This window comes from Crassostrea angulata, chromosome 10 (assembly GCF_025612915.1).
Source record: "Crassostrea angulata isolate pt1a10 chromosome 10, ASM2561291v2, whole genome shotgun sequence".
Classification (NCBI taxonomy): Eukaryota; Metazoa; Mollusca; class Bivalvia; order Ostreida; family Ostreidae; genus Magallana; species Magallana angulata.
In genome coordinates this window covers 52,325,736-52,469,914 of record NC_069120.1, presented here as the reverse complement: position 1 = coordinate 52,469,914, position 144,179 = coordinate 52,325,736, and the positions used below count along the sequence as shown (strand labels likewise).

Genomic DNA, 144,179 nt, shown 5'->3' with positions numbered 1-144,179 from the left:
TAAAATTCTAATTTGAAATATCCATTAAAATGGAATTATGATGGGAATTTATTGGCTTACATGTATGGTAATGAAAATCAAATTTGCAGTTGTAGCACCTTTAGGTTATCAATTAGAAAATATATTGATGATTTTATTCTTTCATTAATATCTTAAGTACACGGTTTCATAATGTTAAGAGGCAAATAAGAATGACAGTTGTTGACTTCAAAGCGAGATACATAGCTCATAATTTTATATTAACTAAACAAGGCCAGTCTTATGCTTGTTTTACATGGTAATAGTTTCATATTAATTATACTTTTTTAAAAAAATGATCATAAATATTTTTAAAATCGCTGGGCACAAGTCTTTTTGATTTAAAAAAATATATGGAAAGTCTCTTCAGAAAAATATTTGTAAACTTAAAAGAGTTTACAATTACACAAACTGTATCAAGGTACAATCAATATTAACATTTCTTAAGACTTGTGAGCTCAGCAAAATGGTACTTGAGGATAGCTCGTGTTGTACAAATTGTCAGTATGCAGTTGTCGTTAACATTTTATTAGATTTATTCCATGCATTGCAGATGGGGTGAAAAAACCAATAAAAAGGGCAAAAAGAGAAAATACTGGGTAAGAAACCGACTGTGGAAAAATGAAATACGTTGTATTTAGACATGTTACCCTTTATTTAAAGCGTCAACCATACGTATGATTAATTTTAAGTAACTTGTGGCATTGTAGATCTGTTTAAACAGTTGGGGGACGAAGTGGGGCGAGAAGGGAGCGTTCCGTATCGTGAGGGGAGAGAACCACCTGGGGATAGAAGAGAACGTCCTAGCTGTCCACGCCGACCTAATCCGGTCCCTATCCATCCACCCCAGCGACCGTATACGTGACCAGGGCTTAATTAACATATACACCAATAAACAAATAGTGGTAATTAAAAGACCAAGACCGACGGAGCAGCCGTAATTAATATTAATATGACGTAATGGGTATCACGGCAACCCGCCGCCCACGAAAGTGTCGTCACAACCCCCCTCGGTCTTGAAGATGGTTGCGTTCTAGCTTTGGTCGGTTTTATGTGTGACGTGTAAGAATTTTGTAGGATGTGCTTGTTTTGTTTTTGATTAATTCAGTGCGCGACCCAACATTACTTCTGATAACAGAATGCAGCTGTTTAAAATAGGTCTGCCTTGTATTACCGGTGTTCAAAATAATGTTTTCCGTTGATATATACAAAAGTGTGTTTATGTGTTAGTGGGGCATTAGTGGCTCATGAATGTGATGCCAATGCATACTAAGTGTGGTCGACTGCACTCTGCATGAACATACAGACATAAACAAGCTAGAAGATTTAAAATGAAAAAAAGAATAATATAAGCATATTTTTGTCTATCGCCTAAAACTGAGAAATAAATAAAAAAATATATAGAAACCAAACTTGTAGTTTGTTCTTTACCAGAACCTAATAAAGAACACCACTCATTGGTGCATTGTGTTTCCTTATAATGCATAAGGGGAAATTTTCGCCCGTTTTATAATCATTGTCGGTGGACGAGTTGAAATCGAGCTAATTATACAAGCAACTACGTAATGCTGATTTTTGCCGAAATGAGGCTATTATTTTATGTGTGTAACTTTAAAGCACAATAACCCAAAATTAAAACGGAAAAGAGAACAAAACAGAACCCACTATTTTTAAGATAAAATTTTAAAAATCTTAACAAAAACGGAGACATTTCTTTCAGTAATTTAATGAATTCCCTATACAATGAAATTATAAATTTTACAGAAAGACTGTAAAACAATGAAATACATCATTTTATAATATTATAGATCTTCTAACGTACGTACGAAAGACGAATTAGGCCACATAAAAATAGTTTTATCTCGTAATTACGAGAAAAGATCTCGTAATAACGAGAAAATATCTCTTTATTACGATTTAATTATCTTGTTATAACGAGATCTTTTCACGTAAATACGAGATAATTACCTCGTAATAACGAGATCTTTTCTCGTAATAACGATATCTTTTCTCGTAATTACGAAATAAAAATATTTTTGTGGCCCTATTTGTCTTTCGTAGTTATGCATTTATGGATTTGCTTTACTAATATAGGCTTTTAAAGAAGGTTTATTAAAAAGTTTTTTTTTCAATTTATCTGCAAAGCCATGCATATGTGTACTTGAAAATGTCACGGTCCAGTAGTCTGAAGGTTCTATGTCCGAAGGACCAGTAGTAGGAAGGTTCATTAGTCCGAAGGCCCACTAGTCCAAAGGTTCATTAGTCCGAAGGCCCACTAGTCCAAAGGTTCATTAGTCCGAAGGCCCACTAGTCCGACTGCTTATTAGTTCGAATGCATCACATGTGATTAGAATTTAGTTTAAGAAATCCTTTCGGAATTATTTCCCTGCAGCATTTTTTCACGTAAGAATTTATTCTAAGCAAATGCAAAAAATGAAATGCTGAAATGATTCAAATTTAACCAGTTAATATTAAATTAATTCTATTTTTAATACCAAAAAATTAACGAGTTTTAAAGTACATGCATGTAGAACTACGTTTTAACCCCCCCCCCCCCCCTTAAAATCTGTATTTTCTACTTGAAGTTAAACAAATTCCCATGTTACTTCCAAAATACAATGTTTATTTTCCCCTTCAAAATATTTGTACATTTTTATTCGTTTGTTTTTCACTTTATTTTAATTTTATTTATCAGTTACTTATTCGACTTGAGTTCATGCAGATTTGTTTCCGTGTTGTATATTGTCCCCCGGTTTTACTCTAAATGAGGAATATAAATTTAGCTCTGCCCTTTCGTTTGTCTGTATGTCATAATGTTTGTGCATTTCCGGTTATCATAAATTAAAAATTTTTACAACGATATTTTAAATAAAAAATTCCTGACCCTTACTTAATTTTTATATCTAAGCGATTTATATAAAGGACTGTGACCTCCTATGCCTCCTTCTTTTGCGGGAGCTAAATAAACACCAAGTGGCAGACACAAACTCGTTGAATAAGTCCATTAGGTTTTGTTTCAATATGATTTTGTTTTGCTCTTTGGAAATAGGTACTTCAAATATGGCGTGTGAAATTTTCCATCATTTAACCTTTTTTGTTATTTCTATAGAAAATCTATATTATGAAATATTTGACGTGCTTACAAATAGATAATAAAATAAACGTAGAAGAGTTTCTAATTTTGATTTGAGAGAGAGAGAGAGAGAGAGAGAGAGAGAGAGAGAGAGAGAGAGAGAGAGAGAGAGAAAGAAAGAGAGAAAAAGAAAGAAAGAAAGAGAGAGAGAGGTGTAAGATGTAATTTTTAAAACCTTATTTCAAGACAGGAGATGCCTTTTCGATGACTACATCTTTGTTATCGGCGAATTGCATCACTCTTATTCTTTGGACATATGTTTTAAAAGCAATAATATAACTTGTTATTCCTATTTGAAAAACTCCAGTTCGAAAATATATTATTCCTTTTCTGGAAATAACATGCATGAGAAATATTAAAAGTCAAATGAAGATGCAGAAATCTGAATACCAGGAATTAAAATTATCATACATGTATACAGGTATACGAAAATTACGAAAATAATCTAACATATCTATATAGAAATAACAATTCATATCAAAGTACTCTCTGTACATAGTATTTTGTGTTCTTAACCTCCAAAACTTTGTTAAGGTGAAAATGATTAATCAAACCTGACCCATTTAGATATTTTAACCTTCACCACATTTACTACATCGAGTCGGGCCTTCGGAATAATGAACCTTCGGGCTACTGGGCAAATCCCCTTGAAAAATGTGAAGAAAGTGTTGAGTTGAGGTGTATAAGGTCACATACCACTATTTTTACCCCGTACTCATTGACCACAGAACTCTGAAGTTTTATAAGTAATAAAGCTGAAAAAATAATACATGTCACTGGCGAATTTAGAGGGGGCCACGGGGCCCAGGCCCCCCTTTTGTAATGAAGATTTAAAAAAAATATATAAGACGTGTAGAAAAAGAATTTCAAATCAATTTTTGTTGTTATTTATCGTTCTTAAAATACATGTATGTCAAGTCGAACTAGAATAGCCCATGAAAGTGTCTTAAAACACCTCAAAACCCGGGAGCTTCCGGGGGTTTTGTCCACTGGGGGCCTCAAGGCGGTCCCCAGACCCCTGGCCGCCCCGGGTCCCCTTTCAACAAATCCTTGATCCGCCACTGCATAAATCCTATACTAAAAGTTCATAAAACTTCCGACTCCTGGTTCTAAATCGTATGCAACAAAAATACATTGTCATTTTATGCATTATCTTCAAGTTTTATTATTGTATCTGGTAAGAGAAAAAAAACTATTCAATTAAAGGAAACACATTTTTTGTACAATCGGCTATTGCGTGTCATCTTTCCGGATGATGTATTATTACCTTGTCGGGTTTTGTAAGTCATAATTTTAAAGCGCTTGTGTGATCAGGATTTGTTTACGTTTTGCTCGAAAATGAAAACATGTTTGAACATAGTAACAGGACTTTTAAATAAGTCTTTTTTGCATTGTTTAATCGTTTCCGTATATATTTATGGGTGAATATCTACAAACATCGTAAAACGGTCGTATGGTAAGACTTATTTTATCAAGAGTTTACATGAAATCTGAGTACAATCAACAGGTCCAATATGATCTCATAATTTAATGTTAGCTATGCTATACAGCTTTCTGGAGTATTCTGAATAGCTTGATAAACATAATGATAAAACTATTTATATGCATTTTTCACCAAAAATTTTATTGTAAGAAATTGACAAAAAATCGCAAATGGTAAGATCTTTATATAGTTGCGCTATGGACTATTCAAAAGGCAAACAAATTTAACATTGCAACTTTTGAACACTTTTAAACAAAAAATCTATATCTATTGTTTTGTTGACTGGCCACCACCTTATGTGCATTGGGATGTGGATACTTGGATGAATTCTTCACATTGTGCTGAATTATTAAAGTAAGAAGAAATCATGTGATTGTTCATACTATCTGATGAAGATAGTTTGAACCATGATGTATTTATAAATATTGAATAATTAAAATAAAATGTGCTGCATAAATATCTTGGGAAAGACTATACCAATCAAATACCTTGTTTTTCATATATTAAACTGGCTTTAATATTTCATTCAAGAAGTAGCAGCTAATGTGGTCATGAATTAATTGCCCCAACACTAGTACAAAGTCTTTGAAGGGGACACAATTTGATGAGTAATTTTTACATGCACTGTTTACAGAATAGTTCAAACTTCAAAGGTGAAGTTATCAATGCAATGAAGGTCGATTTATTATACATTCTGAAAAAATTACAAATGCATGACAAAATAGCTCAACCTCAAGCTACGGTAAAACATGGTGATAGCAAACAATTCTAATGAATTGACGCTTACAGCAAAGTTAATTTTCAATCCCAGTGACTTTATTACATGTAAACTTGACGTATATAGCGAATTACGCTTATAATGAAGCAAAATTGCCTGTCCCTGGCACTTTGTTATAGGCATCTTTTACTGTATACTTTGTTTTTTACTGAAAAGCAAAATAAAGCTATATAGCTTATTAGCTTATTTAATTAATATCTAAATCAAGAAATTGTACTGGACCTTTTCACATTCAGGTGACGAGATGATCAAGAGAGGGTCAACCAGTGCCCTTCTTCAGAAGGCCCAGTCCCAACTGAGAGGGGAGAAAGTCTCCAAGGGCAATGAGGAGGAGGATGATATCAATGTAAGGAAAACTCCTGTCATAATACGATGATTGACAAATTGAAGTGCTGTAAAGATATTATTTTTATCACGTATGATTCTTTGGGGAAATTCATTTTCAACAAGTTAGTGTAAGTTTTATTTAGCGATTTTCTGAATGCATTTTTCGAAAATACAGTTTACCGGTATATACAATTGCATTAGAATTGAAGTGGTGACTGATTTGGCTTTCTACTTAAAATGCAAAAAATTAAACACTGCTTGAGTAATGTGCTTCAGTAATCCATTGAAACATTAAGTAGCCAGTATGTGTAACTTTTAACATAAACAAGGATCAATAAAATTAAGGTACATTTCGAATAAGCTACAGTGTATTAAAACCTCATCAGTGCCTTCAGTTATTTTAGAAATGTATGCAGATTTTTCGATGCTATGAATGAAAATGAAATACGACAGAATAATGATAATTAATGCATTGAAGATACAACATACAAACTGTCACATTACATTGTGTATTTTTCAGGCCTACATCAAGTCACTGACAAAAAAGACAACAACCAGTCAGCAGAAGAAGACAGTAAACTTTGAGGATGGCGACATCTCCATCTCCAGTGATATTGACACTCACACCCAGACCAGCTCCTCACTTACCAAGAAACGGCCGCTGATAACCTCTGGGAACAAGTTTTTGAAGAAAAAGCAAACAGAAACATCTCAACCTACAGCAAAATACCTCAAGAAGCCACAGCTGTCAAATGCCAGTCCTGTACCTACTGTGTCTGGGGACATGGCACGCACCAACAAACCCAGGGAATCTGCACAGACTTCCTCTGCTCTCAGTAAAGCATCACTTCTTAGTAATAAATTTGCCAAGCGGTCAGCAGAAACAAGGAAAGTCTTCACTTTAGAGACAGACAGTAGTGAAAGCCTGCATACGCCAAGGCCTGGGTCTTCTCTTGGAATGAACAGTGATAGGTCAAGGTCAGGGGAAAGGCCTAGGTCAGGGGAAAGGCCTAGGTCAGGAGAAAGGCCAAGGTCAGGGGAAAGGCCAAGGTCAGGGGAAAGACCAAAGTCAAGAGAGAGACCTGGATCTGCCGATTCAGATAGTGTTAGGATCGGTAGAGATGGGTCCAAGTTTATGAAGAAGAAAACAGCAGTTCCTGAGCCCCAAAGAAAGAGAAGTCCTTCTCCACAACCAGAGCAAAGACGAAGGAGTCCCTCCCCCCTACAGGAGGCACACGGGAGGCGGAGCCCAACACCGACCAGGAAATCAAGGGATAAGAGAGGTAAGTTAATGGTGTTAATGTATTGTCTGATTCATTACGTAAAAAGGTTTACATATAATGATAGTGTAATGAGTGGTTACATCAAGTTAGAAAAATTGAAATTATAAGTATTATTGTAATTAATTAGCTTATTCATTTTATATATATTTTTTCCCCGAGTTTTGTTGTGAGATTGTCTGAGGGATTTTTTTTTTCAATTTCTTCAAGTTTTAAGCTACACTGTATGTGCTACACTGCGTGTTTTAAAGCTGAGTGCTTTGTTTTTTAGCTGTGTGCATGGTTTGATATTTGTTCTTTGTTTATAGTTGTGTGCATTGTTTAATAGTTGTGTGCAGTTTAATAGTTGTGTGCTGTATTTATACTATGTGATTTGTTTCATAGATTTTAATTGATAACTGTGGGCTTTTTGATTAGGTATGTTTTGTTTTATAATTGTATGCTTTTTTATAGCTCTGTGTGTTTTATGACAGTGAACTTTGTTTTGTAGCTATGCTGACCGGATTGTCTGCTGATATTGTTTTATAGCTATGTGCTTTGTTTTTTAGCTGTGTGCTTTGTTTTATAGCTATGTGCTTTGTTTTACAGCTGTGCTGACTGGATTGTCTGCTGACATTGTTTTATAGCTATGTGCTTTGTTTTATAGCTGTGTGCTTTGTTTTATAGCTATGTGCTTTGTTTTACAGCTGTGCTGACTGGATTGTCTGCTGACATTGTTTTATAGCTATGTGCTTTGTTTTATAGCTATGTGCTTTGTTTTTATAGCTATGTGCTTTGTTTTATAGCTATGTGCTTTGTTTTATAGCTTTGTGCTTTGTTTTATAGCTATGTGCTTTCTTTTATAGTTGTACTGACTAGATTGTCTGCTGACATTGTTTTATAGCTATGTGCTTTGTTTTATAGCTGTGCTGACTGGATTGTCTGCTGACATTGTTTTATAGCTATGTGCTTTGTTTTATAGCTGTGTGCTTTGTTTTTATAGCTATGTGCTTTGTTTTTATAGCTATGTGCTTTGTTTTAAAACTGTGTGCTTTGTTTTATAGCTGTGCTGACTGGATTGTCTGCTGACATTGTCCTGTCCTCTGGTGAAGAGAGCCTGGCAGAGTTTGTGGCAGGATTAGATTCTTCTGAGAGTTTTCCAGGAGGAAAAGGGAAACAGAAGGTAGAAGGGAAACAGAAGGTACATATGTAGTTAAAACTCCATTTGGTGAAACAAATCAATTTTTTTTTGTTATTTGTTTAAATCAAAAATATTTTACATGTATTTTCAGATTCTTAAAAAATTTCTCAAGAATTTCTTGTTAAATAGTATTTTTTATATATTAGAAAGATATTGTGTTATTTTCAGATGTTTGAGTGTACACTTTCATTTGTTGTAGAAAGGAAGAAGAACCCCCTCCCCCACGATACCTCGCTCCCCCTCGCCGGATACAAAACCTCCCCCAGCCAGATCCCCCTCCCCTGGCCCCTTCAGATCTCCTTCCCCTGGCCCCTTCAGATCCCACACTGCTGGCCCCCCAAGGTCTCCCTCTCCTGTCCCCCTGAGAAGACGATCACCTAAGCTTCACCGCTCACCTCACTCAAGATCCTCATCCATTGAGTCTGATGTTTTAGAGAGTGACAAGTACGATGAAAGCTCAGATGATGCCTTCAGATGTAAGTTTTCTTATTTGAAAACTTTTTTTATTATAATACATTCAATTTCAGAGCTGCTTATATATATGAAATGCAAAGTTACAAGATTGGTATTTTGCTTTCAGTTAATTTGATGGATATTGATGCATTAGAGCCAGCCATAGTAAAGTCAGATTCCAAGACAAAGGATAGCTCTAAAAGAAAACGAAAAGACACCTCAAAATCTAAAGCTAAGAAAAACATCAAGAGTCCATTCAAACCACAAAAATCTACACCCAGAAAGCAGAAGTCCTCGGAGAAGGAGGACTTGTTTTTCGGACTTCAGACCGTTGAGGACCTGTTAGGAGGTGTGTCAGATGACCATCCTCCTAGTGTGGCCAGTGAGGAAGTGAGAACAGAATCAGAGGACATTCCCGAGGAGATTGGTCCTCCTAAAAAGAAAACAACTTCATTTCACTCTGTTCTTGAGTCAGAAATTAAGACTCAAGAGGTTAGTACTGTGCATAGGTCTTATTCCGATGACTTTGATGATACTATTTCTGAGCGCATCGGCGAATCCCAGAAGAGGCTGAGTCGAGCTTCCTCTCGGAACACTGATGTTGAGGAATACACAGAGACTTTCCAGAGCGAGTCGGAGATTACCGAGGAGTCGGGGACTGTCACAGAGACCGATGAATCTGAAGTAGTTGAACGGTATGATCTCCCCAACTCTTTCTAAAACTCCTATTTACTTCTAATTGATTAATTTAGGTCAGTTTTAAATGAACAAATTTGACAGTATTCGTTTTTGAAAACTTAGTACAATTGCATTGATTTGTATATGTACTTTAATGCAGAGAAATCCAGAAAATGACAAATTGTATTTCATTACAGTTTCTTCTTCATCACATTTTAGCTCAATATGAGGTGGATATCACTTGTGTAATAAGTTTTTAATATTGCCCTGTCTTTTAACACATCATGATGTCACAATTGAACATTACATAGTCATAGCTTCAAGTCAATGATTGACATAGATTAAAAAATAACTTGATAATACAGTTGAAAAATTTAGTTTTAAATGTGAATCATTTAGTGCTGTTTTATCAATTTTCTTTCATCAATTGGTAAGAATATGTTCAAAAATTAAATGTTTGTGTAGCTTGGAACTTTTTCCATGCTTAAAATTATTGACATTTCATGGTACATGTAATGTGTGGCTCATAACTTTGATGTTTATGGAAAAGATCAAAGTTTATCAAAACTGTGGTAAAACCTGTATAAAAATTATCTCACATGATTTGTGGTGATAAATGATTTTTATCCCACTCAATTTGTGTTTTCTATCTCCTACCGAAGGCTCTGGGATAGAAAACACAGAACCAGTTGGATAAAAATCATATACCATTGCAAACCATCAGATATCCTGTAATTATTACATTGTCTTAGACATGATATGAATTTGGTTTCAAGTCCAAACCTAGCATATTGTATCTTTTAAAAAAAAATCCATGATTTATAAAAGACTGAAATGTTAATAGTGTTTAAAAAATTTCCTGTCATAAAAACCCTAGTTTCTGTAATGAAATGAGATTGATTGGACTAAAACTTATGTGATATATATGATAGAATTCCATTAGAGGATACGATGTTCTGGTACACATGTTTCTGTTTCTCTTGGACAGACATAAGCCAACAAAAACAGCCTGGGAGGACAAGAGGAGGGGCACGGAAGACAAGAGGAGGACCACGAGGACCACAGAGGTAGGACTACAGACTGAGGAGCCGGGCCTGACCTACAGATTCAACTACAGCCCGGGCTTCATGGATCCCGCCTCCATAGCCTCCTATGTTATCAGCCCAGACTCACTCAATGGTGGGTGTAATAAAGAATAAATATATCAGCTTGTTTTTTTATGTTTTATGCATTTAACAGGGAATACAGTTCTAGGACTCATTATTCTGAATGCTGTTGATATCACTACATTAGAATAAGATCCACCAAGATTTTTGCCCCTTTGTCTAGTTTTGTTGACCATGTTTTTGTATTTCCAGCCCTGACATCCTACAGTCCCTGTATGTTGGCCCTACACGACAGGCTCAAACATTACAATGTTTTGTATCATGTTTATGTTTTTGTATTTCCAGCCCTGACATCCTACAGTCCCTGTATGCTGGCCCTACACGACATGCTCAAACAGCAGCTGGAGCTGACCAAAAGTTTCCTCCACTCTCAGCAATCCCTGTATCAATCTATGTCAAGTTCCTTGGACCACAAATATCGCTACACAACTCTACAGGACACTAAAAAGGTGCATACCCTCAAAGTCACTGCCTCTGAACCACTAATTTAGATAACCTCAAAAAAAAAACCCCCAAAAACATGTGAAATAATGCCCCTAGTAAATTCGCAAAAAAATAAATTTTGAAATTGCCAAGGTCAACCCATTTTTAAAAATTTTGATTCATTGAAACTCACTGTTACAGGGTGTACAAATCATTGACAATGTGTCAATCATCACAATAAAAAACAACCCAAGCTATCAGCACTAATTAGGATGTGTTATTTTTATTCACTCTTATTTCAAATTATCAAAGTCTTGGTAGGTTTTCTATAATTCATTGTATAAAAGGGACGCTTACAGCCATTAGGGATACCATCCTTTAGTATGTTGTGTCGTCATATAATTATTTTTAAATGAATCATTCAAAGTTGAAATGAAAATATTGATATTAGAAAGGCTCAAAGAGAGTTGCAAAAATGTCTTCAAGGACCACTATAAAAAGCAATGCATTATTTGTGTAACAAACTTGGAGTGTATTCACTAGCTTAGACGTCCCTTACATTACCAGTACTTGGAGATTGTTCTGCATGAGTCAGTAACAAACATGATTGTGACGTAACAGACCTGCCTGACGATGTCTGACGATGTCGGCGCTCCATGTTTATAGCTGTACATGTCTGCACCCATACCTCATGTCATCTGTTGTTTTTGTTTTCTTGCAGTACATAAAGAAGCACAGATCAAAGAAGATGAGTTTAAAAGAAGCCCTGAAGCTTGTAGACTTAGAGAATCAAAGTTAAGAAGGCTTGTCGGTGTCTTGTACTACAATTTATAAATCCAGTGAGCAGGCCGTCTCTCTAGCAGCAGATTTGTGATTTGGTGCGGGATAAATCATCAGTGAGAGGAGAGTGATTTATCGATAGAATGTTCTAAGTCTATGATTAGTTAGTGAATAAAAGAAGATGTGAGAGATAAACTGATAAAGGAGATCCATATATTGATATCATGAGACGCCCACCGTGACAGAGGCGAACAATATCCGTCAATATCTCCACCATCATAACTGTCAATGCAGCTAAATTATTACCATCACCAAGACTTCACTCTGTCTCCACTCTTCTGAAACAATGCTTTAAACATTAAAGAGTTGTGATGTCAATATTTATTCTTAGATTTTAATTAAAATTGATTTAATGAAAAGAATTATTCATGGCTGTGGTCAGAATTTACTTTGATCTTGTGCTAATCTCTGCTTTGAAAGTTATGTTGATTTCTTGCTTGATTTCTACAGTATTTTCAGAGAATATTATTGGTGTTTTGTCACCTTTGATAAATTATGTAGTTTAAATTTGACAACAAAGTCTTTCAGAATAAAGCCAAAACAATGTATCAAAGAAAAACATATTTTTTAAAATAAAATGATATACTAGTATACGATGCACACCCCCTCTCAAACTCAAACACAAACGGTGCAATAATGTAGACCTTAAACTGGCATTTGTGTCGCATCCAACCTCACCCCACCTGATTGGACAAAAGCCTTGCTGTTCACTCCTCATTGCTAATCATGTTACCTTACTTGCCTCTAAAGTTGTGTAAATTGACTTCATCAACTAAGTTTCTACTCAATTAACATTCAATTTTCATCATACAAAAATTTCTTAGGCACGTAATGTGGCAACTCTATATTGTTAAAATCGAAAATGATGGACTATGGAGACATATCTCCATATTGCAACAAACATTCTCGAATAAACATGACTTTATACCCCGTTACTTATTAAATATTTTTCTTTGCACTATCTTTTCTAACGGCGTAGCTACATTGGTCACAACGCCAGCTTTGGATCTATAAGTTATGACTTTGAACCCGATCGGGAATTTTGTATTTATATACATGTAATTCCCTGCATGTTAAAATCTTGAATAATAAGCCCAGTTGTAATTTGCTTATGATGTATTTTCACCCGCGTAGGAGGTTCGTAGTGTCTCTCGCCACCCATCGTTGCGGACCAGTGCTGGTTTGTTTTGGAGGGTTTTGTCCATTCTACTTCAACTATAATCGACAATCCCTACCACCTTTAGCTTACCATTTTGTGTATTGTTTTGCTTGAACTAAAACCTACCAAATTCCTAACCGTTATTTTTGATATTCTTAGAGAGAGAAATGAATTTGTTTCGGGTATTATATTGACCCAAGAATGTTGATAATTCAAGGGCTCATTCTCCTAGAATCTTAATATTCCAAGGATTGATTCTGAATATCCAAGGATTAAGATTACCCAACGATGCATATAATCCAAGGACTCATACTCCTAGGATCATGATAATCAAAGGATTGATCCTAAACATCCAAAGATTAGGATAATTCAATACTAGTAAAGCTTTCAAGGACACTCTCTCTGTGATTTACAGAGATGGCGACCATAAGAGATAACAACAAGGAATCAAATCAGGTTCAGAATATATCAAATTGAATATCGATTTCCATGTTCCAAAGATTGGAATTATTTTAATTAACTGTTAGCCCATGCATGTCTGTCAGTTATCTAAACAGGTCACGAATAGCTTCGGGAGTTGCGTCTATATCGGTGTTAATTTACATGTTTGCAGTCTGCTCGATTTTGAATGCAGACTTCACCCAGGCATTTGGCAAACAATTTCCGACCTCGGATTGACAATCTAAATACTGACTTTATGAAATATAAAAGTGGGTATTTTGGAAAAATATAACAATTTTCAGTTTTATTACATATTAACTTTTTTATTTTAAAAATCTTGTATTTTTAGTATTGACAAATTTCTGTCAAAACAAGTTTTTTTTATCTGCATGTCTGTGAGGGGAAAATGATATTTTTTCTCCTCTCTAGTGACGTCTCTATATTCCGCTAGGGATGACCGCTGACATTTCCGCGGGAAGAAACACGTGATGACAGCGCGGCTCCCGCTCGTCTGTTCTCTCATTTCCAGAAAGAATTTCTGCGCTATTTCAGGATCTTTAAGCCGTTTGTTTTTGTTTTTAATGCATCTTATATCTGCTCAATTTACAAAGACAGAAGGAGAATGCAAATCTGCGGAAATTGGCCAGAGATCAGAGCGACTTGAACAGATCCGCTTGTAGATAGATGCCGCGTGTAGACAGACGTGGTAATCGCCGGACGGATTGTTCATAGCTTGTGGACACTGACGTAAAAAAATATATATAAAAGACCAGTTCTATGTGTCAAATAATAAAACTTTATCTTATGGAAAACCCATTGAATGTTTATATGTAAGCAACTCATAACTTTACAGAGTATGAAATATTTACCAAAATGTTTTGACAAGTTTTACCATATATCTACCAAGTTAACAACTATAATGGTCCCCCAAAAATCTGGTAGTTCTGTTATAGGGAAAAAAATATTTTCATTTTTGTGTGAAGATTGCAAAACAATTGCTCGCGCACAAACGGTTGTAGTATAAACACTATAAGCACGTGCTTACGAATATTTTTGCACGTTTATTTTTGATAGTAAACTCGACAACGTTTGGTTCCTACCATAATACCCCTCCGAGCATGCTCCTATATACACTGTGCCAAATAGTAACTGCGACGTTACATTGCAACAAGATTGTAATTAAATGTATCACGGTTCAATAAATATGCTTTTTATTACAACCGATTTGTACCATTAAATGTTACTATATCCTTTGAGATTACTTCAAATTGGAAAGAAACAACACCGCCTCTCCAAAATAAAATCTTATGGGCAGATTAAATTATCTGTGTACTTTTCAAACCAACCACAAAATGCGTGTGTCGATACATGCGTTCAAGACTCGATGGAAACTAAAAGTTGTCACTGTTTATACAGTGGTGAAGGTTCGATTACCTGTGCCAGTAACATCTGTAACAAAACACTGGCAAAGATCCTTAACCTTTGTAACAATACAGAGATCATTCGCCTCTGTAACAATACAGAGATCCTCCACCTCTGTAACAATACAGAGATCATTCACCTCTGTAACAATACAGGGATCCTTTACCTCTGTAACAATACAGGGATCATTAACCTTTGTAACAATACAGGGATCCTTTACCTCTGTAACAATACAGAGATCCTAACCTCTGTAACAATACAGGGATCCTTCACCTTTGTAACAATACAGGGATCCTTTACCGCTGTAACAATACAGGGATCATTCACCTTTGTAACAATACAGGGATCCTTTACCTCTGTAACAATACAGAGATCCTTTACCTCTGTAACAATACAGGGATCATTCACCTTTGTAACAATACAGGGATCCTAAACCTCTGTAACAATACAGAGATCCTAACCTCTGTAACAATACAGAGATCCTAACCTCTGTAACAATACAGGGATCCTCCACCTCTGTAACAATACAGATATCCTTAACCTCTGTAACAATACAGGGATCCTCCACCTCTGTAACAATACAGAGCTCCCAACCTCTGTAACAATACAGATATTCTTAACCGCTGTAACAATACAGAGATCCTTCACCTCTGTAACAATACAGAGATCCTCCACCTCTGTAACAATACAGAGCTCCCAACCTCTGTAACAATACAGGGATCCTTAACATATGTTACAATACAGAGATCCTTTACCTCTGCAACAATACAGAGATCCTTTACCTCTGTAACAAACAGAGATCCTTCACTGCTGTAACAATACAGAGATCCTTCACCTCTGTAACAATACAGGGATCCTTTACCTCTGTAACAATACAGAGATCCTAACCTGTAACAATACAGGGATCCTAAACCTTTGTGACAATACAGAGATCCTAAACCTCTGTGACAATACAAAGATCCTTTACCTCTGTAACAATACAGAGATCCTAACCGCTGTAACAATACAGGGATCCTAAACCTCTGTGACAATACAGAGATCTTAAACCTCTGTGACAATACAGAGATCCTTCAGTAACATCTGCAACAATACAGAGATCCTTAACCTTTGTAACAATGCAGAGATCATTCACCTCTGTAACAAAACAGGGATTCTTCACCTCTGTAACAATACAGAGATTCTTAACATCTGTAACAATACATAGATCCCTAACATATGTAACAATACAGAGATCCCTAACATCTGTAACAATACATAGATCCTTAACCGCTGTAACAATACAGTGATCCTTCACCTCTGTAACAATACAGAGATCCCTAACCGCTGTAACAATACAATGATCCTTAACCTGTTTAACAATATAGAGATCCATAACATCTGTAACAATACAGGGATCCTTAACCTGTGTCACAATATAGAGATCCATAACATCTGTAACAATACAGGGACCCTTAACCTGTGTAACAATATAGAGATCCATAACATCTGTAACAATACAGGGATCCTTAACCTGTGTAACAATATAGAGATCCTTAACATCTGTAACAATACAGGGATCCTTAACCTGTGTAACAATATAGAGATCCTTAACATCTGTAACAATACAGGGATCCTTAACCTGTGTAACAATATAGAGATCCTTAACCGCTGTAACAATACAGTGATCCTTAACCTCTGTAACAATATAGAGATCCATAACATCTGTAACAATATAGGGATCCTTAACCTGTGTACCAATATAGAGATCCTTAACATCTGTAACAATATAGGGATCCTTAACCTGTGTAACAATATAGAGATCCCTAACCGCTGTAACAATACAGGGATCCTTAACCTGTGTAACAATATAGAGATCCTTAACATCTGTAACAACATAGGGATCCTTAACCTGTGTAACAATACAGAGATCCCTAACCGCTGTAACAATACAGAGATTCTTAACCGCTGTAACAATACAGTTATCCTAAACCTCTGTTACAATACAGAGATCCCTAACCGCTGTAACAATACAGGGATCCTTAACCTGTGTAACAATGTAGGGATCCTTAATCTGTGTAACAATATAGAGATCCTAACCGCTGTAACAATACAGGGATCCTTAACCTGTGTAACAATATAGAGATCCATAACATCTGTAACAATATAGGGATCCTTAACCTGTGTAACAATATAGAGATCCTTAACATCTGTAACAACATAGGGATCCTTAACCTGTGTAACAATATAGAGATCCTTAACATCTGTAAAAATATAGGGATCCTTAACCTGTGTAACAATATAGAGATCCTTAACCTCTGTAACAATACAGTGATCCCTCACCTCCGTAACAATACAGAGATCCCTAACCGCTGTAACAATACAGGGATCCTTAACCTGTGTAACAATATAGAGATCCATAACATCTGTAACAATATAGGGATCCTTAACCTGTGTACCAATATAGAGATCCTTAACATCTGTAACAATATAGGGATCCTTAACCTGTGTAACAATATAGAGATCCTTAACATCTGTAACAATATAGGGATCCTTAACCTGTGTAACAATATAGAGATCCTTAACCTCTGTAACAATACAGTGATCCCTCACCTCCGTAACAATACAGAGATCCCTAACCGCTGTAACAATACAGTGATCCTTAACCTCTGTAACGATATAGAGATCCATAACATCTGTAACAATATAGGGATCCCTAACCTGTGTAACAATATAGAGATCCTTAACATCTGTAACAATATAGGGATCCTTAACCTATGTAACAATATAGAGATCCCTAACCGCTGTAACAATACAGGGATCCTTAACCTTTGTAACAATATAGAGATCCTTAACATCTGTAACAATACAGGGATCCTTAACATGTGTAACAATATAGAGATCCTTAACATCTGTAACAATATAGGGATCCTTAACCTTTGTAACAATATAGAGATCCATAACATCTGTAACAATACAGTGATCATTCACCTCCGTAACAATACAGAGATCCCTAACTGCTGTAACAATACAGGGATCCTTAACCTGTGTAACAATATAGAGATCCTTAACATCTGTAACAATACAGGGATCCTTAACCTGTGTAACAATATAGAGATCCTTAACTGCTGTAACAATACAGGGATCCTTAACCTGTGTAACAATATAGAGATCCTTAACATCTGTAACAATACAGGGATCCTTAACCTGTGTAACAATATAGAGATCCATAACATCTGTAACAATACAGTGATCCTTAACCTGTGTAACAATATAGAGATCCATAACATCTGTAACAATACAGGGATCCTTCGCCTCCATAACAATACAGAGATCCTTCAGTGTCCTAGACTAATAAAGACCCACCAATCCTTCCACCCATCAACAATAGACGCAATGTACGGTCTGACTGTCAATAATGCACATGAAAATTGAAGTTTACTTAGACCAGGCAATAAACACGTTTTCATTTGATTGAAGCCGTGAAATACATCTTTTATTTCCATGTCGGACAGTTATGTATTGGATATAACATTATGAGAAGATTCTTGAAACACTTTACCCTAAGTATTTTTTCGTGGTTGCATAACACATAAATTAGTATAGGGACTAAGTCTTTTTGTATTTCTCTTGCTTTTTTGGTATCAGTTGGCCTATGTGAGTCAATGTTTTTGTTTTAATTCTTTAAGCCTCTTTGTTCTTAGAAAAAATATCAAAACCAGATCTGATCCTATACGACACGGGGTTTGCCTTGTACAGTTACAATTTGTTGAGGACCGTAATTGAAAATGATGGTTATACTGTAGACCCCAGACCCCCTGTTTAAAATAATTTGAACCTTAGCTACATTACTGTAAAGTGTAAAATTACACCACCTTTCCCATTTCAAGTGGCTTGTTTCAAGTTCAAGCTGAAATTTGGCAAGATTGGGTTTACAAGAAAACGAAAATAAACGAAGTAAAATTGTTACAGCAGGCTGAAATCAAATTTCATTGAAATATAAAAACATCCGAAATGGTTAAAATGTTTCAACAAGACAGAAAATTAACAGCTATGGTTCTATTTGTAGAACCATTATCTTATATAATTGCTAGGTTATATCATCCATACTTTCAAATACATTTTTGATGTTTTGATTTGAAGGTCCTTTTTCTCATTTCAGTATTGGAAATATTGCTTTTCGTCGAAAAAACCCAAAATGTGCCTTAAATAAATTATTCAAAGTCAGTTCATATTTTTAAAAGCTAATATAACCTTTTGTGTTCCCTTATCATTACGAGCTTTAACATACATCCTTAAAAGGACCTGTAAAGTATATTCAAAGTCAGTTCATATTTTTAAAAGCTACTATAACCTTTTGTGTTCCCTTATCATTACGAGCTTTAACATACATCCTTAAAAGGGCCTGTAAAGTATATTTTACAAAATATTGATTTCTTTTAAAGTAAAAATTATTCAATTATTTTAAAGATGCTTCACAATGAACAACTACACAATGCACGTGTACGTTTATTCGAGTTGCACGTGTACGTTTATTCGAGTTGCACGTGTACGTTTATTCGAGTTGCACGTGCACGTTTATTCGAGTTGCACATGTACGTTTATTCGAGTTCCACGTGTACGTTTATTCGAGTTGCACGTGTACGTTTATTCGAGTTGCACGTGTACGTTTATTCGAGTTGCACGTGTACGTTTATTCGAGTTCCAGGTGTACGTTTATTCGAGTTCCACGTGTACGTTTATTCGAGTTGCACGTGTACGTTTATTCGAGTTGCACGTGTACGTTTATTCGAGTTGCACGTGTACGTTTATTTCAGCAACAACAAAAATTACCTCGTGATTATGTAGTATCTACATTGTAGACTTTTTACTTTCCATTTTATTTTTAATTTTAAAAATATATCTTAAACAATGATATTTCAGAAATGAAAATTGAAATCATTTTCTCAGGGGTGGGTTGGGGTGTTACCAAATTTGGAGAGCTTTGTAAATAATGACTCATCCAAATTATCAAAAAGCGGAATGAGTAAAGCTGTGACTGAGTATATTACATTTCTTAATATGAGCAAACATCCAACATGTATTGATTTAAATAATAACGCTGGATAAAAGTTAACGAAACATCGGGCATGATGTCACAAATATCCTGGCTTGACAAGGTAACCGGGCTCAGAGTATCTTTTACCTGTAATCTATACGCTATAATGTTAAAATAGACCTAATGAAGAGGGCGCGGTCCCGAATCCACCCTTGGCAGTCAATAGAGTGATGCCGATATAGCTCTGAAAAATCCAGCTCGCACCTCGGTCTAAAATAGAACATCGAGATAGACTAAGACCAATTCCAGCAAAATTACTACTCAGTCTGTTCATACCATTTCCGTGACTGACGCGTTCGATTTTATCGTAGTGTAAATCCGGAGAGTATTGTATGACGTAGACGTTTTTCGGAATACCTCTGTTTATAATGAGTTCATATACCTGTGTTGTTGTAACAAAGGAAAATGTACAAATCAAGGTGGATTCGCTGATGGTTGTGTTTGTTCAGATGTGATTGATCCTCGGATAAATACTCGATTCCAGCAGCATCGGGCCCGAAGAGAGCGCTTGTTACAGTTTATAGACAGCCGGTGAAACTCGATCCCCGATACACGAACAGAACGAGCGGCTCATACTCTGCTGGTCCTGAAAAGGGTGGATTTCAATTTCCTGTGGACAGGCCTATATTTCACGAGTCAATATAAATTCTTTGTAAAATAGGAAATAAAACCAATCAATTTAACAATAAAAGACAGGTAATATGGCTTAAGACCCCATCCAAGAGTCAAGACAATTTTTATGCAGGAAAATGGACCAATGTTGAAGTAGATGTTGGGTTGTTGGAGGTTTGGGGTAACATAAATCAGACCGTATTGGAATTGTTTTATGCTTTGTTTACCGAGGCCGTCTTCTCGAGTTGTGCTACAAGCCTGCTTAATCTTTCCTATCCTGTCTGTTTGCTTTGTTAGTAAACTACTTCAGATTAAGCGTTTTTTCAAAATTATGTTTGATGTTTTGCAGACTTGCAATGTGTTCTTTTGAGAAAATTCCCTTTATTTCAATTACTTATATTCGTCACTAAATTCTAACTATTTACCCCTTCCCCAGTATGAAAAAGCGAGAATTACTATATATATATTAGTTAAAATAAAATTACATATATATTTCATTCAGCCGACGTCAATAAAATAACATTATCCTTGAAGCTAGCATTCAATGTATTGTAACGTCCACCACGGTATTCTAGAAGAGTAAGGATATTATCAGAAAGGTTCAAGCAGACCCCGATCCTAATGCACAAGTTATATATATATTTTGAAAATATTGTTTTCATCCAAGTAGGACGTACAAATGTACATGATTTCTTCTACTATAGAAATAGTTCTGCATTCGCTCTAGTTAACGGTTTTGTAACCTGAATAAAAAGACGTTTACCCCCCCCCCCCCCCTCCGCGCATTTGATTTTTCTTACCTAAAGGTAGGCTTATTTAACATGTACGTTATTCGATAGGAGTTTAATTGATTACGTGTGATCTCTTTTTCAGGGGACAATGCTTGCAGACCTCGCAAAGGTTTTTTCCGGACGTTTTTTCCCGACATTTTCAGCAGCTGATCCCATAGAAGTTGTTTTATCTCTACATTAATTTGTTATCCAATTTCTGGCTGTCTTTGATAAAAGCTTTCTCTTATGAATTCCTAGACCTAATCTTCTCTTCAGCATGTGTTTCTTCATTTTATGAGAACATTTACAGCATCCCTAAGTGAAACAATTGACCTAATTATTCTGAATACATATGCTTTGATGTAATAATAATAATCTCTCTCTCTCTCTCTCTCTCTCTCTCTCTCTCTCTCTCAACCATGACCAAAAATATTTACAGTTAAGCTTGTTATTATTTAATCTTTTAATATTCTATGGTTAGTGGTAAACATTGCAGTATTATTCATTCACGCTGAAAGACGTTTTGCATTGTTTGAGACAATTCAACTGTTTTTGAAGCAAAAAATTGTTCTATCATAAAGATCGCAAGCAACTGTAGAGAGAGTCCGTGCCACTAAAGGCTTTAATTAAATAGGTCCAGTAAAAAAATCTCAAACGTCATTTTCTTTTCACTTTATCTGCTCTTAATTTCATTTCATTATCGCGCCTCAAAATAAACGTTTGATTCCCCAAATTATACAAAAAGTAAAATTAATCATAGTTTTGTTTGAACAATCGCGTTCATCACCTTGCTCTATGGAACCGTTTTCTTTTTGATAAATTGATCTTTGGAATCCAGATCTCTGTTTCGTAAAGCTTTCATAGAAGTAGCTCGGTATCACGGCGTGTTTTCCGGCTACTTGTAATTCCGGCGTCCTTGCGTTTCCGTAAATCACAGCCGTAATCACGGAGTGTGTGCTCAGAAACTCAAGTACATGGCGAGGAGGCTCGGTCCCAGGTCTGGCCTCTTCCGGTGTAAGATTAATGGCGAAAAAGTCGGAACTAACAACCCGGCGCATTAATGTCATGTTTAAATCCCGATAAAATACTAAATGTAAGAGTTATTGGAATGCCTGTCACATTGTTTCTATCGATTTCGAATTTTAACGTGCTCACATTTGCATTTTTGCGAGTTGACGTCTCGTTGCTGTATTCAAATTTCTAAAACGGGACGTGTTTGGTTTTTGTAAAGCGACATGGACGCCATTTTGAACGTCCATCACGTGAACTTAATTCCTGCCAATCAAAGTACCAACAAATATACGTTATATTTACATTCACTAAGTATGATTCTATCTAAATTTTCTTTGCGGAAATTGATAGTAAATCACAGCTCCAAAGAAACTGACAGAACTGAAATCTACACCAGTTCTAACCAGTTTATTAATCGACCAAAACCTTTAGCAACTTTACAAAAATCACGGTTTAAACGAAATAATCATGATGATGTCAAACTCAAATTCCCATATTAGACGATTTAACTGGCTATTTCTTTTCCTAAACGTACCGATATAAGTACATTAATAATAGTTTAGTGTTTAGTTACTTTTACCTCCATTTACGATGAATTCATTCATTTGTTAAAAGAAAGGTGTAAATTAAAACAATAAAATGCATCATGAGTGTTATGGAGGTAGCGACCAATGTAGAAAAAAATGACCTAAGCCGCCAACGCGGGTTATGTATTTTTTATGTATTTTTTTCTGCAATGTCTGCCGTTATGTCCCGCGTGAATCACCAAAAAAAAAATATTGTTTAAACAACAACATAACTGCAATTTCGATTAATAGTATTTATACTATTGCTGAGAATGTTAATAATAGATTGAGTAAATTTTCTTATAAAAGTCTAAGAAATCAGTTGTTCGTTAGATATTGAGGAAAAATGAGTTGCCATCATTCTGACAACTTTTTCACATGAGGATAAAATTACATGCATCTCGCTCATCTCTGTAAGGAGTATTAATAAGATTATAATTAGTTTCGTAAAATCCGTAGTTAATTAAGACTTGGTAAAGAGAGTGTGGTTTTTATATTGAGGAAAATATCGTATAGAAGGAAAATAATCAATAACTTTACATATTACCTTCATCGGTGTACTGAGTATTTTGGGTATTAAATACTTACTCAGCAGAGAGGGAGGTCTTCACTGATCATCATACTACAATTGATTTTTTTTGTTGTAGAAGATGACGATTCTCCGATTGCTCGACAGATTAATGTATACTAGTACTGCTTCTTATCTCTCAGAGATCCAAGGATTGTTATCATGTTGTAAACTTTGTATTTACTGCCATCCGGGAAATCCAAAATTTACAAACTGATAGTTGAATTCCATGTGTTCTGAGGCTCGTAATGTTGTTAATTGTTTATCAGGCATCAACCTGATTCAAAGGCAAATGTCCCTAGTAGTAATGCAATTCCTTTGTCAAAGCTACAAAAAAAAAATGGTTTTACATTGCAAGGATAGAACCTCTTTAAGAAAGCACGAGTAATATCCAGATAACTCCGTAAAGAAAAGGTTTATTTTTAATAATTTAAACTTGTGAAGCGGGACTGTTTAACTACATTGACAGACTTTTTTTTTATATGAGTGAAACGTTTCCATCTGTGATCGCCAGTACTCTCTGAAATACTCACCTTGCATCATTTGCATATAAAAGTAAAACTTTCTAAATGCTCATTTCTTTGAAGGTATTCATAAATAACTAGTACATTTTTCTGGTAAACAGAAACATATCATGTCAGTTAAATTTTTTTTTCGTCTTTTTTTTCTTTTTTCACAAAAAAAGGTTAATTTTCTTGTGACATTTATGAAACTTGTGGAGTTTATTGGGAGGAAGCGCGCGGAATTGCTTTCATTGTTTTATAGAACAACAATAATAGAAGAGTGTTGTGTTGAATGCTTGGAGCTAGTTCTGATGCCTTGATTCAGTATGAACATGTACATAGACTGGCCAGACATCTGATGGTCGGGTTGTCATCTCTCTATTCTACCTCCACTCACGTCAGAGTAAACATGGCGCCTGACAGGGAGACAATGTGAGCTCAGTAGAACACCGGCGCGCTGACTGATGGTCGAGATTTGGCGGGATATAGTACTCACCGTGTGTACCATTTGAAATCGATAGCCAGTTTTGTCGTGATATGCTTATAATGGCGAACCAGCGGATGTTTCCACACTACCGGTCCTGCTGTTTAAACGTTCGATACAAATTTAACTACTGAATTGTGATCCCGGCCGTTAGTCAGAAAGTCTCTGTGTTCGGAGTCTCACACAGCTCCCCTCGTGCTGGCGGACTATCGGCCCCCTTAACTGTCCCCTGACTGTCATTGATTAGCAAACATGTCACAGAGACGTCAGGTTCCCATCAACCGGACACGAATCTCATTTACCATTCTTAGGATTTTTTAATTCTTCTTCTCTCCCAATGTTTACTGATGCTTTGTGACAATTTAGCGCCATCTCTAAGGATTATCTTGCCCGCGCGCCCCGTCTTGCGCTGGCCTGTGATGGGATTACGACTGGTGAACCCAGCCCTTGGACTGTGATCAACCAACATGGAAGTCCTTTCACTTATTAAAAGTTCCCTGGGTTCCGAGGACTCTAACCCGATCCACCGACTGTACCGCGTGGGTCAGCAGGTGGGGGTGTGTGGACAGGAGAACGTGTGGCGGATCCACGAGGCGGAGAGTATCGAGGAGGAAAAGGTTAGTGGCTCCATCAAATCAAACAATTAGTTAACTAGGGTGTCCTCGGTCTATTGTCAAAAAACTAACCAAATAGTCTTAATTGTCGCATGTACAAGTAGTCGTCCTTCCTAGATTTATAGCGAATAAGTTATAGTACCGAAGTACACAATGTAAGTACTAATATCGTAATGATTATTGGATAATACCATTATTCCTGTAATATAAGATTAACTGTTTGAGGCTTGATTAATTTGTTATTGAAAATTGCGCTCTACTGTTTTGTATCTATCTGGCTGCATTCAATCTTTACTCTGGATTCTGAGTATTACCAATAAAGCGCAAAATGGAGATGGATTATTGGTAGTTTAGTGAATGCATTTCTTTTTACAAAAGCAAGGCTAGAATATGAAAAAGAGGATATTTTCTCTCTAATTTACGAGACTCTTTGTATGTATAATATTGTTCCATTAAAGGAAAAAAGTAATGAACAAAATGCTGGCAACCAACTTTCTTCCTTATCACTGTTGTTTATCAGCGGCTGATGACAATATGGAAAAAAGAAATATATCAGGGTATCTATCAGTTGACCTCACTGACAATAAAATCACAAGTGTCAAAACGTCTCCCTAAAAACCAAAGCCGCTATACGTATTACATTAAAACGTTTTTCACTGTCTATCGATCTCGATCACACATTCCGGGTTTTTAATGGTTCCCGTCTCGGCCATTAAATAAACTAAGCATCATCGATGTATGGCCTAGCTACCAACCATATCAGGAAATATGACAAGTGCATCTGTTACCATTGCTCAACTATTACCAAGTCTTGCAGAAATAATGAACTAAACCTTGAGAGCCAAGACTTATGCTGCTGACCCTGTAGACTTTGCCCCATACTCTGTTCCTTTCCAAAACCCCCGTCCCCAATTAGCTGATGAGTTGTGAAATAAACCTTATGGTGCCTTAATCGTCTTAGATTGTCGCATTGAAGAAGTAAGGATGAGAGAAAGCAGTAGTATGTTGGATATTAATTGGATTCCATTAACTAATTAATCTTTTCCACAAATATAGTTCTTGTCAGTAAAGGGTATCCATAGGACAATGTTCTTACTCTAATAAGAATTTATTAAAGATTAGATAACCACAATAAAAACACGTGTATTTTTTGTTGACGGACATAGATATTTTGCTAGTTTCAATGAGTATAACATCAATCGCACCATCAGTTATCGTATGATCTACAGTGAGGAACAGAGCGAGCCACTCCCTGTTATTGAAAAATAATCCCTGCATTAATTTGTTTCTTTATATATACATCAACCTTAAAAACCAATGTAACGAAGACAGATGTAAAAATGAAGATTTTGAAAAAAAAAAAGACAAAGCTCTTCTTAACACAATAATAAATATTTACAAGACACCTGTGAATTACAAAAAAATGGGCGTAAAGTTAGCGACTAAGGTGATGAATTAGAATCGACTTCCTCTGCACGCTGTTTTAACTTAATCATACCCTTACCAAAAGCGCATTATTCCGAGGGTTTTCCTCTGTGACTCCATCACAACGCTTCCATGCGGGCGACCAATACGCTTTCAATTACACATCATCTCTGTGAATATACTTTAAATGGGGTTCGTCGACGGCGCGGATAGCTAGGGGAGAAATAGTCACGCAAACTGTTTGTCTTTAAAGAGCTGTTTGGTTAAGGTTGGAATACTGGACATTATTTTAAAACAGACAGTCCTAATAATTGACGAAACTTCAAATTGCCCGCTCTGGTAACTTATATAATGGCAGCGTACCACGTGATGCTACATTTATACTTATTAAAAAAAAATACGCAGAAATTTTAATTAAACGTTTTTATAAAGAATTTTGATTTCAAGTAATTGTAAAAATTACAATATCGTTTATTCAATGAAAAAAAATGACGTAACACAGCCTCTGTACCATATTTCCAACTGTACAGCAATTTCTTGCAATAACGGAATTGAACACAAAGTAGAATGCCGAAGGCAGATGAAAATGTGTTATTAATTAATTTAAGGCTGGACAGTGTATGAATTTTTAATATGATATTTAGTCACGTACAAGGTACCTGCTATGTTCTCCAACACTGTATTGATTCCACTGGTACTCTGCTGATATATTTTGCCTGGGAGATTTCTGATTTCTTAATTCCTGGCAGAGTATTGACCAGTGTTATATGCATATTATCGTTTCTCACTGAAACTCATACATCATAGCATTGACTTTTTATTTTTTATTTTTTACGATACAAAAACTGTGTCAAAAGATCGAAGAATCTACCACTTATGAAAACATTATAACACTATCAAAGGATTGTTCGTTTAGAGGACTTGTGATTATCATCTTCTACACAATGAATAACCAAGCATTATGTTACAGAATAAAAATTCCTGTGGGGAATTTTCAAAGAGAAAATTGCCCTTCTTGATGACGCATCATCATATACATCCTACAAGTCGGCTTTACAGACTTTACACCACTGATAGGCAAAACAGTCAGTTTTGAGCTATACATAGGTGATATTGGCGGCGGACATCTTTAAATAGCCTCGATGTCACAGCTCGAAATAAATATCGTTTGCCATTCTTGAGATCTTAAAGGGCGATATGAATCAGTCAGGACCACAATGGAAACCCTTCCGCTTCCTGTCCAATAACGGCGTTGGGAATAAAGGCAGAGGTTAACCACCATTAGGCGGAATTAATGGGGATCTTGATCTCGAGGCCAATTCTTAAACTTCATTTGCTGTAACATCTCCTTATAAATCAAGTAGATCACGTTAATACTGTGGCTCATACGTTATATGTAATTAGAAATCAAAATCAGCCCTGTCAAAAGAACTTCTAATACAGTAAGTTATGGTTCCCTTTGATCCGTGTTTACCTGTTATATTGCCTAATACGAGAATTCCACGCTGAGGCGCAAAAAATGAGGATTCCATGTCATGAAGACAAAACCAGCAGACTTGAAGCATTTATAGATTGGTTTGAAATAATGTCGATTATTGTGAAGACACAATCAATGTCAACACTGCAAAAACATTACGTGTGAAGAATCAAAAGAATGCATGTTCCATTAACGTACAGCATGCTACCAGCATTTATTGATGTGGTAGATGAGATTGTTTACTTTGTGGTGAGATATTGTCAGATTAACGTTACCTCTTCTTCCAGGTTGTTTTATCGCCTATGATACTAGGCTGTTTTATCGCCTATGATACTAGGCTGTTTTAGACTACTTACACTAAATGCTATCCTGATATCAAAGAGAAAAATACTATCAGACCCATATGTTTCTTTGAAGCCTGCTACTTTGTGGAATTCGTGCCGCAAAGACTATTGCTATATATCAAGTGTCTTTAAAATCTACATTTAACTAGAGATATACCAGTAGAAAGACATGAAGAGGCGTGGGCGTATATCTAATTACTCTACTTCATTCATCAATCTAAATGTTAATGTTTTAAGATCAGAATATAGACTTTGACAAGACCAAGGAAGAGTTTGAAAAGAAGCATCACATTCCTTGTGTACGCTTATTCAGAGTTGGTCGACAACGCCATTAGCATTTGTTAGAATTCTGCATTTATAAGCCATTTCTGTAATTTCGTTCAGATAAGGGTTTCATGAATAAATAATTTGTAGATTTTCATAACGCTTGTTCTGTGACTGCTGCCCTCGATGGCTGATTTGAAAACAGTGAGTTCTTTTTTCCATGCTTTATGACTAAACATAACGGGATTACCATGAGAAAGGAACAACCGAGGGTTGTTTGGTGTTGTGATGTCTACAGAAAAATCTCTTGTGGGAAATGCGGGCTGTTGCTATATCGATGTCTGATTTATATTTACACCGTTGTAAGTGAAAGGATTTGCGACATGACGCATGATTACATTTAGTTATCCCACGGTGTTCTTGCAAAACCTGAAACAAAAGTCCGAAAATATCCGATTTTTTGACGGATAATTCACAACACATATTTAATTATCAGAAGGCGGTCTGGAAAGAATTTCGTGATCAATTCAATCCATTTGCTTTCAGGAGGCTTTATTCTAGCTTTTAATTTTTGGTTTGAAGAATCCGTCTAAATGAATAGAAAGCATTAGTTTGCTGATTTGTTTCTGACTATAGCAGACATTGTTAATGACTGATTAATGGTAATCAGGCCCCACTGTACTGATGAGGATGTTGACATCGTGTCTGTCGTGCTCAAGCTTTGTAATTATTGGCCCTATCATTTTGTCCAATATTCAAGTCTTTGATGCGTTTTATTGCACCTACTTTCTTAGAAGAAAACGGTAGTATAAGATGAAAACATTGCTCATGCGTTTTGACATAACATTCTAAAACATCAAAGTTATACAGCGTAAGAACTGATGGGAAATGTTGTTTTTGGTTAATGAACTGTTTCATCTGTGTATGCGATGTATTTATAGACCAAAAGTACAACTTAAAAATGTTTCTCATGAAAAAAGAAATTATTTTTATGAGTTAAAACATCATTGTTTGTTCTAGTTTGTTGCAAATTCTCATTAACAGTATTAACTGAAAGATGTGAATTTATTTGAAGAGTTTGAAGACTCAAAATTCTGCTCCCCGTGCCAACGTTGAACAAAAATCGTACACCATAACATTGCTACATATTCCACGAGCCATAAAACGGTTGTTGACTAGGGAACCTGTAAACATATAAACAAATATTACATAAGGATGCTCAGAGAGTGGGACATCCGACTTCTTCTGCGATAAAGCCATCATGTAGCTAATAACGGCTCCCTTATCTGATCCTAATAACCAGATTGACACGTGAGATATGGAATCTGATACCAACAGATCCCTAGATGATGTATAATATGTCGTTACATGCCAGCGAGCAGGGAGTTTGGAGGAATATGATCAATCGGTCCCAATGATTGATACCAAACATGTGGCCCAGAACGGAAGGGGTGGCGGTTAATGTTGTAAAATCTAAACCACACAGGGAATCGGCATCAATGGTCCATTGTATACATACACAATGTAGGATCTGATGTATAGTTATTACGTCATCAACGAATTGTTTTCAGTAAGAGGCGGTGACTTTGTTTGTATAGAGGTCGTTTGACTCAATTAAAACTCGTTATTTTGTCATTCTCTAGAGTTACCAATACACCAGTCAAACAAAGGGTAAGATTTCTAAAGTCAATCATTGCAGACTTCCTCCTGTTGCCACTCGCACAGGAAAACAACTACTATCATAAGTCTTGCATTCTATCATTCCGTACAGCTTATGAGTTGATTTCTCCCTGTGTAACTGAATCAAGTCTTCACTATTGAATATAAGGGACAGGCGCCGCGTGAATTTTCTTAAAGAATCTCTTCCCGAATAACTGCGTTGTACGAATGTTTGATTCTCCTCGAGGACAATTTGATGTTTCATCAACTTCCATTTCAATTATTCTTTAGGTATCAGCTGGGCGATATTGCTGTCAGTACAGACAACATCTTGGCTCAGAACGGAAATATTTCATTACTGCCCGTCAACCGTTAATGTTTTAATTGAAAATGATATGCATTTTAAACCATAACTCTATGAAAAAAGTATTTTAGAAGACAATTCGAGATTGAAGTGTTTTGTGAGAAAATTATTGTTTTGAATCAAAGAAACATTGTAATTGGTAGTTTTAAACTTTTATTGAACAACCCTTTTTTAAAGGGGAGGAGGTGTTTATTTATTCAAGATTCACGGCATGGAATTTCGAGAAATTACACGATTTTGCAATTAGTGCATTCGAAATAAACTCAAAATGTGTTCATTATTTGTATATCATTATACACACATGCGCACTAATCTAAAACTGAATGATATGTTAATTCATCTCATATAAAGATTACATAGTCGTAATATAAACCTGTTAAAACCTTTCTATTTTGAAAGATGCGTGATAAATTTACATTGTAGATATATCCTAAATCATTGTATTTGTGAATATCATATTGTGATAAAACAAGAATAGATTGACCAAAGTGAAATCCAGATTGTTCACCTTATTACAATAAAAATATTACGAGCAACAGCAGCAGGAGAGAAACAAGTTCAAATTTGAAGATTCAAGTTTATATATTCTCTCAAACAATACAAAGATGATGACCTACAAAACATATAAATATTACCAAAAAAATTATAAAAATAAAAAATAAATAAATAAAGGGACTTCAGAGAAGGACGTGAACACAAAAAAGTGGAAAAGGGAAAGAAAGTGTATATAACATGACTATGGACATATATACAAACATTAAACAAAAGATCTATGGAGGACAAAGTACGAGTACTCCGATATAAGGCAAGAAGATTAATACTCAATCTCAATGAAAAAAAAGTTAAAGAATAGGCACACTTTCCCAAGATGTTAAAAGGGTTAAATCACCTAAACTTGAAATAAAATAACATCGTAAAGGAAATCCATTATTTAGGACAAGCCTATGTGTTGTATTTTTAGTGTAGAGCCAAACAGAAGACCTGTGAATAGAGCTCTAAGTTTGCGACATTTACACATTATAATAAAATAGTTATATCAAAACATGAACATAGGTGACTAATAAAGGTTCATTCACACGTTCAATTACAGCTCGAAGATCTGAATATAGCATAATGTGTCAGGTTACTGAGCTGCCTGTCAATATAACGGACCACCAAAAATAAAACCCTTAGTGTTGAAAGTTTTAGGGGTTTTTTTCTTTCATTGATGTCTACAATGGCATGTACTTATTAAGGTCTTCCGTTTCCAACGGAAGACCTTATTGTTATTCTTCGGATTCTTTTTCTTCTTCTTCTTCTTCTTTTTTCCTTAACGCTTTTTGTGCACGCGATTTCTCAGAAATGGCTCGACCGATTTGCATGAAATTTTTAGATCTTACTACATGTACCTATGTTATGAACTTTATCGGAAATTTTTGTTGTTGATGTCGTCATTTGTGTTCTTGAGATATTGGCATTTTAAGGATTTTAAGGGGGTTGGTTTGTCCAAGAGTGTTCTCATAAACTACAAACGATATCAATTTCAAAATTTCAGGAATGATAGACAAAAGATTGTTTGTATGCACAAAAGCATTCATGTTTGCCTAACACAAGAAACGCCGGAGCTCGATAGGGCTCGAAAATGGAGATAAAAAAGCGTTGTAATTTTGCTTGGTTTTCTTAGTTTATCTCTTTTCTCGGAAATATTTTGTTAAGACATGTAGAAGAAAAAATATTTAAAATTACATTATCTTTTGTTTGAAATCAAGAAAAAGGGACTGGCCCCTCAAATTAGAGACCTAGAACCCTTGAAAGTTTTCACTTTATAACTCAAAAGCGGTTAAGATTTCGATATGGCTGTCGTTGCAAAAGTTGTTCATTATGATCTTATCAATGTCGTAACAATAATATTTCGTTCGGGTATTGCATAACACGAGTGTAAAAAGCTAGACGTGTTACCATGTATTTGTGTTTTATTTGGCAAATAAACAGGATATTTGTGCGTATAACTGACATAAAGGGTACCAGACTACATACGGAAAGTGTTTAAACATTTAGTTATTTTCTAGTGAAACACATTAGGGGCAAAAGAACTGCTTCTATGCAATGCCTTTGAGTCGCATTTAAAATCTAACTGGATTCCGAGCTGTGTATGTGAACAATTACGTATCCGATCCCTTGACCGCGGCCGTATGACTGTTTAAAAGAACAAAAATAAAGCAGTGTTCATTTGTTCATTAATAGTTTTGAAGTTTACATATTTTATTTGTTATAATAGATCATATGAAAAAGACAGATGTCAAAGTCGTAATACAACCATACTAGCTACGACGTAAGGGGTCAGTTTAAACACGAGGCGAAATAATTTTGTAAATATCTTGTCTAATCCGGTGGCTCTAAAAACATTGGCCGGATTAGGCAACATCCGTTTTAGAGGACAATGTTGCCAATAAATTATATCGTATTTAATGCAATAGGTCTTGATCGTGAATTCTTGCAAAATTTTCAATTCTTCTGATATATATTAGATTTCATCGATCTTATTTACAGGACCAATTTTCATTTTCGTTTTTTTTTTTTTTTTGGAAAACAATAAATTCATAACGGATCTTTTATTAATAGCTCTTTACTGAGAGATATTTTGTGAAAGGTCATAAAAGCAGATATGTTAATGCTTTTATGTTATAAATTTGAGGTTTTTAGAGGTCAAATGTCCAACATTTTAATCACCCATAGATCAGAAATGAAATATCTTTGTAAATGTAGTATAGAAGAAAAGATGCTCAAAATGATGTACTAAACAATATTAAACCTTCAAAATGTTAAACGTTATTAATTATTCATTAAACGACCCCTATAAAGAGATAAGGAATCGGCCCCTAAAACTTTCTTTCCCATATATTTCAGGAACGGTAATGAATTTCTTAACACTTGTTGAACAAAATTAAAAGACCTTTCATTTGATATTAAGAAAAGAATTTCCAAAGACTTGTTGAACAAAATATGTTTAAAATTTAAAGACCTTTCATTTGATATCAAGAAAAAGGGAGTGACTCCTCAAATTAGGGATCAAGATGATCCTTAAGTCTTTTATCTATATAGTCGTTTACTGAGAGATGTTTTGTAATAGGATATAAAAGCAAAAATTAAGTATGATACGTTTACATATCCTGATTTTCTCATGCGTTACCTAACTAGGGTTTTTAGAGGCCAGAGGTAATAAAAATTTAATCTTTTCTATCTTAATTGGAAGAAATGCAAGTATTTAAAAAAGCAACGTAAGAGAACTTATAAAAAAGCATTACAGGAAAGCATTAGTACTCAACTCCTATTTCCAGATCATGTTTTGTTGTCGAAAACTAGACACGATCTCATTGCGAGTCGCTGACGTCATATCACCTTCTGAGAATCGGACGGAAGACCTCCTCGTTGCTCGCAATGAGATCGTGTCTAGTTCTTATTTATATTTGATAAAATAAAAGGAAAATTTAATGTTAAAAGTATTATTTATTGGAGGTAAAGTGTCAGCATTCTCCTGCTATGGTAGACATTATCTCAAAACTTAATAAATACCCACAGAAAATGTCTACATACGGTCGAGAATTGCCGAGGATATTAGTACCACTGATCTGTGCCCTGTCAGTTGCTGGAACGTTCATTTATGATTACTTCATTCATTAGTAAATGAAGAGAGAATCTCTATGGGGATCACTTTACTTGCTACTATATACTGGAATATATTCACATTACTCTTTGGTCCCACATAAATCTATACTATCAAGATATTATTGACGTTGCCATCAATTGTGTCGTTCAGGAAATACATTCAGCGAAAATCCATTTATTTTATGAGAAAGTGTGTGTAAATGTTAAAAAAATATATGGAATGTTTCAATTCTATTGTCCAAAATCCTTATATGTGACAACAAAAGAAGAGGAGAAAAATGACACCTGTCTTAGCTTTTATCATATTAGATAGTGTGTAATCCCCCTCCCTCAAAACAAAAACAAACAAAAAACAAAACTTAAGTTTCACTATGGTGGCACTGGTAGCAAGCCTCACAAATTGACTTCATCAATATGTTTAACAGCTGTTTTCTAAAAATTAAGTTTATTCCGAAAAAATCCGAACTATTCGATTTATTTTCTTTCATCAACCGGAACCTATTCGGAGTACGACTATCGATTCAATAAATACAGGTGAGGTCGCCCATTTTCTGCGATATGATACTTTCTATTATTGTAATTATGTGTTTTTTCTGTGAATAAAATACAGTCAATGTGTACCAAGGTGGATACAAAACAGTGTACAATAAATAACACTTAAGGTTAACATACTGTACAATAGTAAAACTAAAGGTTAACATACCATACTATTAATAAAACTAGAGGTCAACATACTGTACAATGGATACAACTAAAGTTCATCATACTGCAGATAAGATAAAACTAAAGGTTAACATAATGTACAATAGAAAATACAAAAGGTTAACATACTGTACAATTTAAAAAACTAAAGGTAAACATATTGTACAATTGATAAAACTAAAAATTAATATACTGAACGATTGATAAAACCTAAAGTTAACAGACTGTACAATTGATAAAACTAAAGGTTAACATACTGTACAATTGATATATTAAAGATTAACATACTGTACAATATATAAAACTAGAGGTTATCATACTGTACAATTGATAAAACTACAGGTTATCATACTGTACAATATATAAAACTAGAGGTTATCATACTGTACAATTGATAAAACTACAGGTTATCATACTGTACAATATATAAAACTAAAGGTTGCCATTCTGTACAATATAAAAAACTATAGGTTATCATACTGTAAAATATATAAAACTAAAGTTTATCATACTGTACAATATAAAAAAAACTAGAGGTTATCATACTGTACAATATATAAAACTAGAGGTTATCATACTGTACAATTGATAAAACTACAGGTTATCATACTGTACAATATATAAAACTAAAGGTTGCCATACTGTACAATATAAAAAACTATAGGTTATCATACTGTAAAATATATAAAACTAAAGTTTATCATACTGTACAATATAAAAAAAACTAGAGGTTATCATAATGTACAATATATAAAACAAGAGGTAATCATACTGTACAATATATAAAACAAGAGGTAATCATACTGTACAATATATAAAACTAAAGTTTATCATACTGTACAATATATAAAACTAGAGGTTATCAAAATGTACAATATATAAAACTAAAGGTTAACATAATGTACGATATATAAAACTAGAGGTTATCATAATGTACAATATATAAAACTAGAGGTTTTCATACTGTACAATATATAAAACTAAAGGTTGTCATACTGTACAATATATAAAACTAGAGGTGATCATACTGTACAATAAAACTAGAGGTTATCATAATGTACAATATAGAAAACTAAAGGTTATCATACTGTACAATTGATAAAACTAGAGGTTAACATTCTGTACAACTGATACAACTTATTAAAGGTTGTCGTACTGTACACCATATAAAAGTAGAGGTTATCATATTGTACAATATATAAAACTAGAGGTTATCATACTGTACAATATATAAAACTAGAGGTTATCATACTGTGCAATATATAAACTAGAGGTTATCATACTGTACAATATATAAACTAGAGGTTATCATGCTGTACAATATATAAAACTAAAGTTTATCATACTGTACAATATATAAAACTAGAGGTTATTATAATGAATTATATATAAAACTAAAGGTTAACATAATGTACAATATATAAAACTAGAGGTTATCATAATGTACAATATATAAAACTAGAGGTTGTCATATTGTACAATATATAAAACTTGAGGTTGTCATACTGTACAATAAATAAAACTAAAGGTTATCATACTGTACAATATATAAAACTAGAGGTTATCATAATGTTCAAAATAGAAAACTAAAGGTTATCATACTGTACAATTGATAAAACTACAGGTTAACTTTCTGTACAACTGATACATCTAAAGGTTGTCGTACTGTTCACTATATAAAACTAGAGGTTATCATAATGTACAATATATAAAACTAAAGTTTATCATATTGTACAATATATAAAACTGGAGGTTATCATAATGTACAATATATAAAACTAAAGTTTATCATACTGTACAATTTATAAAACTAGAGGTTATCATACTGTACAATATAGAAAACTAAAAGTTAACATTCGGTACAACTGATACAACTAATTAAAGGTTGTCATACTGTACAATATATAAACCTAGAGATTATCATACTGTACAATTGATAAAACTAGAGGTTGTCATACTTTACAATTTTTAAAACTAAAGGTTAACATACTGTACAACTGATACAACTAATTAAAAGTTCGAAATTAATTCTGATGACTGTATTATATTTACCACTACTGGTATTATACATTATATAAATAGTGCCTGTTTGGGAGGGTAACAGTTGAAATTGACACCCCGAGAAAACCATTGTCAACCGACGCGAAGCGGAGGTTGACAATGGTTTTCGAGGGGTGTCAATTTCAACTGCTATCCTCCCAAACAGGCACTATTTATTTTGTTATACTGAATGTCTTTTGTAAAATTTTTAAGAAAATTTTACTGCTTTTATATAGGAATAACGTGAATTCTACAGCGAACCGTACGCGCATAATTTTCGCGCATGTAACATTTTTTAATGTTACCCGTTGCCAAGTGCGTTGCTAACGCTGAGGGTAATAGTAAATATTATTAACTGCGTCTTAACCAATCAGATTTCAGTATTTAACATGAAAGTATAACAATAAAACATATTAACTCGTTTCTTATAAATTGCAATAATATTCTTTGTGTCATCTTGCATAACCCCACATTTGGTGTTGCGGAAAAAGTTTTAATAAGAATTGGGAATCGGAAGTGTTATTGAAAAGGTATGTTGACATGCATAATCAGCATTGCCTCGGCGTAATGGTATATACATTGTATACTTTAGACGGAACATGATGATATACAGACTTTGAACAAACTTTGAATTCCGTGCAATTAATGATCTTGCAAATGCCACATCAAAATTTGCATCCTAAATAACCAAAGCTGTAAACCTGCTCTGATTCGCGACGACTTTGATTTCACGTTTGACCAATGATAAACTTGCTCGTAGCGACTTTCTTTTGCGACCAAGTCTTTGTTTAAGCTGCATGGTCCGATTTTTTTTACTTTCACAGTATCAAATAAATTTCAATACAAACTGATAATTTTAGAAATTTTTAAACTTTCTTTTAAAGAGTCGGTCTGCTTTCAAAGTTAGAAATATTCAAAGTAAATAAAAATAATTTCTTTATGGGCATACAAAAAACCAAACCAAAATACATCATGTATTATTTTATATTATCTGGTTACTGTATCTGTAAGAAATGACACAACACTAAGGCTCTGTATGGAACGCCTGGGCTGTCTTATCATGGCAAAATAACTTCATTTTATGATTATATATTTCTGTTGTTGATTTATACCATTATTTGGTGTGCTTTTGTTTGCGTGTACCTTCATCAAATATGGTGTGATTTTAGCCCTATTTGAAGATCAAAAGTAGTTATTATTGAAAAGAATTAGATATTGAAGCTCCTTCAAAATTTCACATATGAGGTTTTTAAATCTAGATTTGAAAAAGTACACTTACGTCTCATCTGTTATCGAAACTCTCCAAAGTTAATGAAATATTTCAATAAATTTGGGCGTTGATCAATATTATGGAATCAAAGTAGACAGAATGACCAATTACATGTATTTTGGGGAGTTTTTTGAAAAAAAATTCTAAAATTTATTGAAATGAAATGAATCTTGTATCATTTTCTTTCGGTAGTATGTTGGTTGTAAGACACCCAATGGTTATAATTTTACTATTTTGAGACGTTTCTTCTGAAATAAAAAAAATATAGTGTCTGTTCAGAATGATGTAGGGTTAAAACGCTCGATTTCTGTTATCAAGAGATTATCAATGACATGGTTAACGAGCTGTGTGTTTGTTTGTTTTTGTTGTTTTCATGAAGTCATCAATTTTATTTATTTCTCCAAATCGGGTGGTATTGGTCCACTTGGTCATCTTTTTATTATTTTGGCAGCAATTATCCATGGTTACCTTGCGTTTACATTGATAATTTTGTGAAAAATTTGCTCATCGTTATTGCTCTCTGTTAATGTCCAATCATTGCTAAAACAAACTGCAGTGTCTGTCAAACGGTAACTATTCACTTAATTTCTCTGTTTTCTATTGACAATCTCTATAAAAGTCAACCGGTAGTGCCCAAGAACTATCGACATTTGCGTGAACCATACATTGGTAACTTCATATGTTATAGAGAAATAAGAAACTCGTCTCTGCTCATTAAAACCCATTATTCTGTGTCGACCTTTTTCACAGAAGCAAAACTTGATTTTCCAAACAAGGTTTATCCAAGGTCTGGGTATTATTGACAATAAATGTCGTTCTTTATCATATATACTGGTAAACAGGATATCAATAATGTCTGCCATGTGATATTTATGATTTTCGATTTGTATTTTGACATTTTGTACGTGAAAACAACACTATAATTTTACGTGTAGTATAAAGGGCCTGGAGGGTATCTTTTATCAAAACCATTAAAAGTACGAATTACTCATTATACCATATTGCACAATAACAATCATGATTTAAGAACAAACTGTCTTCTCCATCAATTCTTCTGTTTACCTCAATGTTATTACGTTGAGACTGTTATTCGGTTTTGTCTTTGTTATGTTGACCGATATCTAGGTCTGATTTTTCGCCAAAGAACGCTCTCCGGGACTCACCCCCTTTTTTCCCTGTACATCAGGGGTAGAGTCAGAAGCTGGCACCAGAGGCCCGGATATTGATCAGAAAGATAGCATCTCCGGAAAGTTGTTTCTCTCCAATCTGATCGATGTCCAAATCATGTCATCCCCAAATCACTCCGGATAAAACTTCAGACACCACGAATATATAACAGCTAATTATTCATTCCATAACGATTGCGTTTAGCGCTGGTCTCTGAAGCTAAGGAGACTTTTCATTTCTTTAATACCCCAATCCGTAATGATGGCAAAGAAATAATCGCAGTGACAAGCAAGACGATTCCATGTATCTCTTTTTCGGAAGTCGTTCAATCTCTGGAGAAAATGTCCTTCTCATTAGCTCTAGACGATTTGCCCCGGGAATAAAGACCTAAAGAGATGTTAAATGGAAAAATCGGCGAAGTCGCCAAACACTGCCGGTTCGATATCGCTCAGGCAGTCCCAGCACTGTTGACTTTGGCTAGAGATCATCGCACCAACAAATTTGATTAGGTCCAATCTAAAGGCCACAGCTAAACTATATATGTTTTGTGTTTGGTGTAATTTTCTTTCTTTATGCTATTCCTGGCGCGGTAATGGTTTCAGGAGATTGAAATTGGATAATTTGTGACCACACGATAGAAAAATGATAATGTCACGAGACTTTGATAGACATATAGTAGTACTGGTATGGTGAGCTGAGTGACAACTCCCTAAGGGGGACATGAAACTCACAATGGAGGGATAAACGTGTACTTAATAAAACCTCTCACAAAGAATAAATACTAGTTTAATAGAGAGCATTTGAGGATGGTATTTCACTGGAGTTCTTTTCTCTTTTAGTGCTCTTCAAGAAAAAAATGATCAACAATCATAGCAACATTTATGAATTTAATCCGTTTGCATGCTATGAACAATGTATTATTTTAGAATTTATGTGTGTTTTGGAATCACATACTAGTACATGTCATTGCAAAGGTGTTTCATACATACAGAAGAGATATATGAATCGATTTTGATAACGAAACCCTAACTTAAAGATGATTTAATGCAAATATTTCAGGGCGAGTTAACGATGTCCGTTGCCATATCATCGTTAGACTATATTAATTTCCTTGAAAAAGAGGGCATTGTATAAAGATATATGAATATATTCAATAAAATTTCTGGGTATTTTTATTTGCTACAGTTTATGGCTACAATAACCATATCTCAAATTATATAGTAGATCTGATGGTTAACCATCTAGTATGCATAAAGTGTAGGCTAACAATATGCTCATAAGAATCACCTTAAGGTCTTTGATTTTTCTCTCTCATCTCTACTAATCATTAACAATAATCATTAACATTATTAACATCATTAACATTAACTCATTAACATTATTTTTATATACATATATTTTGGTTATATATATATTAAATGAGAAAAACCCTTAAAATTCAATAAAAATACAGAACTCTTCTGTTAAAGGAGGTTTGAACAGTCGTTATTTAAATAAACATAATATTTTTCTAAGACTCATTTATTTTCAATATCGACCATTCGGACTAAGGTTTTATCCATGTTAGTTTTAATAACAGAGCCTGGAAACGCACATTCATGGTTTACTGTTATGTCATAATAGGTTTAAAAAACAGATGCTGATACATTTCGAGTGTTCATATTGTTTTGCTTCTCTTAGCTTTGTAAATGGTCCTGATAGTTTAAATTATTTTAACGAAACCAAAAAAAAACCCTATAGAAATGGGAAGAGCTTAGCTCCAAGCACACTTGTGAACAATTATCGTGTCAACTTTTACAATGTCATCCATGATCTGTCATCTAGAACAATTTAGTTCCTCTTTCGGTGACACAGTTACCAATAGTCGTTGTATTCTATGACATGACTTTTAAAGTATTAGGTAAATTGTTAAATTTTTGTAAACGCTAGACAAATAAGTGCATCTAGATAAATGGGTTAAAAGCTTTGGATCAGTAGAAATTAAGGACAATTTGGATCTGTAGAAATTAAGGACAATTTGGTACTTTGCTGTTATGGGCGTCTGAGTGAGAGAGATTCTGCTATTTGTCTTTTAATGTTCGTCAATGGCTGATCAATAAACATGAAGTCCCCGAAGTAAGACTGTTATATGATTGGTTATACCAGTTTTTATCTGCTAAAGGACCACACATGATGTTTACTGTCTACAGGAGCATGCTTACTCAGTAATAACTGGAGCTCAGATTATATCACATTCTTCGATTGGTTTAAAGACATGTCAAAACTAGCATCAATGACAAATAAATGATACTGATTAAAAATGCGTTATTATCGAAATATGTGGATCAAAACGAAATATTTACATTTAAAACTGTCTATGTCTGTGATAACATTATGAATCAATGTTGAAGCCTTTAGCCCAATAATTCCATAAAAGACTAGCGACACAAAATGGGCGTGTCTTGTAGCATAACCGAACAAGTGAAAAGCTGTCAATGTGACAGCAAACCGGGTTTTCTTTTATGTGAACTGTATCCATAATCCATGTCAACCCTGAATTGATAAACACTACGTACCGTATCCAGTGAAATGGAGTAACCTGTATGCAATATTTTGCCCAAAAATGACTGGTATTTTTTTGATATATTATCAGAAATCAAAATCCTACCAATACGCACACCTCTGGTGTATGTACAATTGATCTGCAAAAGAACAACTTTCTACCTTGAAAACTGTAGGAGAAGTTATCCGTACAATGATGGTACCCTTTCGGCAGCCGCCCGCCTGCCCATCATTTTCACCATTTTAATAACCGGAAAACCCGGTTAAAAACGGCATTGGCTGCGTCGCTCAGTAATACATAGCATGTTTTACCTGAATAAAAACCCAGTAGTTTTGAAATGTTGTTTTAAAAAGATAATATAAATATAAGTAATAAGGATTCATTCTTTGAATATTGTGAAGTGATGATTTCGGTCGGGCTTTATTGGATTTGACACTTCATTGCCTTTTTGATATTACAATACTTTGTACTTAAAGGATTTTTACTTTTAATTTGACAGTAACTTTTTGCTTAAGAAGAAAACATAAAGTTTTAAGATTGCATCAGGAATTTTAGAAACTTTGGTAAAAGTCATATAACTAGGTAACCTGTCATGGTGTCATTTGAAATCTAAATAATGTCTGAAAAAGGTGATATGCGCTCACTCTTTTTAACTTCAGTAAAACTCATGCATTAGATTTTTAACTTAATTACAAAGCTCTACGAACCATAATTCAAAATTTAATTTCAAGAAACGAGCATGAGCATGAATCAACCTCTAAAATCTTCAATAAAACAATATGCTTGAAGTAAAAATTATAGTAATTGAGAAGCATGCGATGAAACAGAAGACACACAGAGAACTCTCATTTACAATCATTATTTGAAATAGAAGTACGCTGGAGACGACCTTGATTCCTTTGTATAGATTTTTAAGGTTCTAGTAATTGTTTTGTATTTTATTTCAGGGTGCTTCTGTTTTCATTTTTAACAAAAAAGTCGCCAACAAACTTCACAAACCTCGGCGACGAGAGCAGGTGTCCGAGATCTTACGTCATGACGTCACACTTCTCAACAAAATGTCAAACGCCTCCGTCCTTACTGTGTCCAGCAGTCTACAGGAAGACAGGTGTGTATATCATAATAGGCAACTCCTTGAGAAACACTATAAATAGAAAAACAGGTGAGTATATTAAATGACAGGTGTGTATATCATAACACGCAACTCCTTGAGAAACACTTTAAATAGAAAAACAGGTGAGTACCGTATATTAAATGACAGGTGACAGGTGTGTATATCCTTTATAAACACTTTTAATAGAAAAACAGTTGAGTATATTAAGGTGGCTCTATACACCACTTTTTGATGACGCATTACGCAAAAAAGTAAATCTGGAAGCATGCAATTCCGGTACTGGCTGATTTAAACTGCGGCGAATTGTATGGGGACCGCTCTTTTGAAAAATTTGTTAAATGAATAGATTTAATTTGATAATTGGAAAATTCATTACTTACAAGTAATGTGGTATGTGACACCTTCACGTTGTGTAGTATTATTTATCGAAATAAACAATAAAATCAAGTATGATTTTTTAAATTGTTTCTTTCCCATCATTGATATGTTACACCGTAGCGCAGTGGGGAAGTGGGTTCACTACAAACCTGTAGGTCATGAGTTCGATTCCTGTTGAGAATAATTTTTTTAACATTCCAAAAATGTTTAAAACGTATTTTTGGTTGAATACTGTGAAAGACAATTTTAAACCAGTGAAAGTATTTCAATTATAATATACTTTAATGCACATTAATATCGACAGATGTACCTTACCACCTTAAGGGGATGGGAGGGTTGCTTTGAATTTCTCTCAGGTTGGGATACATAAATCCTATTAGCCTAGTCAATTTTCCCCTTTATTTATTTGACTTAGTTTTGCATTAAAGCGAATATATTCACTTATACAGGCGTATAATGAAATACGTAATATATATTTATCATTCCAATATTATATTTAGGAAATTTTCTTCAACTCAGAAATGAAAAATCCCGAAGGTGTGTGGGTCTTGGGACTTGTACCATAGCTTGGCGAGTTTTTTTTTTGTTAAAAGTGTGGGTTATATGTACATACCCCACACTTTTTTTTAACTCCTTCCACTTTCTCGAGTAAAAACAACATCAACGAAGTTGTTTTTAGCGCGTCCATAATACTCCACAGTAAGGGGTTCCTCCAGATCAAAATTGCCAACACGGATAAATGACTCGACTAACTTAGTTCGTCGAATAAATCTCATTTTTAGCTCGAGAAAAAACAATATCGGCAATGGCTTTGTCAGAAAGACTCTATTTTGATATTCCTCTCCATGTGTGCGGACAAGTAGAAAAACGCGTGTTAAATGAAATAGGGGTATCCTGTTTAAAGGTTTTATAGAATGTCAATCACGTGATAGGAAAGCGTTTGAATAGAAAGCTTATTTTGTGGACAGAGTGAATAGCGGTAGCCAATCGAATTTGACATGAACCATTCACGGTTTCGCGATATGCATTTCTCAAATATTTTTTTTTTTTTGCTTATTGATTGATTTTGTTCAAAATATACATGAACATGATTTTTCAAAATATTTTACAAAAACACGAAAAAACATTTAAAAATTCTTTTAAAATACCTAAAAGTATCCCTATCATCATTTTAATATTTGATAAGTATATGTTTTGTGGTCTTCTATTGGAAATTGAAATAAACTGTGGGTGTATAGAGCCACCTTAAATGACAGGTGACAGGTGTGTATAACATATAGCAGGTAACTCCTTGATAAACACTATTAGATAAAAAAACAGGTGAGTATAATAAATGACTTGTTAATCAACGAACTACACCGTTAACAGAAAGACATGTGTGTTAACCATGCCTAGTAAAACATCAAACTAACTGTAAACAGGAAGGTATGTGTATAAAATGACAGGTAAATCATCGAAGTACACTGTAAACAGGAAGACAGGTGTATAAAATGATAGGTTAGTCATCAAACTACACCGTAAACAGGTAAATCATCGAATTACACTGTAAACAGGTAAATCATCGAATTACACTGTAAACAGGTAAATCATCGAACTACACTGTAAACAGGTAAATCATCGAAGTACACTGTAACCAGAAAGACAGGTGTTTAAAATGACAGGTATATCATCAAACAACACCGTAAACAGGTAAATCATCAAACTACACCATAAACAGGTAAGTCATCAAACTACACCGTAAACAGGTAAATCATCGAAGTGCACTGTAAACAGGAACACATGTGTGCATAAAATGACAGGTAAATCATCGAGCTACACCGTAAACATGTAAATCACCGAGCTACACTGTAAACAGGTAAACAATCGAACTACACAGTAAACAGGTAAATCATCAAACTACACCGTAAACAGGATGATAGTTGGGTATCAAATGAAACTTTTGATACAATGCCAAAAAAATACAAGTACTTAATACCCAGTAAAGAACAAAACATGTATATTAAATGACAGGTAAAATCTGAAATACATGTACTCTGTTCACTGTTAACAGGAAGACAGGTATGCATAAAATGACAGTTTATCATATTGATAAGTTTTTGATTCTCAACTAGGTATCATTGTGTATTCATTATCTTAAAGTTTTATACGGCTTTACAGAGAGAGCTTGGCTTTTGCCGCGGAGCCCGTGGCTGGCAGTTTAGCAAACTATCTGGAGAAGTTTGACAGATCATGTACAGAACTTTCCAATACAGTAAGTGCGAACCCTTTAGATGAATTAAGACTTTGGAGGGCCGAAGAATTTGATACGAAATTATTACATGCATGTATTGAACGCCTTTTCATGTTGTATCGGTAACTTAACAAATCAAGCATTAAACATTTCACCGTTTTTTCTCTGATTATTGTCGTTTTCTTTAAGACGTGTGGTTTGATGGAACACGAAGTCCAGTGTGGCATTTACCAGGTAGGCCAATGCTTATACCGTGGTTATCAGTTCATTGATATCTTGTTCTTTACGTATAGTTTCTCTCTCATTGGTGTTGTAAAAAATAACTTATTTTAAATTCATACACATATCCTAGATTAATACTGATTTGAAGTATGGTCAAGTTGATATTTTTGTATTTACTGCCACCCAGTAAATTCAAAATCTATTATCATGTCAGTACAGTGGGCAGAGTAATTATCTAACATTTGTTGCCTCCGTTCGTTTATTTCACTGGTATAAACCGTAGATCACCGAGGCCTTGATGTACGTCCACGGCGTCGAACGCGTCATCCACAGGAACGTTAACCCCGCCTCCATCCTCATCACCCAATCAGGACGCTGGAAACTAGCCTGCTTTGGATTTGCCGAAAAAACTCAAGATGGAAGGGTATGTTAACCTTAAAATAAAAGTGTCAAAATGGTCCACTCATTACATTTGTACTTTACTAGCATATGGGTTTTTTTTATATTAAAGCAATTAGAGCTAGTTTGAAACATGAAAGAAATTAAATGAGCATCAAGGGTTTTTAGCAGTGTATGTAGTCAATAAGACAATAGCTACTTTGGTCAACAACAGGTGAAAATGGTCCATTGTCTTTTTTTTGTTTTAACACGAGTAATTGTTGATATTAAAAGAAATCAAATTGAACTGAAAAATTAAAGTATTTGTTAAAGGAAAATTAAATGTAGACTTGTTCTTGTATATAAATTTTAAATCAGTGTATATGGTTTGTTACTAAACTGAAAATGCAACTATTGTCATTCTGTATCCAGGAATCTTTCGCGTGTAAAGCATGGAGTCCCAAGGCGTCAAAGATGGCGCAACCAGATTTGAATTACATTGCGCCGGAAATTCAAACGACTGAAGTGTGCACATACGTGAGCGATATGTTCTCGTTCGGGATGCTGATTTGTACGATCTACAATAATGGCTACTCCCTGATCGACGCTCAGTATAACCCTAGTACCTACCTTAGACAGTTAGACACGGTATGTGGTTATCTTACTTACTTACTTGTATTATACAATATACAATAGTTGCTCCTTCCTGATTATGTTACGAATTTATATGATCTACAGGAATGGGTTTCTTCTCAAAATATATACTAGTAGTTATGATGTAATTCGTTTATTACCAGTCTTGGTATATCCGTTTCTTCTCAGTGCGATTGACAATACTTCGAACCTACCTTGATTTCAGTCTGGCGCAGGCTATTCTGCCAGCTATTCATTAGCAAAGTCGATGAACTCCGTTGGGGAGACTTTGACCTTTATGGCTCTAACCAACTACATGTACATGTGTAGATAGTTCAATGGGTTAATGAAATGCATGCGGCACCATCAATACTTTGATTACCTGTGATGTCAAAAATCAACTGCTAAAAAATTTGTGTAAATGAAGCAACGAAAAGTCTAAAAACTTGTTAAATCTTCCCGTCCTGATCACCCGGCAAAAGGCCATAAAAGGAGGCTCGGTCAGATTCACTGACCGACGGCTGTAAATTAGTATTTCATATATTGTTGATAATCTAGTTATGTTCATAGGTTCACAAGAAAACCTCTAGAGTAGAAAATACCTTTTTGGTGAAATTACAACTAAGCACCTCATTAAGCCTGGTTTTAATCCAATGAAGGAAGCCCATGGTCAGTCTCGCATATGCTTGCTGGTCGTCATATCATTGATTCATCGTTATTATATTCAATAATGTCCATCAAAAGTGAAACATACGATTTGGATGGTAAAGAAAATATTGTCGTGAAAACGTGAAATCGTTTATATATTAACGATTTCCTTCGCAAAAATATAAAGGGCCATTCTAAAGCATCGAAATCAGAAAAATCAGTGAGTCTGTGCACAGTCTGTAGGCATATTTGAGACTGGCCTCGGGTTTCCCACATTGGTTATTGTCCAAGGATATCTGAACTGTTTGTGATCTAATTCATGGATAGGTTTCTTATTGCAATATAAAATTGAAAACCTAAATTCATTATTTAATATTTTTTATTGCCAACATGAGCCAGTTATGTGTGTTATGATTGCGATAACTGCTGATGTCTCTCATTCCTGTATCAGCAGTGTCATCACTATTATGTAAATACACAATGTATGTCTCGGGGTAAAACCCCACACGCGCTTGTGATTTTAGGATCCTGAATTATGGTTATCCAGCATTAATTTCTGATAGCATTTCTATCAATATTTAACATTGAGCTCTCTTTGGAGGATTTTGTCTCGGTACAAAAATAAACGTTCTGACAGTATCTCAAAACATCGTGTCAGTCATAGGGATATAAACATACACATTACAGTACAGTACTTATATATGTCAAATAAAGATTAGATGTGGGTTTTTTACTTGTTAATGATAAAAGGTACAAATATGTAGATTTTACAATTTTAGAGAGAAATTTCTTCCATCGGCTCTAACAATAGCCATAGGATATTAAGTCAAATGCTAAAAAGAGAGATGACGAACTATAAAACAAGACCCCCAAGAGAACACTAACTACACGTGGCTTCGATATATATAAACTGGCACTGAACTCTGCCTCGGACACCTCGTGCTTATGTGTATACAATGTCGTGCTTTCTCTCTTCAGTTGACACAGAAGTTCGGAGACATTGCCCGCGCCATGCCCCCGGCTCTTGTGGACCCCGTGGAAAAGATGATCAACCGGGACATCCGGTACCGCCCTACCGCGCAGCTCTTCTCTCTGGTAGGTGCACTCCCCCGCCACTCTTCTCTCTGGTAGGTGCACTCCCCCGCCACTCTTCTCTCTGGTAGGCATCGGTATGTGTAATAGATAAGTTCAAGGTTGATCAAATGATCGTAACACAACTCGAGAAATAAGATGAAATGCAAAGAACATTAGTAGAATGATGTACAAATGAATGTTTCCTATAGCTGAAGTAGGCGAATAGTTTTAGATGAATTCACCCCTGTCATGTGTTGTTTGCTGTAATGCTCCTGCTAAGGTTGCTGTAAAACTCATGTGTAGGTTTCCGTTAACATGTGTGGGTTGCTGTAAACTTCAAGTGTAGGTTGCTGTAAACACCATGTGTAGGTTGCTGTTAATACTATTTGCGATAAACTTTAGTGTAGGTTGCTGTAAACACCATGTGTGGGTTGCTGTAAACACCATGTGATGTAAACATCACGTGTAGGTTGCTGTAAACACCATGTGTAGGTTGCTGTAAACACCATGTGTAGGTTACTGTAATGTTACATGTTACAATGGTTGCTGTTTCAGTTGAAGATGTTTCACGACCCCACCGTCACCACCCTACAACAGCTGGACAACCTCCACTTGAAGAGTCCCTCCGATAAATCTCAAGTTTTTTCCATCATAACGCAGAACATTCCACTACTTCCGAAGGTCAGCTGTTCTATTTAGATAACAATGCTGTACACAGGGTTATTTAGTTACCCCCACATATGCTAAAGTGCAGAAGAGATTTTGATTCCCATTCATAGTTTGTTCCGTTTTTAAATTCATTCACAAAGTGGGCAAACGGGGACGTACATTTTCCAAGCTTTATTCAGTATGAATCCTCCAAAATACCAATATTGATATATTGCAAAGGATACTACGATTTCTAATTAGAGTCATCAAACTGAAACTTGTTTTTCATTTTCATCAGGCTATTCGTTGTTCCCGTCTATTACCTAGCCTGCACCAGGAGTGTACGTCACGTGACTCTGTTGCCACCGCGTTACCTCCCCTTGTGTCGCTGGTTCAGCACTCTTCCTCGGAGGAGTTTTCACAACATGTCTTTCCAGAAATAACGTTCGTGTTCAATTGCTCAATGTCTGAACAGGTAAGAAATTTCTGATTGATATAATAGATGGATGGTGACTTGTAAATTAAAATATAAATTTATTACCATCCTATCGCAGACGCCCGAATTTGAACAAAGGTACCAAATTGTACAAGAATAGATATACCATGTATACGAATTATCAAAATCTAGGTACTGATGTTAAAATAAAAGTACAGAAAGTACAGAAAGGCGAGCCTTTTGGCTGTGTAATTGTCCTCTCTTTTGTGAGAGAATGCCCGACAAACAAGTGTTTATCTAAGTACTCTAATTTGAAGATTTTCAATATGAAACTCACGTTAAAGAAAAAAGTATTAATTTATAATAATACTCTACAATATCTGTATAAAATTCTGTTTCGGATATCTTTCTTTTAAAGTAGCTCAAACATTCAAAACTTCATTTTTTAGAACCTCCATATATTATTATTCATATGCACTACACAAAATAAATAAATAAATAAATGCAACAACCTAATCACTGCGTATGAATTTACACAAATGGTTCCAAATCATTGGTCTCTGTTATCATTTTAAAAATAATGTTGTTAAAACGCCATGTTTTACAACTATTGAGCAATAAAGTTGTTTCTTTTGTTAAAATCTAAATTTTAAGTTATTTTTCATGAATACTATTTTTAAGGCTCATCTCAACAGTCTAACCAGTCTAAACCGGTTTTAGAAATCAGCTGTTCTTGCTGTTCACTAATTTACTCCCTCCGTGATCTGCAATTCATACCGATTTGTTTATTAAATTAATTGATTTCATCAACAAGGGAATGTAAATATGAGCATTGATTGATTTATATTTGACGTCGGCATGTCAATAACTGCCGTCAGTTGAGCAGACAAATTGAATAATGCGCGTTATATTAATTATTTGTCTGCTCACCTGACGGCAGTTATTGAGAAGACGACGTCAAATATAATTCATTCAATGCTATAGTGGAAACGAGGCCTTGATTAAAGCATAATTTCATTATTCTGTAGTGTATATAAGTTTGTTTGCTATATATGTACAGGTATATTCCTTAGTAGAGAAATTGTTTCTTTTGATAAAAGCTTATATTGCTTTCAACTGATAAAGACTCTTCATTCAGGCGGTTTCTAATAGACATTTCAATAAGCTAATCGATTATGCTAAAAAAGAATAATATTGCCCCTGACAAAGATGTACAAATAAATGGTGTGTTCTTTAAGAGTAATTAAATCATCGCTAATTTATTTCATTTATGACTGTCTGAGGCCCACAAGTACACGAAGCCTATCAAAGCATCTCAAAAACGACGTAATTCTAAACCCTTTATGTGGATACCATGGGCGTAAGAAACAAAATCTCCCATATCCCTTCAGGAATTAAGTTTAAAACCTAACACGTTCTGCAATATTTCAAGAAGTCATGGATGTGGCCTTTAAATGTTGCTGTAGGCGTGAACGACAGAATGTGGTTAGCATTACATTCAGACGGCTCCTGATGACTAATTGTCTCCCCTGAGGCACGCTGAGTATTGCTGTTCCGCCAGAGAGTCTTACGCCCCACGGCACGTCTGATTCCCTCCCTCTTGTGTGCTCTATGAGCGATGATCTTCCTTGTTTTTTCATTATACTACTATGGTTTTGATTGAGACATTTCTCTCACAGGGCACTGTGTATCTTCTGAATAAAATCGATGTTATAGCATCCAAATGCACCTCCAACCAAGTCCGCACTGATGTTATTCCGTTTATCCTCAAGCATATTAAATCGGAGTCCTATAAAATTCAGGTAATCGTCGCGTCTTTTCTGCAATAAAGATCCCCATTGTCAACCGATTATGTAAATGAAAACACTTAATAAAGCAGTTCATAACAATTAAATGGAGATGGGCTTCTTTCATTTACTTCATTTTCTATTTGTCTCGACGTCCATCTCCATTTTACGACTTCCTTCTCCGATTTTAACATTCAGTTGCCATTCACGTTTTACAGACGTACTTGAATCTTGTATTTAATAAAAAAAAGAATACTAACTTTAATTAGAGGAACTGGATCGCAGTTTTGTTATTTGTTTGTTTCGTAAATCTCCCCGATTTGTTCACTACAATGTCTGTTCACATTAGCTGTGTTTTATTTGTAGGAAGCCGCCCTGAACGCCTTACTTGTAGTCAAGGATTGTTTAGACGACGCTGTTCTAAGAAGCAACGTTCTCCCTTGTACCAAGGGACAATTCCAACAGACGGTCGATGTCAAGGCAAATACACCTATCATAGTTTTATAAAGCTGTTATTATAGTTATATGGCAGAGAACAATGACCTATGACTTATTGTAAAGGCTCTCTATAAATTGTCAGCGATCTTTAGCTCAAACTGTTATTTTTCATGTCTTGGACTTATTTGTTGTTGAAATTAGTTAAGCTTGTACATCTTCTAAGGAACGAAACTAACGGATAATAAGGCACGTATCTACTTGGTATCACGATTTTATAATCCTTTGAGAGATAAAAAAACGCAAAATAACAGTTTGTCATTCAAAGTTACTAATGCCACGATAGAATTTAGGAAATGATCACGTAACTTTACCATTTCCACATTAAAAAGATTTCTTACATTATTTGCATTCACACTTCCTTGTTGAAGCACTTGTTATTATCCATGGCTATTCAAAGATCTGGATGCAAGTTATAGCATAAAATTGTTCTAAGATTATGCGGCTTTTTTCCAGATAAAGCTTATAATACTGTCCTGTATAAAACATTTGCTGAGCATCATGAACCCATTCACCATTAGAGACGACGTCCTTCCATTTCTTGTCGACATTGCAAATTCCCATGATGCATCAGTTGTAATGGCGGTTGTTGGTAAAAATCTCCTTTTTAAATTTTTTTCTTAATTAAAAATTCATTCATTTGTGTTTCTTTGTTCCTTAAATCGACAGGGCGTAAAAATTTGTCTTTCTTTTAGGTAAAGATATAAAAAAAACTTGTACTTTTAGGTATATATAGACACTTATTGAATAAAAGGGACGCCGTGTTAACCAAAGTCTTTCTGGCGCGTAGTGGAATGCCGTCTCTTCTACCCCATGTTGTGGATCCAGACCTCAGCGCCGATCAGGTAATTACTCAAGTCCGGGTCATTAGCCACCGAGGAAGAGGTGATTTCTGTAGCTTAGTAAATTTTGCGGTACAGAGTTAATTAAGAGGAGGAAGTTGGTAAAGTTATAATGATAATAATTATATACAGGTCGTAGTTGTGAGATATATTTTGTGCATGTACAGGTATTTTACTAAACATCATAAATCATAGATATTAAAATTGCAGAACATTTTCATTCGATTCAAGTTTAAGAGAAGATACAACGCAGTGTGTTGTATCAAATAAGCTACAGAGAAATAAAGCATTAATATGGAGATATATAAAAGCTTGTATTTTGTATCGAATAAACTACAGAGAGAGAGAGAGAGAGAGAGAGAGAGAGAGGACGCAAATTATGCTGTCATGCAGCTGTGTCAAAAAAGTTACAGAGAGACGACACAAGAGATGCAATCGTCAGATTAACGTGCCTTTTTGCGGTGAATGTTGCATCAACCTCAATTACATTGCAGCTAACGCACAGCCTTAAATATTAGTTTGCTAGTACGATAGCATTTTAGCTGGGTGATATTTTACCAATTTGGGAACTAAAGAAATACGTTTCCGCACAGCAGTGATTTATTCAAGAATTCATAAATGGAATGGCATTTTCAATTTTCATCGTAATGTCAATGTGTTTGCGGCTTAAATCAATTCATCATTAGAATTTTCACATTAACAAACATACTATCAGGTTTAGCTTACGGCAAAGCGAATCGTGTACAATAGATTAAATTGCCAGATTGCACTGTTTTTGCTTTATCAATTACACTAGTTTCAGTGCATATGTATCAATCACGAATTCCCTTGATTCAGTTATGACAATAATATAAATTATGAAAACTTTATGTATAAATCTGTCCATTGATGCAGACACGTGCTTCCTGTAGATAGTGTGTCCATGGCAAATATCGGTCCGTGAGAGAGGTTCTACGATTTGTTTTGTGGGATTTCCTGGGGGTAGACGAAGTCCATGTTAAGGCGATTAGTTCTCTTTATCGCAGAAGAAGGCCAGTCTGTTTCTGGCCACATGTTTCAATGAGAATTGAGTAGAAATTGGAGAAGTTAAATGTCTCATTCTCACAAATGGTGTATCAAATCAATCGATTTCTTGTCGTAAATTTCATGATATTATCCCGATAAAAAAGGGACAATTTACATGTAATTGAAAACTGTACAGTAAAGGAGAATGGGAACAGGGGATGGTTCACTAATATTGGATCCCTGTTGTTGTAGCAGAGATAGATTGAACATGCAATGTTGAAATGATATCGTGTAGAATTCTGTTTACGTGACAGCGTGGTCATTATTTAAGACGATTTCTGATGACATGGAGCAGTCTTTGGGCTTGTGATTCATCGAAAATGGATTTACTGAAAAACAATTTGAATGTTTTGACTTTTACGTTCTTAGTGATTATTTTCTTTGGAAAACTAGCTTAAATTTTTTACATTAATAATTTCTTGTCTTTTGACCTTTAAATGTTTAATTTTGTCAGTTCTGTGTGATGATGGACGTGCTCTATGAGATGCTGGGACTGATTGACCAGCACAGGAGAAGTAACGGAACCTCAAGCTCCGCCTCTTCCTCCTCCAAAAGGTGACAGCCCTTGCTTGCTAAACCTCATTACACTCCTCATTTGTTAGCAGTTAACTCTTAGCTAACGCTGGTAGTGACAAAACATTACTTTATTTCCGACAGTTTTTGTAACTTAGTAACTCTGAACGTTAAATCGAAATCAAACATACAACTGCATTGATACTGACTGACAAATCGTCATAAAATGCTTCATGAAGGTGCAACCAAACACACTGGAACTGTTTAACCTCAATGTGCACTCAATTTCCTTACAGCAACATATGAACTTAAATGCCTGATACTTGCAAAGTCTTAAATCGATTGCCCGTACCTGCAAATAATAAAATACACTGGTAATGTCTAAACGTCATTCACTCTTAACGTTATAACTTAACACTTTATCCTTATTACACTGTAGGCAGTAACATCGTAGCTAAACGAACTGGCAGTTATAAACCCTAACAACATCGTAACCAAACCTGTTGTTTCTGACAAACCCTTACAAAAACTGCTAAACCTAATATCATCAACACACAAAAAACTATCAAACCTTAACAACATTAACACAGAAAACTGGCAAATCTTAACAACATCCTAACAAAACTGGCAAACCATAACAATAGCATCCTAACACAACACACAAAAACTGGCAAACCTTAACAAAAGCATCCTAACCAAACACACAAAAACTGGCAAACCTTAACAAAAGCATCCTAACCAAACACACAAAAACTGGCAAACCTTAACAAAAGCATCCTAACCAAACACACAACAACTGGCAAACCTTAACAAAAGCATCCTAACCAAACACACAAAAACTGGCAAACGTAACAACAGCATCCTAACCCAACACACAAAAACTGGCAAACCTTAACAAAAGCATCCTAACCAAACACACAAAAACTGGCAAACCTTAACAAAAGCATCCTAACCAAACACACAAAAACTGGCAAACCTTAACAAAAGCATCCTAACCAAACACACAAAAACTGGCAAACCTTAACAAAAGCATCCTAACCAAACACACAACAACTGGCAAACCTTAACAAAAGCATCCTAACCAAACACACAAAAACTGGCAAACGTAACAACAGCATCCTAACCCAACACACAAAAACTGGCAAACCTTAACAAAAGCATCCTAACCAAACACACAAAAACTGGCAAACCTTATCAAAAGCATCCTAACCCAACACACAAATCTGGCAAACCTTAACAATAACATCCTAACCAAGCACACAAAAACTGGCAAACCTTTTTAAAAGCGTTCTAACCAAACACTCAAAAACTGGCAAACCTTTACAATAACATCATAACCAAACACAAAAACCAGCAAACCTTAAGGATTACGTTTACTCAGGGGCGAAAAAAAATCCACTAATAGGAACGAAAAACTACTTATTGTTCATTGTAGCCCCACTATTGTAGTGCTAACGCTGGTAGTGACAAAACATTACTTTATTTCCGACAGTTTTTGTAACTTAGTAACTCTGAACGTTAAATCGAAATCAAACATACAACTGCATTGATACTGACTGACAAATCGTCATAAAATGCTTCATGAAGGTGCAACCAAACACACTGGAACTGTTTAACCTCAATGTGCACTCAATTTCCTTACAGCAACATATGAACTTAAATGCCTGATACTTGCAAAGTCTTAAATCGATTGCCCGTACCTGCAAATAATAAAATACACTGGTAATGTCTAAACGTCATTCACTCTTAACGTTATAACTTAACACTTTATCCTTATTACACTGTAGGCAGTAACATCGTAGCTAAACGAACTGGCAGTTATAAACCCTAACAACATCGTAACCAAACCTGTTGTTTCTGACAAACCCTTACAAAAACTGCTAAACCTAATATCATCAACACACAAAAAACTATCAAACCTTAACAACATTAACACAGAAAACTGGCAAATCTTAACAACATCCTAACAAAACTGGCAAACCATAACAATAGCATCCTAACACAACACACAAAAACTGGCAAACCTTAACAAAAGCATCCTAACCAAACACACAAAAACTGGCAAACCTTAACAAAAGCATCCTAACCAAACACACAAAAACTGGCAAACCTTAACAAAAGCATCCTAACCAAACACACAACAACTGGCAAACCTTAACAAAAGCATCCTAACCAAACACACAAAAACTGGCAAACGTAACAACAGCATCCTAACCCAACACACAAAAACTGGCAAACCTTAACAAAAGCATCCTAACCAAACACACAAAAACTGGCAAACCTTAACAAAAGCATCCTAACCAAACACACAAAAACTGGCAAACCTTAACAAAAGCATCCTAACCAAACACACAAAAACTGGCAAACCTTAACAAAAGCATCCTAACCAAACACACAACAACTGGCAAACCTTAACAAAAGCATCCTAACCAAACACACAAAAACTGGCAAACGTAACAACAGCATCCTAACCCAACACACAAAAACTGGCAAACCTTAACAAAAGCATCCTAACCAAACACACAAAAACTGGCAAACCTTATCAAAAGCATCCTAACCCAACACACAAATCTGGCAAACCTTAACAATAACATCCTAACCAAGCACACAAAAACTGGCAAACCTTTTTAAAAGCGTTCTAACCAAACACTCAAAAACTGGCAAACCTTTACAATAACATCATAACCAAACACAAAAACCAGCAAACCTTAAGGATTACGTTTACTCAGGGGCGAAAAAAAATCCACTAATAGGAACGAAAAACTACTTATTGTTCATTGTAGCCCCACTATTGTAGTGCTATTTTTCACTTTCAAATAACTAGGTCAATGACCTACTTTTTCTGCTAGTGACCTCTAAATGTTTTGAAAAAAATGTCAAAATTTGTCAAATTTGTCCACCATTTTCCAGGTTTTCTTTATTTTTTAATTATTAAAAATAATAAAACAATTTGTAGGTTGGGAAATGATAAAATACGAATAGCTTTACTAATTTTATATTTGAATGAATCGTTTTAAGCTCATATTTTAAGTTTAATTTAGTCCGAATTTCCTCTATCAATTTCCAAAATTGTACCCATTTTTGATCGAGTTTTACAAAAGACTGACTAATAGGAGCTCCAAACCATTGATTGCCTAAAACAGTTTTATTGTCTGTATTATGTTGTCATTAACATTATATAAGGTCAATGATCAAAATTTTGAGATATTTTATCTTGAATCGATTTTATGTATTTTAAAGATTTTTCCAATCGCGTGCCAGCCAGTGATGTAAATTTATAGACGAGTAAATACAACCATAAATTATGTAAAATGATATGAAAAAACACATTAAAACTAAATTTTACAATTACACTGCAACAAAAAGTTTTTAAGAGAAAATAAGAAAAATGAAAAAATTAGTCCGAATTTCCTCTGTTTCAATTTTAATCTACCTTTGTCGGAGCATATTTTCCTCAAATAAACAAATCATGGATGCCAATATCGATATTTGTTAATAACGTTGTTACTTTGTGTTTTTAAAACAACTTTGGACTTCAGATATTGAACTTTGTAAAAATATTTTTTAAATCTCAAACCCTGAGTAAACGTAATCCTTAAGAGTTCTTTCTTTACTAGATTTGTGATAATTGACAATCATGACAAATGATAAAGAGCATTGTTCATAAACAAACAAATTCTATTTCTTAAAGGTTTTAAAATATATTTAATCCAATATGTGGGCGAGGTATGTTGTTTTCCATTTGTCAATTTACTAACAAATAAATATCATAGATTTCGTGTTAGAATTCAACCATTCAAGATGAAGGCAAAAAATTTAAAAAGGGGAAACAGCATATATATTAAGGGGGAAATGTTTATATTTATATGTTGCAAGTTTACACTTCCTTTTGCTTTGAACGCATTGATTGCTAGCATTGAATAATCACAGTTTATAGAATTTAACAAGAAAAAAAAATAGTTTGCTTTGTTAAAGCAATACTATGTATGAAGTGCAATTTTCTTAACGGAATTTTTTAGTGTATAATTGCACACATTTTTTACGAAAATAGCAAAGAATTATAGTTTATAAACTGAACCTGTCCTCAAGCACCTGTGTCCTTCGGAGAAAAATCTTCTGATAATTTAATAACTATTTTAATTTTATTTATCGTAAAGGTTTTAAGTTACATTGAGAGTTGTCATAATAGCAGGTTTTTGCTGCTAAAAAATACAACTCATATTACTTTAAGCTTATACTAAAAATCACACCGCATACCATTATAATTACTGCCATGTTAAGACGAAACATGGGCATTGATACATGTGTTAAACAATGTATTTGGAATTCCGTTTGCCTGTGTTTACTCGTGTATTACGTCAGATCTAGATTCAAGAGCAGGAAGTAGAATAGAGAAAGTACACGTGACACGAATACGTGACGGATTCCGCCCCACCCTCGTCTGTTTGTGTCGCTAGCAGGGTGTGATACGGATCATCTTACAGCACACACGTCCAGTTACGGTCAAAATGTTACATTTAGTGACTTATCTTGTAACAGCATAGATTAGTTTATGGCTATTTAATTTTTAACTTTTAAATGTGACATGAAACAGCACACTTCTTCTGTACACCTGTGTAACTCGTCATTTGAACTTATATGAGTGTTTCCTTATTCTGTCAGATAAATTAAACTCTGCTTATAGGTTATGACAAAATAGCTTATACATGTACATGTATAGGCTTATATGCATGCACTTGACGATTGAGTCTTCTATATTTTTTCAGGAAATAACAAAATATCAAAAAATCATAATTTTCATACATATAACAAATGAAAAATATAAAAATAAAATCGCGTGCTCGAACACTTAAGAAAATATATCACTTCTTTGTGTAAAATTGAATTTTTTTAACTGAGCCATTACTACTTTATAAAATAACAAGTTCCTCTCTGCCTTACATTACCTTTATTACGTTAATTGGGCTTTAAAGTTTTTTTTAATGATTATTCGATGTTGCATGCGTTTGATTGGTCCTCGATCATGTTTGGCATTCAACTGTCATTATTTAAAAAAAAAAAAGAAAAAGAAAAAGATAACTTTAATATAATTTTTACAACTACGTTCCAATGGAGTATTTTATAAATGATTTAAATCAAAATTTTAAGAACGTTTCTGATCTTGGAGTCTGATTTCTCTTTAAGAGAGCGGCTTGCCTCTGGAGGGAGTGATAAGAACTTGCTGTTTGTTGCTAATTCTTCATCAACGGGGATACAGAAAAGCAGAACAGGTAAGACTGCCGCACAGTATTTGTACTCTTCCATTTTACCTATCAAATACAACCATCAACTATAGAATGGAAAATGATAAAGATTTCATTGCACAAAAATTGAACCGTTTGTGTGTGAGTGTGTTGTCATGGCTACTGATCACCAGACCGTGACCATATTTGTCTAGTTCTCCCTTTCCCAGAATGCTCCATTTCGTCACTGACTAGAGGGAGGCTTTCCCGTAATTCCAGTCAAGAAGGTAACTGTTTACCCCTCCCCACAGAGAATGCGCCGTCCCTGTAGAGCTAGACCTGTCAGACCGAGTAGACTTAGACCCCTAGTCCTAGTGCATCGCTTCCCTTCTTCATCAAACGATTTGCTACTGTTGCATTTTGAGTGCATGGTTAATTTCAACCATTAATTTGATGACTTTAGTTAGAATTTGTTTTCATGAAAACGTTATTAGTTTGTCCAATTACTAAGCATGGCTAGTTTGAGTACGTTTTATTGACTTCTGTCAGAATATGGTACTAAGAGTTTAGCATGGCGGACACAGCGGAATTAGAAGTGCAATATTTCGTGCATTGTATTGACTTGGGGCAGCTTATTGCAATAAACGCAGATTATCATTCTCTTTTTTTCATTGCAAATAATTAAATTTCCTTTCTGCTCAAATGAACTAGAGCTCCTTGCGTAGATTTGGTATTCCTTTTTGCTCTTTATACTAGTAATTCGAACCGTGCTAGCATAGAATTTTGTTGGTATTGTCATAGTAAAAAAAAAAATAGCATCCAGAAGTCTTGCGTAGTCTTTGTGTTTGCTAAAACATTTTTTTTTTATCTTTAATATTTATATTAACTAAACCATTGAGATGCATATGTACACGTATGTTGATTATTCTTGTACTGTTGATATCATGGGCCTGGTTAAATATACGGCAGTCACACCTCATTGGGATACGCAAACAAACGTCCAGTTCGTATTTCTATACAATGGTACATGCAGGGGATGCAGGGGATGAGACAAACGGCGAGTGAACGTTTTCCATCGAAGTTTAATCCGTTCATAAAACTCGGACTCGAATGGGTTAAAAATAACATAACCTTAGAGGGCTGGATGGCCGGGGCCATTTTTAAGCTATATTGATCTCCTTGAAAAGGAGAGTTCTGTATTATGGTATAAGAAAATATTCCAATTTAAAAGCTAAAATATATGAAAGTTTACTTTACCAGATGAAAGTTTATAGCTATAGTCTGTCCCAAGATATTTATGCCGCACATTTTCTGAAATTATCCAATATTTATTATAACCTCGGAAATCAAACTACATGTATGTCCGTTCAATAGTATGAAAACATTTCAAGATTTCTCCTTTGAAACGTCCTCTCTAGCTTGTCAGGTTTCAATACACGTCTAAAAAATGTGATGTGTATGGGGATTTTGTATTGCAACAGACCCGGATGATAACGTTGAAAAAATGTGCGAGGTATCCCGAGTGACTTCCAAACGGAGAAAAGATGTAAACATTTCCCATTATAAATCTCCGTAAGAAATCTATTTTCGCTCTAGTGAATATTTCCGAGTGAAAAATGATATAGTGTCAATGAAGATATCTTGGGAATTATCCCTTTTATCAATTTTCATTGCACTTCTCTCACAGGTATGTGTATTTACTTTGAAAATCGTCAAAATGTGCGGCATTAATATCTTGGGACAGAATATAAAAAATCATAGATATTTAGAAGTTTAAGTTAGACTTGTTGACCACCCAGCCTCCTTAATCGTGTAACTGAAAGCGGAAGGGACAGGATATACATGTAGATCAAACCAGAACGGATTTGCTGTGTATCTAATCAATTGTTATTAATGCGGGAAGTTTGGTTTTTTTTACATTGTGTCTTTTTTCTCCCTTTAATCAAACAATATAATGCTCTCTTTGATGTCTCATGTGGGAATGAATGTAGCTATAGCTCTATGGGAAATTCTGGTTGACGTTAACGAATTTAGGAATATATTCTGTAAATATTTCCGTATCAAAAAAGGTTCCCGAGAGACATCACAGAAAAAAGTATACGACCCGTGTAAGGACTTCTCTTATTTTCCGCAATGATCGCTACATTCATAGCCTGTATGAAACACATAAGTATTTTAAATCTTTTGAATAGCTCAAAAAGATGAGTATAAGTTACATATAGTGGGAAGAGCCAATTCTTCCATATATGGAATCTTCTACAAGGCATATTTGTGAGTCTGGCGTCAGTCCGAGCATTCCATGTTTAGGGTAGCTAGGTTCTATATATGCATATCACGAACTTATACACGAATAGGAACCTTAAAAGAATAAATTGAAACACAGGTTTAACAATATGAATAGTATTTCTTTTAAGTATCTGATTAAATAGTGTCACTATAGGCACTGCACACTGCTAAGTATTTCGTTTGTAGGAAGTTTTGAAAAGTTAAAGGAATACGCATATTCATAATCGCGATTTGGCAGTATTTAAACATCATCAGAGACGAGAAAATACTTAGTAAATATAAATATTGTATTACTGGTAAATTGGGTCGGTGCCCGTTTTCGTAAGTACTGAGGTCTCATCAACGTGCCCATATAGAGTTTTGTCATAGACGATTAGCTCTGTCCATAGTCTGCGAGTCTGCAAATCCATGAGTTATTGGATGACAGATGATACGAAGCTATCGTATTTTCCTTTCCTTTCCATTTTCCGTTCAACATTTTGGCAACATTCGAAAATGTTGTTATCTGTTGGACTTTGTAAGAGTGATCCGGTGAGGGGCGACCAAAATGTTTTATAGAGGCTTGAATTCTATTTTAGATATTTATATGCAAACTTTTCTCTACGTTAATTTTATAATGGTATATAGGTCCAAGATTAGGCATATCTATTTGAGACTAAAAGACGTATCTAGGAAAGAAGAGGCTTCAAATGTTTACTTGTACTTCAAAACATCGTTGTTTTCTTTTTTTTAATAGCACCGAATAGCCCAGAGCTTTCAAAGATAAAGGTAATATATATGTGGTAACTGATATTAGAAACTTGTTTGTCATATATGTGTGTAATCATATTCTTATTTATGTAATGTTTGAGATCTGGAGTTAAAGTCGATGTTAGATACTGTATATAAAATGTCACTGAGTACTCAGGTTATTATGCAGTTGTTTACGTATGCTGCTGTTTTTGTCTGTTGTACAGGGTCGTCTATTTCCAGCATCCGTCATTTTATGCTAATATTTTGGAGATATACCTGTATACAAATCAATGCTGTTATTATATATGATATGTATTAAAACACAACGACACTAATGTTGAGACACGCGTTGACTTGAGTGTCGTTTTACAGTAAATACAAATTGCAGCATAACAATATCTTAATATCATGACGAAGTTCTGCGATGAATAAGTTGAAATTGAAACAGCGTAAAGTCTCATTATTGTAAATAAGAAGGAAGTCGACACATCATTAACTCTGAAAAAAAACTAGTTGTTTCCGCTGGAGCCCGAGGGAGAGTTCAACGTCTCCATAGGAACCAAGGTCAGATGATCGGTGATCATTATTTCGCTGAGTTGACACAAATTGTTTTCTATCCTAGGGTCCCCGAGGAAAATATTTGAATATAATTTATATATAGCTTTCAGTTTTTACTGTAATTTGCTGAATTCCTTGTATCTCTGTATTTTTTAAAGGAAAGAGAAACTCTATCAGTGACCAATAAGGAACCTTTGCGCCGATTCAGCCTGGTACCCCCCGGGGGAGGCACCCCGGCCATCAACCTGACCCCAGACGACGGCGTGTATGCGGACAGAAATCGACGTCCAAGTCTACAGAATATGGGTCATTATAACCACGTGAGTATATAACGAGAGAGAGAGAGAGAGAGAGAGAGAGAGAGAGAGAGAGAGATTTGGTCCCAATTGCAAGTGTCAAGCTCAGTGTTAATTCTTAAGTGACCCTCTAAAAACTAATAGATTATCTGCTTTTTTAGATTACATGTGTATTTAGAAAATAATGTCGCAATAAATATTGTTCTTTTTCAACATAGGACTCTGCTATTTTTCACCAGAGATTTGTAATTAACAAAATTCACTTTTGAATACTTACTTTTCAGCGGGAACACTTGATAATAATGTAATAGAGTAATTTATTTATCGTTTGAGAATACTTGTGACAAGTTACGACAAATACAATGCACCGTAAATTGTAGTTTTACATAGCAATACAAAATATTGCTATATTACATCAAAGGGCAGATAACTTTAACTGCAAAAAAAGTACAGCTTTTTGATATGAAGTGTAGAGGGGGAGGGTCCTTGACTTCAATAATCAGATGGTTGATTTGGTGTCTTTTGGTCGCGATCTAATGACGGTTAGAACAGGATTACTGAACTGAATGCAGTAACTTTCTTTCATCCTTATTTATATATGGACAAAGACGTGACTATACTACAATATATTTATCTTATCGTACCCCACACTGCTTCCTAGTTCCGATCTCGACCGCAGCATAGAATATCAAAGAACTTACACATGTAGTAGACAGACAGACCTCTGTTATGTATTTATGTTGTTGCTGTGTTTACAGGACTCGGAGCGCTGTGAACGTAAGAGTAGCACTGGGAGTCTGTTTAACTTCTCCGACTCCCGACATTCCTCTCCCCGCCGGGGCAGTTTCCAGGCCCTGGGGGACACTGTGGTAAGGCGGATACATCATATGTACGTCGTGTGTTACGTAACTTTTTTAAACTCTCTTGAACTGACTTACAACTTGGTTATTTTGTTCTTTACAGATGCAGCTCTTCTCTGGGAAGTAGTGCGTTATCCGGAGTGCGATCTTTGTGATGGAGCCGACATACAGAGTATTATAGATACTGTAATTGTTTCTTGTTTGTGTGCTTCAAAGAAGACGCCGAATATTTGCCATACTGTGAATAATGATGCTTTATTCAGTTTTTTTCTGCGTGTATTTTATATATTGTTTTAAAAATTCATCTTGTTTTGTACAGTAAAATATTTATGACAAAAAAGCTTTCTATTTTCTCTCATTTTAATACGTGATAAAAAAATTCAGATTTTTATAGAAAAGTTCAGGGGGAGTTCAAGCTGTATGATGCTGAGGGTTGCCAGGACGATTGGAGCGAAGCTTTGGATCTACAGTCTCTGCAATGTTGTGTCCAAACAATTTTCTTGAAGCCCTGGCAAAGGGAGAACACTCACCGGTTTGTTGACTTGGTGACTGGCCTACGTCACACAGGGTCACGAAAGTGAACCCTCTTTGTAGCAGATTTGGGCTGGCATTTTTTCTGCCTTTTGGCCTTAGTTTTCTCATACATTTCTAGGTATGAGGACTTGCTCTGAAGAGATTTTGGTTTCATGGGTGGAAGTTTTTCTTGTTTTCGATAATGAAAATAGGTGGTGTCATCCAAGCGGGGCCGATTGCTGATTGGCCGTTGTTGAATATTGGGCGCAATGCCTGAGCCGGACTGGGCGTTGATCAGCCGGTCTTCAGCGTGGTGCAGTGTGCGGGGCCGGGCGCCGATTGGGGGCAGAGATTTATCCAGGGTTTCCTGCTTTTCGATTTTTATCGCCTGTCTAAACCCGACGTCATTGACAATGGAGTGAATCTCCTCCTGGGCTCTTGTGTACCCCGCAGCTTCCTCATCCAACTGATGGTCATAGGATGTACACAGGCCTACAACACACGATACAATACATTACAATGATGACATTCGTCGATAATGGGCATACATCACATACAGCATAGTTTGTGGTAATAATGAAGAGAGGGCATAAAACATGCGTATAATTAGGATTTATCTATCTATATGCTCATGTAACCATGTATCAAATAACGGACACTACTTGGTATTTGTCTATATAATAGACTGAAAAATATGTATAAATCTATGCATAAATAGAATGTTTCAATCTTTTTTCTGGAGAAACCCGATTGTTGTTAATGTTAGAAAGTAAACTTTCTTGCAAGATAAATCCAGTTAAAGCAGGATTTTAGAATCAGTACACCATCTGTAGGACATAAATGCCTATTGGCGCTCTCATTGCTGTAACATACAGGAGTAATTTATTGGATGGGTGTAAATTTACAATATGACAATATCATATTGTATATACACTTTATTAATTTTATATTTACAACCCAAGTAGAACCATTTTAACAAGAGCTTGGACTTTGGGTAACTGTATCATACAGCAATGTGACGGCCTGTCTATTTCATAGCATATTTGAAATCAACACGATTTGTCTGGCTTTTGAGTTAAGACTACGCAATTGGTGTATATTCGCTTGATACCAGCGTCATTTTTAACGTGTTTTGACGCAAGAAACAGATATTTACATCCTTCTGAAAAGTCCAAGGCCTTGTTAAAATGGTTCTAAATTCAAAATTTACAACCATAAAAATTGTACATCCACAGCTGTTGTTTTCCTCGGTGTAATCCTCGCACAAACTTGTTGTATCGAGTGGAGGTTCAGTAGCCGAGTCAGTTTAGGGTGTTTAAGTGTGTATGTATTTTAGTGTGTATGTGTGTTTTAGTGTGTGTGTTAGTGTGCAAAAGCTTATGGGCAAGAGAAATCTTGCATTAGGAATCATTGAACTTGCCATGCTTGTGCCTTTTCAACAATGTAATAATGTAAACTCTACTATTTCCAAAAGTTACATCATTTACCAAATCTGTATAAAGCAACAAAAAACCCACTTTTATTTTAGATTACGGACAGACAGCACAGCATAAGAACCATTTTAACAACACTTTGGACTTTCAGTAGGGCGTACGTAGCTATCTATTCCTTGCGTCAAATCATTTTAAAAATGACGCGGTTTCAATCGAAATATGCATCAATTGCGTAGTCTTATCTCAAAAGCCAGACAAGTCTTGTTGATTTCAAGAGCCATGACTGGGTAGCTAGCAATGAAATAGACAGGCCTACGTCACATTGGTGTTTGACACAACTACCAAAAGTCCAAGATCTTGTTAAAATGGTTCTAACATGTACGTGTAGAATGTCAGAACAAGAAAACAGATCTTACAGTAAACACATTGTTTACATGTATATGTGGAAATTTAGGTGGGCTGAGTTTCGTTGATCACTTTACTTTACTAGTAATATTAATTGTTATACTTTCATGTTAAATACTGAAATCTGATTGGTTAAGACGCAGTTCATAATCCTTTCTATTACCCTCAGCGTTAGCAACGCACTTAGCAACGGGTAACATTAAAAATGTTACATGCGCGAAAATTATGCGCGTACGGTTCGCTGAATTCACGTTATTCCTATATAAAAGCAGTAAAATTTTCTTAAAAATAAAGACATTCAGTATAACAAAATAAATATTGCCTGTTTGGGAGGATAACAGTTGAAATTGACACCCCTCGAAAACCATTGTCAACCTCCGCTTCGCATCGGTTGACAATGGTTTTCTCGGGGTGTCAATTTCAACTGTTACCCTCCCAAACAGGCACTATTTATATAATATTAATTCCTTTCCCTATGAAAATATTGGAGGCGCATATGAATAAAAATTTAGGATTCCGAATCTCGATTTCATATATCATAAATTATTTTTTTAAAAAACCCAGCACGTCAGGGTTTATAAAGTTCATAGGTCAGGTGGTTTTCATCCTAACATGAACTGCAATTTGTTTTCTTAAAAAAGATTCAAAGTCGTAAATTACCGGCGCTACATGTATATCAACACTAGGGAAATAAATGCAATAAGCTAAATATGCATAATACTCGTTCTTACATGTATAACATGTAAGATACTAGTCGACTTGAAAGAAACAATATTTTTTCTGAGAAGTGCGAGCCCGCTGTTGTATGGGTTTACCTTTGAGCGAGAGGAGCTCAGTTTTTAGGTGTTTGACGTGCTGACGACATCCAGCCGTCGACATCCGGTCCATGTCGGCGCTGACCTGGGCCAGGGCCACACCGTTACGGAGGAGACGGACCTCTCCCCGCATCTTCTTCACTTGTCGCCTCAGACTGGCGTTGTAAAGCGTCTGGTAGTTGTACCTTTTTTAATAGAAAAGCAAGAATGAGATAAAGCATTGATATTTGTATCTGTTTATACATATGACAGGGGCAATTGGCAAAAAGTTAGAACCATTTTAACAAGACCTTGGACTTTCAGTAGGACGTAGCTATCTATTTCTTGCGTCAAAACAAGTTAAAATGACGCTGGTTTCAAGCGAAATGTATACACCGATTGCGTAGTCTTCCCTCAAAAGCCAGACAAGTCTTGTTGATTTCAAGAGCCATGACTGAGTAGCTAGCAATAAAATAGACAGGCCTATGTCACATCGCTGTTTGACACAACTACAAAAAGTCCAAGCTCTTGTTAAATGGTTCTAATCATATAACTATTATATTTCTACACTACCATTGAAATGAAATATTGTATCTCTCTCTCTCTCTCTCTCTCTCTCTCTCTCTCTCTCTCTCTCTCTCTCTCTCGATTACCGTGTCTTCCATTCGCTCTCATCATCTAATCCTTTCTCTGTCTCTGCCTCAATTCCTCTGATGATGCTCATCCAGCCCTCTACAGACTTCTTATGAAGTGCTGCCCATTCCATCTCCTGTGCTAGTTCCTCCTGTAACTCTCTTTCAGAGGGTCTTCGAAACTTATCACGATTCATTGTGAATATTGCAAGGTTTGTGACTATACCTTCCGATATAGTTGGAACATTATGACGTTATGCATTATGACGTCACTATAATATCTGGCTTCGTGATGTCACAATCATACCAAAACATTGTGGGTAAAGTTTAATCCCATAGTTTCGTAAAGTCATTTTACATAAAAAGAAAATGCTGCTGAAATATTTAATAAAATATCATGTGCGCCTGCATTTTCGCTTTTTTCTGATTTTTTTTAATGACTAAATATTGAAATTCTTCGGAAATGAAAACATTCTTTATAATCCTTAGATTTGAGTGTTGTTTTGATTTTTTTTATTTTTTTTACTTGCATCTAACATCTTTAAAGTTATGTTTTAACAAAAAATGTTACACATAGAATGTAACACATTTTTAAAATGACGAATAAGTTAGCGTACGCTTGTTAAAAAAAAAGTCTCGCGAGATTGAACCGAGAAATTACGTGGTTTCAGGTCAAATATCTTCCGGATAATATTCCGACTTCCTGATCGTAAAGTTTGTCGGTTTATTGTTAAAAGATGGAGTAGTTTCCCTGATGAAAAACTGGTAATGTACCTTATGATTTATTATTATTGAGTCTAGTTGGTTAAAACATGTTTCCGACATGGTTTATAGCTGAATGTTCGTCTTCCAAACCCTTCATAGGATTTTGCCACAACCTACCCATTTCCGTAAACATTTTCACCCAACTTGTCAGTACGGCAGTATTGTGAGCGAGATTTTATAATGCTATTTCTCACGGTTTATTGAAAACATTGTATGTATATGCCTTTTATTTGGTTAGAAAATCTGTGAAGTACTTTTCTGATATCATATTACACTTTGCATCTTTTTTATATTTACATGTACTTTCTTTTCAGTTATTTGTTATAGATAGTAATCAGTAAACCAGGTTTTGATATGGAACGTAGGATTCTTAAGCTCTCTGAGATTTATTTTTAACTAACATATTTACACTTTTAGACGTTCATATAATGTTTACTTGCATTAACCTATTTTTAAGTTTATTGACCCACTAAATGACCCAAATACACAATGTCACAGGGTTCTTGTCACAGATGATTAGTCCATGTCCATACGTAGCACCCTCAATCCTGAAGTTTTAATAATCAACTTTTGTGATTTACTTTAAAGAAATCATTGCAAATCGCTTTAATTTTACAATAATGTCATTCTTGAAAGTGACTTTTGAAAATGACTTTGACCGGCTAATTTTGAAAAGAACAAAACTGGACATTTTTAGCATAATTTATTATTTGAAGAATATTGGAAACCAATATCATTGTCTTTATTGTTTGGGGTTGTAACATTATAATGACTTAAGTTGATCCCTCTTTTCTACCAACACTCTGAAGTTGGAAAAAATGATGTGCATTTTTTTAATGAGAAAAGTCTCTTTAAAAATTAGAAATTAAATGACGATATGAAAAAAGATATACTGTAGAAGCAGAAATATTCGGTGAGGATTTAATTTCGTTATTTTCATTGGCAGTATTAATCAACAAAATTAAATCCATGACAAATTTTTAACCAAAGTATAAATGAATACATAGAGATTACAATATGATGAAATTAAATGCCAACGGAAATTTATTTGGTTCAAAAACAACGAAATATTGCCCCAACGAAAATATGTGCCTCTACAATATACATGAACATTTTTTATGTGGTTTGCTACTTTTAATATACAGCTGAACATTTTTCTAAATGAACATGAAAGGCCCTGCTGTTCTAAGGAATTATTAATAAACCATATATTTTACAGACTTCAGTGGAGCTTAAATATGGGTCAGTGTTTTAGTAAACCAAGTGAAAAGAAGGCCCCACCTCCGGCAACTGAAGTCAATGGACCCGGGGTAGTTTCTCCTCAGGACATCAATGTCGGAATCAACAGTCCAGTCCGGCCCCTCCCCCCACCTCCAGCCAAGTCAGGTATTGCAGCCAACTGGTCATTTATTGATACAGTTTATTATAATATCGTATTTTTCCCAAGCATGTTGTTGGTCGATTGCTGTCACATGACCGGGCTGTAAATTCTGTTACAAACCTTACTATACTAAAAATGGAAAATTTTTAGACTTCACTTCGTCCTCGGTTGACATACTCTAATCAGGTCTATAAAACCATGTATTGACCTCATCAAAAGGCTATTATTGTATAATACTGATTATGCATTAGGGGTTTTTTTTTTAGTACTGAACATTAAAAATAAATGATAATTTTTTTTATAATTTTATGATTTATTCAAATGCTTTAAGGACTGTCTGACAAAATGTAAAATGGATGTTTTATTTTTGTACAGATAAGTCCCACATTGTCCGAGCTTTATATGACTTTGATGCCATCAACGAAGATGATTTGTCTTTCAAAAAAGGAGACCGGATGGAAGTGGAGGAGTCCAGGTATGTGTTCTTCAACTAAATCCAACCATGCCTGTCTATACCTTCCCTTTGCAAACTTCAGTCTTTAACTATGCCAATTTGGCTATTACTGGTAGATAAAGTAAGCCAAATCTGGTTATATTTGATGATATGATTTGATGTGTACGTGTAGATTTTATTTTACTGGTTCTTCATACATTGTATTTGTTTTTCCTGCCTATATTTATTTATCTTTTGATCCATAGTCAGAACTGTGATTGGTGGATGGCTCGTCACTTGGCCTCAGGACTTACCGGATACATTCCCAGCAACTACATATCGAAAGACGACGACACCCCCCAAACTCAAGAGTAGGTTCTTGTGTAAATAGTTGTTTGGTGTAAAATACAAGATATATATTACAAATAGATTTGTAATTGTTAACATTCTGTTAAATAAAAGCTTATACATGTAATTATACAATAAAGGTGAACTTTCTTTGTATACCTGAGCTGTATTCTTTGTAGCTGGTGGTATAATGTTGACCGCAAAGAATCTGACAAACAGCTGATGTTGCCAGGGAACAAAGTGGGAACATTCCTGGTCCGCGAGGCCGCTGGTGAGTGTTGGAGGAACCTGAGTCAATTCTACATTTTATCATAGAAAATAGTTCCATACATCATAATTCTGTGGTCATTTGAAGCCTTATCGAAAAGATGTTAGCACTGTCTACCTACATGTACATGTGTGTATACATTTCAAAAATTTGTCGATACTCTTTTTCAGACAAAGCTTCCTATGTACTGTCTATACGTGATCATGATCCTAAGACGAATGACGCATGTGTAAAACACTACAGGATAAGGAAGATGGATAATGGAGGGTTTTATATCAGTCCCCGCAGAACATTCCCCAGCATGATCAAACTGATCGACCACTATCAGAGTAAGAAAAAGCTAAATATTTGTAGTACATATACTGAAGAAAAAAGGTGTATTGGGGTTAATGCTAAATTAATTAGTTCCAATAAATTTTTGAATTTTACAAGATAAAGACTTCATATTTTGTCAACATAGGATCATTGTCTTTATTGTGATACTATATACAGGGAAATATTCGAACCCATTTTATTTTTGCCCCCTTCGCCCCCTCGTTGTCAGCGGGTGAATTTAAGACTGGGCGAATTCCAGTGTCTCAAATTATCTCTCATTAAACACAATTTTGTCTGGGCAAATTAAAGACGGGTGAAAGTGTTTGCAAGTGAAGAATGGCGAAAATATTAAACAAGGGGCAGAAATAACACTCTATGATGAAGACCCTGCTAAGTAGGTCTTATTGAATTAATCCTACCCTCTCATTTTATCACCACAGATGTAGGGGACGGATTATGCTGTCAGTTAACAGAGCCTTGCCCCAAGGTTCGGCCCACTGTACAGTTCCGTGAGCTTGAGGTGGCTCGCGAGTCTGTCAAACTAATGAAGAAGCTTGGAAGTGGATGCTTTGGAGATGTACATGCTGGTTAGTAACCACATTCCTTGTGTCTCTGTACAGTACTGAACTATATGTAGATTGTTGGTGATACAGAGATTCATCTAAGCTTATCAATTTAGGTAAATGGAGAAACACGGTGGATGTGGCTGTCAAAACATTAAAGCCCGGTGCTATGACAGCCGAGGACTTCTTAGGAGAAGCTAAGCTCATGCACAAACTACGGCATCGTAAGCTGGTACAACTGTTGGCAGTGTGTACGACGAGCGAGCCCATCCTGATCATCACGGAGCTTATGATTCACGGAGCTCTGCTGGACTACTTACGGAAAGACGAAGGCAGAACTCTCAAGTTTGTCGTACTAGTAGACATGGCTTCACAGGCAAGTACATTTATTGGAATAGTTTAAACTGTGCTTTATAAATATAGACCTATTGATTTGATGCTAATAAAACACATATCAGTAAACATGAACATTTATGATATTGAATGTATTTTAATCCACTGAAATCAAAATGGTTATAAAGGTACAATCTTTTGGTTTTGGGTTTTTTAAAAAATTACACCCCCCCCCCCCCCCACCCCCCAAAAAATTGCATCAAATGTGAACATTTGAAATGGAGTGAAAGCAATATGTATTTAGAATTTACAGGTCCAAAACATCTAAATATATTTATAGTCTATTAATATTCTTACAGATTGCCGATGGAATGGCCTATCTAGAGAATGAAAACTTTGTGCACAGAGACTTGAGGGCTGCTAACATCCTGGTGGGAGAAAACAATGATGTGAAGGTGGCCGACTTTGGACTGGCTCGACTGATCCAAGAGGACATATATGAGGCCCATGAACGTAAGAATTCTTTTCATGTTCAGTGCATTATGTGGTAAAATTGCTATTTCAGAATAGTTGTTTTAAAATAATCAAAGGGTTTTGAGATAAATTTTAGTCTGAATGCCTTTAACTTTTTTGATAAGAGTGTATATTTTCTTTTTTAGACACGAAATTTCCCATCAAATGGACTTCTCCAGAGGCTGCATTTGACCGTAAATTCAGCATCAAGTCTGACGTCTGGTCCTTTGGTGTACTGTTGTATGAACTGATTACATTTGGAAGAGTCCCATATCCAGGTAAAACAAAATCATAGTTAGAAATGACATATCTTGCCGAAATTTATTCTTTATTGATAGGAAAAAAGCCAAGAAAATTCCAGATATTTCTAATCAGAGAACTGTTCTTTTAAGGAATGAATGGACATGAAGTGCTCAGTAAGGTAGAGAAAGGCTACAGAATGCCGAAACCTACCGGCGGAATTATCCCGTGCCCTGATCCATACTATGACATCATGCTGCAGTGTTGGAAGAGAAATGCAGACTCCAGACCAACATTTGAATATCTACGCGACTTCTTTGACAACTACTTTGTGAGCTCTGAAGGACAGTATTCAGGAGAGCCTATGGGTTGAGAAGTGAACAACATTCCTTTTACATTTCCACTTATTCAGCTAGGGTAGAGGATGCAGAAACATTCCAGTTTTTTAGGGATTTTTTTAAAGGGGGGGGTGTTAAATTAATTTTGTCATGGTTTTAGTTTTGATCACTTAAGTTAGCCTACTAATACATTCCTGGGTTTTGTATATACAAAACTTTTATTCAGTAGAATTCAAATTTGGGGGGGGGGGGGGGGGGGTTGAGGTTGGGAAGAAGGAATATAAAAATGGAAATTCTGTGTGAAATACATGTAAATGTATTTAAATGTGCATAATTGGTACCACATCAAATTCATACAGACATTCGTGAGTTGTCTGATTCCTTGGTATACAATTTTGCTTTGGATCAAGAAGATGAGTTTATTTTTTTAATGTGTTGTGTTTATACATATATGATCAAATATAAGAGGTGGGATACTAATTTTACGAGTGTCCAGCGATTGGAGATGTATATAATATCCTGGGGACAGTCTGAGGCTGTCCCCGTCTTGTACAGTCATCAATTACCCATAGGGCCCCTCTGCATGCCATTGTCCCTTCCTTTGTATCAGATTCGTGCCTTATTGCCAGTTTTAACAAATCACTGAGTACGAGAGACTGAGATTCTTTTTTTTACCATTTCCATGTATTTTACAAACATTCCTTGACATATTCAGTGGAAATATTAATTTGTTTGTACTACAAATTTCATGTAGATTTATTGATAGATCCAGTTTTAAAATGTTTTTTTCGCTAAATTTTTGTACTATAGATTATGTTCGCATGTAAACCATTTACCTATTAGGTTTTGCTTTTGCATAAAAACTTTCTTGAACTTGGTTTTCAAAGAATACATTATCATTTGTGGAATAACTATTATAAACAAGAAAATGGCAAAATCAGAAATTTCCAGATGGAAACAAATAGCGCAAAAAAGTTGACAATCAAGCTCAAATTTAAATTAACAGAAAATTGCTTTTTGAGTCTGTTTCAGTATAAACGTTGGTATGATTTCAGAGTTTGAGATTTTGGTTTGTAAACCTGCTCTTGGAACTGGATCTCCTGTTTCCTTTGTTTACTGACATACTGAAATGATGATGGTAAATGCTTGTGTTGTGAATCATATACAAATTATTTTGTACAGAAAATTTTTATACATATTGCTACATCATTTTAATAAACTTATAATTGATAACCTATCTGCTGTTTCTCTTATGAATTCATGATTCACAGAGGAAATTAAAACTCTGAAAGACAAAAACCAACATCAGTTAGTAAGTGCTCTTGGACATGTATGTGTACATGTGTTTTTGTGGACATGCATATGTACCGTACAAGTGTTTTTGTGGAACTACATTTTTCTTGTACCAGTACATAATACAAGTACTGTACCGTAGATTGGAGGATTGGTGTTCATAAATAGCTATTTCATTTATAGGGAATTTGCAATGCACTATTATGAGGTTAATTATTTCAGATAAATATCTACATGTGCATGTATAGCTGTATATATATATATTTCCTGTATGCAAATTTCAGTACAAAAACAAAGGATTTCATTTCCTTATAACAAGGCTTTTATTGAGGAAAAAATAACTGGCAAGTGTTGTTATAGAGCTGATCAGCCAGTTCCTCGATTTCTGTCTGTCGAGCTCCACTCATCACCTCGAGGACTTGGCTACAAAGAAATACACGCATCGTCAGTGATACAAAGCATGTTCTGTGTACAGCATTATGTAGTAACGGTCTTATCAAGTACGACTTCCCACCACTTCATACAATTGTATCAAGAGCAGAAACCTTCCTTAAGTTGCCAAAGAGTAGGATTTACCCAATTAGAACCAATCTTCTTGATAAAATACCAGTTATGTGTTCTGACTTTGTACATTTAATTCTCTTCTTAACTGGAAATATTTGAGTGAAATACATTTATAAACAAAGTGGATGAAAGCTATGAATATGTTTTTTGATGTCCAAATGCTTTCGATCATTTTAAAAATGTGATTTGAAAAGTAAGGATTCAATTTGATGCTAAGATTTCGGGGCCATTCTGCTTTTGATCCTGGAACAAAGGGCTTGTTAAAACCTGCAACATTCACTAATGCCATGTTTGGTTTGTACAGGCATGATTATAACTGAAGGCACCCTCCTCTTGAAGAGAAGTCTTTCCCCAAGACATTGGTCACACGCAAACCTCAGAAATCAAGCATTGCCACTTACATGATGAATGCTGGCTCATTTCTGCTCTTGACACAGAAACCTTTCTCCCATTTTTCCTTCTTTTTGGTTGGAAACTGTGTTTTGATATGTTTAAATCCTGCATGGGTTGGGCGAATTTCACACCATGGTGCATCTATTGATTCAAAAGAAGTGAAAAGAAAATTTATGAAATGATTTCCATTACATTATTCAAAATAAGAGGCCAATGGGCCACACTGCTCACCTGACCAACAGCATTAAACTTTGATCCAAGTGGCTTACTGGCTTTATTTTATCAGATGTGACACAAAACAATACTGAAACAAGGTGACATTGTTCAAACACTTGAAACTTTGATAATATTGAATAACTTCACATATTTAATCCTCCACGTTTTCTGAATCAGAAGATTTATTTTTTCCTTATATAAAGTTAGTTAATATTCCCTGCAGGTTATTATTGGTACATGTATTTAAAACAAAAACCCTTGAAACACACTAGCTTGCTCTAAATCACCAGTAATTTAGGAACTTAATGGAGAGGTTGAGATTTAAAACGTAATGGGTACATAGACGTGAGTTATAACTACATGTACATGTACACGTACATGTTTTTGTAATCTATCAGTTGATTTCATTACTTGTAGGATATAAACAATAGATGATTTTTTAGGCCTCTCGATGCCAATTTGTGACATGAATTACTTAATTAACTTCAAGTATTAATGGTAAATTTTCTATCAATCTTCATGCAAATGACATTCAAATATCTATTTAATGTATCATAAGAAAATATTCACTTATCAATTAGATTATTTTAGTTGTATAAGCTACAAGTTTGTACTTATGTGTAGACAACACTCTACAAGTTTAGAGAACCTGATGACGTAATATGCGAAAAATTTAGGTGATTACACTATTTCACATACACATACCAGAACATGTTTGAAATCTCAACCTCTCTAATATTATCATCTCGTAAAAGGATTTTTTTTTGGTGTAAAATTAAATGTACATGTACCCTAATCATGGCCTTTTTATCCATAGGGGTTACTGTACAAGTAATTTTGAAATTTCTTCAATTTAATTTTCTTAAAAATATTCACAAACTAGAACCTTCATTTATGTGTTATATGAAAAATAAGTTTTTAAAAATTAGATCAGGTCTGTATTATTTTTATGTATATAGCCTTCTGAATGGATGAGCTAAAAAGATTTCTCTTCGTTTCCCTTCCTATTCAATACTTTTGCTAACAGGAAGGCATAAAAATATATCTGGTGATAGATATCCTCTGTAGCCTATCGAATACATACACTTGTCAGTAAGCACTTGAGTTAAAATTGGGATTTTTTATTATTTTTTTTAAAGTGGCCATTAGCAGGTACTTCAGAACACAACTAATCTGAAAATAATAGAGTTAGGTTCAGCAAGAGTAAAGACCATGGATTTTGTGCTTAACTAGGTCAATTATATGTTTATTATTTTTTTCTGACCAATATTTCAGCAATCAGCCCTATACTGGTACTCTACAAGTTTTTGGCTAAGACCAGTTATCGGCTAAACTGAGAGTTCGGGTTTATAGCACACAACAATCAAAGATTTTTTAATTTAGTCGTCTTTTTCGAATAAAGAAAAGTAAGTTTGCTAAAAAAATTTCTTGAATATGTTTTATACATGAGCTTGAACGATCATTGTTTACCACTGATTTTACATCTCTGCACTTTCAGCAGTGGAGGAAGTGACGTAATAAGTTAAAAATAGAATATTACCTCTTAGTGATACATTATTATATCCCTTCTTTGATTTGACATATAATATCAATACATATAACATGGATATCAATAATTTCCGAGAGATTCGTAGCGCAGTTGAACGCCTGATTGCATAATTATGTATTTAATAGTCTACAATTTGGTGTATTACCGTATGATAATAAATGAACAATTTTATGAGTTTTGTTTATAATGTATCATAACCCCAACTACTTTAGTCTGACCCCACAAGGGGCATAATTCAAATTACATTAAGCAGAGTATAAAATCAACATGTACAGGGATTTTAGTATGTTATATTATCACGAAGCTGATAACTGGTACAGTAAATCGTAAAAACTCGACAAATATGCGTGGCGTGCTAAAAAGCACAAAACAAGATGTTTTGGGTTCTAAATAATGATATAAAAACTAACAGACTGATAAAGTAGGAGTTCACTATTTAAAGTATGTCAAGTCTTATCCAAAAATATCAAGAAATAAGGAAATACAAAAAGAAAACGTTAAATTTTAGTCGATAACTGGTACAGTACCAGTAGAGCTAAGTACAATAAAGTGGTTTAAACAATTAGTTCATCCGATTCATCCTCAATATATATATAGTACATGACATGTCATTTTTCTGCAGGAAATAAATTGAATAACAACAAGGCAACGATAAACAAAATCACTATTTGCTTACTAATCAATAAAAGGGAAATATTAATAAGTGAATTAAATATACCAATACTTCATCTGCTGAGCCTGGATGAAAAATTATGATATGGACTGTTATTGCAATTTTTTTTTATCTATTTTGCACCAAAGAAGATATCATCCTAACTGCACCAAAGTATGTACATGTAGGGCACTTGGAAATCTTTTGCATTTCATGTTGAGAGGGTCCTTGAAAAAACCATGAGTCAATGTGACAAGAAAACACCCCCCACAAGTGTGGAGTAATTATATTCCCCGGAAGTCATCAGTAAAAAAACACTCACCATTAATCGATGGTAGCATATACATGTATATTAATGTTACTTACAATGTTCAAAATACTTTGAATTTTCAAATTCCAAGGAAATGGATTTCTCCATATTGATTTACCGTATATGAAACTTGAACTATTTTAGTTCCAAATATTATCTAGTAACACACCAAATATCAGCATCTTGCTGAATATGCTTCTTTCACTGGTAAAGGTCTAAATGAGGTTATTTTAATTCAGTTTTTTAATTCATGTACTTTTATACCCCCTGATAATCAAAACTATTAGTTATATATACATATATAAAAGGCTATTTCAAAACAAATCGATCCAATTTGTGAACCACAAGACAAGTCCAATAAAAATAAGGGGAAAATGTGTTTTTATGCATTTAATGCCATTTATAAATATTTTCAAAAATTATTTTCATCTGAGTAACCAAATACCAGTTTTCCTATCTAATATTCGCATTGTTAGGCGGTTAACCGTTTAAGGTGGTATGGGACATCTTTCGACATTATTGTGGATTAAAGTACATTATAATTTAAATGCTTTCGCCAGTTTAGAATTTTCAAATTTTCCAAAATTTAACAAAAAAATAGTTTTAAAAATATCTGGAGAGGTAAAATTTGTAAAACCCCTGAGTGGGATTCGAACTCATGACTCACAGTTTCGTAGTAAACCCTCTAACCCACTGCGCTACACTGTTACGTGACAATAATGGGAAAGACACTACTTATATAATTACACTTCATTTTATTGTTTATTTCGATATACAATACATCACAACATGGAGGTGTCCCATACCACCTTAACCAAGTACTCATTGACAACACTAGTTAAAAACAACCATGAAGAGCATCCCTTCGCAGCAGGAAATGTTTTTTAAATGTGTTGCAAAATACTGCACAAGGAAAGTTTACAGCTCATCATTTTATCAGAGTACTCTCTTTGTTTATTGTACTGAATTAATAACACACCCCTCAATTTTTGGCAACTGTTGTAAATTATGCAACAACTTAAAAACCAGTGGAATACAATCATCAATGCATACAGCACAATTTTCACCAATTTAATAAACCGTACCTGTTTCTATCATTAACCTCTCCGCCGGTATTGAGCACATTACATCAATATTTTCTTGTGTTTTCAGAGAACTAAAAGAGAAACAGGTCTATCAAATTTATATCTTCATGTTAAGTATATCACAATAAAACATACAACCCTAACCCTGCAGTCATTACAATAGGTTTATAATGAGATTAACATACTGGTATAGTATATCAAAGGGAAATAACTCTTAACAAGAGGCCCATGGGCCACATCGCTCACCTGAACAGCAGTTCCTTGTAACATTACATTTCGTAGCATATGCTTTTTCTATTTTAAACATTGAACCCCTTTCTGGGGACCCAGTAATGGTCCGAGGTTTATGGTTGGCTTGAACAACATAAATAGTAACATAGGAATGAAAATGTGTAGCACTGCGGTGGGACCGCACGTACACAACCTGAAAAACTGAACGTAGAAGAGTTCCACTTCAAGAGGAATAACTCTCAGACTGTACAGAACATTAAGAAAGATAACTCTTGGTTCCACTACATTAGAGTTTACACAATTTGAGGATCCTTGCATAGTAATCTCACAAACTGTAGCATTATAGTTCTCGAGAAGAACTTTTTAAAAACATTTTCAATATATCTTTCTATGTTGAACTTTGAACCCCTTTTGGGGCCACAGTATTAGTCCAGTGCTAAAGTTTTAATTATTTGGAATCTACATTATTTAAGGATGCTTGCATAGTTATCTCACAAGCTGAAGCATTATAGTTCCCTAGAAAAAGATTTTTCAACATTTTCCCTCTATATTTCTACGCTAAACTTTGAACACCTCTTGGGGCCCCAGTATTAGATTGAGGTCCGAGGTTTATGGTTGGCTTGAACAACATAAATAGTAACATAGGAATGAAAATGTGTAGCACTGCGGTGGGACCGCACGTACACAACCTGAAAAACTGAACGTAGAAGAGTTCCACTTCAAGAGGAATAACTCTCAGACTGTACAGAACATTAAGAAAGATAACTCTTGGTTCCACTACATTAGAGTTTACACAATTTGAGGATCCTTGCATAGTAATCTCACAAACTGTAGCATTATAGTTCTCGAGAAGAACTTTTTAAAAACATTTTCAATATATCTTTCTATGTTGAACTTTGAACCCCTTTTGGGGCCACAGTATTAGTCCAGTGCTAAAGTTTTAATTATTTGGAATCTACATTATTTAAGGATGCTTGCATAGTTATCTCACAAGCTGAAGCATTATAGTTCCCTAGAAAAAGATTTTTCAACATTTTCCCTCTATATTTCTACGCTAAACTTTGAACACCTCTTGGGGCCCCAGTATTAGATTGAGGTCACGGCTTTTATAATTTCGAATCTACACTATCTGAGGGTGCTTACGTAGTTATCTGACAAATTGATGCATTGTAGTTCTCGAAAAGAAGATTTTTAAACATTTTCCATATATACCGGTACTTCTACATTTAACTTTAAACCCATCTTGGGTCCCTAGTATTAGTCCAGGGGTCACTAATTTAAAACTGTCGAACCTTCATTATCCAAGGTTGTATGCATGATAGTAATCTCACAAATTGAAGCATTGTAGTTCTCGAGAAGAAGATTTTTTAACCTGTTACCTTTATATTTCTATAATAAACTTTGACCCCATCTTGGGGCCCCATTATTGGTCCGGGGGTCACGATTTTACTAATTATGAATCTACCTAAGCGAAGGATGCATGCATAGATATTCCACTAACTAAAACATTGTAGTTCTTGAGAAGAAAATTTTTAAACTTTTCCTTTGTTTTTTAAAATGTTTAAATTTTGAACCCCTCTTGGTGCCCATCAATTGTCCGGGAGTTACAATTTTTTGAATCTACATTATTTAAGGATGTACATGTATGCATAGTAATATCCCAAACAGTTGCACGATGGTTCTTGAGAAGATTTTAAAACATTTTCCTAAATATGCTAAAATCTAAACCCCTCCTGGGGCCCCACTTTTGTTCGGGGGTCACGATTTTTTCAATCTTCACTATATATACAACCTTTTGTGTATGTATTGGCATTTTTGGTGAAGTGGTTGTTGAGAAGAAAATTTTTAAACATTTTTCATATGTAGTTCTATGTTAAATTTTGATCCCCGCCTGGGGCCCCAGTTTTGGTCCGAGGGTCACGATTTTTACAATTTAGAATCTTCACTATGTATACAAGCTTTTGTGTAAATATTGGCATTTCTGGTGCAGTGGTTCTTGAGAAGAAGATTTTTTAAACATTTTCCTATGTATTTCTATGTTAAACTTTGAACCCCGCCTGGGGCCCCAGTTTTGGTCCGAGGGTCACGATTTTTACAATTTAGAATCTTCACTATATATACAAGCTTTTGTGTAAATATTGGCATTCCTGGTGCAGTGGTTCTTGAGAAGAAGATTTTTAAAACATTTTCCTATGTATTTCTATGTTAAACTTTGAACCCCGCCTGGGGCCCCAGTTTTGGTCCGAGGGTCACGATTTTTACAATTTAGAATCTTCACTATGTATACAAGCTTTTGTGTAAATATTGGCATTTCTGGTGCAGTGGTTCTTGAGAAGAAGATTTTTTAAACATTTTCCTATGTATTTCTATGTTAAACTTTGAACCCCGCCTGGAGCCCCAGTTTTGGTCCGAGGGTCACGATTTTTACAATTTAGAATCTTCACTATGTATACAAGCTTTTGTGTAAATATTGGCATTCCTGGTGCAGTGGTTCTTGAGAAGAAGAATTTTAAAACATTTTCCTATGTATTTCTATGTTAAACTTTGAACCCCGCCTGGGGCCCCAGTTTTGGTCCGAGGGTCACGATTTTTACAATTTAGAATCTTCACTATGTATACAAGCTTTTGTGTAAATATTGGCATTTCTGGTGCAGTGGTTCTTGAGAAGAAGATTTTTTAAACATTTTCCTATGTATTTCTATGTTAAACTTTGAACCCCGCCTGGGGCCCCAGTTTTGGTCCGAGGGTCACGATTTTTACAATTTAGAATCTTCACTATATATACAAGCTTTTGTGTAAATATTGGCATTTCTGGTGCAGTGGTTCTTGAGAAGAAGATTTTTTAAACATTTTCCTATGTATTTCTATGTTAAACTTTGAACCCCGCCTGGGGCCCCAGTTTTGGTCCGAGGGTCACGATTTTTACAATTTAGAATCTTCACTATGTATACAAGCTTTTGTGTAAATATTGGCATTTCTGGTGCAGTGGTTCTTGAGAAGAAGATTTTTTAAACATTTTCCTATGTATTTCTATGTTAAACTTTGAACCCCGCCTGGGGCCCCAGTTTTGGTCCGAGGGTCACGATTTTTACAATTTAGAATCTTCACTATGTATACAAGCTTTTGAGTAAATATTGGCATTCCTGGTGCAGTGGTTCTTGAGAAGAAGATTTTTAAAACATTTTCCTATGTATTTCTATGTTAAACTTTGAACCCCGCCTGGGGCCCCAGTTTTGGTCCGAGGGTCACGATTTTTACAATTTAGAATCTTCACTATGTATACAAGCTTTTGTGTAAATATTGGCATTCCTGGTGCAGTGGTTCTTGAGAAGAAGATTTTTAAAACATTTTCCTATGTATTTCTATGTTAAACTTTGAACCCCGCCTGGGGCCCCAGTTTTGGTCCGAGGGTCACGATTTTTACAATTTAGAATCTTCACTATGTATACAAGCTTTTGTGTAAATATTGGCATTTCTGGTGCAGTGGTTCTTGAGAAGAAGATTTTTTAAACATTTTCCTATGTATTTCTATGTTAAACTTTGAACCCCGCCTGGAGCCCCAGTTTTGGTCCGAGGGTCACGATTTTTACAATTTAGAATCTTCACTATGTATACAAGCTTTTGTGTAAATATTGGCATTCCTGGTGCAGTGGTTCTTGAGAAGAAGAATTTTAAAACATTTTCCTATGTATTTCTATGTTAAACTTTGAACCCCGCCTGGGGCCCCAGTTTTGGTCCGAGGGTCACGATTTTTACAATTTAGAATCTTCACTATGTATACAAGCTTTTGTGTAAATATTGGCATTTCTGGTGCAGTGGTTCTTGAGAAGAAGATTTTTTAAACATTTTCCTATGTATTTCTATGTTAAACTTTGAACCCCGCCTGGGGCCCCAGTTTTGGTCCGAGGGTCACGATTTTTACAATTTAGAATCTTCACTATATATACAAGCTTTTGTGTAAATATTGGCATTTCTGGTGCAGTGGTTCTTGAGAAGAAGATTTTTTAAACATTTTCCTATGTATTTCTATGTTAAACTTTGAACCCCGCCTGGGGCCCCAGTTTTGGTCCGAGGGTCACGATTTTTACAATTTAGAATCTTCACTATGTATACAAGCTTTTGTGTAAATATTGGCATTCCTGGTGCAGTGGTTCTTGAGAAGAAGATTTTTTAAACATTTTCCTATGTATTTCTATGTTAAACTTTGAACCCCGCCTGGGGCCCCAGTTTTGGTCCGAGGGTCACGATTTTTACAATTTAGAATCTTCACTATATATACAAGCTTTTGTGTAAATATTGGCATTTCTGGTGCAGTGGTTCTTGAGAAGAAGATTTTTTAAACATTTTCCTATATATTTCTATGTTAAACTTTGAACCCCGCCTGGGGCCCCAGTTTTGGTCCGAGGGTCATGATTTTTACAATTTAGAATCTTCACTATGTATACAAGCTTTTGTGTAAATATTGGCATTTCTGGTGCAGTGGTTCTTGAGAAGAAGATTTTTTAAACATTTTCCTATGTATTTCTATGTTAAACTTTGAACCCCGCCTGGGGCCCCAGTTTTGGTCCGAGGGTCACGATTTTTACAATTTAGAATCTTCATTATACATACAAGCTTTTGTGTAAATATTGGCATTTCTGGTGCAGTGGTTCTTGAGAAGAAGATTTTTTAAACATTTTCCTATGTATTTCTATGTTAAACTTTGAACCCCGCCTGGGGCCCCAGTTTTGGTCCGAAGGTCACGATTTTTACAATTTAGAATCTTCACTATGTATACAAGCTTTTGTGTAAATATTGGCATTCCTGGTGCAGTGGTTCTTGACAAGAAGAATTTTAAAACATTTTCCTATGTATTTCTATGTTAAACTTTGAACCCCGCCTGGGGCCCCAGTTTTGGTCCGAGGGTCACGATTTTTACAATTTAGAATCTTCACTATGTATACAAGCTTTTGTGTAAATATTGGCATTTCTGGTGCAGTGGTTCTTGAGAAGAAGATTTTTTAAACATTTTCCCTTGTATTTCTATGTTAAACTTTGAACCCCGCCTGGGGCCCCAGTTTTGGTCCGAGGGTCACGATTTTTACAATTTAGAATCTTCACTATGTATACAAGCTTTTGTGTAAATATTGGCATTTCTGGTGCAGTGGTTCTTGAGAAGAAGATTTTTTAAACATTTTCCTATGTATTTCTATGTTAAACTTTGAACCCCGCCTGGGGCCCCAGTTTTGGTCCGAGGGTCACGATTTTTACAATTTAGAATCTTCACTATGTATACAAGCTTTTGTGTAAATATTGGCATTCCTGGTGCAGTGGTTCTTGAGAAGAAGATTTTTTAAACATTTTCCTATGTATTTCTATGTTAAACTTTGAACCCCGCCTGGGGCCCCAGTTTTGGTCCGAGGGTCACGATTTTTACAATTTAGAATCTTCACTATATATACAAGCTTTTGTGTAAATATTGGCATTTCTGGTGCAGTGGTTCTTGAGAAGAAGATTTTTTAAACATTTTCCTATATATTTCTATGTTAAACTTTGAACCCCGCCTGGGGCCCCAGTTTTGGTCCGAGGGTCACGATTTTTACAATTTAGAATCTTCACTATGTATACAAGCTTTTGTGTAAATATTGGCATTTCTGGTGCAGTGGTTCTTGAGAAGAAGATTTTTTAAACATTTTCCTATGTATTTCTATGTTAAACTTTGAACCCCGCCTGGGGCCCCAGTTTTGGTCCGAGGGTCACGATTTTTACAATTTAGAATCTTCACTATGTATACAAGCTTTTGTGTAAATATTGGCATTTCTGGTGCAGTGGTTCTTGAGAAGAAGATTTTTTAAACATTTTCCTATGTATTTCTATGTTAAACTTTGAACCCCGCCTGGGGCCCAAGTTTTGGTCCGAGGGTCACGATTTTTACAATTTAGAATCTTCACTATGTATACAAGCTTTTGTGTAAATATTGGCATTTCTGGTGCAGTGGTTCTTGAGAAGAAGATTTTTTAAACATTTTCCTATGTATTTCTATGTTAAACTTTGAACCCCGCCTGGGGCCCCAGTTTTGGTCCGAGGGTCACGATTTTTACAATTTAGAATCTTCACTATGTATACAAGCTTTTGTGTAAATATTGGCATTCCTGGTGCAGTGGTTCTTGAGAAGAAGATTTTTTAAACATTTTCCTATGTATTTCTATGTTAAACTTTGAACCCCGCCTGGGGCCCCAGTTTTGGTCCGAGGGTCACGATTTTTACAATTTAGAATCTTCACTATATATACAAGCTTTTGTGTAAATATTGGCATTTCTGGTGCAGTGGTTCTTGAGAAGAAGATTTTTTAAACATTTTCCTATATATTTCTATGTTAAACTTTGAACCCCGCCTGGGGCCCCAGTTTTGGTCCGAGGGTCATGATTTTTACAATTTAGAATCTTCACTATGTATACAAGCTTTTGTGTAAATATTGGCATTTCTGGTGCAGTGGTTCTTGAGAAGAAGATTTTATAAACATTTTCCTATGTATTTCTATGTTAAACTTTGAACCCCGCCTGGGGCCCCAGTTTTGGTCCGAGGGTCACGATTTTTACAATTTAGAATCTTCACTTTATATACAAGCTTTTGTGTAAATATTGGCATTTCTGGTGCAGTGGTTCTTGAGAAGAAGATTTTTTAAACATTTTCCTATGTATTTCTATGTTAAACTTTGAACCCCGCCTGGGGCCCCAGTTTTGGTCCGAGGGTCACGATTTTTACAATTTAGAATCTTCACTATGTATACAAGCTTTTGTGTAAATATTGGCATTCCTGGTGCAGTGGTTCTTGACAAGAAGAATTTTAAAACATTTTCCTATGTATTTCTATGTTAAACTTTGAACCCCGCCTAGGGCCCCAGTTTTGGTCCGAGGGTCACGATTTTTACAATTTAGAATCTTCACTATGTATACAAGCTTTTGTGTAAATATTGGCATTTCTGGTGCAGTGGTTCTTGAGAAGAAGATTTTTTAAACATTTTCCTATGTATTTCTATATATGTTAAACTTTGAATCCCGCCTGGGGCCCCAGTTTTGGTCCGAGGGTCACGATTTTTACAATTTAGAATCTTCACTTTATATACAAGCTTTTGTGTAAATATTGGCATTTCTGGTGCAGTGGTTCTTGAGAAGAAGATTTTTTAAACATTTTCCTATGTATTTCTATGTTAAACTTTGAACCCCGCCTGGGGCCCCAGTTTTGGTCCGAGGGTCACGATTTTTACAATTTAGAATCTTCACTATATATACAAGCTTTTGTGTAAATATTGGCATTTCTGGTGCAGTGGTTCTTGAGAAGAAGATTTTTAAAGACATGCACCCTATACTCACTGTTTCGCAATTATCTCCCTTTTGAAAAGGGCTGTGCCCTTTATTTTAACAATTTATAATCCCCTTTCCATAAGGATGCTTTGTACCAAATTTGGTTAAATTTGGCCCAGTGGTTTTTGAGAAGAAGTTGAAAATGTGAAAAGTTTACAGACGGACGGACAGACGGACGGACGGACGGACGACAGACAACGGGTGATCAGAAAAGCTCACTTGAACCTTCGGTTCAGGTGAGCTAAAAATTCTGCACTGATCTGAACAAGACAAATTATAAATCCTTCACTAATACATGTAAATTTCTTTTGACAATACCGGTATAGTGTATATATATGTGGGGACTGACCATCCATTTATTCCTATATACAGATCCTGCTCCAAGATCTCCTTAGCTTCTTCCACTGTGCCAGTGAAGGAATGGACCTGAAATCATTCAATGTACAATTTCATAGTGATGCTGACTGCTCTCTCTCTCTCTCTCTCTCTCTCTCTCTCATAACTTACCACACCCCCTGGTATTTTATCCCTGTTGCGTTTGATGATTTCTATGAAATCTGAGTGACAATTGCGACTGTGGAGAAACATGGGTAGCTTGGTGGCTTCTACTAGTTCCAACTGTTTCTCAAAGTATCTACCAAGGAATATAGAAGTCTCTAAAGATGCAACATAAAAGTATAACTTTTAGCTAACCTACTTAAAGCAACCTGTACTTTTCTATAATGGTTTTATTTTGCTAGTATAAAATTTTTTTTTTCCCAAACAATCTCTTACTTGAGCTGGACATCTTTGGGGCAGAAGTGGAGACGATCATAGTCTGAAGTGATAGATACATGTACTTGTAATGTAATGTTATCCATGTTAATTACAGTACAAAGTGCCAACTGTTATTCAGCTATTATTTTATTGCTTCTTTGCTTGAAAGAAAATGACCAGGTCACAGGGATAAATAACTTCTGTCAAATTTTAACCCACAGAAAATATTTACATTTTAGATTAGAAATCATAGCATTTAAGAGTAAGAGCAATCTGTTATATATGACTACATGAAATGAAAAGATGATCTTCCTTAAGCATACTTAAATTATATGCTGGTTCACTTCTCTTTTCTTTGAAATGCAAGCAAACATTGTCAGATGAACACAGCATTCAGGCTAAATTATGTATGTTAATACGGTACTGTTTTTTTTTGTGGTTTCTTACTTAAACTTTGATCTTATATGGCTGTCATTATCTATATCAAGCCCAAACCATATTTGATATTTCAAAGGACATTGAAAGGTTTGGTCTCTTACCCAATCCACACTCTCCTAAGGCTACCACTTTGTCTTTGTTACCCAGAGCTAGCTCCAGAAGTTCCTGTTGATATTTTTCTGGGTCGTCCTTTGTGAACTCTGTGCACCGAGTGGGATGACAGCCAACTGTACAGTAGAAGCTGTCTACAATAAGAAAGCATTAAGTAAACACTGGACTATTATTATCCTCATACGTCAAATATCAACATAGAGTCAATGATAACTTTACAAGTTCAATGACTACGGACAACCTCTCTTTTTAAATGAACTACATAATGTTTATTATGCATGTATTTGTGTATACAAAGGGAATAATGTACTTATTCCCTGTGGCAACCCGTAAAATATACATGAATAATTTCTTTCTTCAACAAAGATGTAACTTTAAAGATAAAATAATAGGACATAATCAATTTAAAGTTCGTGGAACTGGGGTAATCCTTAGACATGTCAAGTTCTTTGATCAGCTCTATAGCTTCCTCTCCATTGAACTGATGACTGGTACATGTACTTGTTTACTCACCGTCTGATTTAGCAAGCTTGAGAGCCTCTTTGCAGTCACTTAGACAACCTCCTGTTATGATCATCTGTTAAATGAAATCAGTGGATGAACTACAGCAAATAATATTGTATATCACCTAACGAAAATTCTAGTTTTAAAGCTATAATTTGCGTCAATAATGCATGACAGTGAAAACACTATTTGTTGTTTCCTTTGTTGAAATTAATACATTACTTTCACTAGTCCGTTATCTTTAGCTCTTGTTATTACATCGCTGAAGTCATCTGTAACAGAATCAAGAAAATTAAGCCAAATCAAATATCTAAATTGTCACAAATAAGAGTGAAACATTGCTTTGTAATGTAACTAGTGTTTAAATTAATATTATATCATAGTTTTTGTCATACCTTGGTGTTTTGCAGAATTATGGTAAATACCCCTAAACATGGGATCTGTAAAAGATGTGAATAATTAAGGACTTGATTACTAGTTGTGATGATATGATGACCTAGAAAATTAGAGAGAGAGAGAGAGAGAGAGAGAGAGAGAGAGAGAGAGAGAGAGAGAGAGAGAGAGAGACACTTAGAATGGAGAGACTTACCTGTCAGATTCACACCTATGTCTAAAAAAAATTGAGAAAACTTACATGTATCGGTCTGATTTGTATTAATTTAATGTATGTCTGACAAAATGAAAGATTTAAATTATTTTAGATTTTGAAAATTACCTATAAACTTGTAAAGAGCATTCCTAATGTTCCCTGATATTGCCATTATTGCACTGCACGGTATTTATTATTGCACAAGCTACTGCCAACACATTTTTATTTTTCATCGGGTTCGGTATCCTGATCGACTTCTAAATCTCCGATCCCGATAATTTACAAAAAAATAAAGAATATTCAATATAATTTTCATCCTTCGTATATCTTTAATATTTTGCATAATTTAATTCAGAGTTTATCACTCTCTAATAACATGTCATATCATTTTGTAATGTGGTAAATCCAATTTTTGCACGACTTACTGTTGGATTCGACAAGTGACGTCACACAAGAGCGGCGATTTTGATAAACACAGATGGTGCGTAATATAAGCTCATAGCGTTAGTATCAGAAGTAAGAAAATGACTCTGATTACGCACGATGGAGCTCGGAGAAAACTCCAATTTGTACCTTCATCACAGAGAACGTACTATTTAGATATTTCTTCAACAAAACAAAGAGCAAAAGTCGTCCAGAGAATATTGGCATTGCAGGGGAAAATTGAGGAGTTCTTGTCTAAAGATGTGAATTTGGTACTCACCGATCGAAATAATATTTCGAAGGAATCAGAAACTCCTGAGACCAGTAGCGTTACTCAGAAGCAAACGTTGCCGCTAAGTAGAGGTAAGATACTGAAAAAAAATTCAAAAGAGTGTATGAACAGATGAAGAGAAAATATTGTTATCATGTATGTATAATTTAAAATATCAAATTATTGTTCTCTGTAGATTATAGAAAATCTCTTTTTATGTTAACAGGAAAAGCTCTTCTACTGAAAGCTGCAAAACACAAAAGTCTTCCCAATGATCCCGTACAGAATGCCCATGTGTTGGGTGTAGATATTCAGAGAGTCTCAAAGTTTCTGAAGGAGACAGAGCACATGAATATAAAGCAGAAGAAACGTAATAAGGCAGGGGCAATGGATGGGATTGAGCCCTTGACTTGGTCGGAGAAAGAAAATTGTCCTATGATCAAATGTGAAGACATGGAGAAGAATTATAAACCTCTGATGAAACACTTGGATTCTTTTCCCAGTGTGAATTATGGTCCAGAGTTAGCATCTCCTTTTGATAAAAATGTCCTTTTGTGTCGAAAATCAAAAGAAAATGTTAATCGCTATGCAACTGAAAAGCAGGCATTACCGATAATGAAGAAAGGAGGATACTGCGAGGCCTGTGATTATTGGTACAAATGCACATTGAGACAGCATCTGAATAGTGAAAAACATTTGAAATTCATCAGAAACTCAACAAATTATTTAGCACTTGATGAAATTATGGGGAAACTGCCATGCTTAGAATCATTCTTAAAGAAATTTAACTTGGATAAAGAAATCCATTGTGACTCCACTCTGAATGAAAAATCGCCAAATCTGACATCAAAGTCAGTCTTAAAAGAGGAACCCTTGACAAAAACTGTAGTGGAAACTGATGGCACATGCTTGTCTGAAAAGTGTGCTGTAGGGGACAGCCTGGTAAAAACCACAGGTGACTTCTACAAGAAAAATGAGGCTGATCATAGTGAACTGTTTTTCAGTGATAAGAAATCTATTGAAGAGGATGTCTTAGATAAAGATATTCCAAAGCAAGAAAATCCAATTGACACATTACGAGAGCAAAACTTGAAACAGTCCAGTAGGCCTCTGTCTGACATTTACTTTAGTCCCATTCATTCTCCAAGTTGTGAGCCGGCAAATCTCAGTTTTGCAGACCTGGCTAATCAGTGGATGGCAGACATTAAATCTGCGTGCATTAAAACAGATGTAGACTGCAGCTCAAATCCACAAAATAAAAACCTCCAGAATGAAGATTCTGTTCTGAACCAACCTTGTGTAACCGAAGAAAGCAATGCCAAAATGTTGGAGAATGTTTCCAAGCCTGTGTCAGTGGCTGATAACCTGGATGACGGAGCTCTGGTGACCAAGATGGAGACTGTACCAACTGAGACTAGAATTTCTGGACATGTCTCTTCATATGATAACTCTGCAAAGAGCATGGTGGCTGATGAAACAAACAAAGTTCTGTCTGGAATAAATGCATCAGAAAATGTACCAAGTGTTCTAACAAATCATGTAAATAATGAGGACAATGTTCTGGGACTGTTTTCTAACAAAACTCCACAGCTACCTGTAGCTGCCAGCAAAAAGGTCCCAGTCAGCAGAAGGCTGACCTACTCTCCATGTACCAGCAAGCCAAACCATGACTTACGTGCCATGCTATTCCAGAATAACTTGGAAAATAAGGAGAACCAGCCAAGTCCAACTTACGAGTCAGAACAAGGGCAGGAAACGACACAACAGCCAATCAAAATAAAGATCAACCTAAGTAGTTTGAGGGTCAATCCAAACGTCCAGTTAGTAAAGCCTCATAGGAAACGACCTCGGGTTTCCTCGTCTAATGTGTATTGTGCTGTCCAGCAGAGTGACATGAAGCTGAAACTGTGTAAGGTCAAGGTCACTCCTATTCAGCAGAATGGAGACCTCCGTCACTACTGGAAGGTGCGTAAATCTGGAGGTTGTCGCCTTGTGTTCAGTGCTGAAAAAAGGAAGGCCAGTGATGATGATGAATATGTATCAAAACGGAAACGTCTCAATGTACAATAACAGTGTGTTTGATTCAGTCAGACGCATTCAGACACAGAAGTTTATCTTCAGACTGAAATCCTTTATCTTAGCGTTTGATTTAGATTGGTGCTTTTTTTTAGTATTCGAAGATGGCTTGAATATTTTTATTGTGTTGTTTTAGCTGTAAATATATATGTATATTTAATAATGTGGTATGTATTTTATTCAAGGTCTGGTTACTGTGAATCATGTTGTTTGTTTTATTTTTTTTATCAACGTTTACAGAATGAATACATATCAATGTTGTAAAATTCTCATGCTATTTAAAATATGAATACTTTTAATCTCTTTCAGGAATATGCAATGCTCATTTTTTTTTATGGTTGTGCAATGTCATTTTTGTGTATGATTGTGCAATATTATAACCACAAGAGTGGTCATTATTGGAGTGTGTGGCAAACTTGATAAAGTCTGACCAGATCTGAGATGTCTAATAATTTGGTGGTTATAGGTTAATTTTTGCACAAATTTGGTCAGCATAGCTTTTAGATGAACAAGAGTTTTGTTCTGATGTATGTGGACATCAGCATACATGTATATTGCCATATAACCTACACATGTTAATTTATTGAGGTCTTTAATGACTACGAGTTAAACAGGATCATCCATGGTTTTATGACTGATGAGGTTATGTGCATAATATTAGATCTTTTTACCTTTTATCAATTAATGTTAATACATGTACTGGAAATAAAGGATGATTGCTAATACAGTGTAACTCACAAACTAAGAAGGCTGCACATGTAACTCACTAAGGAACGCTGGGGCTACAATGAACAAGATCTTTACTTATAATGGACATGTTGAACATTCCATAGAATTCACTATGTCTTATGACGGTACTTATTTCATTCAACAGCTGAACCATATCTGTTTTGATCTCATTATCAATACTCATTGTAAATGAACTGTGATATGTTATTCCTGATACCTCAAATCAAGGGCATATAAATGTCCCTGTTCAAACGTCTCTTTTTTTTAGTTACGTTAGTTTGTTGTTAAAACTTATGTCAGGTTTCATGCAACACTTGACCTGGATATTTGGGAAAAAATCCAGGAGTTGCAGGACCAGAAATTGATGCTTAATATTTTAATGTGCCATTATCATGTGTTTTATCATTTATCAACTATATCTTGAGTTATTTATAAGAAGGGGTCTTTTTAATTATTTAAAGCAAAGTTTTATCTGGTGGTTGAATAAGTTTTACACAATGTCATCAAATAAGAAACATTTTTGGTTGTGTTCTTTAATTTTATTGTTTCCTGAAACTGCTTGAACAAAAATATAGAATATGAATGTGAATAATGAAAAATATATCCAATAAATTTTGAATACAGAATATTAACCTGAATGTTATGCCTTTATTATTTTTGTTTCATTTAATAAATTTCGTTGAACATTTTGTGTTTGTTCACCCGTACATAAAATTTGAGATGTACAGACTCTATCGTATCAGATTTCTTGGGAAATAATTCAATAATTGAAAATGAAAATGTGCCAAGTGTAAGTTTCCAAAGTCTTCTACATATCTGGCCTACCGATAATTTTTTTTTTTCTACAGAAAAACATAACTACATACACATGGTTAACGATGCTATATCCCATTGCACAACTTGCAACTTAGCCCCTGTGTAAACAGAAAAATCCTAAAATTACATAATGGTAGTAATGATTAGTGTAACCCTTGGTCATGAGTTAAGCTATTAGGTGAAAATATTGAGCAAACCTATCTTACAATGTACCGGGGTTGTTACACTCTCAGTGGTATGGAGCAGATATGGTATCATTTGCTGACCATCCCTATTTTGCTACCACTATTATCTTCATGCGAGATACTGGACCATAAATTTATTTTATCAAAATTTCAATATCGTACATGTACGTATGATATGTACATGTATTTCAGCTCTCAAGGAGAGAAATATCAAAAATACCATTATAAATTATATACATGTGTATTTTAAAAAGCATGAGAAAGTCAAAAACTAAAATGACAAATTTATTTGGTATCTATTTGAGAATGTTACAGTATCACAGTCATCACGAGGTCTCCATAGGCTCCGGTACTTTGATTTTCTGCAGTATGGAGCGCCCTCTATCAGTCAGATCTTTGGGTAGCTCCTCCAGGGCCTCGAACAATCCTGCCACAGTGAGAACAGAGGGGGGACTGACACCTAAAAGTAGAAGGGACCTCAGGATTAATACGGTATTTAAAAATCAAAGAAATAAAACAATATATCACACAACTACATGTATATCTAAAATATTTTACATATTTTCTAAATATATTTTCAAAAATTTAATCTGTGCCTACAAGTCCTTGTTCTTTATCCCTGAATATCAATTTCAATAGAATTTATACGTATTTAATGACTTTTCACAATTCAAATTTTCTATTTGATTTCTACACTTCCTTGATATAGAATACTAACATAATATTGTTTGAAGGTGCCTCTAATAGCCCTTTTATTTTTAGGACATAAGGTCACAACTTTGGAAGAACCTTGTTAAAATCGTTTGTATTCACTGATCGCTATGTACATGTTCATGTTATATAAAAACTATATGTTCATATATTACAATAAACCTACACTGCATGTTACAGTTATTAATGCTTATCCCTATTAAGTTTCTGTTCAATTCTTCACTTCCTTACCCACATTTTCTGTCTTTTTAATAAGTAACTCCAAGATATCCAATGCTTGGGATCTTATTGCACTGTATTTTTTGTTGCCTGAAATAGACCCAATCATATAACATTATAATAACAACCATCAGTGTTGTCTCAGTTTACTACATATACATGTAATGAATGCTTGTATACACCAAAGATGTGCAATAAACTCTTTTATTATTACCGGTAATTAAGTTACCTTTAAGAAAATACATGTCCTACATATACTTTATTACTATATACACAATGAATTACCATCCTTAAAATAAATACATGTACATAAGAATTAATTAAATACTAACACTGTTGTAAAAAGAATTTCCTTATTAAGATAAAGTTCAACTTATTACGAAAGAAAAAGTGAGCCAGCTCACATACCCCAGGCTCCCCCCATTACTTGACACAAATACACACAATGAATGGCAAGGTATGCATTTAAGGGCATAGCTTGCAAAACACTTCTTGCAAATATGCATATCTACTTCTTTGTATATACCAAATATGCACATCTACATGTATTCCTTCGTCTTCAACAACTAAAATGATTCTAAGTTCAAAAGGGCCATAATTCTCAGGAAAAAAAACAATGAATTCTGAATTTTCTGAAAATTCGCACATCTGCACATTGTCCTAAATGCCTATAAAGTGTCCATAAATTCCATGCAGCTGTTAGAAAGAAATGTGCTTACAAACTGTTCATTACTATATTTAACACAGGACCAAAGTTCCAAGTTCAAAAGGACCAAATTCCCAGAAAAATAAGGGAATCAGAATATCCTGGTAATATGCACATCTACACATTGTGTCCTTAATACTAGCAGAGTTTCACAAAATTCTGTGCAGCAGTTTAAGAGGATGGACGGACTGACCAGTCAAAAACATTATACCCCTCATAACTTCATTGCGTGGGGTACTATTCAACCAATAATCATACAGAGCTTACCTATGCAAGGTAGTATGGATTTAAGAATTGTGACCACAATGTCTCTGTCTGTCCCAGACTGCTTAAAAGCTTCCTCGGAATCAAATCTGTGATAGCTATAAAAAAAATTTGTGATAGCTATTAACTGATTAACACAAATGATCACATCATCTCAATGCAATGTAATTTGTACACATCAAAATATGAAAAACATGACTATGCATTTTAATAACAAACCCAGGGGATTGTTGATTTTTTTTCAAAACTTGCTCATAAAGGGAATTTTATTGCATCTAATGTTCAGACTGGTAAAGTTTGAACTTAGGACTGATGTGCACTTTTTATTACATATGCCAATAAGTTTTTCTCATTCGAAACTAAATAGGTAATAAAAATTGAGCAAGAATTTGAAAAAAAAAATATTGGTAATATTTTATTCTGCAATGGGAATAGTGCCAAAACTTAAAAAAACTTAATCAAAAAAACGAATGAAATAAATAAATATATTCATTTGTTTGTATTTGATATCATATAAGCCAGTCTACGGAAAGCTAAGGTTATATTTCATCCATACAATGGTGGGACGGGACATATGGGTTTAGTTTTTTTTCTGCAGAAGTTCTGAAGTAAACAGGTAATTGTAATCTTGTGTTCTGCACCTGGGACCGTCTTTTGTTGGTGTTCTTATTATTTCATATTCCAAGTGACTTACCGTTCAATAAACTTGTGTAGGGATTTCAATATACAGAGCTGGACTTTCCACACATGTTGAGGAATGGATTCACACAACAAACAACAAAACTTTGAGGAGTATTCATCTGTAACCACAAACATACAGCACTATACAGTACCAATATAACACAACGACAACAAATTCAGTGAGACTTCTCAATAAGTCAGTGTTCCGTGGGCTGAAGTTTACCTTGAGTAGTGGGGTTGTGGGGCCAGGCTTGTCCCAACACTTCAAAATAACAGTCTATCTGTAACTCTCTCTTACTGCGCTCTTCTTCATCTTCTGGTTTTGACTGAATTATCAAATTAATTTTACCCTTAATCATTTTGAGTTACTATAGGTGAAGGGAATAAAAAATAAATATTGCAGACAGTAACAATAGATGGACCTATTTACCTGGAAAAGACTTGTGAAATAATAGTCAATAATGAAAGACTTACTTCTAGAACCGGTGTGATTAGAGTCCACATGTCTTTAAACTGATCCACTTTGTAACCCTCTAGCAGGTTCCCTATACACTTCATAGCCTCCACTTTGTAGGAAATGTTCTCTTTTTTACATTCCTTCATCACTGCCTCAACAACCTGACACAAGAAAATGATGACCAAATAAATAAATAAATGCTGTCACAGAGTATCACAGTAATGGCACCACTTGTTTTACAGAGAAGTTGTGTTTACCGTGGCGACTGTAGGTTGTTCCTTGTCTGACTCATTCTGTAATGCTTCCCTGAAATGATAAACAAACATGTGTTGTACCTCACATTAGTGCAGTTGGTCCAGTAATGGGCCAGTATATTCCTATACAGTTGACCAGCTTTATCCACAACGGTAGTATACAGTTGATCTTCTCTATCCACTGACAATGACAGTACATTGTATACAGCTGACCTGCTCTACGAACTTTTACAGTATACAGTTGACCTACTCAATCCTCTGACAATAACAGTTTTCAGTTGACTTGCTTTATCCACTGACCTGCAGTAAGTACAGACTGTGTCAATAGCCTGCAGTAGTGCCTCCTTTCCTGTCCATGTCCTCCCATACAGACCTGCCAGCAGTGTGTTCAGCAGGTGCCCTAGATGTGGCGGCCCCAGGCGCTCCTTCAGGGTGGATGCCACGGAGCTCATGGCGGCAGCTGCCTGGGCCTTGGTGGACCAGGACTGTGAGGTGATGGTTTCCCCCAGCAGGCTGACGATCTCCTCCAGATACAGGCGCAGACCAGCCTCCGTACCTGTAATCAAGGTGAGACAATGATCAGGTAGATCAAGTAAAACACCACAAGAAAACTCTACATTTTGGAATGAAAATCCAGTTGCCCTTGTTTAGATAAAACTTGAAACTCTATTAACATGTACATATATACATGCATGTGCTATATTTGTGTATACATTGGGGAGGTTCTCTGTATAAACATCATGATCCAATATTATTCCCCTTTCATACCCCCCAGTAATCATGATTTGAATGAAGTTTTGTCTAACTATCTAATTACATAAAAAAGGTTACGAAAAAATTTAATAGTTAAACTACCTATGATCAAATTTTGATGATAAAGCTATTAACTAGTTAATACTATATAGGTTACCTGGTGCAGCATCTACTACATATAGGTTATCTGGTGTAGTGTCTCCTACATGTAGGTTACCTGTAGTAGTGTCTAACACATTTATTACCCAGTGTAGCGTCTAATACATGTGGTTACCTGGCACAGCGTCTTCTACATGTAGATTACCTGGTGTAGCATCTACTACTAATGTTACCTGGTGTAATGTCTAACACATGTGTTACCTGGTGTAGCATCTAATACATGTAGGTTACCTGGCATTGCGTCAAATACATGTAGGTTACCTGGTATATTGTCGTCTACATGTAGGTTACCTGGTACAGCATCTACTACATGTAGGTTACCTGGTGTTGCATCTACTACACGTAGGTTACCTGGTGTAGCATCTACTACATGTAGGTTACCTGGTGTAGTGTCCCGTTACCTTGTGTAGTGTCTAATACATGTAGGTTACCTGGTGTAGTGTCTAAAACAGGTAGGTTACCTGGTGTAGCGTCTAACATATGTAAGTTACCTGGTGTAGCATCTACTACATGTAGGTTACCTAGTGTAGTGTCTACTACATGTAGGTTACCTGGTGTAGTGTCTAATACATGTAGGTTACCTGGTGTAGCGTCTACTACATGTAGGTTACCTGGTGTAGCGTCTACTACATGTAGGTTACCTGGTGTAGCATCTTATACATGTAGGTTACCTAGTATAGTGTCTTCTACATGTAGGTTACCTGGTGTAGTGTCTACTACATGTAGGTTACCTGGTGTAGCTTCTAATACAGGTTACCTTGTGTAGTGTCTAATATAGTAGGTTACCTAGTGTAACATCTACTACATGTTGGTTACCTGGTGTAGCATCTTATACATGTTGGTTACAGAGTGAAGTCTCATATACATGAAGGTTACCTGGTGTAGCGTCTAATACATTTAGGTTACCTGGTGTAGCATCTTATACACGGAGGTTACCTGATGTAGCATCTACTACATGTAGGTTACCTGGTGTAGCATTAAATACATGTAGGTTGCCTGGTGTAGCATCTAATACATGTAGGTTACCTGGTGTAGCGACTACTACACGTAGGTTACCTGGTGTAGCATCTCATACATGTAGGTTACCTGGTGTAGCGTCTATCCAGACCTCCTCCCACACTGAGGTTTTCTTCTCCGTTTTGTCAGTATTCTCAGGCTCTATCAAACAAACAATTACCAGGTAGTTAATACATGCAGTATGATACATCATGTTACTGTAACCACAATGAAATTGTTAAATCAATGTAGTAAAAGAAGTATGTTTTCTATTTCAATTTAAAATGTGATTTAAATTATCAATCAAAGTCTTATTCTGTTCACTTTAGTAATTTCTTTTAACATTCTGGATATATATTCATATTCATGATAAATGTTCTTTGAATGCAGGGTATAGGGTAAAAATGCCATTTCAAATTTCAGTAAAAAAAAAAGGTTTTGTCTTTTTATGCAATCAAAATGAATTCAAGATTTGGAAAAGCCAAAACATATATTGCAGCGAAATGTCAAAGCCATAACAAGTAGGAAAATCCTATTTCATATTATTTCATCCGATTCCATGATATACATGCATAATCAATGCATATCTATCATCGAGGATCTACACTGTAGTAAAGAAGAACAGCATATTGTATAGTAATTACCTTTCTCATGCATTGCAAAGAAGGCCAGGGGTAAAGCTAGTGCAGCGTGCCTTTTGAGGACATCAGGGTTGTACTGAGAAATGGCCGCCAGAGTTAGACCACAAGCAGACCTTACCGATTCCTCTGGTTAATAAAAAATGAATGAATAAAGAATTAAATAATTTACATACATGTAATGTAAACAATGTTCAATTTTATTATTTGATATTTACATGTAATTCAGACTGACCTTCCTTCTCCAGATACCATGTCCTTAATCGACCAATCAACTTCTCCACGCTGCTGTCCTTGGCAACCTGTCAAAGATCATTAGCATGTGAATCTCATAATGATGCTGTAAAAATAATTTAACGACAAGTTATTAAATAGGACAGCAAAACTAAAACAAAGTCTTTGTCATAACAAATGGCAAATTAGAGTTGTGATGGTTTAAAAAAAAAATTTACATCTTTAAAAATTGCATTTACAGTACCGGTATTTGAAAAAAATTGCAACTTGACTTGAAAATTTGACCTTGGCATTCACTGACCTTAACTAGCTGACCTAGAGCTGAGGCATATGATTTTCTGATTGAGGCATTTCTATCACTCAGTCCAGACAAAAAGGCACTCATCAGCTTCCCTACAGGTAAAGCAAATTTGAAGATACTAAAACCATGTGGATGATGAAATAAAGAAATGTACAAGTGCACTAACTACCCTATTTCAATGGAATACAAGCACAAAGAGTTTTATAATATACAAAACAAAACTAAAATAAAAAGCTGAAATTTTATCATACAAGTCGTCCCATCAATTTACCTGCATGAGGTGTTAGATCTAACGGACAGTGATGGACCAGTGACACCACTAGACTGGAACATCCCGCCTACAACATACAAAACAAAGTACAGGTACAGCTAAAGATCTTTATACATGAACTTAAAATGATGAGATAAAATTTAAGTCAAAGTAACAAAACCACATTTAACATAAAATATGTTGTTTATTGCTAATGCTGTCACAAACACTCCGATGGGATGTTGATACGTGTACTGACCTTGGTTCCTATGCCGATGCCACTTTTGATGAGATCAGTCAACCGTGGAACCAATTCAACCAAAACATCCGCATTTACAAATTGCACACACTGTGAAATTACAAAACTTGTAATTAATTGATTTACGCACTCCAAAATACCATATGTATTTATTCATGATATATAGATTCTATTTATAACCAACTTACCACTAGGAAGTTCACATCCTTATTTCCACATCTGATTAATGATTTTATTCTAATTTGAAATTGGTATAAAAAGATATCAAACCCCTTACTTACATAGTTGACTGTCTCCATCATGGGGGACATTTTGGAGGCAGCAATGCGTGCACTGTCCAGCTAAAACAAGGGATCAACATTAGTATACAGCCACAGTTATCTCCCCTTCATTATTTTGTTGATCAGAATAATTATTACATGTAACAGTGTATGACAAGTATTGAGGGGGATACAGACAAATTAAATGATAAATCTCAGTTTCACGAGCTTATCTGCTTTTAATCAAGATATTCTTAAATCTCTTTCTTTGCTCTCCTACAAAAAAACCAAAGATTTGACCTCTCCTGATGTGGACACCTAACTGTAAAACAATACTGAACTTGTAACTGGGTTTTTGTAAAGAGGATTTGGACACCTACCCTCTCCTGGGCCTCCTCACTGCCAGCAATCCTGAGACTGAAATAGTTCATGACCTGTGGCTCTAAGCCACTCACAGCCTCTAGAAGGGCAGTCACCAGAACAGCAATATGGGGTCTCAAAAGGGGGCCAGCATTCTTACTAATCTTCAACAATGTTGATAATCTGCAGCAAAGAATTCAAATTAGAGTTCAGAAACAGGGTCTTAATATTATTGCAGCTCAATTCATCTAATAGATTAAAGGTTCATGGAAACAAAATTTAATTATATCTTAAGGGTCCTTGATACCCTGTGACTTTTACTTTTTATAACAGTACATCACAACATGACACTTTAAACCCATTGTGAAACTGTTATTATCATCAAACTTGGATGTCTATTTCTGAAGAGCAATGGGTATGATATATCTGAAGATCTTTCCCATTAACATCTCTTCATTGATACTCAAAACTTAAATGAAGTGACCTTGACATTGAACTTACCCAATGGCCCTGACCTCTGGTACAGGGCTGTGTGTGCTGACCTTTAACAGACAGGGCAGTACCAGGCTGGTGGCCTTCTCCCCCATCTTACCATAGTTAACATCACAGATCTTGATGGAGGCCTGAAACAGAAACAATCCTAAACTCATTTACACTGTCTTATAACATTGAGGTACAAATAAAAATGGGTAACACATAGCTCAAAATGCTCAATGTACATGTATCATGAATTTTGGTATAAATTCAGTAAAAAACTACATATGGTTTTTTTTCTATCACTGACCCGACTCAGAGATCTACAGGCTAAGTCAGCAGCATTCCTTACAGTCTCCTGCCAAAAGAAACGGTATGCATTTATAACATACTACAAAAAAAATACTGTTAAAGTATTGATGTGTAAGCACATTTATCTACTGAATGATGCTATCAAGATAATGTATCTCAAACAGAAATAAAAACATAACAAAGATTGAATTGTTATTTTAAAGGGGTTTTTTGTTCACTTAGTTTTTATTTAACTCAAGTCAAATCACGAAAAGAAAGACCCATCAATGTATGAAAAGTAAAAAACAAGACTTTGACAGAAAAAGAGCATAAAAATCTTAAATATGTACCTTGATATCATCTCTGACCCTTAAGCATGTCTCCCACAATTCTGGAAGTTGGTCAACCACATCGTCCAATGGTCTTCCTCGTAACAAATCGTTCACAGCAAGACAGCTGTTGAAGTATTGGAATTTTGAATTTGTATTCTATTCCCATTACATTTTACAATATAGTTTTAGTTTCATACTATTGGATATTTTTAATCACATACATGTATCAAGCAAAAGTATGTACAACTGATGACAGTGAATGTACACTTTTACCTGGACTCACGAACTCTCCACTGGGTACTTGTCAAGTTCATCAACAGGTCTCTCAAAATTTCCTTCATGTACGTATCCACCTACATAAATCAAAGTGCTGGATTATAGAAACAAACAAGGAATTGATTCAGGTCCTCCATCAACAGGGACGATCCAACAGAATGTCAGCATACTGTGATAGATATCAGTGTCTGTAGGACTGAAGTCTAAGGGAAGAGTTGGATAATATTTTATATTATTGAATAAAGAAGTCAACGGTTGTGTGGTACACCTTTACATGTATATTTTTGTCCTCTCACCGTGTTTTTGTTGTCCTTGACCAGGGCGTTCCAGATGGAGCCCATGGCTTGCTGAATCCTCGGATTGGGGTCAAACTGGTAGCGGTACAGCTTGGGGACAATCTGGGACAGGAAGGGCTGGAGCTGCTCACCGGCCTGGGCAGCAATCGTACTGAACCCAAACGCTGCCCCCTATACCATAGACAAAACAAATCAAAACCATTATATTCTATGTGCACGTTAAGTTTAATACAGAAATTGTTTCATACAGCATCCAAACAATGACAAATTGGAAATAAATTTTCCTCCTTAAAATTGTTCGGGTAAACAAAAATACTTTGGGGATTCATTCTGAAAAACTAGCATAGACTCATTCCTCATATAAAACTCTGTCAGTTGCATGTATATTTACACATATTAATCTAATTATGTTATAAAATTTGAATGCCCTTGCTACCTTTCTGGAATTCCACATGGCATTGTGATTGGCCAGATGCATGAACTTGTAGATAAGGTCAGGCTGGTTGAGGTCGTTAGCGATGGAGCAGAGTTCTCTGTAGGTTGAGATCCCTCCACTGTAAACAAAAACAAGTGTCATAAACACTGAACATCTTTACAATAGAGGATGTGGCTTCTATATAGCTGTAGAAAGAAATGAAGATTCCTAATTAAATGCGAGGAATTAATATCCGCTAAAAATCATGAGAAGCACATATTTTTTTACAAATGTAGACTGAATAAAACTATGTTCAAAATTAGGCGTTCCAAGTTTTAAATTCTCCTAATTTGATGTGGTTGTTTTCCATAATTAAGTATTTGAATAAAAAAGGAATCTGCAGTGTTTGACTATACAGACCCCAACAGCTGCTGATAATATATAACTATACAGACCCGTCAGGAGTTTTGCCCATGGCTCCATCCTCAAACACTGCTGTATCTCCAGTTACTTCCTTCTTAGAACTGGAAATAATCAAAACACATGAATTACCGAAGTGTGTTAGTTTAATGATGAATACACATTTCTCACAAGTACCACACAGGTATAAAACAAGTATTTATTTAGCTGTCCCCACAAATTTCTAATATCCTATCCATTACATACAAATTGCATCTCTGCCTTAAACCTCAGACCTTTTTCCTGTGGTAAGTGTCTCCACGAGTTCAGACACCAACGAGTCCTTCTGTTGTGAGCTTGAAATCTCGTAAATCATACCCAGCCCTTTGGAGGCGATGTCTTGTGTTACATCTACAAAAAACAAATCAATAGCTTGAGTACCAGCTTCACCCTCCAAAACACATGCTTCTTCAATATGGTACATAAAATATTGATGTCTTCACTATAATAAACTGGAGACTGGTGAAAATATTTTATCTGGTTAATAGATGCCAATTTCTCACCATCGTTCTCAGACAACATGCTCATGAATGCCGATTGAAGCTGGCTGAGTTTGCTCTGTATAACGGAGTGCTGTCCACATTTCTTCACCAGAGTCAGCAGCCAGATACAAGCCGCCTATCAAACAAAACAGAATGTATGTAAGCGCTGGACTATTAGGTCTAAAATTTGATAAAGAGAGAAAAGAAAAAAAATTAAGGAAAAAAGACTGAGCTACATGTATCTACTAGTATCCTGTCTCAGGGTTGTTTATCTTATTTGAGGGTTGGCATGAACAAAAGATTACTTTACCTGTCTCAGGTGAGGATTAGCACTGACAATAGATTACCTGTCTCAGGTGAGGGTTGGCACTGACGATGGACTTTGTGAGGATGGTTTCCATATACCACTCCACATCATCCTCACCCGGACTGATGCTCTTCTGTTCAATGGAAAAATCACATAAATTAGAGTATGTCCAAAAAATATTGACATTTTCTAGTAAAATAAATTAAACCTTCTAACATCTAATTATTGATTTCTTGAATATGCTTTTAATAGTGCACTCTCATTAATATCAATAAAGAGTTGTAAGTACCACCTGATAGTCAGATTCAGTCTGAGTCCAGGCGTCACGAGCAGCGGGAGAGTTCACTCCCATGGCAGCAAACACCAAGGCCTCGGCAGTGGTCAGGTGGAGCTCGATCTGTTTGGGCTGTGTCAAGTAAATAAAATACATGAATCATTGAACTTTTTTTAGTAAACTCACACACCTCCAATATTGGTGACAAATCATATCAAAGACAAGAAATAACTAAAGCGAAGATCTACCTGTATAGAATCCATCAAGTATTGTAAGACTTTCCTCCTGAATGGGAAGAGTGCATCCCCCACACACATCTGTCCCATGGTCAAGGCTGCACGCTCCTTTACCTAACAAACACATTAAATGTAGTCAAGGATTACAGGGTAAGTGGGTTCATAGTCTGATTTAGTGTATAAAAGAAGTTGAACAGTACAAAAAGTTGTTGAATGATTGAACCAAGACTCATTCAGTATACATGTACATATATCTGCACCACACATACAAAGTCCAGGTACCTTGTTGTTCTGACTCGAGGATTTGATCAGCTTCAGGAGCATGTTTAGTATAGACATCTTGGTTATCTCCCCTTCATTGTCACTTTCCTCCCCAGAGGGCAGAGGCAGTGCCATGTTCCTACTGATTTCTCCCAGGGACAGACAGGCACTCGACACGAGAGTCACATTCAGTTCTGTTGCTGTCTTAATGATGTTTACTACAGGGGAAACATCAATGAACATAATAATGATATCTAGTTACCCCTCCCCTCCCCCTCCACCAAAAAACACCCCTGTTACTCACCCAACTGTTTGATGGAGTCTACCACCACTGTGAGGACAGCTGAACTCAGTTCTTCTCTCTTCCCCCTTAAATACCGTCCAATAAGGTAACCTTGGGCCAAAATAGAACCTTGCTGTACCTCAAAATTCTGAAAACAGTAAATACAAATCTGCTTTGAAGTACACATGAACTGGTATGTAGTGTTTGTTATGTTCAAGGATTGCTCATGATAAGAGGTAAAAGACATGACAAGCATGTTGATTCATAAGGTTTTATGGGAAAAATTGAGGGACCTTGTCAGACATTTTGGATAGGAAGTCAGTGAGAGTTTCAAGAACATCAGCCTCGGGTTGACAACATGTGACAATGGCCAACAGCTGACTGGCGTAACTTTTCAGATCTTCTCGCGAGGAAAACACATAACTCTGAAATAACAGAGAGTGGGCATCTGAATGTAAAGTCAAAAATAACAGTAACAAAGACAGAAACCACAAGACAATCCCTTAATACAAACCTTTATCCAGTTGAGCTGAGAGATGAACTTTGAGGCCAACATGTCAGGGGCTACAGCTACCAGCTCCAACAAACAAAACATGGACACAGGGCCTGTACACAGAGAAATAACCAGTCAACCATCAAAGAACAAAAATTTTCCTATCCCTCCCTTCTTTTCTAAACTTATTCAATATAGTTTGTGAAAAGTTTCCAAATAAGGGTAGACTTTTGTAAACATAGTGCATATGCTAAGAATATGCATCCTTGTCCACTATAACAAATGAGGAGTCTCACCTCCAACAGCACTGAGTAGTTTCTGGTTAAAGTTGAGGTACAAGATGACGGGGGCGTTCTCGCTGGAGTCGGCCTGGAGGAGCGGACGGACATAGCGGGCGACCTGGGGGGAGGAGTCCTGCATGGAGGAGAGTGAGTCTGTGTCACAGGAGATCCCCCCGCCGTGGACCAGGCACAGCCGCAGGTACAGGATCATCTAATTATAGAAAGGTAGAATCAGTTAAATAAAGATATGGAAGTTTATCTAAAAATAAACAGGCAAATATAAAACAGTGGTTCACCTTAAGATAGACACAAAGACTCAACAGACACATAGAATAAGGATAATTTATCATGATCAGCTGGATATAGGCACAGAATATCATGTAGAATTACATGTACATAATATGTACATGTAGGCATTGAGAATCAGCCAAAAAATGACGTTGAATCCACTTAATATAAGCATAATGTACATTGCACAGAGAGTCAGGTAAGAAAATATAGAGAAGATCATATAAGATCAGCTTAAAATAGAGGGTTCGTTTTAGTAGAACCCCAGTATTCTATTAAAATATATATGTTACAGTACCAGTATATAAATACAAGTATATTGTAGAGGATTGAGCAGCAGTCAATTTGCCCATATAAATATGTTCTTTCATATTATTACATTGTACCTGTTCGTAGGCTGCTGGAGAGAAGGGCAGCTTCTGACTTCCTACCGTGTGGAGTCTTTGTGAGGCAGTCCTCTGCTGGACCTGTCAAAGAGTTGTATAGACACAATTACATGTACATGTATACTGAACACTGCTATCTGATTCATAGTAAAAACCACTAAATGAAATTACACTACACAGATGAATGGGGCTTTTACCTGTGTGTTGATGTAGTTCATTATTTTAGAGAAATCCGGCAGTACAACATCCTCCCTCTCCACCTCGTTCCCATCTTTATCTCGCTTTTTCTCACCATACAGGGCCTTCCTGGCCTCGACCTGAATGTCTTCCTTGCTAAATAAAGAGCAAGATCAATGAGAAACAGCTAGAATACTAATCAAAGATTTACCTGACATTTACAAAGGCAGTCTCATATAAACTTCACATTTTGATATGAGTTTACCAATGCATTACAATTTTGTTAAGGAAACAGTATTTTACCAATGTTTGTTTCTTTAAACATTTACATTTGGGTGGCATAAATATCCACATTCCTTAATAGACTTACTTATCACCACAAGCCAGGAGCAGAATGAAGCGAGATGGGACGTGATCCGCTGGGAAAACAACCTTGGCATACTGAACAGCCATAGTTCTTGCTTGGGCTTCATCCTTAAGAAATGAAAGTTATAAAAATATATGTATATCATTATTCTTATTACATTGTAGTGTACCAATATATTCAGTGAATCAGATCTATAAATTAGAACCACAAATGTATCATACTTGTGATGATTAATTAAGAGTTAATTCAAAACTCTAACTCCAATTTTTTTCATCTAAAGCCTGACCTTTTCTATATTTTGGGTAATTAGTGCCTCCATCAGAATGCGAGCTGATTGGTCAATATCTGTGTAGGCTGATGACATCAGAGACAATGCTTCTTGAACAGCTAACCGAGACTCAGCATCTTCCTGTTAATTTAAATAACAAAATATTGGTAAACGTTTTCCGAAAAGTAACCCATTAAAATCTTTTAAACAAAGAAAATTAATGTAACAAATTCAATTTATGCTCTCCAAGTTACATTTCATATTCATCAAAAGAAACTGATTAACATGATTAATTGCCACTATGCAAACTTCCTGAAAATATTCTGTCAGTTGACTGTTTGTTACTTGTTAAATGTATTATCAAAATCACCTGGCCAATAGCATCAAACAGTTTCTGGGCGAGTCCAATGTCCTTCTTTACTAGCTGTGGAGCTCGCCTGACGATTTTACCCACGGCAACATAGGCCAGACTGCGGAGTTTCGAGTCATCCTTGGTCTCCGAGATCAGCTTCATCATCCCAGACAGTAGGACCGAGCTGATTGGTTGAAATTTGTTGTCTTTGCAACTGATAAATAAGATTGAATATATGAAATTTTAGTACATGTACCCAAATTTAACAATAAAAGTGTAAGTTTGTTTTACCCTCACTTACTTGAAGCAAACATGATGAACAAACTGTACAGCCATGTTCTTCAGCTTGGCATTTGTGTTCTGACCATATAAGCAGTCAAAAATAACCTGGAAGTAAAGACAAAGCACAAGTTTATCAGTGTGTAACCTACATCTGTCTGACCAATACCGGTTGATTAGGTCACCTCTCTATGATTAGGTCACCTCTCTATGATTAGGTCACCTCTCTAAGGAAAATGCTGCTATTTTTCTAATTATCCTTTTTTCTCAAGAGTTTTGTTTTGCTTTAGAATTCTCCAACCAAAACATCAAATCACATGCTCTTGTTAAGGAGGCTCAACACACTAATACCAATATATTATTATTCTAATGGATTGGTAAAAATCCTATTTGAATTATGATTTCACAAATATACCATTATTGGCTTTCAAAAACTTGATATTTACTCCTCAATTATGAAGCTCCGTATACCTGGACACATGATGGGAAAACACAGGCTGCCTCCCTGGATCTAAGGAAGATTGGGAAGATTTTCAGTCGAATTCTGGTGCATGCTGGGGTCCGCTTCAGTTCTGGTTTGGTAGGGGGCTAAGATATAATCGACAACAAAATAATAAAAATGTTTATCTAGATATCCATTTTTGTTATGTTAAAATTCAGAACTCCCCATTACTTCAATCTGAATCAAGACTTGCATTGATATAAAAGTACACACATTTGGGTGTGAAGCATAAATTATTTCTAAATTAAAAAAAAATTAATTCTTACAAAATAAAGAAAACATTATTTTTTGATAACCCACCTGGCCTTTGACATCCATTGTTCCTTGAAAAAGACCAAACAATTGTCTCACAATCTCTAGGTCATTCCAATCTACAGTTCTATAAATCAGAGAAGGGAACTATGTTCACAGAGTATAAATATCTCAAATTACCAAACTCCAATGTATGTGGTTTTTAAAAATCAAAATAATCTTTCCATAAACAATTAAATATTATTTTACATTGTGATACCTTTGTGAAGATTTAATTTAAAATTGTAATTATCTTCTAGGCAAGTAAAAAGTCAGAATCAGAAAACTTACCCTTGGATTCTCTTTAATTCAAAATCTGCAGCTGTTGCAACACTGTATGCAAATAAATAAAAAAAAAGTGATTGACAAAATCAAGGCAATAAAATTAGTTAACTCTTAATTGTAAAATAACAAGTATGGTTCATCAAATTTAATAGTGTAGACTCCTTATTTTATGTGAGTACTTAGTTCCTCAATTCTAACATTTTGAAACAAATTTTCTGATTATATAAATCAAAAACTCCAACCTTTTATTATAATTTCATATAGTTTTCAACTGTTGTGAAAATGAGTTTTTCAAATTCCCGAGGGGACTGCCTCTCACAATTCTTTTGGATGAAAAAAATTCCTAGCCTACTGTAGAAGAGGTTTTATGCAAATTGGTTAAAAAAATATATAATAGAACAAGCTGCCTACCTGTGCCTTGTGTCAGAGGAAGCAATGATGTAGTGACATATGACCGCATTTTCTGGGAACAGCTCGGCACCCAGGAACTTGATGATCCCAAGTTTGGTCTTCTCCAGGGCCTCTGCTGACAGGGGCGTGTCCCCGGTCACCCGCCGAAGGGAGTACTCACTCAGCCCTGGGGGTGAGGCTGGTTTTGGACTGTTACCCGCTGGGGCACTAGCTGGTCGTGAAGTCTGGCTCAACAAACCCTGAACACTAAGTCCATCAGAAAACATGAAAACAGAGTCAATTCAGAGCAAGACAGTACAGATTTACTCAATCATACCTAAATCTTACACTACATTGCAAAGCATGCATTCACATTTCATCAAAACAATGAAATTGTTAAGAAATGATATGACCTAACTAATTATGGATAGGAAGTGTTTGACTTCAAAAAGAAAAATAATATAAATTTTCTTAGAACCTACCAATGTACATTTGATTCTATTTATAGAAAAAAAGGGCATCAGTCTGCTAAAATCTTATTTATAAATTCATATGTGTAATAAAATACATGTATGGAAATTTTTAAATTAATCATGATAAGATCAATCCCAACAGTTACTGCTAAGTTTCAGTGAACATGCATACTAACTTATATGGAAGGAGGAGAACATCCATGAAGTAATTCAGGATGTCGGCTCGAGTTTTTTCATCCACTTCAAACATGTTCTTCCTTTTCTCTGGATCTGTTGGCATGGTGATGAACCCTAAGGCTGGGGTCATCAAAAGAAGTATGCTGAACAAAAGAACAAAAGAAATTACACACAGTATTACCTTATCTCAATACCTGTGCTTCAGGAGGCTGAGTGGTCAACGAATTACTCTTCAGATCTTCCTTAAATTTTGATGCATGATTTGTTTAGCTATAAACTATCATTTCGTAAAGGTAATATCCATAAATTTTTAGCTTTAAAAATTGAATGTTCTGTTATATATCTTTATCACATCTTTATCTCAGTATATGGTGGATATCACTCATGTGATAAATTTTTTAAATTCCACTGTGAGTTCTTACGCCACGTGACGTCATAATTAAACATTATGTAGTTACAGGCAGATATGCTCAAAAATGAAATGTTTTTTAATCTTTAAGGAATTGTTTTCCATGCGTAAAGTTGTTGATGTCGTGTAGTAAATATGTTGCGCGTAGAAAAGATTGAGGTTTATAACAAAATACTTGGTAAAACATGTGATAAAAAGAATCTCTCATGATATGTGATGGTATATGATTTTTATCCAATTTATCCAATATAATATATATATATATATATTTCTTGAGGAGATTAACATAGTCTAAAGATGGCCATGACCATCCAGCCTTCTTGAGAGAAAAGATTACACTTTTGCAAATGACTTCATGTAGAAGATTATTCTGATAAATTTAGTAACCTATCCTGCTGGGCCTTGGGTTTTCCTTCTAAACACCGGAATAGTAAGGGAACTAACTCTGCTTGCTTATCAGGGGCCAGTCTGGGAAACCCCATCCTTATGTAGATAATGGAGAAATTCTGTAAACATATGCATGACCAATAAGTGATACTTCCAAATTGTAATACAGTTTTACTTATGGCAAACAACATCAAGATAGAGTATTGTTATAGTTAATGAGTTACAGTAAAGGTATTATATTTGGCTGTGTATTCTATTTAATGTTTTTTGGCAGAATGCTGCTTTTGCTAATCAGTTAATCTAGAACATTGCAAAATGACAACATATATATAGAGCAATAGGTACATTCAGAAATGTGCTAAATCAGATCCAAGCTAACCTTGCCAAAAAAAATCTCTGATACATATTGTTCAATATTTAGCAGAGACTGCTTAACAAATAATAAGTTTACAGTATTCAATACATCTTACAGAGGAGCAGCTAAAGTTTATCTACTGAAACAGTTCCATAAATAACACATGAAAATAAACTATGGCTGACTGCTTACCGTGATGATGGATGTAGCGTCAGGGTCCCTGTACTGTTTAATCAGCTCTTCTACAGGTAGGAGCACCTTGGGTCGACTCTTCAACCTCTTGTTTACATGGACAAGCAGCTCCATCACCTTATGAAAAACCAGAAAATGTCTTAGTGGGCTCTTTATTTAATATTTTTTAGAATAATAGTGACAAAAACATACCAGATTGAGCTATTTAAAATCACCGTATAAATTTAGAAAGTATTTCGAATTTTTTTTTTCCAACATGAAATTCTCAATATATGTATCTGTATACACTAATTAAATATCTTTCAGAAATTGTGATTTATTATGCAGTCATGAATTGCTCTTTTTCACAGAATGCTTTCTTGCTGCCTTTACCTACTAGCTTATTCAATGCCATGAGCAAATGAAGATTTCAGATCTTAAAACTGTATTCCTTTATTTCTTAACTTTACCTTTTTGCGGACAGCTTCCTCGGAGCTGTTGAGTTTGAGGAGCACAGGTGGAAGGAACCTGTCCAGACAGCTCTCTAGCTGATCATCAGTCTCCGCTGATCCAATCCTTAGGAACACTCTCTCCACAAGACCTGTTGTTAAATTTGATGAAGAAACTTTACTGCATTAGATATAACTATCTTTTTTTATCAGTCAGTCATTTTAATCATAAGCAATTCCAGAACAACATTTTCAGTAAAACACACTTGTAGTAAAATGCAAGGAAGGAACAGTTTTCATTCATTATAAATCTTTGTTATATCTGATAGGTTAAAATTATTAACATGTATCTATGTATCCATTTTTTAATGTTCACATTCATAATTCCCAATTATTCTTATCAAGATCTGCATAAAATTTCATAGATTTTGATGCAAAATTTTAGTCCCAACTTCATTCAGTTGACATTCAGAGCACTAGAAAAGGTGTGGTCCAAACTGGATAGCTAATTGTAACAGGCTGATATTGCCTTTGCTTGGGATTGAACGGACTCAGCACTAAAAAATTTGTGCATTTTATTGGCCAAACTATGATAGAAGAATACCTCAAAGGTCAAAGTTTGAAGAAATGTCAGAATGTTAAACCACCACACTGAACTTCAAACAAAAAGATACTTAATCATATCACATTCCGTGATAACATTACGTTTTGGGAGATTATAGTCTGTCCCAAGCTATTTATGCAGCACATTTGGAGGATTTTTAATAAAAATACACATACCTATGAAAGAAGTGCAATTGAAATTGTTGAAAGGGATAATTTCCAAGATAATTTCATTGACACATTATAATCTATCACTGGAACGAAAACAGATTCATTACGGAGATTCATAATGGGGAATGTTTACATCTTTTCTCCATTCGGAATACACTCAGATACATCGCGCAATTTTACAACGTTATCATCCGGGCTTGCTGCAATACAAGATCCCCGTAGACATCACATTTTTTAGCATTGTAATGAAACCTGTTAAGCTAACAGGGGCGTTTCGACTGAGAAATCTTGGAAATTTTTCATACTTTTGAATAAACATCGTTTGAAACCTGATGTATTTACAAATAGTATGCAATTAAGCAAAATGTGAATCCATGATATTTTGGGACAGAGTATAATCATCACCACAGCACCACCGTTCCGTGTTATCAAATACACACAGCTTCAACAGAGATGGATATGAGCATAAAAAGTATATATCGTACATATAATGATTAGGACAATGTGCTTCATTAGTCAAATTACACTATACCTACCTAATTCATCAGATTCTGTCATCGTGTAGTTGTGACAAAGCAAAAGTAGAAACAATGTAACGAGGTTTGTTAAATCGGTCTGGGAGTTAGTCGGTTGAACCTATTTCATTATCTTTACTTCAAAAATATCAAAATATTATTTCTTTCGGTCAAATTTTTGCCTAACAGTTATCAAAGATATATCTCAAGTTCTGTTGAATGGTCTATAGTAGTTTCCGAGAGAATATTTTTTGAACGAGTTTCTGTACGAACTAATCGAATAATTTTTTACGACAACAAAACCTATGAGGAAAAGGTAAAATTCATTTCTCAGTTAAAATTGTTAAACGATATTTTTACGAATTATTTTTATTTGATCATGAATATATACAAGAACTTGTTGGAAATTTATCAATTAGAATGGTTTATGGCAACGTCAGCTGACTTTCACTTCATTGGCCTTGAAGTAATGATTGAATGGCAGACAACAAGGAATTAAAACTAAAGGAAGATAATCTCAAGGTCTCAGGTAACGGTGAACCAGAAAAACAACGTCTTGAGTCGCAACCCCGAAGCAACCACCGTCCACGGATCAACGGTATGAAAGTAGAATACAATGAATGTTGATGAAAGACGAAAAAAAAACCAAACTTAGTTAACATTGTTATTTATGTCTCTGGTTTAAGAAAAAGAATGAATGTATATTCATTTTTCTTTTTATTTGTCATTTTGTCATTTCCTAATGATTCAGAAATGGTATCTATGAGTTATTCTTTTAATGTGTTTTAAAAAATTAAAACAGTAACTTGATACAAAGGGTCGATCACGTCAAGTTTCCAGGCGTGGATCATCAAATCAAACGAGATGCAAAGCGTCAAGTGTGATCCGATAGTCCACGACTTGCTACGAGACATGATCTGGCTCTTTGGTTCAAGTTACTGTGCATTATAATAAATTTATTTTATACCCTTGTACATTTTAAAGTTTTAATTTTAAAACTATCTTTTTAAAACCAATTGAATGACGTTTACTTATTCGACAAAGCTATATTTAAATGACCTCTATTTAAATACACTTAAAGCAGACATTGTTTAATGTGTACTAAGTCATCAGATTTAGAAATTGGTGATATGGATTCTGAAACCCACAGTGTGATAATCCTGAAAATAAGGTCACACTTTGTAAAATTAACAGTATCAAGAAAGGAAAAATTGATGGATATATAACAATTTCATGTATTATATATGCGCTTTGATTTTTTATAATTTTATTTTACTTTTTTAAGTTTGTTTATATGTATAATCATTCCAAATTGTATGAATGATTATTGATTTGATTTGATTTTATGACATTATATTGTAGAGTTAACAAATATGGCAAGCACAAACATCCTCCCAGATGATATTGATAATACTGCCGGCCAAACAACAGAAACCCCAAACCCAAAGAAACCAATGAAGAGGATGGCATCTTTCTATACCCCATATATGGAGGATCGTTTACGTAGGAAACTCAAATTTTATTTCATGGGTCCACATGAAAAATTTAAAGCCAAAAGAAAGTGTCCATGGAAACTTTTGCTACAGATCTTCAAGGTGTTTTTGGTGACTGCCCAGGTAAGGATTACCTTGATGACAGAATACAGTCTTCTCACAATTTAGATAAACAAGCTCAATCAAGTCACTTTATGTATGGCGGACAAGTCTAGCTTGTTCAGATGAGAGTACTATGAATGAAGATACAGAAATTTATTAAAAATATTCAAGCTGCGTGGTCCGATTTTATATCAAATTTTATGAACGCTTTAAATGATGGTTATGCCATGTATGCTAAGCAAGTGTATAATAAAAGACATTAGTAGTTTTCACGGTCAAATATTTAAAGCCATGTTTCAATGAAAAATGATGTACAAAATTTGTTTGCAAATCAAACGACACAAAAGGGTACAGTGTTATTTCACCTGACGTCAAGGCAGCAATAATTGTATTACAACTTTGACATTGCTATAAATAAAGGAAATTTGGCAAATCAAACATAACCTGTGTACATTTTGTTCAGTAATATTTTTAAAGTTTGCTTTGTTTACAATTGATGCATAAAATGTAGGTTGAATAAACCTAATCATTTGGGGACGAAACCAAATATTTCCCTTTCCAAACATTTCCATGTTGCTGTTTGGTTTGTTTAATATGTGCCAATAAAGAAATTATTTTATGTACTTCGAATATTTCTAACTTTGAAAGGAGACAGACTCTGCTGGTGTAAATAGGCGAAAAATCTATAACTTTCTAAGATAATTGGTTTGTATGGAAAATTGTTTGATAGTCTAAAAGCGGAAAAATCTGACCATGCAGCTTTCACTGCAGATAATTTTCTGATAGCATTATTTGTCACAAATTTAAGATGTTAGTTTTTTGATACGTTTTAAACTAAATTTATAACCTAACTTGGCTTAGCCACTCTTAAAGCACAATTTCATGGAAAAGGCATATGTCACATCAGATGCTCTCATCTCAAGTTTACATTCATTTGTTAGCTAGAGTACATGTTATAAGAATTGAGTATGTCTACAACACTGATTGATTGCCTTGTCTTTGGCAGCTGGTGATGTTTGGTTATCAGAGAGCCTTGTTTGTGGAGTATGTGGAGAAGAACAACATTGCCATGAAGCACATGTACCTCCAGCAATGGGACCCCAGCTTTGAGACCATGCCCTACCCCCCAGCCACGGGACTGTACGCTATCTACACAGCCACCGACCTAGTGGACCATATCAACTTTGCCATGAATCGGGTAAGCATATGAGTATCAACAGTTGCAAATAATTTCCACGATGTGCAAACGTTGAAGAGCAAAACCTTTTATTTTGTGTGAACTATATTGGGAGTCAAGAGGTCGTATTTGTCATGCCACAATGATAGTTGCACAAGATTAAAGTGTACTGACATTCCTTTTAACTTGTATGAAATAATTAAGAGCTTCAATGTATTTTTGAAAGAAAATGATAACACAAGATCTAATAAATAAAATTTTGTCCTAGCATTCCATCATAAATGCATCAATACCAGTATTTGTTTTACAGTTTAATCAGACTGAACAGCTGACTTTGGGCTCGGTAAGGTTTGCATTCAAAAACAATACTAGGAGGTACATGAATATGTGTGTGAAGCAGTACCGTGAGGGCAAGGTGTTCCAGAACGACACCTACATATTTAATGCTGAAGTTGTCACAGGTATTTAATGCTGAAGTCGTCACAAGTATTCCTCCAGGGGCCAGAACTTGAATTTTTGGATTTATTATGCTTGTCATTAAGGTAGTTTTTATACATACTAATTGAAACACAAGAGTACAGCTAAATGTTTAATCAACCAGTTCTCCTAATATACACAGAATTGACATTTGTTTGTAGATTGTTTTTATCTGGAGCCAGTGCCTGTCTACAATAGGACAACAAACACAACACAACTACAGTTTGACCTCCAGGCTATTATGAATAAAAATAACAAAACCCTTGTGTATGATCGGTACAGTATATTTTTTTCAGTGCTTTGAATAAAAATGAGACTACGTGTATTTGATATTAATTCTATAAAGCTTTGATTTTGAATTATATGTTCATGTAGCTGTTTGAGGTGTACTTGGTACATGTAATTCTCCTGGACATAGTTTATTTCAATTCATATGGCCAATATAAAGATATTGGGCTGTTAAATGAGCCTTATCATTGTTTAAATACAAAGCTTTATCAGTCAAACTTTTAATCAATGTAGAATTCTAACGATTGAGTTAAAGTTCAATCTGCGTTCCCTTCGTCTGGCATTAGAGAAGAAAACCTATGAACCAGAGTGCTTCAGGATTTCAGGCAGGGTATGTACAACTGGCTATCAAGCATAAATATAAACTGATATACCGAGTACATATTTCATAGTTATATATTTTGTATAAAAACATTGATTATTATTTTTAATAATTATGTATTCAGTACAATGTAATCCACAGAACGTGTACCTATTTGAATACACGTACTAATTGGAGCTTTAATGACTCATTCAAATTGTAATGTTTCAGCAAAGTTTCCATGTTGGTTGTTAGAGTTTTCTCCTCTATTATTTACAGATCGTGTTTGATGACCAAAACAAGGATGGTCAAATGGTTGTCGATCTTTTCTCATCCTTGAATGAATTCAAGTGCAGCGGAAAGTTTTCCAATTTCTGTAAGGACTACAATTTTTTACACAGTGTTTTCATTAATCGTCATGTGTCAATACTGTAGCATCAATTCAGGAGTGAATTTGTCATTCGTATTGCAGCAGATGAAGATGACGACAAAGTGGAGCAGATGTTGTTTGACATTTTTGTGATCCTTGTCAGCGTGTTCTCCTCGTTCCTGTGTATCCGCTCCCTGTACAGAGCTCACAATCTCCGGGTGGTTAGTATTTTCCTTTTCATTTCATTTCTTTTGGTTCAGTTAACAAAGCACATCGAAGTGCTTCTGTTGGCTAACCAAGGCATTTATTTTGCAACTTTCTTTTTAGCTCACCTGATATGAGTGCCTGTGAGTTTTTCCGATGTTTTGTTGTGTGTGACTGTCAGTCAATATATCGGGTCTCAATGTCTCAATATTTAGTGCGCTGGTATAGTACATCAGAAGCACTGGGATTGAGTCTTGGTTGAGACTTGACCTTTCACACCCTGTTACATGTTAGTTAGATTAATACATGCTATTTAACTTAGGTATCATTTACAGGAAACAGTGCAGTTTTTCAAGACTCGGCACAGGAAGGACTTGAGTTTTCATGACAGGTTTGAGTTTGTCAACCTTTGGTACGTGTTGATTGTGATCAATGATGTTCTAACTGTGGTGGGATCCAGCTTCAAAATTCAGCTCGAGAGGCGAGTAAGTACCAATTATAGAACATGTACAGTGTGAAGATAATAAGCGTTATCCATAGTTTTGGATAATATTTGGATGATATAAGACTATATTTTATAACAAGGACCTATTCCCAGACTTTGATGACCAGGCTATTGATTATGACCCTATTACGGTAACTTCGTTACACTTCTGCACCCAGAGGATTTTATTAGGGGGATATATGAATTCCTGGTGTCCACCTCAACACTTCTCTAATCCCCCTTCAGAGTATCTCAATATCCCATTCCCTATTAGTCACCACCCACTTCTAATTCTTTAAAACAGTCTTAAATTTTGTTGTAAATTTAGATTGCTTACGTTTTTAATTACGATCCTTTTCTAATTTGTTTTAATTAGTGTTTTGTAAAGAATTATTTAATCTAATGCTGAAACTTAGATGCGGGCATTGATAGTAGATGACAAAACCAAACACCAATTTCTCAAACTTTCTCACACACTGCAAATCCTAAGACACATCCAGAGACTTACAGCCCCCTCCCCCTTACACACTCACACCTCACATATATGTATGTACACACACACACACACACTCAGACCTTATATGTATAATAATGGACATATTTCTGCAACTGTTTGAGGAAACACTTTTATAAACAGCTGGCAGAATTTCTGATTTTGATGTTTGTCTTTGTGTCTATCTTAAACGTAACTTTTACACTTTAGGGGTTGGTTTTGTAAATGAACAGGTCAATGTCTGTATTAAACAGGATCTCGATCATTAGCTAGTGGTTTTAAATTAGTTTCTTGTGAATAAAATACATAGCTGGAAACTGTCAAGAGTACTAGATTTCAAGATGTCTCATCTTTTCAAGTCTCTGTACAACATATCAATAGGCCTTCATTTCAACATGTAAAATTGCACTCATTTGAACACATTTCATTATCATACTCACTGTAATTGTATCCAATAATTAGGTAAAGTATCTCTCCCAATTTAGAAAACAAGGGACTCAACAATACATTTTCAAAAAATCAGAAATTTATTCATGTGTCCTCTTATTACTTTTGGTTTTCAAAAAATACCACTACAAATATGAAAATCATTTTCAAAAAATCATTATTACCATTCTGCATTGTGTTTAAATCCAGCTATATACATTAATTTAGGCTCTGCAAAAATGTCTTTTGATTTCTAATTTGTCAATAGAATGAAGTTGTAGACTGTGACTTATGTTGCAATATTGTTTTCCTTCCCAGCATGCCCAGAGTTCTTCCGAGAATTACGACATCTGCGCTCTGATGCTGGGTATTGGGAGCCTCCTGGTGTGGATGGGGGTCATCAGATACATCGGCTTCTTCAAAACTTTCAATGTAAGTTCTTCACAGATTGATGTATGTAAAAACATTGTCACTACCTGCCATTTTACATGGAGCAGTAACAGAAAATTAGGTACGTGTTGCTGTAACTTGGTTAATAGAGGGGCTTTGATTGTCAGCAGAGCTTAATAAAGATAGTACAAGTGATCTGATAAAAAATGTATGTGAATAATTGTTTTAATATGTATATTTAAATAGATTTCTCACTTAACAATGTTTCTTGATATCATGAAGAGTTCAAATAACATAGTGATTTTGTGTTCTACAGATTCTGACCGTGGTGTTGAAGAAGGCGTGTCCAGACCTGATGCGGTTCCTTGTCACCACCATGATGCTGTATCTGGGCTTTATGTTCTGTGGCTGGGCTGTTTTAGGTCCCTACCACATCAAAGTAAGTGGTTGTATGTCTGGACTTGGGCCTACCACATCAAAGTAAGTGGTTGTATGTCTGGAATTAGGCCTACCACATCAAAGTAAGTGGTTGTATGTCTGGACTTAGGCCTACCACATCAAAGTAAGTGGTTGTATGTCTGGAATTAGGCCTACCACATCAAAGTAAGTGGTTGTATGTCTGGAATTAGGCCTACCACATCAAAGTAAGTGGTTGTATGTCTCGACTTAGGCCTACCACATCAAAGTAAGTGGTTGTATGTCTGGAATTAGGCCTACCACATCAAAGTAAGTGGTTGTATGTCTGGAATTAGGCCTACCACATCAAAGTAAGTGGTTGTATGTCTGGAATTAGGCCTACCACATCAAAGTAAGTGGTTGTATGTCTGGACTTGGGCTACCACATCAAAGTAAGTGGTTGTATGTCTGGACTTGGGCCTTCCACATCAAAGTAAGTGGTCGTATGTCTCGACTTAGGCCTACCACATCAAAGTAAGTGGTTGTATGTCTGGAATTAGGCCTACCACATCAAAGTAAGTGGTTGTATGTCTGGACTTAGGCCTACTACATCAAAGTAAGTGGTTGTATGTCTTGGCTTCATGTTGTATGGCTGGGCCATTTCAGTCGCTATCACATCAAAGTACTTGTAAGTGGTTCTATATCTGGGCTGAGGGGGAATTTATAACAAAGTTAAGTTAACAGATGCCACAAGAATATGGACATTGTAACTTGCTTTGTTCTTTGTCTTATTAAAGTTATTGTTTTTCAGTTTCGCCATCTAAGTACAACATCAGAGTGCCTGTTTTCGTTGGTGAATGGTGACGATATGTTTACGACGTTCTCTGCGACGGTGACTGAGGACATCGTCGTGTGGTACTTCAGCAGGATCTACCTCTACCTGTTTATCTCTCTGTTCATTTACGCTGTACTCAATCTATTTATAGCTGTTATCCTTGACACCTATGAAACTATCAAGGTCAGTGTTATAAGTGAGAAATTAAAGCTCTAACTTTGTACTGAAAGTTTACTGCATGATAAAGGGATTGAAAGACAAAGAGCACTGATAGGTTTTAGCCAATTTATTGCTTGGCTATTTAGCTGATTTATCTACACATAAGAGTGTTGTTAGCAGGAATTCCTCAAGACGTTTGTGTGAGTAGGTTTGATCTGTTTTTGTAGGAGTACTATGAGAAGGGATTCCCCAAGAGTGAGCTGTTTGAGTTCATTGACCAGTGTGAGGATGCCCCGGACTCAGAGCTGTACCGGGGAGAGGATAATGCGTGCTCCTGCTCTGTCTTATCATTTCTGTGCTGCTTTTGTTGTAAAAAGTGAGTAACTTTACCATATTTTAATAGATTTATTTATTTCGATCTAAGGCACATCAGAAATATACATGTAAATCTTGTATTTTTGCATTTCATGAAATACATAAATTATAAACATGTTTAATTTGAAAAGTTAACTATTTGTAAAAAATTCCTAATGTGTAAGTTATATGTTATCTGTGATTCAAACACCAGTTTCAAAAATTGTCAAAAAGGTCAATAAATTAAGATACATCGTTTAATTTTAATTATAAATTTAAGTAAAATTGTGAAAAAAATACATGTAAGTTTTTTTGGGGTTGATTTCTTTTATTTGGACTAGAAATACATAGTTGTATTCTATGATCAATTTTTGTGGGTCATCTTTTGATAGCTAGTGATAAAGTATGTAATGCATTAATGCATTGTGGGTACATTTATTCTTGGAGCTAGACATACTTGTCCCACAAAATTGGAAAAATTTAGTTTACCATACTTTAAAAAAAAGCCTCAAAAGTGTACCTCTACAAGTACATATACATGTTTACATTTAGTCACTTATTAAAAAGAAACCATTTTATAGTACATTAATGTGTTTATTATATTTACAGAAAGAATACAGGTAGTCAATCAGAATACACAAGCCTCCTGAACTGAGGGCTGAACCTTAGGAAGTCAGATTTCCAGAACTTGCCTCATTCCAGGTCTCACCGACTAAAAACTCGCTGGGAGCACAAAGCTGTGTGTGAGGAGAGGGAGATTTATGATACTCATCAACAATAAACCATTAAACCAGTTGCAGCTCATTGTCTGGAGACCTCGGCTTTTTATTGCTAACAGTTATGTCTGCTAGTGTTCAGAATGACACCATAAAATAGTGCATGCATGGACATAATATTTTTTCCCAGTACATGAATGTGTGTCTGAATTACCAGTATACTTGTGTATTTACATGTATGTGTGTGTGTGTGTGTGTGTGATTTAAAGTTCCAAAACCTGCTTGTAAGACAGAGAACTTTCCCTTGGTTAAGTGACTACTTAGAGTTATTCTTTCCAGAACTTATTGAAATGCTGTATCTGGTCTGTTGTCCTTAAAGCATGCTCAAACTGTGTATCATTATCAGTGATCACAGGGCAGAATTTAATAAGGATAAAGAAAGGGATGACAAAACTCAGGAAGTTGTATAATGAGATGCACTGTGTGCATTATATTTGGTGCATTTTAATAATTATTTTTTTATATTTATGTTGTATAAAACTGCAGAGTGCAATACAGGGCAGACTTTATGTGTCTTCCACATAGGATAACATTTATGGTCCTATGTACACCGTCAAAGTGCTAAGTTTAAGAGTAAGTGTTAATTATTATAAGTTATGTGCTTTACATGACATTTAAAAAAGAATGAAAGTTGAATGTTAATTTATTTTTGAGATTGTAAGCATAATTACATGTACCTGTGTCTGATACACCTACCTTGTCCTAAACTAATGAAATAGTTTACTAGGAATGTTCTGGCAGATCAAATATGGTTGTCATTAAAGAGCAGCTAGAGTTTATAGTGCTGGTCTACTCTGGGTGAACATTACCCCACAGTAATGTGCATTATATGTTCTTTTGTAATAAAAAGCATTGACTTTCATATATTTTGTTTAATTTACAAATAATGGTCCTGCTGATGAAACTGTTACAAGATCCCCTGTGATGGCAATAGATTGATAATCTAATATCAACTTTACTGACATTTCAGACAAGTTTCTTTTTCCTCAAAATTTATGAAGAAAAATCTTTAATGTGATACACAACTGTGGATGTCCCAAGAAATTTAATTTCCATGCTTACATGTATATTGTGCTGGAGCTAAAAACATGGCACAAAAGAAATGTATTTTCATGGTTTGCAACCAAATATTTTTTCATGGGGATTTAGTTCCTGTCCTCTCAATTTATATAAAATTATTAACCACCTGACTACAATGCATATTTTATCATCAATGTGATAAAATATAGATTTTTATAGTAATTTTACCACATTTCAGTGGTACTGTATACAGGGTTATTTTTGCCCCTGTGTGATTTTTGCCCTTCTTAACTTGCAAAGTTTTGCCCTGTCTTGAATTCGCCCATACTCAGTTGTGTCTAAAAAGAGACAATTTAAGACAGTAGAATTCACCCAGTCTTAAATTTGCATGCTGACAACGCAGGCGAAAGGGGCAAAATTATTTCTCTGTATACAGTACAATGTACCAGTATATACTCCTTTATAAAAAGACTATACTGCATGATAAATATCCTATATATACTGTGAGCTTTCTGCATGATAAATATCCTATATATACTATGAGCAAACTGTATTTAATCAAAAATGTGTCAAATAATTTATAAAACTCAATAAAATGGATTTTGTATTTTTTAATAGAATTTGGCAAAAAAGTTTCTGAGTCTGGTGAACAGAATTAAGCTCTCTGGGAAAATTGGAGTTGACCACCACAGTATGACATGTTGACTCTTTTCCTGGGGAGCTACAGATCTGCATCTGAAAGAGTCAGTGTTGAATAAACAAAGTTTTTCATAAAAAAATTGTTTATTCATCAATATGCAGAGTTGTGAAAGCAATTCAAATCTATCCGTTATCACTGTACATGTATTCACTTCCACACATAAATATTATTGCCCACTCCTTATTTGACACATGCATAGTATAATTTGGACCAGCCTTACAATTAAAAAGTAAACACAATTATTCAGTTCACATAATCTCCAACACAGGGACTACTCTTTCATGGAAATAGTTTAATGTAATCTCATCCGATGCCAAGGTCCGGATTACTCTCCCCTGGCAGTTTTTCGTTGTGTTTGTTACTCTTGTCTTGGGAGAGACAGCCCTTAAAGGAATTCAATCTGACATCAATCTCTCCATCTTCCAGCTGAAAATCAGTCAACAGTTTTATTGACAAATGTCTTAATGTTGAAATAAAACAAAATCTAATTTTACAAAATGTTTTCAGTACATGTATTGTGTCATAACAACACTTCAACTTTTACAAATAAGTTTAGGTAAATGCTGTGGCACCATCTTGCCATGCATATACATTGTAAGCAACATTGGATATTTAGCTAGATTACTGTAAACCAACTTTTATTGGCGACGACTTTATTTTTGAGATTTACAGAATATAAACTGGTTTTGGCAACAAATTTTCGCAATGAAAATGCAAGATATCAGAACATTTTAACTAGGGATCTTTGAAAACTGATTCATGACAAGAAATATTTGCAAACTATAGCGAACCTTGAGAATATTTCTCGCATGCAAATAACAGAAAAATTGCTTTACAGTATCAATGAATATTAAAAGATTTGACTGCAGTGTTACTGTTCATCAAATGATTCAACATGCAAACTACCGGTATGGCATACTTTATGTTTTGGCATGTAATGTACAATCACTTATAATGAACAAACAGGAATTTGTAAAAAAAAACCTATATTCCATCAATGGAATTCATTTCACATAACATCCATGGAATAGTTTACCTGAGTGTTTTTAAAACAAATTACCCTGGGAAATTACTACCGGTTTGGCTATATTGGAATGAATATGCTTAAACACACGTTTAAAGACTGTCTTTATAACATGAGGTATAAAGTGTCTTACCGGGTCCACTGCGTACAGTTCGTTGTAGCAGAACTCTGATATACACTTCCTGACACAGGCACTCTGCTCCGCGCCGTACTTGGCCAGACATTCTGGTCTGGTGTCACACAGAGCCTTGGCATTCTTATACTTCCGGTCCTAAGGGATCAAAAATCTTTTCTCTATATATGTATATACTGATTAAAATTGACCTGCCATGAGTTTGTTACTGTCAATTGAAAAATAATTTAATTGCTTAGTCAAGTAAGACTATAGAAGATCACTTACATCTCGTTTTTTCCTGAATGTGTATTGCTTATAGTCATAGTATTTCCTGCTCTCTACACACTCTGAGACGAGAAGGACCAAGGCCAAAACCAGCCATATTTCTTCTATCCTCATCTACAAAGGAAGCAACAAGAATTCACTAAAAGAACAGTATTCTGGCATGCCAATAAATAAGTTGCATGTTAACATAAATAAGTAGCATGTCAACATAAATAACGGTACCTTGCATCTTGCATGTTGGAAGTCACATGTGTGAATGTGCCACCATACTGCTTTTTTTATACTAAATTTGATGTGGCAAATGATGCAATGTACCTATTATCAATTCATACGGTACAAACTATACTCTGTCTCAGGTTTTTGCTTCCACCACTTTTTGCTTGATATTTCTATAATCATGAATATCATTGTGCTCAAACTACGTTCATCCAATAATATAAAAATTGTCTGATTTGAAATGCCCCTCTACTGCTTCAGGCTGCATACACAACCCAAAATAGAAAGTCTACGGGGATTGAGCATTGCATCAGCCATGAAAAAGCCCAGATAATAACATTGAAAAATTGTGCAAGATATTCTGAGTGAGTTGAGATTTAAACATTTCCATTAAAAATCTCTGTAAGAAATTTGTTTTCTTTTCTATGAACTTTTATGCGTGAAAAATGGTAATGTGTCAATGAAGATATATCTTGGATATTTTTCCTCCTCACGATTTCAACTGTATTTCTTATGTGTGTTCTTATTAAAATTCATCAAAAGGTGATGCAAACAATAACTTGGAACAGACTATAGAGTACAAAATTAAGAGCATGTCAATTCATGTCACAAATTCTGAACTGTACCACAGGGGCATCGTATCTGTTCTACATTCTATGACGTGTAGTATTTATATATATATGTCAATGTCACAAAGTGTAGAGCGGATACGATGCAAATGTGATTGTGCTTTATCAATGGTCAGAACGCAAATCTTGGTAGCAGAATATTAACCATCGGTGTATTATAAAATGTAAACATATTGAAATCGAATTAAACCCTGTTGTCCCAGTGCTAAAAATTTGATTATAACTTCTTGGGCAACGTCCGTAGACCGTCGAAAACACCAAAAAGAAACCGTCAGTTTTGTACCTTACAGCTGCCTTAGTCAAGAAAAATGTTTTTAAATTTTTAATCAAATATATTCTTAAAGCATCAATCAAATATTTTTTAAAAGCAACATTGTATTTAAATAGTCTATGAGCCTATTAACCATACGAGTTACCTCTTTTCACAGTAATCACTCAATCATCAATGAATTCCGACTACATATTACTGGAAATAGAATACTGACACTAAAAAAAGAACCAAAGTCCGGATACGAATTTGGTGAAACATTAGAGAACTCGTACATGATTTACTTTTTTTTAAATTTTAACGCAAAGCTTTTTTTTAAACTTCAGATTTTTATGAAAGTGTTATTCCACCAATTCTCTTTTTTTATTACCGGTAAAAAATCTTCGTGATTTTATTTAACATGTCCTACGTTGTTAAAAGATGGTAATATCTGCATAAGTTTTATTTTGTAGGACTGTTAATTTCTATTACTAAACGGTTCATGTTTAATTTATAAAACCCATCTGTTATCTCTTTGTAGTCCAGCAAAGAAGAAATTTCAATAATTTTTCACAAAGAAATAATTTGTGTTAGAATATCTGAATCCAACAATTTAGGGACAAATTGTCTCAATACATTGGACCGCATTTTGTGCCTTTGTATACATGTACATCGCTAGTCAGCTGCTCTACCAACTGAGCTATCTGGCGCCGGTATTCGAACCGGTCTGACCGTCACACTAGTACATGTACTTATTTAACTAACTGTATAGCAAATGACTAAGAGTAAAACTGTAACATAAATAGAGCATAGTTTATTACATGCATTGTACATTACAGTAAAAGTCAAACAGATATAATAAAAAATTCTGTTTCATTCCAATTGACATTGATACATGAATCAAAACTTCACATCCTTGCAAAATATTAAACTTAACAAATCATTATACAGTTCATTGTAACAGCCAATCTGAACACAATGGTGGAATCTTTTTGAGAATGTCAGCTTCAGTCTGCCTGATATCTGATACTATCCCCTCATTCCAAACGCGAGCGCTTTGCCGCCTGTTGTTTCTTCTTTGAGTTGTGATTGTTTTCTTTGTCTGCCACGATGTTACTCACTGAAGTCGATCGACCGTGCTGTACATACCGTGTTACCGTGGAAACACCATCCACAAATTTTGTCTTAAATAACACATTGGCATTATTAAACATGCCATCCTTCAGGGAAACCACAATGAACTGCAAGAGAAACAAATCTATACTGAGACCGATATTTATAAAATGCTAAATGTACCTACAGTGTATATGTATTTGACAGGTAAAAATAAATTGCCTCTTTCATGTCATTCATGCCTGCAACTGTTCTGTTAATCAACAGTATTTCCTTACCTGTGAGTGTTCGAGCCAGCCTTCTATTAATCAACAGTATTTCCTTACCTGTGAGTGTTTGAAGTGAGACTTGATCATCTGTCCAATGTTCTGAGTGTGTGATATATCTAAGGCAGCATCCACCTCATCCAGGATGTAAAGGGGGGCAGGCTTAAACAACAGCATGGCCAGGATCAAAGACAGGGCAATCAGCGACCTAAACACAAAACAGAATAATCCATGACTTCATACTGGTATCATTGCTAACATCATTACAAATTTTTTAAATTTACAATAACAAACATACATGTAAGAGCTATATTAATAACAAACAAACACAGAGCCCCAGACTGACCTCTGACCCCCACTGAGTTCACTGAGTGACTCCTTCCACACGTCACCAAACCCGACCCTGACCTCCAGACCGTCTAGGGCAGACTGACCCTCAGGGGGAGACAACTTGGCCCTAGCTCCTGGCAGCAGAGTGGAGAATATTGAACTAAAGTCCTGAAATTAAAAATTTGATTTGTTTAACTCAACATGAACCCCCTTAGTCATTGTTCATTAAGGAAAATAACAACTTGTAGTGAAATTCCCCTGGTATAAGGAAAATTTCCCTGTGTGGGGCCCCTCTGACCTTGTTGACCTGTTCCCAGGCCTTGGTCAGTGCCTCGTTCTTCTTCTGGTCCAGCTCCTCGATCACCGCCGCAATCTTCGTTTTGTCATTTAGCACAATCTTCCTCTTCTTCATCAAGTCAGCATACTGTCAATTCACATCATTATACATTGTTTAATTATCAATTATTTCATAATCTGGACTGTGTTAAACCATTGTTTCTAAACTAATGAATTACAATTTTACATCTAATATCTACTCCTTTTTTCAATTCTGCTGTTGATCTACTATGTTAGACATAAATATTTTTTGATATTGGATTATCGATGTTTTAACCAATATACATGTTCATGTACAACTACATTCATGTTACCTGTTCCTAAAAGATTAACCTGTTCCTAAGAGATATACATAGACTTACCTGTTCCTCTGCCTTGCCCAGCATGTTCATGGCCCTCATGTTGACACTCTTTGACAGTTTGTCTTTAGATTCCTGTAGCTTCCCTATCTTCTTCTCCGCTACTTTAGGGTCATTTGCCTGAAAGTCATATGCTGTGTTCAGGTGTCCAAAATATTTCTTTTCATCGATGATCCAGTCATAGTTCTTTAGAAGACTTTCCACCTAAAGTACAGAGCACCAAAGTTAACATCAGCAAATAATTTGTTTATATTATATATTATTTTAGCATAAATGGATAGTGTAAACTATCTAAATAGTAAACAAAGTTATGATGCATGACAAACACCTGTACCAGAACACTACAGGTCAAGTCCTACCTCTCTGGCTGCTGACTTGGAGTCGTTCTGGAACTTGGAGATTTTGTGCTCCAGTTCCTGGATTTTGAGCTGAGAGCTGTGGTTCTCTTTCTGTAAGTCCTTCTGTTCCCCGATCCTCTGCGAGATGTCCTTGTTACAGGCCTTCAACAGGTCCTTCTGTTTGTTCAGGGCCTCCTGTGCTTCCTTCACCTCAGTCTAAAAAGGTCAAGGCCAGCAAATGTCAAGGCATACAAGTTTATTTAGTCCATTTTACCACAAAAGAACCAATAGTATTGACAACACATTTCATTTCTAGATATGTAAAATAATAAGCATGATTAATCAGGACCAGATTCATATGCAAGTTAAATCAAGTTGCCTAATCTAATAAAAATAAGATTCTTCCCCAAAATTCTTATAGCTTTGTTTGACACCCATTCTATGCTTTGATGTGCCTTGATCTGTACCTTTGTTGTCTGGGATTTGTCTGCAAGGTCCTTGATCTGCTCTTCAAACTGAGCGATTGTCTCCTCCACGGTCTTTATCTGCTCCTCGTACGTCTCCACCTCTTTCTGTAGCTCCTCCATCTCCAACTTGAGACTCTCTGTTTCCTGCGCAAAAAAACAAATTGCCATCTAATTAAGAAGTCTTCAATTTAAATGCACACTGTATATTAACATACAGTCAAACCTTTCAATCTAAAAACTTTCATGTTCCTGTGAAAAAACCTTTTGGATATTGTAGTTTAAATAAACAAACAGTGGTTGCCACTTTCAACTTACTTTGACATACAAAATTATCCATGTACCCGGTAATTCAAGATAAAGAATGATCACCTGTATGCTGACAGGAAACTCCAGAATGAGGTATTTACCTGGTATTTTTCCTTCATCTTGCGACCAGACTCCTCCATCTTTTTCTTACTCTTGGTCACCTCTCCCTCCGCCTCCTTTAGCTCCTTCTCCCTCACCGCCTTGGCATTTTTTATCTTGTCCTCCAAGTCTTTGGCTTTCTTAGACATCTTTTTCTGAGTTTCTTCAGCTTTCTTCAAAACTCCTTCCTGTTCCTCTGCAAAGAAAATTAAGATACATGTAATTGTTTTGAATTAAAACTTTCATCAAAATTGCCAAGAGAAAGTATCAAGAAATCAAGCAACAGAAAGATTAAGCTTATTTTCTTTAAACAAGAAGCATTACCTATGAACTGTTATATTTATGGGTTATGGGCAGAAAGTACCTATGAATTGTTATATGAACTAAATTTATACAAGAAGCAGGTACCTATGGACTGTTTCAGTGCCTCTATGTCCTCGAGCTGTTGATGGTGGGAACCTTGTTCAAGGCGAGCTTTCAGAAGTTCCGCTTCCTGGACCTTCAGATCATATTTCTGCTTGAAAGTTGTGTACCTGAAACACAGAAAAGTTATACAGAATTAAACCACTGTCATCACTGCAAAGAGAATACATTCCATCCATATACATGTAATTTAAAGCATTAATCCATGTAAAGAAATTGAAGCTTACACAGAAATACACTGTAATTATACTTCAATACTGTAAATATGTAGCTTGTTTATAAGCATATATAAACTTACTTCTCTGCTACATGTTTGAGTGAGTTGAGTTCCTTCTCCACTTCATGTAGCTTAGTTTGTTTTTCTTTTAGCTTGGACTCCACCTCAGTAAACTCGGAAAGCTTCTCTAGGATTGAGTTAGTATGGGCTCTGGCACCTACATGTATCAAAAAATATTTATCATAAAAACAGTAGCGCTAATTGCAATATCCCATCTCATAACTGTTCTCTTTTCAATTGATGATCAACATGTTGATGTACAAAATTGTGTTAGTTGGCTAGTAACACATTGATGAATAGTGTTGTGTGAGCTGGCTACTAACACACCGATGAATAGTGCTGTGTGAGCTCACTATTAAAACATTGATGTTCAGTGTTGTGCTAGCTTTCTATTATTACATTGATTTACAGGGTTTCGTTACAGGGTTGCAAATAACATTTTCAAACCCAGGGGCCATGTGGGCTCCCAACTTTTCAAGTTATACAAGCCCACAATAGTTTACAGGGGCCCACTGATATTCACAATGAAATTTGTTTATAATATTAAAATATATACATGTAGAATAAAAACTGTGAAGTGTCATTATTAATTTGAATTAGATCCAATTTATTAAATTTGATTCTCTATGTATTCATACATTTTATAGATGAGATGTTTTGTAATTGTTAGAATAGCTAAATGACAAATAAAATTAGTTCTGTATTTCTGTGTATTTTGGAGGTATTAGTCCAACCCTTTGACCCCGTTACAACCATTATATAAATCATCTTATTTTTCTTATTAGATAACTGTAAACAAACGGTTTTATGATTATTTTAACATTAATTTGGCAGAATTATTAACTAATTACAAATTACCAACTAATAGTAATTTCAACACTAAAAGTAATAAACATCGGTTGCACAGTATGTGGTTGCATCACCGGTATTTATAACCCCTAAAGATAAGGAAATCTCGAGTTATTAATTACAACAGTGGTTAACTGATGCTGTGAAAACGGCTTGAGAATTAGTAAATTATCATTTGATTGCCTTTGGGGTTAATTTAAACGATTGTAAACTCATAATACAGGGGGACTTTAACTTCTCTTATGGAGGAAATTCCAACGAAGTTGCCAATCAAAAATTGACTATTTCGTTTAGTTGATCCTTGATTGCCAAAAAATTTTATACTCGCCATGTGGGCAACTAAATCTTTAAGAAATGGTCGCCCACAGTAAAAATTACTCGCATTTGCGAGTGGGCGAGTGGTTATTTGCAACCCTGCATTAGCTGATGATCAATATGTTGTTATGCAGTGCTATGTTACAATGTAGTTGATGATCAGTAAGTAGATGTACACTGTACCTCCTGTCAAGGTTCCTGCTGGATCGAAGGAGTCGCCCTCCATAGTCACTGACTTCTTCATGATCTTATCGTCGAATGTCACCTTCTTGGCACTGTTCATGTCGGAGCATACAAACACTGAGCCAAATACGAACTCCATAGCGGCCTTCAGGTCCTTCTCGTATCCAATCAGAGAGAGGGCAGTGTTGACATTTTTCTTACCGACCTGTTGTCAAAAAGTTTTCCTTAAAACCTAAATTTATTTCTTTTTACATCTTCAATTAATTTTGAAATTATTTTACTTTACTTCATAAAAGTTCTATGTAAAAAACCATCCTCTAAATTTTTTTCATTACACTACAACATTAAAATGCATTGTATGTAAAGCATTACATGTATGTACAAAAATGTATGAAAGGCATCCTATACACATACCAGGTCCTCGGCTCTCCGTACAACGTCCGGGGCGATACTGCGGGCTGCGATCTTATTGAGGGGGATGATGGTGTACCGTCTCCTCAGCTCTCCCTTCTGGATCAGTTTCTTCCCTGTCACCTCTGTGTCCACAACCACATTGTACAGCTATCAAACACATAACAAATCTTGTAAATAACTCGGTACAAAGCCAAACACACAGAGAGGGAGAGAGAATGAACATCTCAGTGACAATTCTTAATTCTCTCACCTTTCCACCAGCAGAAACTTCCAAAGCTGTTGCCATTTTGACATCTTTGATCTTTATGAGTTTACACACAAGGCCATGGACTTTACTTCTATCAAAATTTTTCTCAGGGTCTTTGTAGTCAAATTGAAGTTGAGGAAATCTAAAAGAAAAGTGAGTTTTACCTTTATATAGTACAATGTACATTAATTTCAAACAGAATTTGAGAACACTGGATTTTTTGCAGAAGAACCTACCACCAGTAACACTAATACAATCATATATGTGAATTGTGACCTTTTCAGTCTGCAACAAATTACCTGGCCTCAAGAGTCTCCAGATGTTCCTGCAGTTTGTGAACCTCCTGTGAGAGGGTCCTTCTTTCTGCAGCCAGCACCTCATCCCTTCCCTCTTCAAAACCTAACTTGTTCATCTCAGCCTAAAACACAAATCAATAGCAAATTTCACAATCATACTAGCAGGCAATATTTCTTGAGATTATCAGTTTTTCCAGTTAGAAATGGCTCCAATTTTTTACCAAACACTTTGGGAACAAATACAAACCTCTAGAGCTTTCATGTTTTTCTGTATGTCATCAAAAGCACTCTTGTCTTTCTGATATCCTTGTTCTGTCTTCTTTAAATCTGACTGTTTCTTCTTAATCTCTTGCTGTGCATGTTTCAGTCTGAAAGCAGTATCAATTCAACACCTCAAAATTAGCCTGACATATTTTTAAACAAGGGCACCGCTAAGCGGAGCATCCCCTCGCGACATGAATTATTGTGTGGGGGATGCTATTTTAGGAATATATAGTTACATAAATGAGGAGACCACATTCTACTAACCCTCCATTACTGCAAAAACTACTTTTTATTGACCTGTGTTTGATCTAATTCCAAAAAATATTAAGTTGTTGATTTTAACTGCTTACTTTCACTTTGGTTTTGCAAAAGTGAAGCGGAACTATTTATTGTCAAGTCCTACATAAAATTTCTGTTTAACTCTTTACCCCTTAATGCCACCTTTTGACGCATAGGCCATATCCTTAACACTCTACCCTGGGCTACCCTTAGACTGTTTTCAGATGAACTGAAAACAGCTGGTGTGTGTTTTTGAATAGATTTATTACAGGTCTTAGCAAATCAAACACATAGAAAAGTATATATCAATGGATTTGTAATAAATTAAAATTTTAATATTCATTAAAAAAAAAATTATTTAAGTCACTAATAAAGCAATACAGATGCTAAAAGGTATATGAAAATAAAACTGAGTGTTCTGCATTAAAGCTTTATTAAGAATAATTTCACAACAGATACTTGATAAACATATTCAAAACTGTATCCATTACAAATAATTATTTAATAATTTTTATAGAAAGATTCCATTATCATCATGGAATTCGTTTTTTGATAGTAAATAATTAAATGTACCTGTGGCTGACTTTTCAATTTATGTCTATCGTTTTCAGACTTATATTTACGATTTTTTTTCAATAAATGGTGTAAGAGAATTTGATAAATCTAGCATGATAACAAAATAAGTGTGTTGACTTTTTGAAAAAATACAAATTTACCGGTATATTCGTGTATTTAGGGGTAGCAGGTGTTAGTTTACTTAATATGCAATGACAAGAGAAGTAACTCTTGTTTATGTTTTACTTATCTCCCCCTAAGGGAGCTCTTCATCCTGTAAAGTTACTTTTAGTGAATGAGTTGAATAAAGCACATGGTCTAACAATGGTAGCAGAGCGTGGTTGAAAGAAAATTGGTGATTCCTAGTGTTAGAAACAGTGTAAGCGAGGTGTGACAATTAATTACTTGTTATTCAGAGTTTGATAAATGTGAAAAACAGTGGTGTTAGTGGACTGAGAAAATGTCAACAAAAATCAACCCCCCTTTGTACAATCCTAAAATCAAAAGTTATGAACTCTTCAAGCAAGAACTTTTAGCATGGAAAGAGGTCACTGAGTTAGATAAAAAGAAACAAGGTGTTGCTATAGCATTGTCTCTTCCTGAAAATGATGAGTCCCAGATAAGAGAAAAAGTGTTTGATCAGCTGAATTTGGAGGATCTCAAAAAAGAGACCGGTTTGAAAACATTGATAGAATTTTTGGACAAACATTTGGCCAAAGATGATTTAGCAGATAGCTTAGAGAAATTTGAAGACTTTGAAGATTTTAAAAGGTCTGATGGACAATCTGTCAATGAATACATTTCCATTTTTGATGCTAAATACAGAAAAATTGAGAAGAAAAATATGAAATTACCTCCAGAAATTTTAGCATTCAAATTACTCAAAAGATCACAAATTAGCAAAGAAGAAAGAATGATTGTTTTGACAGGAATGAATTTTGAAAATAAAGAAACTCTGTATGAGGAAGCTAAGAAATCCCTTAAAAAATTCAAAGGTGAAACTTGTGAAGGACATTCTTCTTCTACACCAATGTCCATTAAACTTGAACCAGCATTCCTTGCAGAGAACGAAGAAGCGCTGATGGCAGCTGGATATGCTAGAATGAGGAACAACAAATTTTATCGAGGAGGGGGAAGAAGTGAGCAGATGCGGGGCAGAGGATTTCAAAGTGGCCAAAGTCGAGGCTTTTATCGAGGTCAGCATGGGGGACAATCACGTGCAGGCAGTTCAGCAGTTAAAAAGAGTATGAATCCATCAGGACCAGATGGAAATGTGTTGACATGCAAGTCTTGCGGGTCATATAGACATCTGATGGCAGCATGTCCTCATAGTTGGGAAAATATGGCAAAAGTAAATGCATGTTCAACTGAAGAAGAAGAATTCGTACTGTTTACAGGTTACCAACCAAAGGAAATAAGACACCTGGGGATGGAAGCTAGAAATTGTGCAGTCCTAGACAGTGCCTGCAGTAGTACTGTGTGTGGTAGTGCATGGATCAACACATACATCGATTCACTCAATGATTTGGACAAAAATAGAGTTAAGAAAACTGAAGGCAGAAAAATGTTTAAGTTTGGAGGGGGGACTCGTCTGAAATCTGAAGGAGAATTTGCAATTCCAGCTCGTATAGCAGGGAAAGATGTGACCATAATAACTGATGTTGTTGATTCAGACATTCCGTTGCTGTTGTCATGAACGGCTATGAAAACTGCTGGTGTGAAGTTGAACTTAGAGGATGACACAGCGGAGATTTTAGGGAAAACAATGAACCTTAATGTGACCTCTTCTGGACACTATTGTATTCCCATAGATAAAGCAGAAATGATACCTGTTGAGGAAGTTTGCTCAGTCAGGATTGATGATGTAGACCCAAAAAAGAGATACTCAACTCTGTTAAAACTGCACCGACAGTTTGCGCACCCACCAAAGAAACGACTAGTATCCCTCTTACAGGATGCGGGTGCTTGGCGAGACAACTTTGACGAGGATCTTGAAAAAATAGAAGAGAGATGTGATGTGTGCAAGACCTATGCAAGAACCCCTTCACGGCCTGTTGTGTCATTTCCAATGGCGACTTACTTTAATGAGAAGGTGGCCATGGATCTGAAGTACTGGAGAGGAAAGTGGATCTTACATTTGATTGACATGTGGTCCAGATACACAATTTCCATTTTTATCCAGAGGAAAAAGACAACTGATGTCATTGATAAAATCATGTCTCACTGGATAGGGATATTTGGTGTTATGGGTGCAATTATGACAGATAATGGAGGAGAATTTAACTCTGACGAAATGCGAGAAGTGGCATCAATTTTGAACATCAAAGTGTGCACATCCGCAGGTGAAAGCCCATTTCAGAACGGCTTGTGTGAACGAGTGCACTCCGTAACGGATATGATGCTAACAAAATTGGAACAGGACTACAAAGATGTAAATGAGCAGAGCTTGTTGTGCTGGGCTAACATGGCAAGGAATGTATTACAGATGTGGAACGGCTTTAGTAGCCACCAGCTTGTGTTTGGATGGAACCCCAATCTACCCAACATTATGACAGACAAGTTACCAGCTTTAGAAGGCCGTACAGTGAGTGAGACTTTTGCTAAACATCTGAATTTACTGCACAGCACCAGACGAGCATACATAGAGGCAGAAGCTGATGAGAGAATCAGACGGGCATTACTGAACAAAGTGAGGGCAGCTGAACAATGTTATGAAAATGGAGATTTGGTGTACTACAAGCGTGAGGGTAGAGACAGATGGCTTGGACCTGGTAGAGTTGTGTTTCAGGATGGAAAAGTTGTTTTTGTTCGCCATGGGGGAGTTTTTGTTCGAGTGTCCCCTAACAGATTACAAAAAGCAACCGCAGGCTGTACTCAAGTAGAAGAGAAGATATCAGACACTGAAACTACAGGCACAAATAAAGAAAGAACACCACACCAAGGAAAAGCAAGTGAAAAGCAACTTAAAAAGTGTACAGTTTCTGAATACCTGTCAGAGAACAAAGAGGAACAGAAGTTACCTTTACCTCCTCAACGCAGTTTTGCACTAAAAACAAAAGACAACATTCAGTATAAGATGGGATCGGAGGATGAAAATTGGATAAAGGCAACAATTCTTGGCAGAGCAGGCAAAGCTTCTGGTAATAACAGAAATTGGTATAATGTAAAAGATGTTGAGAGTGAAGAACAAAAGAGCATAGACCTAAGTAGGCTCCCTTGGGAAAGAATCAGCGATGAATGTGTTAATTCTACAACATGTGAAAATACAAGCTGTGACAATATATCCCTAGCTAAACAAAATGAACTAGAGAAGCTCAAAAACTTTGACACATACACTGAAGTTCTGGATGAAGGACAAAATAGACTATCTACAAGATGGGTTATCACTTCAAAAGAAGAACAAGTAAGAGCAAGACTTGTAGCACGTGGATTTGAGGAGGAATTTGATATTCCAAGAGACAGTCCGACAGTTGGAAAAGGGGGTCTTAAGATATTTTTGACAATAACAGCAAGTAAATTCTGGGATGTCAAAACCACAGACATTAAGTCAGCTTTTTTACAAGGAAAAAAACTTGATAGAGATTTTTATCTTCAACCTCCAAAGGAAAGTATCACTCCTGTAGGAATGATATGGAAGTTAAAACACTGTCTTTATGGACTGAAAGATGGTGCTAGACAGTTTTACTTAAGTGTTAAAGAAGAACTTGATAAACTCGGCTTTGAACAGTGTAGCGTAGACCCGGCTCTCTTCTGCTATAGAAAGGATGGAAGGCTTCATGGAATCATCTGCTCTCATGTTGATGATTTTCTCCATGCTGGGGACGAAATCTTTGAGGGGCAGATTTGCAGGTTTCGAGAGAGGTTTTCAGCAGGAAAAATTGCTGAATGCCAATTTCCATATATTGGTTTCTACGTTAAGCAAACTCAAGAAGGGATAGAACTGGATCACACTAGTTACATGGAGAAGTTACAAAGTATAGAGATTGATCCCCTGAGAGCATATCAGAAGGAAAGTCAGCTAAGCACTGAAGAACAGACTGCATACAGACAGATCATAGGGCAGATCAATTGGGCAGTGCAGGGGTCAAGACCAGACCTTGCATTTGAAATGATAGACATGAGCACTAAGCTGAGAAGTGGAACCATGGCAGACTTAATCAGAGCAACGAAAACCATAAATAGGCTTAAAGACTTCAAAAGTATTCTGAGATTTCCAGCTTTAGATCTCACTTCAGTGAAGATAATGACATTTACCGATGCATCTCTAGGAAACCTGAATGATGGAGTGGGAAGTACTCAAGGAGTCATTATCTGGATTATGGATAGACAAGGGAAATGCTGTCCCCTTTTCTGGCAGGCTAAAAAGATAAGAAGAGTTGTCCGCTCCACGCTAGCAGCAGAGGCGCTTAGTCTACAAGAAGGACTGGAGGCAAGTTTTTACTATCGACACATGTTAGAGGAAATTTTAGGAGTCCCCAGCAAATCCATTGAAATTTATGCATTTATAGACAATAAGAGTGTGATAGAATCTGTGCATTCGACAAAACTGGTGGAGGACAGAAGACTTCGTATTGATATCGCTGCATTGACTGAAGCAGTTACTCAAGGAGATGTGAGGAAAATTCAGTGGTGTTCTGGACAAAAACAGCTCGCAAATTGCCTAACAAAAGCAGGAGCAAATGGTTTATGTGTTTTGAAGATTCTTCAGACAGGACGGATGTTGCCAGACTTTGTGTTTTAAATGGACAGAATTACTGTTATTCTTAAACCAGACACATTCTAATTAATTCTGAACTTTTGTCATTTTTAGTTTTGTTTACCTGTACATTATGCTCAAAAAAGAGAAAAGTATAATTAATGTTAGTTTACTTAATATGCAATGACAAGAGAAGTAACTCTTGTTTATGTTTTACTTATCTCCCCCTAAGGGAGCTCTTCATCCTGTAAAGTTACTTTTAGTGAATGAGTTGAATAAAGCACATGGTCTAACAGCAGGTAATGCACACCTTGTGTTCCGTTTTCTGTAACCACAAAATTTTGCATGAATTTGACATCTGGCTTTCATCATTCAATCTCACTACCAATAAATCTAGAAAATCTTGCCTCTAAACTTGATTATAAACAAAAAGTGAAAACATGTGCGATGTCCACATCGTAGTCCGCCATCTTTGTTTATTGTAGTAATGCATCACGCCACCATACACAGGTAAATCACGTGATATCTTTATTTAGAATGAGTGAACAACCATCCGTATACATGGCCAGGTGTATACCAGTCAATGTTTATAATAAACAACAGGTGTTGATGGGTCTAATTAAGAGCTGTATATAGGGTGCGATAAAAACCTCTAAGGGGAAAAGAGTTAAAATTGTGTTATTTTAACGATATATTAAAAAGTACTCAACTAACTGAATTGAAAATTACCAGGCTCTGTCCTTTTACCATGCCAAAAAGTTTACGAAGTTTAATAAATATCCGTGCAAGGGTTTTCTTTTAAACTTGCTTCCTGTAGTAGTTGGGGCTATATGGACTGTGGATATCGGCCTGGGTAGCTCAGTGGTAGAGCTCCTGACTAGAGTTGCAGGGGTCCCGGGTTCGTTTCCCGGTCCAGCCATACGTTTTCATGGTATTTATATACTCATTCCTCCTATCCTATTACACTTCCAAACTGAACACACCCACACATACACATGCACGCACAGCAGCGATGCTATGTCCCCTTTCGCAACAAGTTGCGCAAGGGGATAATAACAAACATTCAAACACACATTAAGCTATTAACTCTGTTAACTCACCGTAACGTTGTTATGTCACGCTACTTTCGCTCTGGGTGATTGATAACTCTTACTCAGAAATTTCGATTGATAACTCGTATACAAAGTTGATTATGACATTGATTTAATTAAATAATAATTTGTAATAGTATTAATGGTTTGGAAAAGCACATGCATTTTTTATTTGTTATTTTACAGAAGTGTGCAATCTATGATGAATATTTTTAGCTTTGAACGAATTTTGTCATAATGTATGCCCCCTTCCTTTACAATGGTGTAATTTTATCTAAGTTATTGCATAAAAATTTGACCAATTAATATGACATTGCATTTGCTTTAATCTTTTACAATGAGGCATATTGTGCAAAGGTTGGGGAAATTCTATTGGAAGGTTTTTTTTTTATTTACTAGAAAATTGAAATGGAGTGCACACACACACACACATACATACGAACACACAAACGCACGGTAGCGATGCTATTTCCCCTTCGCAACAAGTTGTGCGAGGGGATAAAAAACATGTTCAACTGTTTCAAAATCTTGTTGGAAGTAAGAGAACACATGCACATGTACATCAATGTTAAAAATCAATCTTTTTCTTACTTCATTTGTGCCTGCTTAGTTTCCGTTTCAGCTACACTGATCTCATTTTTAGCAGCTGAAAGATACAGAAGAAACATTATTTTTTACTAATAAAGTCAAAAGTTATTAAGTTTACATCAATGAATACAAATGTCACAAAGGTTTCACCACCTTTTTTTTCAGTGGGTAGACTTACTCATGAGCTGGTCATTGAGGGAGGCTGCCTCTCCATCTGTGTTACTGGACAGCCCGGCACTGACCGCCTGGTAGTGTTTCTGGGCCGAGTCGTGGTTGACCTGGTCTGTTGTACTCTGAGCCTGGAGCTTCTCAAGCTCCTGACCTAATTTACTCATATCTTTCTCTTTACTGACCAAAGCTTTCTTATTCTACAATCCAAAAGAAATGTTCAATTTATTTTCTTAAAATAGTAACATTCTCCAAAAATTCTGTTTAATCGTAAGACCTCATTGGGATTCAGAATCAAGAAACCTACATCTTGGATATTTTTGGTGAGTTCCTTTTTCTTTTTGTTCTCAGCCTTTAGTCCCTCCTTTTTGACATCCACGGCACTCTGAGCCACAGCTTCTACTTTCTGTTTGTCAGCAAGAGCTGCCTCCAGCTTCTGCATGACACTGCCTGACTCCTGGTCTCTCTTGTTTTCTAAGTCTTTTATCACTCCATCAAGTTCTTTAACTTTTTCTTCAATCTGTCAAAACCCAAAAAACTTCTTTACAATTATAATCAAATCATTCACGCCATTTCCTTCAAACAGCTTGAGTTGGGGATTTTTACTTTAAATCGAAATCTAAACACACCTCTGTCATCCTCGCTTTCAGTTTTTTTATGACTTCCTGCATCTCAAGTAATTCTTCAGCACTTTTCTTCTTTCTTTCCTGTAACATGTAAATTTACATGTATATCATTATCGATAACAATATCCTTTCCATATCTTTTTCATTGCAAATTTTCTTGATGATTAATTTATAAATATATGAATCTATTTTATGAACATTTTATTTGTAAAACTACATCAAACCTCTGCACAAACAAACTGGTAGGCGATGTACAACTTATTAAGGTGTTCAAGTTCTCGAATGATCTTCTGATATTCCAAGTAGGAGGACCTTTCCTCCCTAAGCTTTGATAGTGTAGGTGTAATATCTTCCTTTAAAACCTATAAAAGACATATCAAATCATTGCATGTGAAAACCAATAAAAGACCAATCAACAAACAGTTTCAAATCAATCATTATGTACCATGTCAATTTCCCTGAGTTTGGCATCCTTCTTTTCAATTGTCCTTTGAGCAGCTTCCTTCTTACTTTCATAGAGACGAGTACCAGCTGCTTCCTCAATCATTGACAAGATCTAAAAGGAAAATTATACACATACATGTAAATTGCAATGCTTTTTTAGCCTTTCCTGGCCTTTTTGTTGTTGTTGCAAAATAGATAAATTTCTTTTCTAAATCCTAAAATACATGCAAATTATTATCATGAGAATGAGACAAACACTTTCTAAAATACCTCTGGTGGTTTCATGTTAAGGACTTTTGTTATTCTTCCCTGCATGATGAGAAAATGTGGGTTGTTAACATTGAGCTGTACAGATCGGAACAGATCTTGGACTCTTGTGTTGTTGGCATTACTTCCATTGATCAAATACTTGTTTCTTCCTCCAATGACAACCTTTAAAAAAAACTTCATTCTATAAGGTATGTCCATTTCTAAATTAAAAACAAATGACTTTTCAAGTACATCAGGGACGTATATACGTCCCTGAGTACATGTAGTATTTTTACTATTATAAAGAAAATTTGGAATAAAAACATTTCATTCTGACATCATTCCAAATCAATTATGACCTATTTTTAAATTTCTTTCATTATTTTGCATTTTTTACATGAAAAAGTAACTTCTTGTATCAGTTTGTCCATTAAGTCAAATACATTGCAAGATAAAATATATGAGCATTCTTCAGTTTCACAGAGTTCATACATAAAATAAACATTCTGCATTTACTACCAGTATCTTAAGATGATGGCCTTCAAGATTGATAAGAATAAAGTGTGTAATTGGAATTTTTCTTCAACATACCTGGCGTGTGATAGTGATCTCATCGTACTGTTCATAACCAAGGGGACTTTGTTTTTTGTCAGCATTGTCAAATGTGATGCTGACAGTAGCCTTTGTGATGCCAGCTTGGCCATTCTTGTACACAAGCTCCTGTAGATTTGTTGCCCTCACCTAAATTAGACACATCTCATGTCAAAAACATATAAATGATTACTCTGCTTTCTGTTTTAAGTTTCATTAAATTCAAGCATAAACTGTTAGTCAACATTCTGACACTATTCAAAACAAAAATATTATATTCAAACGAGACATTCTCAACTGCATTTGAAATCGTTACTCTAAAATCATTAAATCGGTACATCTTCTCTTCTTACATGAGATAAATTGGTGATTCCCAGAAGAAAACAAATGGAGTCTAGAATGTTAGATTTCCCACTTCCATTGAGACCTGTTATGGCGTTGAAGAGCGGGTCGAATCCAATTATTTCTGTTCTTTGTGCATATGACTTAAAGCCATCAATGACCATTGATTTGATGAACATGGTCGGCAAATACGATCATCACCAAAATAATAACAAGTTTACTTAAATATGGCGCGCAACGGTACGCATGCGCGGTGAACCGTTTATTGATATATCGTACGAACGATATTCGTAAGGGTTAGAACGATTCAATATTGGTCAACATTTAATCACAAAAAATCGATATTGTAACAATCGCATATTTTCAACAAGTTGTGAATTTCCATGAAAATTATTATCATTATTTTTTTATTAATGCGACCATAAGGTAGAGACAGAGTTTATTTAATATATTAATTCAATTCAATTTATTGACAAAAACCACGTGTATACAGAGTACGTATAGCCTATACAAATAAAATTATTGTTCATAGAATTTCTTACGTTAAATGCATCACTTATGAAGTTAAAGATATTTCTTGTTGTTTTAACATCTGCTGGGTTGAGGATTTTATAAGATGTACATAAGTTATCAGTAAAAATTG

The 144,179-nt window shown here is 35.3% G+C and overlaps 11 protein-coding genes across 17 annotated transcripts in view; 7 read left to right on the top strand and 4 right to left on the bottom strand.

Annotated features, from left to right (window-relative positions):
- The window catches only part of LOC128167993 (tubulointerstitial nephritis antigen-like), an 8,246-nt gene extending 6,823 nt beyond the window's left edge, over positions 1-1,423 (top strand). The window contains exons 9-10 of the mRNA XM_052834027.1: positions 572-617; positions 729-1,423. Coding sequence (XP_052689987.1) covers positions 572-617; positions 729-959 — 277 coding nt within the window. The 3' untranslated portion in view covers positions 960-1,423. The remainder of the gene's footprint in view (positions 1-571; positions 618-728) is intronic.
- Positions 1,424-4,466: 3,043 nt separating this feature from the next.
- Positions 4,467-12,737, top strand: LOC128167402 (uncharacterized protein C19orf44-like). Of its 2 annotated transcripts, none has more exons than XM_052833106.1 (9): positions 4,467-4,607; positions 5,649-5,758; positions 6,260-7,022; positions 8,063-8,199; positions 8,399-8,675; positions 8,780-9,347; positions 10,319-10,509; positions 10,782-10,945; positions 11,641-12,711. In XM_052833106.1, exons 2-9 carry the CDS (start codon positions 5,657-5,659, stop codon positions 11,716-11,718), a joined length of 2,280 nt encoding a protein of 759 aa, XP_052689066.1. In that variant the 5' UTR covers positions 4,467-4,607; positions 5,649-5,656; the 3' UTR covers positions 11,719-12,711. The 2 variants fall into 2 exon arrangements, with proteins under 2 accessions (XP_052689066.1, XP_052689067.1); XM_052833107.1 differs by lacking the exon at positions 4,467-4,607 and adding an exon at positions 4,651-4,988 and having other exon boundaries at positions 11,641-12,737.
- A 3,380-nt stretch (positions 12,738-16,117) lies between these two features.
- On the top strand, positions 16,118-18,192 carry LOC128166046 (uncharacterized). The gene is made up of 2 exons (XM_052830951.1): positions 16,118-16,835; positions 16,928-18,192. Exons 1-2 carry the CDS (start codon positions 16,118-16,120, stop codon positions 18,190-18,192), a joined length of 1,983 nt encoding a protein of 660 aa, XP_052686911.1.
- Positions 18,193-24,232: 6,040 nt separating this feature from the next.
- Positions 24,233-64,632, top strand: LOC128167087 (SCY1-like protein 2). Of its 4 annotated transcripts, none has more exons than XM_052832610.1 (20): positions 24,237-24,986; positions 42,830-42,990; positions 45,532-45,625; positions 45,794-45,838; positions 46,110-46,250; positions 46,637-46,852; positions 48,464-48,580; positions 49,115-49,240; positions 49,506-49,682; positions 51,323-51,445; positions 51,797-51,910; positions 52,382-52,517; positions 52,652-52,770; positions 54,287-54,387; positions 59,530-59,615; positions 59,798-59,854; positions 62,590-62,621; positions 63,302-63,463; positions 64,198-64,308; positions 64,403-64,632. In XM_052832610.1, exons 1-20 carry the CDS (start codon positions 24,837-24,839, stop codon positions 64,424-64,426), a joined length of 2,292 nt encoding a protein of 763 aa, XP_052688570.1. In that variant the 5' UTR covers positions 24,237-24,836; the 3' UTR covers positions 64,427-64,632. The 4 variants fall into 4 exon arrangements, with proteins under 4 accessions (XP_052688572.1, XP_052688570.1, XP_052688569.1 ...); XM_052832609.1 differs by having other exon boundaries at positions 59,783-59,854; XM_052832611.1 differs by lacking the exon at positions 59,798-59,854 and having other exon boundaries at positions 24,239-24,986; positions 64,403-64,631.
- Positions 64,633-64,789: 157 nt separating this feature from the next.
- On the bottom strand, positions 64,790-68,273 carry LOC128167089 (uncharacterized). Its single transcript, XM_052832613.1, has 3 exons — positions 68,098-68,273; positions 67,466-67,650; positions 64,790-65,304 (listed from the first exon to the last, which is right to left on the bottom strand). Exons 1-3 carry the CDS (start codon positions 68,271-68,273, stop codon positions 64,859-64,861), a joined length of 807 nt encoding a protein of 268 aa, XP_052688573.1. The 3' UTR covers positions 64,790-64,858.
- Positions 68,274-68,685: 412 nt separating this feature from the next.
- LOC128164846 (tyrosine-protein kinase SRK2-like) lies at positions 68,686-73,746 on the top strand. The gene is made up of 11 exons (XM_052828870.1): positions 68,686-68,841; positions 70,061-70,227; positions 70,598-70,697; positions 70,922-71,026; positions 71,183-71,274; positions 71,442-71,600; positions 72,027-72,173; positions 72,266-72,525; positions 72,842-72,995; positions 73,142-73,273; positions 73,388-73,746. The coding sequence occupies exons 2-11, from the start codon at positions 70,080-70,082 to the stop codon at positions 73,606-73,608; spliced, it is 1,518 nt and encodes a 505-aa protein (XP_052684830.1). The 5' UTR covers positions 68,686-68,841; positions 70,061-70,079; the 3' UTR covers positions 73,609-73,746.
- An 890-nt stretch (positions 73,747-74,636) lies between these two features.
- On the bottom strand, positions 74,637-89,873 carry LOC128164845 (deoxyribonuclease TATDN1-like). The gene is made up of 12 exons (XM_052828869.1): positions 89,734-89,873; positions 89,608-89,628; positions 89,414-89,458; positions 89,241-89,290; positions 89,028-89,091; positions 88,505-88,648; positions 87,984-88,026; positions 87,717-87,843; positions 87,559-87,635; positions 79,636-79,706; positions 75,832-75,964; positions 74,637-75,289 (listed from the first exon to the last, which is right to left on the bottom strand). The coding sequence occupies exons 1-12, from the start codon at positions 89,777-89,779 to the stop codon at positions 75,190-75,192; spliced, it is 921 nt and encodes a 306-aa protein (XP_052684829.1). The 5' UTR covers positions 89,780-89,873; the 3' UTR covers positions 74,637-75,189.
- A 16-nt stretch (positions 89,874-89,889) lies between these two features.
- LOC128164843 (protein DBF4 homolog A-like) lies at positions 89,890-93,096 on the top strand. Its single transcript, XM_052828868.1, has 2 exons — positions 89,890-90,393; positions 90,528-93,096. The coding sequence occupies exons 1-2, from the start codon at positions 90,132-90,134 to the stop codon at positions 92,369-92,371; spliced, it is 2,106 nt and encodes a 701-aa protein (XP_052684828.1). The 5' UTR covers positions 89,890-90,131; the 3' UTR covers positions 92,372-93,096.
- Positions 93,097-94,379: 1,283 nt separating this feature from the next.
- LOC128164842 (proteasome adapter and scaffold protein ECM29-like) lies at positions 94,380-114,147 on the bottom strand. Its single transcript, XM_052828867.1, has 48 exons — positions 114,086-114,147; positions 112,797-112,927; positions 112,348-112,464; positions 111,801-111,919; positions 111,004-111,147; positions 110,376-110,621; positions 109,971-110,012; positions 109,689-109,767; positions 109,358-109,474; positions 108,909-108,994; positions 108,626-108,821; positions 108,274-108,396; positions 107,991-108,094; positions 107,641-107,776; positions 107,444-107,524; positions 106,785-106,980; positions 106,510-106,601; positions 106,289-106,420; positions 106,017-106,143; positions 105,734-105,930; positions 105,464-105,565; positions 105,234-105,347; positions 104,982-105,074; positions 104,656-104,770; positions 104,389-104,503; positions 104,149-104,217; positions 103,715-103,832; positions 103,279-103,449; positions 102,980-103,059; positions 102,725-102,830; positions 102,394-102,441; positions 102,111-102,232; positions 101,630-101,792; positions 101,271-101,330; positions 100,990-101,079; positions 100,752-100,818; positions 100,481-100,572; positions 100,181-100,247; positions 99,952-100,074; positions 99,398-99,469; positions 97,700-97,955; positions 97,403-97,451; positions 97,163-97,306; positions 96,912-97,014; positions 96,702-96,807; positions 96,011-96,105; positions 95,050-95,127; positions 94,380-94,567 (listed from the first exon to the last, which is right to left on the bottom strand). Exons 1-48 carry the CDS (start codon positions 114,105-114,107, stop codon positions 94,434-94,436), a joined length of 5,439 nt encoding a protein of 1,812 aa, XP_052684827.1. The 5' UTR covers positions 114,108-114,147; the 3' UTR covers positions 94,380-94,433.
- Positions 114,148-114,303: 156 nt separating this feature from the next.
- Positions 114,304-123,651, top strand: LOC128165257 (mucolipin-3-like). Of its 3 annotated transcripts, none has more exons than XM_052829637.1 (16): positions 114,304-114,380; positions 114,484-114,662; positions 115,427-115,680; positions 116,666-116,857; positions 117,147-117,297; positions 117,475-117,589; positions 117,836-117,932; positions 118,182-118,278; positions 118,378-118,493; positions 118,812-118,961; positions 119,062-119,112; positions 120,198-120,311; positions 120,586-120,708; positions 121,477-121,683; positions 121,887-122,035; positions 122,623-123,651. In XM_052829637.1, the coding sequence occupies exons 2-16, from the start codon at positions 114,542-114,544 to the stop codon at positions 122,666-122,668; spliced, it is 1,983 nt and encodes a 660-aa protein (XP_052685597.1). In that variant the 5' UTR covers positions 114,304-114,380; positions 114,484-114,541; the 3' UTR covers positions 122,669-123,651. The 3 variants fall into 3 exon arrangements, with proteins under 3 accessions (XP_052685597.1, XP_052685596.1, XP_052685598.1); XM_052829636.1 differs by having other exon boundaries at positions 114,307-114,380; positions 118,375-118,493; XM_052829638.1 differs by lacking the exon at positions 119,062-119,112 and having other exon boundaries at positions 114,311-114,380; positions 118,375-118,493.
- Positions 123,652-124,573: 922 nt separating this feature from the next.
- On the bottom strand, positions 124,574-143,785 carry LOC128165258 (structural maintenance of chromosomes protein 2-like). Its single transcript, XM_052829639.1, has 28 exons — positions 143,548-143,785; positions 143,195-143,344; positions 142,625-142,786; positions 142,356-142,466; positions 142,135-142,272; positions 141,914-141,991; positions 141,592-141,804; positions 141,295-141,484; positions 141,120-141,174; positions 133,891-134,011; positions 133,647-133,765; positions 133,351-133,489; positions 133,101-133,247; positions 132,687-132,891; positions 131,361-131,496; positions 131,048-131,172; positions 130,642-130,835; positions 130,235-130,378; positions 129,789-129,983; positions 129,433-129,633; positions 129,033-129,158; positions 128,751-128,902; positions 128,465-128,612; positions 128,242-128,266; positions 128,175-128,209; positions 125,934-126,047; positions 125,667-125,804; positions 124,574-124,935 (listed from the first exon to the last, which is right to left on the bottom strand). The coding sequence occupies exons 1-28, from the start codon at positions 143,713-143,715 to the stop codon at positions 124,813-124,815; spliced, it is 3,852 nt and encodes a 1,283-aa protein (XP_052685599.1). The 5' UTR covers positions 143,716-143,785; the 3' UTR covers positions 124,574-124,812.
- Between the last annotated feature and the right edge of the window lie 394 nt (positions 143,786-144,179).

Excerpts from the sequence above, each read along its gene's own strand:
- LOC128164845 (XM_052828869.1), bottom strand. The coding sequence starts at position 89,779 with ATGGCAATATCAGGGAACATTAGGAATGCTCTTTACAAGTTTATAG. Across the intron at positions 89,092-89,240 it reads AAGATAACGGACTAGTGAAA|ATGATCATAACAGGAGGTTG; the intron begins GTAATGTATTAA and ends TTCATTTAACAG. Across the intron at positions 88,649-89,027 it reads CAAGCTTGCTAAATCAGACG|ACAGCTTCTACTGTACAGTT; the intron begins GTGAGTAAACAA and ends TTCTTATTGTAG.
- LOC128166046 (XM_052830951.1), top strand. The coding sequence starts at position 16,118 with ATGATCCTTAACCTGTTTAACAATATAGAGATCCATAACATCTGTAAC. Across the intron at positions 16,836-16,927 it reads TGTAGGGATCCTTAATCTGT|GGATCCTTAACCTGTGTAAC; the intron begins GTAACAATATAG and ends GTAACAATATAG.
- LOC128164846 (XM_052828870.1), top strand. The coding sequence starts at position 70,080 with ATGGGTCAGTGTTTTAGTAAACCAAGTGAAAAGAAGGCCCCACCTCCG. Across the intron at positions 71,027-71,182 it reads GACACCCCCCAAACTCAAGA|CTGGTGGTATAATGTTGACC; the intron begins GTAGGTTCTTGT and ends TATTCTTTGTAG. Across the intron at positions 72,174-72,265 it reads CTTTGGAGATGTACATGCTG|GTAAATGGAGAAACACGGTG; the intron begins GTTAGTAACCAC and ends TTATCAATTTAG.
- LOC128167402 (XM_052833107.1), top strand. The coding sequence starts at position 5,657 with ATGATCAAGAGAGGGTCAACCAGTGCCCTTCTTCAGAAGGCCCAGTCC. Across the intron at positions 8,200-8,398 it reads AGGTAGAAGGGAAACAGAAG|AAAGGAAGAAGAACCCCCTC; the intron begins GTACATATGTAG and ends CATTTGTTGTAG. Across the intron at positions 10,510-10,781 it reads CAGCCCAGACTCACTCAATG|CCCTGACATCCTACAGTCCC; the intron begins GTGGGTGTAATA and ends TTGTATTTCCAG.
- LOC128165258 (XM_052829639.1), bottom strand. The coding sequence starts at position 143,715 with ATGTTCATCAAATCAATGGTCATTGATGGCTTTAAGTCATATGCACAA. Across the intron at positions 131,173-131,360 it reads CTCAAACATGTAGCAGAGAA|GTACACAACTTTCAAGCAGA; the intron begins GTAAGTTTATAT and ends TCTGTGTTTCAG. Across the intron at positions 128,613-128,750 it reads GAACTCAGTGGGGGTCAGAG|GTCGCTGATTGCCCTGTCTT; the intron begins GTCAGTCTGGGG and ends TTTTGTGTTTAG.
- LOC128164843 (XM_052828868.1), top strand. The coding sequence starts at position 90,132 with ATGACTCTGATTACGCACGATGGAGCTCGGAGAAAACTCCAATTTGTA. Across the intron at positions 90,394-90,527 it reads AACGTTGCCGCTAAGTAGAG|GAAAAGCTCTTCTACTGAAA; the intron begins GTAAGATACTGA and ends TTATGTTAACAG.
- LOC128165257 (XM_052829636.1), top strand. The coding sequence starts at position 114,542 with ATGGCAGACAACAAGGAATTAAAACTAAAGGAAGATAATCTCAAGGTC. Across the intron at positions 117,590-117,835 it reads AAAACCCTTGTGTATGATCG|AATTCTAACGATTGAGTTAA; the intron begins GTACAGTATATT and ends TAATCAATGTAG. Across the intron at positions 120,709-121,476 it reads TAGGTCCCTACCACATCAAA|TTTCGCCATCTAAGTACAAC; the intron begins GTAAGTGGTTGT and ends ATTGTTTTTCAG.
- LOC128167087 (XM_052832609.1), top strand. The coding sequence starts at position 24,837 with ATGGAAGTCCTTTCACTTATTAAAAGTTCCCTGGGTTCCGAGGACTCT. Across the intron at positions 51,911-52,381 it reads AACAGACGGTCGATGTCAAG|ATAAAGCTTATAATACTGTC; the intron begins GCAAATACACCT and ends GCTTTTTTCCAG. Across the intron at positions 52,518-52,651 it reads AGTTGTAATGGCGGTTGTTG|GTATATATAGACACTTATTG; the intron begins GTAAAAATCTCC and ends TTGTACTTTTAG.
- LOC128167089 (XM_052832613.1), bottom strand. The coding sequence starts at position 68,273 with ATGAATCGTGATAAGTTTCGAAGACCCTCTGAAAGAGAGTTACAGGAG. Across the intron at positions 67,651-68,097 it reads GAGAGCGAATGGAAGACACG|GTACAACTACCAGACGCTTT; the intron begins GTAATCGAGAGA and ends CTATTAAAAAAG. Across the intron at positions 65,305-67,465 it reads TGAGCTCCTCTCGCTCAAAG|GCCTGTGTACATCCTATGAC; the intron begins GTAAACCCATAC and ends CGTGTGTTGTAG.
- LOC128164842 (XM_052828867.1), bottom strand. The coding sequence starts at position 114,107 with ATGACAGAATCTGATGAATTAG. Across the intron at positions 109,475-109,688 it reads CAATGGATGTCAAAGGCCAG|CCCCCTACCAAACCAGAACT; the intron begins GTGGGTTATCAA and ends ATTATATCTTAG. Across the intron at positions 97,307-97,402 it reads AACAACCTACAGTCGCCACG|GTTGTTGAGGCAGTGATGAA; the intron begins GTAAACACAACT and ends TTCTTGTGTCAG.